At 42.7% G+C, this 144,179-nt stretch overlaps 8 protein-coding genes and 1 pseudogene across 31 annotated transcripts in view; 4 read left to right on the top strand and 5 right to left on the bottom strand.

Moving 5' to 3' along the window:
* The window catches only part of LOC110505516 (ras-related protein Rab-15), an 18,003-nt gene extending 15,852 nt beyond the window's left edge, over positions 1-2,151 (bottom strand). For 3 of the 8 annotated variants that reach the window (XM_036962517.1, XM_036962515.1, XM_021584782.2), the window contains exons 1-2: positions 1,739-1,876; positions 371-472 (exon numbers count right to left, since the gene is read on the bottom strand). In XM_036962517.1, the coding sequence (XP_036818412.1) occupies positions 371-377 (7 nt within the window). In that variant the 5' untranslated portion in view covers positions 378-472; positions 1,739-1,876. Of the gene's footprint in view, positions 1-370; positions 473-1,123; positions 1,633-1,738 lie in introns of those variants that run through there. The other 5 variants (XM_036962516.1, XM_036962514.1, XM_021584781.2 and 2 more) reach the window with 5 other exon arrangements.
* Positions 2,152-4,449: 2,298 nt separating this feature from the next.
* LOC110505517 (protein max) lies at positions 4,450-27,373 on the bottom strand. 9 transcript variants are annotated; one of them, XR_002470825.2, is made up of 5 exons: positions 27,121-27,371; positions 7,626-7,742; positions 7,110-7,293; positions 6,631-6,935; positions 4,450-5,338 (listed from the first exon to the last, which is right to left on the bottom strand). XR_002470825.2 is itself a non-coding variant. In XM_036962518.1 (4 exons), exons 1-4 carry the CDS (start codon positions 27,154-27,156, stop codon positions 6,748-6,750), a joined length of 510 nt encoding a protein of 169 aa, XP_036818413.1. In that variant the 5' UTR covers positions 27,157-27,373; the 3' UTR covers positions 6,460-6,747. The 9 variants fall into 9 exon arrangements, 8 of the variants coding, with proteins under 8 accessions (XP_036818413.1, XP_021440458.1, XP_021440460.1 ...); XM_036962518.1 differs by lacking the exon at positions 4,450-5,338 and having other exon boundaries at positions 6,460-6,935; positions 7,110-7,278; positions 27,121-27,373; XM_021584783.2 differs by lacking the exon at positions 4,450-5,338 and having other exon boundaries at positions 6,460-6,935.
* On the top strand, positions 24,614-24,922 carry LOC118944210 (elongation factor 1-gamma-like). Its single transcript, XM_036962520.1, has one exon. The coding sequence runs from the start codon at positions 24,620-24,622 to the stop codon at positions 24,905-24,907; it is 288 nt and encodes a 95-aa protein (XP_036818415.1). The 5' UTR covers positions 24,614-24,619; the 3' UTR covers positions 24,908-24,922.
* LOC110505515 lies at positions 24,620-26,125 on the top strand (annotated as a pseudogene).
* Positions 27,374-36,090: 8,717 nt separating the features above from the next.
* On the bottom strand, positions 36,091-40,982 carry LOC110505514 (sushi domain-containing protein 6). 2 transcript variants are annotated; one of them, XM_021584778.2, is made up of 8 exons: positions 40,804-40,982; positions 40,215-40,366; positions 39,562-39,753; positions 39,038-39,430; positions 38,720-38,914; positions 38,359-38,521; positions 37,618-38,015; positions 36,091-37,507 (listed from the first exon to the last, which is right to left on the bottom strand). In XM_021584778.2, the coding sequence occupies exons 2-8, from the start codon at positions 40,330-40,332 to the stop codon at positions 37,482-37,484; spliced, it is 1,485 nt and encodes a 494-aa protein (XP_021440453.1). In that variant the 5' UTR covers positions 40,333-40,366; positions 40,804-40,982; the 3' UTR covers positions 36,091-37,481. The 2 variants fall into 2 exon arrangements, with proteins under 2 accessions (XP_021440453.1, XP_036818406.1); XM_036962511.1 differs by having other exon boundaries at positions 39,038-39,427; positions 40,804-40,980.
* A 1,401-nt stretch (positions 40,983-42,383) lies between these two features.
* On the top strand, positions 42,384-55,696 carry LOC110505513. Of its 8 annotated transcripts, none has more exons than XM_036962952.1 (2): positions 42,384-42,849; positions 50,939-55,696. In XM_036962952.1, the coding sequence occupies exon 2, from the start codon at positions 52,708-52,710 to the stop codon at positions 54,283-54,285; it is 1,578 nt and encodes a 525-aa protein (XP_036818847.1). In that variant the 5' UTR covers positions 42,384-42,849; positions 50,939-52,707; the 3' UTR covers positions 54,286-55,696. The 8 variants fall into 8 exon arrangements, with proteins under 8 accessions (XP_036818847.1, XP_036818846.1, XP_036818849.1 ...); XM_036962951.1 differs by having other exon boundaries at positions 50,925-55,696; XM_036962954.1 differs by having other exon boundaries at positions 42,385-42,849.
* Positions 55,697-76,817: 21,121 nt separating this feature from the next.
* LOC110505511 lies at positions 76,818-94,831 on the bottom strand. Its single transcript, XM_021584771.2, has 4 exons — positions 94,589-94,831; positions 89,210-89,662; positions 78,164-80,404; positions 76,818-78,024 (listed from the first exon to the last, which is right to left on the bottom strand). Exons 1-4 carry the CDS (start codon positions 94,752-94,754, stop codon positions 77,705-77,707), a joined length of 3,180 nt encoding a protein of 1,059 aa, XP_021440446.2. The 5' UTR covers positions 94,755-94,831; the 3' UTR covers positions 76,818-77,704.
* A 13,749-nt stretch (positions 94,832-108,580) lies between these two features.
* On the bottom strand, positions 108,581-117,515 carry LOC118944236 (zinc finger protein OZF-like). Its single transcript, XM_036962612.1, has 2 exons — positions 116,488-117,515; positions 108,581-110,304 (listed from the first exon to the last, which is right to left on the bottom strand). The coding sequence occupies exons 1-2, from the start codon at positions 116,651-116,653 to the stop codon at positions 109,304-109,306; spliced, it is 1,167 nt and encodes a 388-aa protein (XP_036818507.1). The 5' UTR covers positions 116,654-117,515; the 3' UTR covers positions 108,581-109,303.
* Positions 117,516-122,911: 5,396 nt separating this feature from the next.
* LOC110505510 (zinc finger protein OZF) lies at positions 122,912-143,669 on the top strand. Its single transcript, XM_021584770.2, has 2 exons — positions 122,912-123,641; positions 140,144-143,669. The coding sequence occupies exons 1-2, from the start codon at positions 123,167-123,169 to the stop codon at positions 141,226-141,228; spliced, it is 1,560 nt and encodes a 519-aa protein (XP_021440445.2). The 5' UTR covers positions 122,912-123,166; the 3' UTR covers positions 141,229-143,669.
* Positions 143,670-144,179: the final 510 nt, after the last annotated feature.

Genomic DNA, 144,179 nt, shown 5'->3' with positions numbered 1-144,179 from the left:
ATCTTTAGACAGTGATAGTAAATGCAATGAGCCCAACAATTGACATAAATACAGGGGTCTTACCGTGTTTCTCCTGTTGGAACACTTTTACAACCAATTCGACAACTGACGGATTTTAAATGAACAAAATATGTTGGTTGGGTGACTAAACTACATAACGTGTGCAATGGGCAAATAGAGTCTGCAGACACAATGCATACAACAGCAGAACAACTGTAGTGTTTTTAAAAGAGTAGGTAGCACTGAAAGCTTCAGTTTACATGATTGACAAGCTATTAGTAAGTTAGACAAAACCCATGACATTTCCCCATGACATTTCCCCAACATTCCGAAGTCCCCACATCATGCATTGAGCTAAAAGTTAACTTACCTTGCATTCAGTTTAAAGTAGCGGGTGGTGGTCACGAAGATGACTCAAGAGACTTGAAGTGTTGCCCCCTTTCGCAGCGATTTTTTCTTGTGGTTTCAGATTCTGCAGAAAGTGTGACCATCTTCGATTAGGTTTCCCTCAGCACTCTTGTAAAACCCAAAGTACGACCACACTTCAGATTTGGTCCTCTTAGAAGGCAGAGAAATCTCCCGAGCATTGCCTTCCGCAATGTTTCTACACAACAAAACCCACAAACCCTACGCCTGCTTCAGACTGTTGCTAACTTTGGTTGAGTTTTTCAAAACACGGCAATCAAACACGGTTTTAATGATAATTAAAACGGTAACACTACTACGGTAATACTAAAACCGTGAACCGGTAACCGTTTCACCCCTATTAACGACCGTCACTAAACAAATCCGTTCAAAAAGTTGTTTATTGCGAATGGCCGATCACTATTGTACATGCTACTGGTCCTTTTGGTGGATATAGGGTACCCACAGGAAAGTGTTGTTTAGCCGAGTTTTTTCGGCGGCGCTAGCCTCTGTCGCTCATATTTTCAATCTGTTGAAGCATTGCATATGATGCGCAACACACTAATCGATTATAGCGTACTGAAGCACTTTTCTCCTCGCAATTAGCTGGACGTGTTTGCTATTCAGTAAAGGCTTGGCTATATATTGCGAAAGTGTTTTGTCATGTGCGAATTGCATCAGTATTGAAAATTAAAAACAGAAATATAGACAAGAATACCTTAGTTCGGGTTGATAACACTGACATTTTGTATCAGATTACCTCCGACACAGGGACAAAAATCGGCGGACAACAGGTGTAAACTAAATTGAAATGAAGTTCGTTCAACATTCTGTCTTGTAATGAGACTGCTGAGACTACATGTCAGAGACCAGGGTGTAAGTATTCCACTCTCAGATTCTGAAAAAATTGTGACCAAGGCCCTACTCATTTTAAGCACTTCCACTGTCCACAGAGCGCTCACTGGGGTGTCTAAAACTGTCCATGGCCAGGGCCCAGGGGCGAATTACATGTTGAACATGGAAACTGAGAAAAATCACCAGGTTCAAAGTTGTAGTAGGTTCTCACTCGGTGAAACATTTCCTCTGTTTAAGTTTGTAGCAATAACAAAGACAACCTTCGACACAGTTAGGACTACGGCGTAGTAGCGTTTCAGAAACATATCCCTCAAAGATTTTGGTGAAGCACCGCATGATAAATCTACAAGTCCATTCTATCTTTTCGTATAGAATTACTTGATTTTAATCACTTATTGTGGGAGCCGCATATTTTGCGGCAAACTTGCATTAATCAATTGTCAAACTAACTAATAGATTGCAATCAACAACAGCTTACCAATAGTAGAGATATGCGATGAATTAAATTCGTTATCCGTGAACCTGCACAACAAACACGTTTTCCCAACCCCGGAATCTCCTAAAACCAACAGCCTGAGCAAAACGTCGTACTGCTTTGCCATGGTGGACAAAAACTATGAAATCAAAAATGCCTGTTGCATATTCCAAGGATAAAGCATAGTTACTGATGAGGAAATTAGTTGCATTCCGGTATGCATGGGGTGTATTCATTACGCCTTTTCTGTTGCAAAACGTTTCGTCTGTTGCTCAATGTTTTGCAACAGAAACCGTTTACTCCGAACCGAAAAGCTTGGTGACGAAAACGAGTTTCTATTGGACAAATTCAGGTAGGTCCCACGCTGTTTCGTACCATTTTGGTTCTTAAACGATAAATGGTTTCCGTTGCAAGACATAATGAATACACCTGTTTCCCTGAGTTTTCCCCTTATTCCCTCCCCCTTAGTGAGAACCATAGAGAAGTATAGAAATCGCAACGTTGTAGGTCTGTCTACACGTGCAATTATCGCGTATGTGACAGCATGGGCAGCGTCATTGAGGGTATCTTTATTTTAAAGTAGTATATTTTCTTCTTAGTTTGATGCACCTGCGATGCTGGAATGTTGAACCACATATTGTAATTAATTTGTGGCGACAAGATGGCGGTCATATCTTCAAGCCATTTACAAACTACACAAACCAATTTTAAGAAGACAATGCTCTCTGATCATTAGCTGATGGCTCCCAACCAGTTTACTTTTCCTACTGTCAATGTCCATGCAAAAATTGGTTATTTCCTAGTCATGATCTCTATGGCGAAAACTCACATACATGTGGGTGGCTCTATCATTTGCGACCGGATCTGACAGAGGGACAGATCGAAAATAAAGTGGTTACAAAGTAGCCCATCTCTTTCACAAATGAAGCATAAATTATATATTTGTTTCATCTCTGTAAAAACACTGGGGTCCCACAAGGGTGCGCTCTCAGCCCTCTCCTGTACTCCCTGTTCACCGATGACTGCATGGCCATGCATGCCTCCAAATCAATCAAGTTTGCAGACGACACAGTGGTAGGCTTGATTACCAACAACGATGAGACGGCCTACCGGGAGGAGGTGAGGGCCCTCGGAGTGTGGTGTCAAGAAAATAGCCTCACACTCAATGTCAACAAAAACAAATTAGATGATCGTGGACTTCAGGGAACAGCAGAGGGAGCAGCCCCTTATCCACATCGACGGGACAGTAGTGGAGAAGGTGCAAAGTTAAGTTCCTTGGCGTACACATCACGGACAAACTGAAATGGTCCACCCACACAGACAGACAGAGTGGTGAAGAAGGCGCAGCAGCTCCTCTTCAATCTCAGGAGGCTGAAGAAATTTGGCTCGTCACCAAAAACACTCAAACTTTTACAGATGCACAATCGAGAGCATCCTGTCGGGCTGTATCACCGCCTGGTACGGCAACTGCTCCGCCCACAACCGTAAGGCTCTCCAGAGGGTAGGGAGGTCTGCATAACGCATCATCGGGGGCAAACTACCTGCCCTCCAGGACACCTACACCACCCAATGTCACAAGAAGGCCAAAAAGATCATCAAGGACAACAACCACCCGAGCCACTGCCTGTTCACCCCGCTATCATCCAGAAGGCGATGTCAGTACAGGTGCATCAAAGCTGGGACCGAGACTGAGAAACCGCTTCTATCTCAAGGCCATCAGACTGTTAATCACTAACATTGAGTGGCTTCTGCCAACATACTGAACATCTCTAGCCACTTTAATAATGAAAAATTAGATGTAATAAATGTATCACTAGCCACTTTATATAACGTTTACATACCCTACATTACTCATCTCATATGTATATACTGTACTCTATACCATCTACTGCATCTTGCCTATGCTGTTCGGCCATCGCTCATCCATATATTTTTATGTACATATTCGTATTCATTCCTTTACACTTGTGTTTATAAGGTAGCTGTTGTGAAATTGTTAGATTACTTGTTAGATATTACTGCATGGTCGGAACTAGAAGCACAAGCATTTCACGACACTTGCATTAACATCTGCTAACCATGTGTATGTGACAAATAACATTTTATTTGATTCAACAGAACAGGTACAAGCCTACACCACCAGATAAAGATGGCTCCTTTAAAATGCATGATGAGCCTGCATGAGAGGTGTGTGTCAGGTATGTGGATAATCTGAGCTCAGTGCTCACTTCAAATTGGCAGTGGCAATAGGCCGGCCAGCCAGCACCATGCAACTCCGTGCTTAGAGCATGTAGGGTTTAAAATGTGGGATAAACATTGACACTAATGGTGCTGGTAAGAACGAAGTACCAAGAAAACTCACCAAACAGTAAGGCATTCTTTGACATATATTTTAAACTGCCATCGAGGTCAGGTCTCCTTTGTAAAACAGGTATTCTGACCGCAATTGGACTTCCTGGATAAAAGGTAGACTTGGTACAGAACCATTTTATGTCTGTATTGTAGTCCCCCACTAACAAAGGTCATAACAAAAGCTGGAAGATTGTAAGCAAGACCACCTTGAAGCATGGTCTATCTAGGTTTTCAAACATGTATTGTCAAACAAGGGTAATCTAGTTGACTGTTCATCTAAAAGTATGCTATGCTATCACAACACCCTATCAGACCAAGAGTTTACCGTTCAAAATAAATGCATCCTGTCACTAAACACAGGACTGGATAAAATAGTTTTATTTGTAATAGTTCCTCAGCAAAGGTATGCTTCAACTTCCAAAAATTGTTGGCAGTACTTACAACAACTGTAATATCAATAGAATAAAAAAAAAATCTAGATCCTTACACACTAATTATCTGTAAAATAAAAAATTTAAATGACAAACATTACCAGGACAGACAAATATTTTGAGGGGTTTTTCTTTGTAGAATGGACAACATTTCCAAGTATACAGTAATATGCACTACACTGATATGGCCTTTTCCTTTAATACAAATAAAAAGGTTTAACTGCATTGTGTAACATTAAGTATTTATCCATTTCGAAAAAATAAAAATGTAATCTCCATTTTCTTGAGAATAACAAAATAAAAACATTGCTGAACCTGTGAGGTGAGAATATATTAAATGATGCCAACACTGATGAAGGATGAACAATCTCCATTGACAAGTGGTAAAGTTGAACAAAAATGTACAATATGGAATAAGAAATCAATTTCAACATATCACTTTTAAATATGTATATTCAAATCCCTATATTTAAAGACTTCAGCCATCCACCTTGATTCCGGAAGATTGCATTAGATACATTTTCTTTCAAAGCAACTTCGCATCCTTTTGTGGAAAAGTACAAATATTAAAAAGGTAAACTATTCCTACGGACATTTTCTCAAAGGTCTGTCTGTGTAAGTCTCAACTCTTCGAACAGGTTCATTGAGGTGATTCAAAACGAGAGATGGGAGTATTTGTTGTAGCTAGACTAAAGCTGTTCACCTGCTCACCTTCATATCCGATTCTGAAAACAATGATGTTTTAAAAGCATCAAGTCCTTCAAACTGCAGAGCTGTCTCACTTTGGGGGTGTTGGTGCACCATGAGGCGTGACAATACACTGGCAAAGGAGGATAAAGGTTGAAGAGTTGTATATACACTGCATTCGGAAAGTATTCAGACCCCACAACTTTTTTCACATTGTTACATTCTTATTCTGAAATGGATAGAGACATTTCCTCAATCTACACACAATAACCCATAATGACAAAGACACACCTGTCTATATAAGGTCCCACAGTTGACAGTGCATGTCAGAGCAAAAACCAAGCCATGAGGTCAAAGGGGCAGCAGGGAGCCTAGTGGTTAGAGCGTTGGGCCAGTAACCGAAAGATTTCTAGATCGAATCCTCAAGCTGACAAGGTAAAAATCTGTCATTCTGCCCCTGAACAAGTCAGTTAACCCACTGTTAAACGTCATTGTAAATAAATAATGATGGTCACTCTGACAGAGCGCCAGAGTTCATCTGTGGAGATATGAGAACCTTCCAGAAGGACAACCATCTCTGCAACACTCCACCAAACAGGCCTTAATGGTAGTGGCCAGACATAAGCCACTCCTCAGTAAAAGGCACATGACAGCCCGCTTGGAGTTTGCCAAACGGCACCTAAAGGACTCTCAGACCATGTAGAAACAAGATTCACCTGTCTGATGAAACCAAGATTCAACTCTTTGGCCTGAATGCCAAGTGTCACATCTGGAGGAGACCTGGTACCATACCTACGGTGAAGCATGGTGGTGGCAGCATCATGCTGTATGGATGTTTTTCATCGGCAGGGACTGGTAGACTAGTCACGATCGAGGGAAAGATGAACGGAGCAAAGTACAGAGATCCTTGATGAAAACCTGCTCAGGACCTCAGACTGGGGTGACAGCTTACCTTCCTACAGGACAAAGACACTAAGCACACAGCCAAGACAATGCACTAGTGACTTCAGGACAAGTCTCTGAATATCCTTGAATGGCCCAGCCAGAGCCCAGACTTGAACCCAATCAAACATCTCTGGAGACCTGAAAATAGCTATGCAGTGATGTTCCAAATCCAACCTGACAGGACTTGAGAGGATCTGCAGAAAAGAATGGGAGAAACTCCACAAATACAGGTGTGCCAAACTTCATCATACCCAAGACTCGAGGCTGTAATCGCTACCAAAGGTGCTTCAACAAAGTACTGGGTCTGAATACTTGTGTAAATGTGATACGTTTATTTTTAATGAATGTGCAACAATGTCTTAAAAAAAACAGTTTTTGCTTTGTCATTATGGGGTAATGCGCATCCATTTAAAAAACATTTGAATCGATTTTAGAATAAGGCTGTAACGTAACAAAATGTTGGAAAAGCCACAATCGCACCTTTCTCACATGGTCTTCCCTCTGTCTCCTGGACTGGCATGAGAAGAATGGAAACAGACTGAACATGAGGGGGCTGGTGGATAAGAGTCTCTCTGGTGATAACACTGTGGATGGAGTCTAGATGGGCTCCACACGCAGCTTCTTTCTATTGGCCGGCTCCTCTGTCTCTGATTCAGAACTGGAGTCGGAGCCTCCGTCGAAGGCAGACACTGTGCTCCCCTTGGGGTTGGTGTACCAGCTGCTGTCAGAGGAAGAGTAGTTGGCCTGGAGAGTAGTGTTCCCTTTGGCCTTCTCCAGTGCACGGACTAAAATCAACCAGAGAAACACAGAACAATAGGATAAGTATAAGTCTCTCCCTTCTCCACCGTGAAACATTGTTCACTGGGAAAATGCAATAAAGGCCATCAGAAGCTGAGCGTAAGTAGTGCAAGTATGGTTCTGATCAGTAGTGCCCATGACCAAGACACACCATGACTCACCCTCCTGCACCTGCAGTTGTCCCTGGGCATTGAGCCCACACTCACCCTGCTGCTCTAGCATTGCATTCTGCTTCTTCAGGTCGTCAATGTCCTGCTGGTGTGTGTGGTTTTTTCGTCTCATGTACTGGATGTAGTCTGTGGCTTTGTCTAGGATCTGAGCTCGGGAAGCCTGTTTGACAGATTGCTGTCAGCAGCAAATTAAAAACTCAGCCATGAGGCAATGTTTCATTTGTCCTTATCAGAGCATTACAGATGACACACACTGCTGGCCTAGTTATTCAAGATTAGGCTAAATACCATTAGCTTATTGGAACCAAGTATCATTCCAAGCTGATTATTAACTCATTAATGAAAAATAAACCATTCAAAATAATGGGTGAGGCTTATTTGATCACCATTGCTACAGTAGTACATTTAGCATTAATACATTTGGACATTCATACAAACTACTAACTTTATATTGCATTTATTCTACAGTCTGACAGAGCTGGATAGTAGAAAATACCGATTACTAACTTCACTAACCTTCTCCCCTTGTAACACAGGCACAGAGTCCCGTAAACTGCTGAAGCTGTCTTTAATGTGGTCCCTACGTTTGCGCTCCAGCGCATTGTGATGTGCTCGTTTGTCAGCCTGCAAAGAGAGATTCACAGAGGAATCAATGTCAACCCAAACTAGCAATAAGCCTAATCGGTGGCAAAATGTTAAAGCAAACATTTGAAAGTTGGCTTCTTCCTCCAATGTTGAATTTTTTTTTTTTAAACATAGGCTGTCCATTTTAATTCCCATTAGAATCTGAACTCAATGGTTTAACACATTAGCCATGAGTTGATGCTAGTGACAGTAAGGATAAATATAGACTGATGCACGATTTAAAGGGATATTTCACCCAAACTACAAAATTACATTGGTTTCCTTACCCTGTAAGCAGTCTATAGACAAGGTATTGGTGGCACAAAGTCATGGGATCAATATTAGCATTTTTTTTAACACATGTTCAAAACATCTAAGTGACTTGAGCTTCACAATACTTGGAACCACCAAGACTCTTCCTAGAGCTGGCCGCCTGGCCAAACTGAGCAAATCGGGGGAGACGGGCCTTGGTCAGGTAGGTGACCAAGAACCCGATGGTCACTCTGACAGCTGCAAAGTGCCTCTGTGGAGATGGGTGAACCTTCCAGAAGGACAACCATCTCTGCAGCACTCCACCAATAAGGCCTTAATGGTAGACTGGCCAGACGGAAGCCACTCCTCAGTAAAAAGGCACATGACAGCTCAATTGGAGTTTGCTAAAAAAAAAAAAGGCACCTAAAGGATTCTCAGACCATGAGAAACAAGATTCTCTGGTCTGATGAAACCAAGATTGAACTCTTTTTCCTGAATGCCAAGCATCACATCTGGAGGAAACCTGGACCTATCCCTACGGTGAAGCATGGTGGTGGCAGCATCATGCTGTGGGATGTTTTTCAGCAGCAGGGACTGGGAGACTAGTCACGATTGAGGGAAAGATGAACGGAGCAAAGTACAGAGAGCCTTGATGAAAACCTGCTCCAGAGTGCTCAGGACCTCAGACTGGGGTGAAGGTTCAGCTTCCAACAGGACAATGACCCTAAGAACACAGCCAAGACAACACAGTAGTGGCATTGGGACAAGTCTCAATGTATTTGAGTGGCCCAGCCAGAGGCCGGACTTGAACCCGATCGAACATCTCTGGAAAGACCTGAAAATAGCTTTGCAGCGATGCAATTTCCGTTTGTTCTTATTTTATTAATTTGCTACTTTTTCTAAACCTGTTTCTGCTTTGTCATGATGGGGTATTGTATGTAGATTGCTGAAGAAAAAAACAATGTAATACATTTTAGAACAAGGGGTCTGAATACTTTCCAAAAGCACTGTATGTTGCTTTCTGGGCTTTAACAGAAACAAACAGCCGCAAATGCAATAACTGCATTGTCTTTTCACCTACTGATGAAGTGTGAACAACCTGTCAAAAGTCTAAATCAATGTGTAATTGTGATGGGAAGGACAATGTATATTATTCCCTCTCATGGGGTGCATAGTACCATCCAAAATGACATGACTTTTGAATGGCATCCTCTGCATAGCGTGATACTAGTTTGATACGGAATTTACACATCAGACATGTTTATGTTAAGCCGCAAGGTTTACAAGTTTCTTGCAAGAAAACAAACTAAAGGAATGGGTAATTTCATACTGCTAGGTAGCTAAATACAGGATGTGTTCAGGCATTATATGATGGAATTACCCTTTCATAAGCCTCATGTAGCTAGCTAAAATTACATCTAAAAGAGAAAAGTATACCTAGCTAGCTAACTTCGGAGAAATGGCACTGCCCTTGTACGCTTCTCTGCATGAGCTAAGCTGACCTCGCAACCGTGATGGTGGGGTAATATTAACCTTTAGCACCCATTGACACATTCATAGACACTAAAACTACCTATAGCACACATTGATAATAGTATCTTCTGGGCAGGGGAGTTTTGTTAAGAGTCTCAACACTTCTCCAGAGTGCGCAGTGGTCTAAAGCACTGCATTGCAGTGATTGAGGCATTACTACAGACCCAGGTTCAAACCCGGGCTGTGTCGCTGCTGGCCGCGACCAGGAGACCAATGAGGCAGAGCACAATTGGCCCAGCGTTGTCCAGGTTAGAGGAGCGTTTGTCCGGCAGGGATATCCATGTTCCATCGCGCTCTAGCCGGGCTCATGCACGCCGACTTCGGTTGCCAGTTGTACCGTGTTTCCTCAGACACATCGGTGCGGCTGGCTTCCGGGTTAAGCGAGCAGTGGGTCAAGAAGCAGTGCGGCTTGGCAGGTTCGTGTTTCAGAGGATGCAAGGCACATTGGAATTGGGAGTTGCAGTGATGGGACGAGACTAACTACCAATTGGATATTTTTTATTTATTTTAACTTTATTTAACCAGGTAGGCAAGTTGAGAACAAGTTCTCATTTACAATTGCGACCTGGCCAAGATAAGGCAAAGCAGTTCGACACATTCAGTAGAAAAATAAGTCTATATACGATGTGAGCAAATGAGGTGAGATAAGGGAGGTAAAGGCAAAAAAAAGACCCTGGTGGCGAAGTAAATACAATATAGCAAGTAAAACACTGGAATGGTAGATTTGCAGTGGAAGAATGTGCAAAGTAGAAATAAAAATAATGGGGTGCAAAGTAGAAATAAATATAATGGGGTGCAAAGGAGCAAAATAAATACAGTAGGGGAAGCAGTAGTTGTTTGAGCTAAACTATAGATGGGCTATGTACAGGTGCAGTGATATGTGAGCTGCTCTGACAGCTGGTGCTTAAAGCTAGTGAGGGAGATAAGTGTTTCCAGTTTCAGAGATTTTTGTAGTTTGTTCCAGTCATTGGCAGCAGAGAACTGGAAGGAGAGACGGCCAAAGAAAGAATTGGTTTTGGGGGTGACCAGAGAGATATACCTGCAGGAGCACGTGCTACGAGTGGGTGCTGTTATGGTGACCAGCGAGCTGAGATAAGTGGGGACTTTACCTAGCAGGGTCTTGTAGATGACCTGGAGCCAGTGGGTTTGGCGACGAGTATGAAGCGAGGGACAGCCCACGAGAGCGTACAGGTCGCAGTGGTGGTTAGTATATGGGGTTTTGGTGACAAAACGGATGGCACTGTGATAGACTGCATCCAATTTATTGAGTAGGGTATTGGAGGCTATTTTGTAAATGACATCGCCGAAGTCGAGGATCGGTAGGATGGTCAGTTTTACGAGGGTATGTTTGGAAGCATGAGTGAAGGATGCTTTGTTGTGAAATAGGAAGCCAATACTAGACTTAACTGTGGATTGGAGATGTTTGATGTGAGTCTGGAAGGAGAGTTTACAGTCTAACCAGACACCTAGGTATTTGTAGTTGTCCACATATTCTAAGTCAGAACCGTCCAGAGTAGTGATGCTGGACGGGCGGGCAGGTGCAGGCAGCGATCTGTTGAAGAGCATGCATTTAGTTTTACTTGTATTTAAGAGCAGTTGGAGGCCACGGAAGGAGAGTTGTATGGCATTGAAGCTCGTCTGGAGGGTTGTTAACACAGTGTCCAAAGAAGGGCCGGAAGTATACAGAATTGTGTCGTGTGCGTACAGGTGGATCAGAGACTCACCAGCAGCAAGAGCGACATCATTGATGTATACAGAGAAGAGAGTTGGCCCAAGAATTGAACCGTGGCATCCCCATAGAGACTGCCAGAGGCCCGGACAACAGGCCCTCCGATTTGACACACTGAACTCTATCAGAGAAGTAGTTGGTGAACCAGGCGAGGCAATCATTTGAGAAACCAAGGCTATCGAGTCTGCCGATGAGGACATGGTGATTGACAGAGTCTAAATCCTTGGCCAGGTCAATGAATACGGCTGCACAGTGTTGTTTCTTATCGATGGCGGTTAAGATATCGTTTAGGACCTTGAGCGTGGCTGAGGTGCACCCATAACCAGCTCTGAAACCAGATTGCATAGCGGAGAAGGTGCGGTGGGATTCGAAATGGTCGGTAATCTGTTTGTTGACTTGGCTTTCGAAGACCTTAGAAAGGCAGGGTAGGATAGATATAGATCTGTAGCAGTTTGGGTCAAGAGTGTCCCCCCCTTTGAAGAGGGGGATGACCGCAGCTGCTTTCCAATCTTTGGGAATCTCAGACGACACGAAAGAGAGGCTAGTAATAGGGGTTGCAACAATTTTGGAGGATCATTTTAGAAAGAAAGGGTCCAGATTGTCTAGCCCGGATTTCTAGGGGTCGAGATTTTGCAGCTCTTTCAGAACATCAGCTGACTGGATTTGGGAGAAGGAGAAATGGGGAATGCTTGGGCGAGTTTCTGTGGGGGGTAGAGGTCGACTGATTAATCGGAATTGCCGATTAATTAGGGCCGATTTCAAGTTTTCATAACAATCAGAAATCTGTATTTTTGGACGCAGATTTTTTTTAAACTTTTTTTAACTTTAACTTTATGTAACCAGGCAAGTCAGTTAACACATTTTTTTTTCAATGACGGCCTAGGAATGGTGGGTTAACTGCCTTGTTCAGGAGCAGAATGACAGATTTTTACCTTGTCAGCTCAGGGATTCAATCTTGCAACCTTAAGGTTAACTAGTCCAACGCTCTAACCACCTGCCTCACGAGGAGCCTGCCTGTTACGCGAATGCAGTAAGAATTTAGCTAAAAGAAAGGTTAGCAGGCAATATTAACCAGGTGAAATTGTGTCACTTCTCTTGCGTTCATTGCACGCAGAGTCAGTCAGGTTGGGCCGCCTGGCTCATTGCGAACTAATTTGCAAGAATTTTACGTAATTATGACATAACATTGAAGGTTGTGCAATGTAACTGCAATATTTAGACTTAGGGATGCCATCCGTTAGATAAAATACGGAACGGTTCCGTATTTCACTGAAATAATAAACGTTTTGTTTTTCGAAATGATAGTTTCTGGATTCGACCATATCAATGACCTAAGGCTCGTATTTCTGTGTGTCATTATGTTATTATTAAGTCTATGATTTAGGAGAGAGATGGAAGCTATACTGTTACACTGGAAATACTAAAGTGCCTATAAGAACATCCAATAGTCAAAGGTATATGAAATACAAATCTTATAGAGAGAAATAGTCCTATAATAACTACAACCTAAAACTTCTTACCTGGGAAAATTGAAGACTCATGTTAAAAGGAACCACCAGCTTTCATATGTTCTCATGTTCTGAGCAAGGAACTTAAATGTTAGCTTTTTTACATGGCACATATTGCACTTTTACTTTCTTCTACAACACTTTGTTTTTGCATTATTTAAACCAAATTGAACATGTTTCATTCATTTGAGGCTAAATTGATTTTATTGATGTATTATATTCAGTTAAAATAAGTGTTCATTCAGTATTGCTGTAATTACAAATACATTTAATTTACATTTTTAAATTGTCAGATTAATCGGTATCGGCCTTTTTTGGTCCTCCAATAATCGGCGTTGAAAAATCATAATCGGTCAACCTCTAGTGGGGGGTACAGTGCAGTTGACCTGGGTAGGGGTAGCCAGGTGGAAAGCAGGGCCAGCCGTAGAAAATGCTTATTGAAATTCTCAATTATAGTGGATTCATCGGTGGTGACAGAGCTTAATATCCTCAGTGCAGTGGGCAGCTGGGAGGAGGTGCTCTTTTTCTCCATGGACTTTACAGTGTCCCAAAACCTTTTTGAGTTTGTGTTGCAGGAAGAACATTTCTGCTTGAAAAAGCTAGCCTTGGCTTTTCTAACTGCCTGTGTATATTGGTTTCTGACTGCCCTGAAAAGTTGCATATCACGGGGGCTGTTTGATGCTAATGCAGAACATCATATAATGTTTTTGTGCTGGTTAAGGGCAGTCAGGTCTGGAGAGAACCAAGGGCTATATCTGTTCCTGGTTCTACATGTTTTGAATGGGGCATGCTTATTGAAGATGGTGAGGAAGGCATTTTTTTTAAATAACCAGGCATCCTCTATTGACGGAATGAGGTCAATATCCTTCCAGGATACCCGGGCCAGGTCGATTAGAAAGGCCTGCTTGCTGAAGTATTTAAGGGAGATTGTAGGATAGCTGGGGTGTTAAGCATGTTCCAGTATTGTTTGGGTACAGGCCTGGATAGTAGGACAGAATTCTGTAGGCTAACACCGCCCCCTTTGGCAGTTCTATCTTGTCAGAAAATGTTATAGTTAGGGATGGAAATTTCAGGGTTCTTGGTGGCCTTCCTAAGCCACGATTCAGACACGGCTAGGACATCCGGGTTGGCAGAGTGTGCTTAACCTTTTGTGACTAGGGGGCAGTATTTTCATTTTTGGAAAAATAACGTTCCCGTAGTAAACAGGATATTTTGTCAGGACAAGATGCTAGAATATGCATATAATTGACAGCTTAGGATAGAAAACACTCTAAAGTTTCCAAAACTGTAAAAATATTGTCTGTGAGTATAAGATAACTGATATTGCAGGCGAAAGCCTGAGAAAAATCCACTCCGGAAGCTCTGCGTTCCAATGCGTCCCTATTGAGCAGTGAATGGGCTATCAACCAGATTACTTTTTCTCCGTATTCCCCAAGGTGTCTACAGCATTGTGACGTAGTTTTACGCATTTATGTTGAAGAATACCCGTAAGCAGCTACATTGCGCAAATGGTCACCTGATGGCTCTCAGAGTGATTCTCGCGTAAAATACAGAAGTAGTCATTATTCTAATCGGTCCTACTGAAAAACCAATTGTCCCGTGGATCGAATAGATATTTGAAAAACACCTTGAGGACTGATTATAAACAAGTTTTGCCATGTTTCTGTCGATATTATGGAGCTAATTTTTAATATTTTTCAGCGTTTTTGTGACTGCAATTTCCCGGCGATTTCTCAGCCAAACGTGAAGAACAAACGGAGCTATTTCGCCTACAAAAATTATATTTTTGGAAAAAAGGAACATTGGCTATCTAACTGGGAGTCTCGTGAGTGAAAACATCAGAAGCTCATCAAAGGTAAACAATTTAATTTGATTGCTTTTCTGATTTCCGGGACCAAGTTACCTGCTGCTAGCTGGACAAAATGCTATGCTAGGCTATCGATAAACTTACACAAATGCTTGTCTAGCTTTGGCTGTAAAGCACATTTTGAAAATCTGAGATGACAGGGTGTCTCAATATATTTCACTTGTGATTTTCATGAATAGGAATATTTATGTCTGTTGCGTTATGCTAATTAGTGTCAGTCGATGTTTATTTTACCTTTATTTAACTAGGCAAGTCAGTTAAGAACACATTCTTATTTTCAATGATGGCCTAGGAACAGTGGGTTAACTGCCTGTTCAAGGGCAGAACGACAGATTTGTACCTTGTCAGCTCGGGGGTTTGAACTTGCAACCTTCCGGTTACCAGTCAAACGCTCTAACCACTAGGCTACCCTGCCACCCCTAATGACCAACAGCTCGTATTTCTGTGTTTATTATATTATAATTAAGTCTATGATTTGATAGAGCAGTCTGACTGAGGTAGGCGGCAGAAGGCTCGTAAGCATTCATTCAAACTTTACTGCGTTTGCCAGCAGCTCTTAGCAATGCTTGCTTCACAGAGCTGTTTATGACTTCAGGCCTATCGACTCCTGAGATTAGGCTGGCAATACTAAAGTGCCTATTAGAATAGTAGTCAAAGGTATATGAAATAGAAAATGGTAAAGAGAGAAAAGGTTGACGCGTCATAATTCCTATAATAACTACAACCTAAAATGTCTTAACTTTTTATGACTGCACGGGCAGTATTGAGTAGCTTGGATGAAAAGGTGCCCATTGTAAACGGCCAGCTCCTCAGTCTCAGTTGCTAATATATGCATATTATTATTAGTATTGGATAAAAAAACACTAAAGTTTCCAAAATATTGTCTGTGAGTATAACAGAACTGATATTGCAGGCGAAAATCAAAACAGGAAGTGGCTTCTATTTTGAAAACTCCATGTTCCATAGCCTCCCTTTGCTGGATTTAAAGGGATATGAACCAGATTCCTTTTACTATCGCTTCCTCAAGGTGTCAACAGTCTCCAGACATAGTTTCAGGATTTTATTTTGAAAAATGAGCCAGAACAATAACATCCCGTCAAGTGGTCACGTGTTTTGCTCGCACAACAGAATTTGGACAGCCATTGTTTTCCCCTCTCCTACTGTGAAAGACATTTGCGGTTGATATATTATTGATTATACATTTTAAAAACAACCAGACGATTGATTATAAAAAATGTTTGACATGTTTCTGTGGACATTATGGAAACTATTTAGAATTTGTCTGCGTTTTCGTGACCGCTCTTTCCTGTGGATTTCTGAACATAACGGGGGTATTTTGGATATAAAAATCATCTTTATGGAACAAACATAACGGGGGTATTTGTTGTGTAACTGGGAGTCTCGTGAGTGAAAACATTCGAAGATCAAAGGTAAACGATTAATTTGATTGCTTTTCTGATTTTCGTGACCGAGCTACCTGATGCTAAGTGTACTTAATGTTTTATCGTGCGATCGATAAACTTACACAAACGCTTGGATTGCTTTCTCTGTAAAGCATCATTTCAAAATCTGACACGACAGGTGGATTAACAAAAGGCTAAACTGTGTTTTCCTATATTGCACTTGTGATTTCATGAATGTAAATATTTATAGTAATATTTATTGTATGTAGCGCTATGCTATTCAGCGGTTGTTGATGACACTTATCCCAATATCGGGATTGCAGCCATAACAAGTTAACTGGGAATATTGAAGAACTAGCAATATTGAACCACAAGCTTTCATATGTTCTCATGTTCTGAGCAAGGAACTTGAATGGCACATATTGCACTTTTACTTTCTTCTCCAACACTGTGTTTTTGCATTGTTTAAACATGTTTCATTTATTTGAGACTAAATAGATTTTATTTTTGTGTTTATTGTTCATTCAGTATTGTTGTAATGGCATTACAAATATATAAACAAAAATAATGATTAATGAATAAATAAATATAAATAAATAAAAAAATATATATATATTTGTTTAAACGGCCGATTAATCTGTATCAGCTTTTTTTTGGTCCTAGAATAATCGGCATTGGAAATCATAAACGGCCGACCTCTATTTACTACACACCTTTTGTAGGGTTAGCAGAAGGTCATATCTCCATGTTACAGTGCTCGTTAATGGAAAACAGACAGAGGCGACCACCTGTGTGTGCTATCTAGCATGCTTTGAACACCTGTGTGTCAGCGTAACTCGAGAAGTGTAGCAAAAGTATAGTTTTGTTGGCTGTAGGCACCCATAGCTGTATGGATGTGTGCAAAACTGCTACAGTAAGTATCCTTTTCATTTTAAGGAGTCTTTCTCGCTGGTGAAAGATAAAGGCCATATGTTTCAAAAGCCTACTCCAAGAAGATTTAAATACTGCTTGTTTTCAAATCAAACGTTATGTCAAATAAGTCCTGATGCTAGCTAGCTAGCTAGCAGTAGCCACAGCAGCCATTATGGAATGGCAGGTCGCGTTTAATGAACTGTACAAGGCCTATACCCAGAGGCTGCCTTTCTGTTCTACTTCCGGCGCCGACAGAGATGGCCGCCTCGCTTCGCGTTCCTAGGAAACTATGCAGTTTTTTGTTTTTTTACGTGTTATTTCTTACATTAGTACCCCAGGTCATCTTAGGTTTCATTACATACAGTCGAGAAGAACTACTGAATATAAGATCAGCATCAACTCACCATCAGTACGACCAAGAATATGTTTTTCGCGACGCGGATCCTGTGTTCTGCCTTACAAACAGGACAACGGAGTGGATCCTATGCAGCGACCCAAAAAAACGACTCCGAAAGAGAGGGAAACGAGGCGGTCTTCTGGTCAGACTCCGGAGACGGGCACAGCGCGCACCACTCCCTAGCATTCTTCTTGCCAATGTCCAGTCTCTTGACAACAAGGTTGATGAAATCCGAGCAAGGGTAGCATTCCAGAGGGACATCAGAGACTGTAACGTTCTTTGCTTCACGGAAACGTGGCTTACTGGAGAGACGCTATCCGAAGCGGTGCAGCCAACAGGTTTCTCCACGCATCGCGCAGACAGGAAAAAACATCTTTCTGGTAAAAAGAGGGGCGGGGGCGTATGCCTTATGACTAACGTGACATGGTGCGATGAAAGAAACATACAGGAACTCAAATCCTTCTGTTCACCTGATTTAGAATTCCTCACAATCAAATGTAGACCGCATTATCTACCAAGAGAATTCTCTTCGATTATAATCACAGCCGTATATATCCCCCCCCAAGCAGACACATCGATGGCTCTGAACGAACTTTATTTAACTCTCTGCAAACTGGAAACAATTTATCCGGAGGCTGCATTCATTGTAGCTGGGGATTTTAACAAGGCTAATCTGAAAACAAGACTCCCCAAATTTTATCAGCATATCGATTGCGCAACCAGGGGAGGAAAGACCTTGGACCATTGTTACTCTAACTTCCGCGACGCATATAAGGCCCTGCCCCGCTCCCCTTTCGGAAAAGCTGACCACGACTCCATTTTGTTGATCCCTGCCTACAGACAGAAACTAAAACAAGAGGCTCCCACGCTGAGGTCTGTCCAACGCTGGTCCGACCAAGCTGACTCCACACTCCAAGACTGCTTCCATCACGTGGACTGGGAGATGTTTCGTATTGCGTCAGATAACAACATTGACGAATACGCTGATTCGGTGTGCGAGTTCATTAGAACGTGCGTTGAAGATGTCGTTCCCATAGCAACGATTAAAACATTCCCTAACCAGAAACCGTGGATTGATGGCAGCATTCGTGTGAAACTGAAAGCGCGAACCACTGCTTTTAATCAGGGCAAGGTGTCTGGTAACATGACCGAATACAAACAGTGCAGCTATTCCCTCCGCAAGGCTATCAAACAAGCTAAGCGCCAGTACAGAGACAAAGTAGAATCTCAATTCAACGGCTCAGACACAAGAGGCATGTGGCAGGGTCTACAGTCAATCACGGACTACAGGAAGAAACCCAGCCCAGTCACGGACCAGGATGTCTTGCTCCCAGGCAGACTAAATAACTTTTTTGCCCGCTTTGAGGACAATACAGTGCCACTGACACGGCCTGCAACGAAAACATGCGGTCTCTCCTTCACTGCAGCCGAGGTGAGTAAGACATTTAAACGTGTTAACCCTCGCAAGGCTGCAGGCCCAGATGGCATCCCCAGCCGCGCCCTCAGAGCATGCGCAGACCAGCTGGCCGGTGTGTTTACGGACATATTCAATCAATCCCTATACCAGTCTGCTGTTCCCACATGCTTCAAGAGGGCCACCATTGTTCCTGTTCCCAAGAAAGCTAAGGTAACTGAGCTAAATGACTACCGCCCCGTAGCACTCACATCCGTCATCATGAAGTGCTTTGAGAGACTAGTCAAGGACCATATCACCTCCACCCTACCTGACACCCTAGACCCACTCCAATTTGCTTACCGCCCAAATAGGTCCACAGACGATGCAATCTCAACCACACTGCACACTGCCCTAACCCATCTGGACAAGAGGAATACCTATGTGAGAATGCTGTTCATCGACTACAGCTCGGCATTCAACACCATAGTTCCCTCCAAGCTCGTCATCAAGCTCGAGACCCTGGGTCTCGACCCCGCCCTGTGCAACTGGGTACTGGACTTCCTGACGGGCCGCCCCCAGGTGGTGAGGGTAGGCAACAACATCTCCTCCCCGCTGATCCTCAACACTGGGGCCCCACAAGGTTGCGTTCTGAGCCCTCTCCTGTACTCCCTGTTCACCCACGACTGCGTGGCCACGCACGCCTCCAACTCAATCATCAAGTTTGCGGACGACACAACAGTGGTAGGCTTGATTACCAACAACGATGAGACGGCCTACAGGGAGGAGGTGAGGGCCCTCGGAGTGTGGTGTCAGGAAAACAACCTCACACTCAACGTCAACAAAACTAAGGAGATGATTGTGGACTTCAGGAAACAGCAGAGGGAACACCCCCCTATCCACATCGATGGAACAGTAGTGGAGAGGGTAGCAAGTTTTAAGTTCCTCGGCATACACATCACAGACAAACTGAATTGGTCCACTCACACAGACAGCATCGTGAAGAAGGCGCAGCAGCGCCTCTTCAACCTCAGGAGGCTGAAGAAATTCGGCTTGTCACCAAAAGCACTCACAAACTTCTACAGATGCACAATCGAGAGCATCCTGGCGGGCTGTATCACCGCCTGGTATGGCAACTGCACCGCCCTCAACCGTAAGGCTCTCCAGAGGGTAGTGAGGTCTGCACAACGCATCACCGGGGGCAAACTACCTGCCCTCCAGGACACCTACACCACCCGATGTCACAGGAAGGCCATAAAGATCATCAAGGACATCAACCACCCGAGCCACTGCCTGTTCACCCCGCTATCATCCAGAAGGCGAGGTCAGTACAGGTGCATCAAAGCTGGGACCGAGAGACTGAAAAACAGCTTCTATCTCAAGGCCATCAGACTGTTAAACAGCCACCACTAACACTGAGTGGCTGCTGCCAACACACTGACACTGACTCAACTCCAGCCACTTTAATAATGGGAATTGATGGGAAATGATGTAAATATATCACTAGCCACTTTAAACAATGCTACCTTATATAAATGTTACTTACCCTACATTATTCATCTCATATGCATACGTATATACTGTACTCTATATCATCGACGGTATCCTTATGTAATACATGTATCACTAGCCACTTTATACTATACTATGCCACTTTGTTTACATACTCATCTCATTTGTACATACTGTACCCGATACCATCTACTGTATCTTGCCTATACTGCTCTGTACCATCACTCATTCATATATCCTTATGTACATATTCTTTATCCCCTTACACTGTGTACAAGACAGTAGTTTTGGAATTGTTAGTTAGATTACTTGTTATTACTGCATTGTCGGAACTAGAAGCACAAGCATTTCGCTACACTCGCATTAACATCTGCTAACCATGTGTATGTGACAAATAAAATTTGATTTGATTTGATTTGATTTGGTTGCCTGAGATTTTATTTGGCGTCACTAAGACATGCGATGCCCAACTTCCATGAACACATCTCCAACACCACTAGGGGGGATACAGTCCTAGACCACTGATATTCTACCAACGAGCAAACATACAAGGCCGTCCCTCATCCACTAATCAGCAGGTAGCCTAGTGGTTAGAGCGTTGGACTAGTAACCGAAAGGTTGCAAGATCGAATCCCCGAGAATCTGTTGTTCTGCCTCTGAACAAGGCAGTTAACCTCTCTTGGGTAGGGGGCAGTATTTTGACGTCCGGATGAAAAGCGTGCCCAAAGTAAACTGCCTGTTATTCAGGCCCAGAAGCTAGGATATGTATATATCATATGGTAGATTTTGATAGAAAACACTCTTAAGTTTCTAAAACTGTTAATTATCTATGTGAGTATAACAGAACTGATATGGCAGGCAAAACCCCGAAGACAAACCATCCCCAAAAAAAGAAATTTCAGCCTACCACTATTTTCAATGGCTATCACTTTTATTATAAAGCCAAGTCCTCCCAGACTGCAGTTCCTAGGGCTTCCACTAGATGTCAAGTTTAGAATTTCAGGCTGGTTTTTGGAAAAATGAGCCAGAAATTGTAGTTTTTCTAGGTGGCTCCAAGAGCGTGGTATTTTTCTCCTGTAAAGACAATAACGATTCTCCGTCTTAAATGTTATCGATTATTTACATATTAGGGTACCTAAGGTTTGATTATAAATGTTGTTTGACTTGTTTGGAAAAGTTTATTAGTAACGTTTGGGATTCATTTTGTATGCATTTTGATGGAGGGAAATTGGGTGGATTATTGACTGAAGCGTTTTTATGGATATAAAGAAAGGACATTATCGAACAAAAGGACCAACAAAAGGATCGTTTGTGATGTAACCTGATGGGACCTTTGAGTGCCAACAGAAAAATATCATCAAAGGTAAGGGATTTTTAATATTGCTATATCTGACTTTCGTGTCGCACCTGCCTGGTTGAAATATGTGTTTCATGTGCTTGTATGCGGGGCGCTGTCCTCCTCGGATAATTGCATGGTGTGCTTTCGCCGTAAAGCCTTTTTGAAATCTGACACAGCGGCTGGATTAACAAGAAGTTAAGCTTTATTTTGATGTATTACTCGTGATTTTATGAAAAGTTAAATATTTTTAATACTGTAGTTTGAATTTCACGCTCTGCAATTCCACCGGATGTTGGCCAGGTGGGACTCCCACCTGCCAATAAGAAGTTTTTAACCCACTGTTCCTAGGCCGTCATTGAAAATAAGAATTTGTTCTTAACTGACTTGCCTAGTTAAATAAAGGTACAACAAAAATTAAGGCCTCGGTACTCTTGCTTCCTGTTTTACAAGCAGAAGCTGAGTCCGGAAGTACCCGCGATTCACTCCGTTGAGAAATGGTCTCCAGAATCAGAGGTTATGCTACAGGACTACTTTACTAGCGCTGATAGGAATATGTTTAGAGACTCCGCCGATAACATAGATGAGCTAACCACCCGCTTCATTAGAAAATGCATTGGCGATGTGGTACACACGGTGAGGGTTTGCTGCTTCCCCAATCAAAAGCCCTGGATTAACACCAAGGTTGGAGCTAAACTAAAAAGCAGGGCTACCGCACACAGAGCTATCGTAGACAACCCTGATGCTACGACCGAAGACAGGAATAAGTACAAGGAGGCCCGCTATTAATGCAGCAGATTCATCAAACGAACAAAAGGACATTATAGGAATAAGGTGGACTCATATTACACAGGCTCCGACACCCGCCACATGTGAGAGGGGCTACAGTCCATTACAGATTACAAAGGAAGACCCAACCGTGATCTACCCAACGATGCCTCTCTAAAAGATTAACTCAATGCATTTTATGCACGCTTTGACCACGTTGAGTCGTGTGTGATGGCCGTCACCCACTCTGAGGACTGGGTGATCTCACGCTGAGGCCGACGTGAGAAGGGTCTTTAAATCAGGTCAACACCTGCAAAGCCCTGGGCCCCAACAATATTCCAGGGTGCATTCTCAGAGCATGTCCAGAACAGCTGTCAGGCATATTCACATTCAATTTTCAACCTCTCCTTTTCCCAGTCTGTAATCATCGCATGTTTTAAGATGACCACATTCATTCCTGTTCCTAAGAACTCAAAGGCTTCATGCCACAATGATTACTGCCCTGTAACAGTCACTTCTGTAATCATGAAGTGCTTTGAGAGGCTGGTTATGGCACACATTAACTCCACCATCCCAGCCACTCTAGACCCACTCCAATTCCAGTGTTGATCTGCTAAATTGTAATTACTTTGCTACTATGGCCTATTTATTGCCATACCTCATGCCATTTGCACACACTGTATATAGACTTTTTTATTTTTTTATTGTGTTATTGACTGGACACTTGTTTATTCCATGTGCAACTCTGTGTTGTTGTTTCTTTCTTTCGTACTGCTTTGCTTTATCTTGGCCAGGTCTGCAACTGAATCCTGGACTTCCTGATGGGCCAACCACATGTGGTGAGGGTAGGCAACATCCCCTCAACCACACTGACCTTTCACACAGTGGCCCCACAGGTGTGTGTGCTTAGTTCCCTCCTGTACTCCCTGTTCACCCACAACTGTATGGACTTCAACGCCATTATCAAGTTCGCTGACGACACGACAGTGGCAGACCTGATCACTGGCGACAAGAGTCAGCCTACAGGAAGGAGGTCAGTGACCTGGCAGTGTGGGGTCGGAGCAACAACTTCTCCCTCAATGTCAAGAAGACCAAGGAGCTGATTGTGGACTACAGGAAATTAGGGGGAACGAGCACACCCCACCCACATCAATGGGCAGTTGTGGAGCAGGTAGAGCGCTTCAAGTTCCTTGTGTCCAAATCACTAGACTTAAAATGGTCCACACGCACAGTCACGAAGAAGGCACGACAGTGCCTGTTCCCCCTCAGGACGCTGAAAAAGTTTGGCCCTCAGAAATGTTTTGGTACCCTTCCCCAGATCTGTGCCTCGACGCAATCCTGTTTCGGAGCTCTACGGACAATTCCGTCGACCTCATGTCTAGGTTTTTGCTCTGACATGCACTGTCAACTGTGGGACCTTATATAGACAGGTGTGTGCCTTTCCAAATCATGTCCAATCAATTGAATCTACCACAGGTGGACTCAAATCAAAGTTGTAGAAACATCTCCAGGATGATCCATGGAAACAGGATGTACCTGAGCTCAATTTCGAGTCTCATAGCAAAGGGTCTGAATACGTATGTAAATTTGGTATCAGTTTATACATTAGCAAACATTTCTAAAAGCCCGTTTTTGCTTTGTCATTATGAGGTATTGTATGCAGATTGATGAGAAAAAAAAACATTTATCTGTTTTAAAATAAGGCTGTAATGTAACTATGTGGAAAAAGTCAAGGGGTCTGAATATTTTCAGAACGCACTGCATGCTCCTTATCTCTCATGTCAGCAATAAATAATATTTCAAATAAAAAAAGACTTACTGTGGGAGTTTTGTACAGATCTATATGCTGTGTGTGCCTCCAGTTGACAAACTACACTTTCTCCCACGGTGTACAAACAGGTCAGTGGAGGCTGCTCGGCGGAGAACGGCTCCTAATAATGGCTGGAACGAAGTAAATGGAATTGCATCAAACCACGTGTTTGATGTATTTGTTACCATTCCACTCGCGACAGTACCACGAGCCCATCCTCCCCAATTCAGGTGCCACCAACCTTCTGTGACAGGTGTTAAGCGGATGCTAGATTGATAATTAGCACAGATTGTTCGAGAACACATTTCTTTCCTCGAGGCAAGCAGAAGTTGGTAGCCAAAGTCTACGCCCTCCTCGTCGGCGATTGGTCAACAGTAGGGATCCTACAATGACGTGCATGTTGTCATTCAAGGAGAGAAGACTCGTCCTCATTCGCTTTTTTTCTCTCGTCCTAAAGATGGCGGCAGGGACTCTGTACACATATCCACAAAACTGGAGAGCCTCCAAGGCTCAGATTGCAGCCCAGTACAGCGGTGCCTGCCTCAAGGTGGCCAGCAGCGCCCCTGCCTTCACTTTCGGGCAGACGAACCGTACCCCCGCCTTCCTCAACAACTTCCCCTTGGGCAAGGTTCCAGCTTTTCAGGGCGATGACGGCTTCTGTCTATTCGAGCGTAATGCCATTGCTCACTACCTGAGCAATGAGGCCCTGCGTGGCAGCAGTCCCCAGGCCCAGGTGCTTCAGTGAGTAAGCTTTGCTGATGCTGAAATCATCCCTCCAGCCTCTGCGTGGGTCTTCCCAACCTTGGGAATCATGCAGTTCAACAAGCAGGCAACAGAGCAAGCCAAGGAGGAGGTGAAGAAGGTTCTGTCTGTCCTCAACCATCACCTCAACACCAGGACCTTCCTGGTTGGAGAGCCAGTCAGCCTCGCTGATATCAGCGTGGCCTGTAGCATGATCTGGCTCTTTAAACAGGTCCTTGAGCCTTCCTTCCGCCAACCTTTCCCCAACGTGACCCGTTGGTTCCAGACCTGCGTCAACCAGCCCCAGTTCAAGACCGTGCTCGGAGAGGTCAAGCTCTGCCACAAGATGGCTCAGTTTGATCCCAAGAAGTTCTCTGACATGCAGCCCAAGAAGGACAGCCTTCCCAAGAAAGACGCCCCTCCCAAGAAAGAGAAGGCTGGAAAGGAGGCAGGCAAACCTCAGGAGAAGAAGGATAAGAAGAAGAAGGAAGAGAAGGAAGCTGCCCCTGCTGAGGAGGAAATGGACGAGTGTGAAGCAGCTCTGGCTTCAGAACCCAAAACAACGGACCCTTTCGCTCACCTACCAAAGAGTGCGTTTGTCATGGACGAGTTCAAGAGGAAGTGCTCTAACGAGGACACGCTGACTGTAGCCGTGCCCCACTTCTGCGAACACTTTGACAAGGAGGGCTACTCCATCTGGTACGGCGAGTACAAATACCCAGAGGAGCTTACCATGACCTTCATGAGCTGCAACCTCATCATGGGAATGTTCCAGCGACTTGACAAACTCCGCAAGCGTGATCCTGTTCGGCGGGAACAACGACAGTAGCATTTCTGGAATCTGGATCTTCAGAGGACAGGACTTAGCTTTCACTCTGTCTGATGACTGGCAGATTGATTACGAGTCGTACGCCTGGCGCAAACTGGACACCGACAGCGGCGAAACCAAGACCATGGTCAAGGAGTACTTTGCTTGGGAGGGAGAGTTCAAACACGTGGGAAAACCCTTTAACCAGGGCAAGTGCTTCAAGTGAGCAGCGGAGGATGATGGCACCATGACCCCTATACGTCCGCCATTATACATCAACACCTTAACCTAAGGACATTCAAACACCTTGTGCTTGGACCTTCTCAAACTGATCTTCAGTTGGAGTGGATTGTGTCTCAATGGTCCTAACAGAAGCGGTTGTTTTGAGTTGACAAATAAACATGTTTTCCACAATGCAAAAAAAAATAAAAAGACTTGTCCTCATTCACGTTTTTTAACTTCAAACATCCTAGTCAGAAGCAAAATTGTGCAACTATCATCTCCGCTACAAAAATGTCAAAATTAATGACAGATATCTTGATGTAATGGACAAACAGTACTATTGCCGGTTTTTTTCTCACGAAGGTTTTAAGGGAGTATATGCCAGCCGAACGGAAGCATGCTGACGCCTTTACACACAGGTGTTCGGACCATAGCGAATTAGCACAGGTGGTGCCTCTGTCAACAAGCGTTGTTCGTGAAGATAGTGTGGGAACGCTAACCCTATAAAAAGGTGTGTATCAATTGAACATATTGTATTACATTTATTTTTCACTAATATGAAATACAAGCTCCGTATCCTTCCAAAACTCGACTGCAAGTGATGAGTGTTAATGTTGAGACTAAGTGTCAGAGCTCTTAACTCCCCGTACAAAATACGCCTTCATCCAATGATGTGTAATGTAATGGGACAGCGTCATGAGCTAATCCCATTCCTGCATTGAGGTACGTTTTCAGACCCATATCTGGAACCAGCTCCAGGTGTCTTAATGTAACCATTTTTGCGTTCCGACACCAGTGCATCTCAGCATAATTTTGGGGTGATCTACTTTCAAGATAAACAACCCCAGTGCAGAGCAGTGTAATGATGGGGTTATCATCTTACAATATATACAAATGATGCAGATGGATTTTGCGTCGCAGGCATCGCTGTTTGTTGATGCCCAAGGGTCTAGCCAGGTAGCAAGCGATTTTCATTCAGTTAACCACTTCAACTAGAACAGGCAAGCTCCGTGTTGGCTAACGCTTGCTAACTACATTCTTCTAAAACTGGTAAGTCAAACGTTTGAATGTTTTAGCTAACTGGGTTTGCAGGTTACTGGGTCAAATATTTCTGATCTGCCAGTTCAGCTACACTAGCTAGCTAGTATACGTTTCCCTCAAAGGCTCGAGCGAGCACATTAACTTACGTCACTGTCAACATCGATATCTTCGTTGTCGCTCATTCTTCGGTGAAATGTATGAGGGGGGGGGGGGGGGAGTGTTTAAAAACAAAGCGAGGTAGCAACCAAAATGAAATCAAGAACGGAGCAACTCCTACAGCAGGGACAAGACGATCAACGGATTCTCTCCACGTGATTCGCCTACACATGGACACAACAGCCTGTAAAGCGCATGTGCGAAGACGAAATGTTGTATGGGTATTGGTGTCCTTGACTCATACCCTGACTCATTAAACGCGTACCATTGTCACCATTTTGTAATTGGACTGTATTATTCCTGACAGTTTTAAAATACCATTACAATATCTGCTTTATAATTTTACCGTACACCTTGTGGTGAATAGGCAACTGATCCTAATTCAGTGACTAATTCAGTGACTGATCAGTAAATTCACATTGATAAATTGTGTTAATTTATTACCCTTGATTAAGGAGGGATTCTGATGGAATTATCAAACTACGTACAGATGAGAACACACAGTAATATCACAGATGAAAGGGGGGAAACCTAACAATATATTTGGTCATATCATCATAGCTGTCTTTACCTGTTTATTATTCAGAATTAGGTGTAGGTATGTACAATCTATATTTTTTCTGTTTAAGCATGCATGGTTACCATTCTTGTTTGCAGACGTCATTGATCACAAGAATAATAGAGGGGTATAGGCAGGTGGCGATGATAACCAGGCATCTCCTTCTGCAGCCTGTGATTATAAGCCAGATGGCAGCTCAGCTTCAGCAGCCCTCCCCCACTCCGAGCATACACTTCTCTCCATAGGACCTGCATATAGCCATTGTTTCCCTACCAGCACCTGAAAATGTCCCTGGCTGCAGTCTGATGGTATTCAACATTGGCAGAACAAGTAAAACATTTTATTGTCTTACAAATGGGTATGATATTTGAAAATCAAGGAAATAACTCTGCACTTTTTAGATATATACTTGTTTGTACTTGTAGTACCCCCCAAAAAACAGGCCACCTATAGTATTCATAGTGGGATTATGTTTGGTGTTCACCTAATCAATCAGATAAGTAAACATAAATTATCCAGCCATCTGACATTCTGCAATTAAGCCATATGATCCTCTGATAGTTAGTGGATGATCTTACAGTAGATATATTCTGAAAATAAACACTAAAGAGTGCTTCTTGTATTAGTTATGTTTGACACTGATTCTTTAGCAGTAAAGAGAATGACACTATCAAATGATAAACCTAAGTAAACTCGACTTGTTCATAGAACAACCAGCTCTTTCCAACGCCATATTCATCACCACCCACACCATATGCTACCCTCAACCCTCACTGTCGTTTCCATGAACAAATGGCCAACATACATCCATTGCCATCTTGCTTCCTCTACTCCAAAGAATCCTTTGAAATGTGAAGTTATACACTGAGTATACCAAACATTAAGAACACCTTCCTAATATCGAGCCTCAATTTGTCGGGGCATGGACTCTACAAGGTTTCGAAAGCGTTCAAGATGCTGGCCCATGTTGATTCCAATGCTTCCCACAGTTGTGTCAAGTTGGCTGGATGTCCTTTGGGTGGTGGGCCGTTCTTGATACACACGGGAAACTGTTGAGCATGAAAAACACAGCAGCACTGCAGGTCTTGACACAAACGCATCTACTACCATACCCTGTTCAAAAGCACTTATATTTTCTCATGTCCATTCATCCTCTGAATGGTACACATACACAATCCATGTCTCAATTGTCTCAAGGCTTAAAAATCCTTATTAGACTGTTTCCCCCCCTTCATCTACACTGATTGAAGTGGATTTAAAAAGGGACATCAATAGGGAATCATAGCTTTCACCTGAATTCACCTGGTCAGTGGTGTGTATTTAGAGATACCAAGAGAAGCCAGCCCCCCCCCCCCCCCCCCCCCCCCCCCCCCCCCCCCCCTCCCCAACACACACAAAATAAAACATAACTAAGTTATCATACGTCTCTCTGTGTTGTATAACACGACATGAAGTGAGACCTAAGACAACTACATAGCATGGCACTAACACATGACAACAACATTATAGCAACACATGGCAGAAGCACGAAACATCATACAAACATTATTAGGCACAGACAACCGCAAGAAGGTAGACAACAAAACAACACCCGATGCAGCCACAACTGTCAGTAAGTGTACACGATTGAGTCTTTGAATGAAGAGATAAAACGGTCCAGTTTGAGAGGTTTTTTCAGCTCGTTCCAGCAAACTGAAAGGAGGAGCAATCCAGGGATGTGTGCACTTTGGGGACCTATAACAGAATGTGACTGTTAGAATGGGTGTTGTATACGGAGGATGAGGGCTGTAGTAGATATCTCAGATGGGGGGAGTAAGGTCTAAGAGGGTTTTATAAATAACCTTCAACTGTCTTGCGACAGGTACATAGAGATGACCAGTTTACAGAGGAGTATAGAGTGCAGTGATGTGTCCTATAAGGAGCATTGGTGGCAAATCGGATGGCCGAATTTTAAAGCACATCTAGCCACTCAAGAGCACCCTTACCTGCTGATCTATAAATTACGTCTCTGTAATCTAGCATGGGTAGGATGCTCATCTGAATCAGGGTTAGTTTGGCAGCTGGGGTGAAGGAGGAGCGATTATGATAGAGGAAACCAAGTCTAGATTTAACCTGCAGCTTTGATATGTGCTGAGAGAAGGACAGTGTACCCATAGTCCCAAGTACTTGTATGAGGTGACTACCTCAAGCTCTAAACCCTCAGAGGTAATAATCACACCGGTGGGGAGAGGGGCATTCTTCTTACCAAACCATATTACTTTTGTTTTGGAAGTGTTCAGAACAAGGTTAAGGGCAGAGAAAGCTTTTTGGACACTAAGAAAGCTTTGTTGTAGAGCGTTTAACACAATATTCAGGGAGGGGCCAGCTGAGTAAGACGGTATCATCTGCATATAAATGGATGAGTGAGCTTCCTACTGCCTGAGCTATGTGTTGTTGATCAAATCAAAATGTATTTGTCACATGCGCCTAATACAGCAGTGAAATGCTTACTTACAGGCTCTAACCAACAGTGCTAAAAAAAGAAGTAAAAAAAGGTGTGTGTAAGTAAGTAAAGAAATAAGACAACAGTAAAAATACATTTGAAAAAAGAGTAGCAAGGCTTTATACAGACACATGTTAGTCAGGCTTATTGAGGTAGTATGTACATGTAGGTATCGTTAAAGTGACGATGCATATATGATGAACAGAGAGTAGCAGAAGCGTAAAAAGAGGGGTTGGCGGGTGGTGGAACACAATGCAAATAGCCCGTTTAGCCAATGTGCGGGAGCACTGGTTGGTCGGGCCAATTTAGGTAGTATGTACATGAATGTATAGTTAAAATGACTATGCATATAAGATAAACAGAGAGTAGCAGCAGTGTAAAAGGGGTTGGCGGGGGGCACACAATGTAAATAGTCTGGGTAACCATTTGGTTACCTGTTCAGGAGTCTTATGGCTTGGGAGTAAAAACTGTTGAGAAGCCTTTTTGTCCTAGACTTGGCACTCCGGTACCGCTTGCCATGCAGGAGTAGAGAGAACAGTCTGACTGGAGTGGCTGGGGTCTGACAATTTTTAGGGCCTCCCTCTGACACTGCCTGGTGTAGACGTCCTGGATGGCAGGCAGCTTTACCCCAGTTATGTACTGGGCCATACGCACTACCCTCTGAAGTGCCTTACGGTCGGAGGCCGAGCAATTGCCATACCAGGCAGTGATGCAATCGATGTTGCAGCTGTAGAACCTTTTTAGGATCTCAGGACCCATGCCAAATCTTTTTAGTTTCCTGAGTGGGAATAGGCTTTGTCGTGCCCTCTTCACGACTGTCTTGGTGTGTTCGGACCATCTAGTTAATTGTTGATGTGGACACCAAGGAATTTGAAGCTCTCAACCTGCTCCACAGCCCCATCAATGAGAATGGGGACGTGCTCGGTGCTCCTTTTCCTGTAGTCCACAATCATCTCCTTTGTCTTGGTTACGTTGAGGGATAGGTTGTTATTCTGGCACCACCCGGCCAGGTCTCTGACCTCCTCCCTATAGGCTGTCTCGTCGTTGTCGGTGATCAGGCCTACCACTGTTGTGTCGTCTGCAAAATTAATGATGGTGTTGGAGTCGTGCTTGGCCATGCAGTCGTGGGTGAACAGGGAGTACAGGAGGGGACTGAGCACGCAACGCTGGGGAGCTCCAGTGTTGAGGATCAGCGTGGCAGATGTGTTGCTACCTACCCTCACCACCTGGGGGCGGCCTGTCAGGAAGTCCAGGATCCAGTTGCAGAGGGAGGTGTTTAGTCCCAGGATCCTAAGCTTAGTTATGAGCTTTGAGGGTACTATGGTGTTGAACGCTGAGCTGTAGTCAAGGAACAGCATTCTCACATAGGTGTTCCTTTTGTCCAGGTGGGAAAGGGCAGTGTGAAGTGCAATAGAGATTGCATCATCTGTGGATCTGTTTGGGCGGTATGCAAATTGGAGTCGGTCTAGGGGTTCTGTAACTGGAGAAGAGCGTGGGGCCTAGGATCGAGCCATGGGGCACTCCCTTGGTGACAGGCAGTGGCTGAGACAGCAGATGTTCTGATTCTATACACCGCACGCTTTGAGAGAGGTAGTTAGCAAACCAGGCTAAAGACCCCTCAGAGACTCCTTAGCCGGCCCACAAGAATGAAATGGTCTACCGCAGGGTTGGGCAATTCCAGTCCTCGAGGGCCTGATTGGTGTCACAGTTTTGCCCCAGCCCAAGCTAACACACCTGACTCCAATAATCGCCTAATAATGATCAATTTAATTAATCAGCTGTGGTTGCTAGGGATGGAGACAAAGTGTGACACCAATCAGGCCCCCAAGGACTGGAGTTGCCCACCCCTGGTCTACTGTATCACAAGCTTTGGCCAAGTCAATAAAAATAGCAGCACAACATTGCTTAGAATCAAGGGCAATGGTGACATCATATAGGACCTTAAAGGTTGCAGTGACACATCCATAACCTGAGCGGAAACCAGATTTCATACCAGAGAGAATACTATAGACATCAAGAAACCAAGTCAGTTGCTTATTGACAAGTTTTTCCAACACTTGATAAACCGGGCAAACTAGAAATTGGGATATAACAGTTAGGATCAGCTCGATCTCCCCCTTCAAATAATGGACACACCGTGGCTGCCTTCCAAGCAATGTGAACCTCCCCAGAGAGGAGAGACAGATTAAAAAGGTCAGAGAAAGGCTTGGCGATGATAGGGGCAGGAACCTTAAAGAAGGGTCTAAACCATCTGACCCTAATGTTTTTTTGGGTTCAAGTTTAAGGAGCTCCTTTAGCACCTCGGACTCAGTGACCGCCTGCAGGGAGAAACTTTGTAGTGGGGCAGGGGAAAAGAGGGAGTAGCGTTGGGGCTAGCCGCTTTAGAAGGGGTGGGAGATGAGGAAATGTTGGATGGGCAAGGAGGTATGGCTGAGTCAAATAGGAATCCTGACTTAATGAAGCGGTGATTTAAAGAGCTCAGCCATGTGCATCTTGTCAGTAACAACCACATTATCCACATTAAGGGACATGGGCAGCTATGAGGAGGAGGGTTTATTCTCCAGGTCTTTAACCATTTTCCAGAAGATCTTTGGGTTAGATCCAGAGAGAAAGAACTGCCCTTAAAGTAACTAACTTTGGCCTTCCGGATAGCCTGAGTATGCGTGTGCCAAGCCTTTTGCCAAATGGAATTCTTGAGGTGGAGTAACTCTGCCAGATCATTGTTGAACCAGGGGCGGAACCTGTTTTTAATTCTCATTTTCTTTATGGGTCGTCTTTAACAATACCACTGAAAATATTAAAAAAGAAGGTCCAACTGTCTTCGACAGAGCTGATTCTACACCATTTTACAGAGGCTAGTTCATGAAGGAAGGATTGCTCAATAAAGTTTTTTCGCAAGTGTTTGACAAATCTGGACAGGTCGTTTCACTGAGCAGCCATTACGAAGACATGCTGTAAAACAGTGATCACTTAGGTCATTACAGAAAACACCAGACTGATACCTATCAGGATTATAGCTTTTCTGGGTGTTTGGAGTCATACCTTGTCGGATTGGTGATAATCTGAGAGATTTAGGGAGTCCCATTGCTTTAGGACTTGGTCAGGTTGTTTAAGCATGTCCCAGTTTAGGTCACTTAGCAGGACAAATTTAGACTTAGTGTAAGGGGCCAGGAGAGATCTTAGGGCATTTAGGATACAGGCCGGCGCTAATGGTGGACGATAACCCCCAGCGACAGTCAACAAATAGCTATTTGAAAGTTTAATGCTTAAAACCAGCAAATCAAAATGTTCGAGGACAGATTTGGTGGAGACAACCGAGCACTGAAGGTGTTCCTTGGTAAAGATTGCCACTCCACCACCTTTGGAATATCTGTCTTGCCGAAAAACGGTAATAACCAGAAAGGTTAACATCAGTGTTCAAAACACTCTTTCTTAACCATGTCTCAGTAATGACCAACACATCTAGATTGGAGCTGTGAACCCAGTCTTTCAATGGATCGATTTTAGGTAATAAGCTTCTAGTGTTAACATGCAGAAAACCCAGGCTTTTACAAGAGCAGAAATCAGTGAAGCAGACATCAGAGCACAAGTCAGATTTGGGGTTAGCAACAGTAGATGTGCCAGGGGGTATTTGCACATATCCTGATATCATCAGCAGTAATACAATCAGGGCACAGCAGAGGACAGGGAGAGCTCTGCAGTGTTGATTTATGACATTTGAATGTGCATTAGATGGCAACAATATCATATTGTACAGCAATTTCATCAGGTAACATGAATACAAAGCCGGCGAGAGGTGGTTAGAATATGATGGGAGTCCCGAGTATGGGAACAGTCTGTCCCATGATTAGGTAAACAAGCAAGTTCATAGTCAACAAAGCACGCAGGAGTCATGAGGCAAATAGCATAAAGTACAATAAAAAAATATAACTATGTTAGCTAGTTAACATTTGCTACGTATTGAATTTCCATCCTCTCAGGCCAGGGGCACATTGTATGAATTTATGGTTGGATCAGAATCACTGTTATAATCATTGGCCAGTACGGAGAATTAAGTAAAACCACAAGTCTAACTCCCTATCTCCATCCATGGCTAATTTAGGAAAGGGATGATTTTAGCTACCTAGCTAGCCACCGGAGGACAACAACATGCAACAATTCAAGTTTGGTCTGATGCCAAATCCAAACTAACAATCCTTTACATTTTTTTTTGGTGCACCAGGAATCAAATCAAATCAAATATATTTATATAGCCCTTCGTACATCAGCTGATATCTCAAAGTGCTGTACAGAAACCCAGCCTAAAACCCCAAACAGCAAGCAATGCAGGTGTAGAAGCACGGTGGCTAGGAAAAACTCCCTAGAAAGGCCAAAACCTAGGAAGAAACCTAGAGAGGAACCAGGCTATGTGGGGTGGCCAGTCCTCTTCTGGCTGTGCCGGGTGGAGATTATAACAGAACATGGCCAAGATGTTCAAATGTTCATAAATGACCAGCATGGTCCAATAATAATAAGGCAGAACAGTTGAAACTGGAGCAGCAGCACGGCCAGGTGGACTGGGGACACCAAGGAGTCATAATGTCAGGTAGTCCTGAGGCATGGTCCTAGGGCTCAGGTCCTCCGAGAAAGAGAGAAAGAGAGAATTAGAGAGAGCACACTTAAATTCACACAGGACACCGAATAGGACAGGAGAAGTACTCCAGATATAACAAACTGACCCTAGCCCCCCGACACATAAACTACTGCAGCATAAATACTGGAGGCTGAGACAGGAGGGGTCAGGAGACACTGTGGCCCCATCCGAGGACACCCCGGACAGGTTGGTCTAAGAGTCTTACTGATTGCCTACATGGGCATTGGCGTCATGTCAGGCATCTCCATTGGGGGAACAGTGTGGGTGGTTTTCTCACCACAACTCATGGCCGCAGCTGCGCTGATGCCCCTGACAGGCTACCTGCTGGGATACATCATGTCCACCATCTTCAAAGTCAATCATCAGTAAGTGCACTGCTGTATTCATCTGTTCAAGGATGGGGCCAAGGGGCATGTATCCATTCATAGCTATCAATAATAATATACAGTCGAGTGAACCATGTAACAAATATTTTCTCCGATGCAGGAGGACTATTTCTATGGAGACTGGCTGTCAGAACATCCAGCTGTGTTACACCATCTTGAAGGTGGCCTTTCACCCGGAGATCATTGGCCCCCTTTATCTGTTCCCACTGATCTACATCATATTCCAGGGAGGCGAGGCACTGCTTTTCATCATCCTCTTCAGCTGTTACCAAAGCTTCAAGCCACCAGCTTAGGGTAAGTGTCACAGCTGTCTGGATAACTCTAAAGTAGGTGTGGCTCACAGAACTTAATGTAGCCGAACCACACTGTTGTTAGTGTGCCAGACTGTTTGACAAAATAAAGGCAGTCTTTCTTCTAAAATAATCTCTTCTTTCTCTCCCATAGCAAAGCCTGTATACCTGGCAGTGTAGGAAGTAAAGTTGCTATAGGTCCCAGAAGGGAAAAGCCCATAGAGATGGAGAGGGCACAGGAGGACATCAGACCAAACTGAACAGGTCCAGGACAGAAACGGCAGGTATGGCATTTAGGGCAACATAGCCAAATACACAATGACAAGACATTTCTGTATGACATAAAAGCAGCATATTTGTTCCTTTTGCTGATAGCATGATGGATTTTTGGCTACTCCAGTGTTCTTGTGGCAGTTTTATGAACAATTGTGTGATGCTTGTAATTACAAACCTAATTTTCTGCTAATGAATTTTCAAAAAAGTGGGTTTTAGAAGTCAAGACTATGAATCAAGTAATTCACAATGCCACCTGGTGCTGAAAAAGTACACTAACCATGGCTATAAAACTATTCAGTGAAAGAGTTTGGGATTGGTTGACAAGAACAAAATGTTGCACAGCTCAAATTATATTTAATCAAAATTATCACAGAGTAAAATTAACTATCTTCACACCAATTGCATTGTTTAGTTCCAAAGCAACTGAAAACATTTGAATAGACATGACACTACTTCTGTACATAACAATGACCTGTTTTTCATTCATTATGGTTAACCCTATTAACTTTAGTCTCACATTATGTCCTTATGAGTCCACCAAGGTGGCAAAGTTAAAAGACCCGTCTTCATATAATTTCCCAAGAATTGCGGAAGCGTCAAAGGAACCATGGCTGATCAACAGCATTCTGAACATGAATATATTAAATACTCAATTAAGTTTCCCTATCTAGACTTAATTAAAACAATTTCAAAAACAACCCACAAATAAATAGTAAGTATTAGGTGTCCAAGAAACACCAACTATGCTCCAATTTGTTACATCACTAAGCTGTGGCGACTGAAAATGTACATTCATTTTAAAATCCTTTTCAGGAATGAAACCCAATACAGATGGTGTTTGTGCATAGAAGTGAAGATCTAAGGCCATTAGAGAAAGGGTGTACTGACATGAGTGAGAGAATATGAATGCTAAGCCCAATGTCAATGAGCTGAGAAAAGGTGTGCCTCAACCTTGGGAACACTTGTCTTTAGCAAAATCTTCAAATAAGTGCGTGGGGAAAACATTGAGTTCAAAATCATGATCAGAAAGGATGTGACATCAAATAGTTGTGCCATAAAGAACCTCAATGAGAATATGAAAAGTTAAAATCATACGTTCTTATCATTAAAATGTTAAGAGTAATTGTAAAATCTGTGTATGTGTGAGAATGACTGGTTCAATCTAAGTTGCAGTTGTCTTCATCATGCATCATGCCTGCTGTGCTGCAGTGATCATGTAAAAACAGGTTGACATGGTACAAATTGGTGATGAGGCAATGATTCTCAAAATGTGTTTGCAGCATTAACCATCATGGGGGGAAAAATGTAATACATATGGATTACAAGTACAGAATTTTCAAAAGGCATATTGAGCCTTTCAAAAAAACCTTCCAACATACTGGGTGCTCTCTCAGTTTTATGTCTCTGCATTAAGCCAATGGTTAAAAGAGCAAGTGTCAGACACTGGACATAGTGTAAGAAGTCATATAAAATTGCTAAGCATGTATGTACATGTGAAATCCCTCTGTGCCCTCCTCTGGATGGGGGAAGAGGTAACATTCTGCTGAGAATGACACGGCCTCACTTAGTGCCTCAAGAAGGGGTGGGTGGATAGTCTGTTGTGTTGGCAGCTGCTGCAGTGGGGAGCTCCAGACAGGCCTCTGGCTCAACACAGCAGGTCAACAGCAACCCTGTCAGCAACTCTGGGTGTTTCCGTAACATACACCCCAGCGTCTGCAGCATGCTTCAGGCCTCCTTTAACAAAGGCATATCTGCAGGACGAAACAAGATACATCAATACACTGTATGCATATATGGGCATTATCAACCAATACATGCATGAAGAGAGGCCTGTTTGGAGAGACATAGATCGACGTCCCACCGTCAGAGTAGTCCATCTCAGAGTTGAGGGGCAGGCTGTGCTGCTCACTGCATGTGGAGTCCCTTCGCAGTGAGGGTGAAGGCACTGCAGCAGCAGCCTGCTCCAGGCCCCAGCGGGAGGAGGATGAGAGAGAGGAAGGAAAGGCGAAGGATGATGGTACTGGGTGAACCACTGCCATCTCTGAGAGCTGGGGGAGGGTGGAGGGCCTGGATTGAGCAATGAGAGGTTCTGTCGTCCCTGCAGCTTGCTGGCCCTCTGACAGCACTATCTGGACTCGGGACTCAGAGCTGAGACTCAGAGCCCCTTCCCCACACACCGCCTCCTCATAGGAGGGCAGGGCCACCTGTACCCCCTCCACCATGATGGACACGGGCTGGCCAGACACCCCCTGCTCACGGCTGAGGGGGAGCACAGAGGAGTGGAGCAGTCTGTTAATACCTCATTACTTTAGACTCTTAAAGGAAAGACTCACCCATTTAGAAAGTTATCGTATTTGTACATTTCTGAGCGATGGACTATCGATCCCCAGGGTCATATCATGTTTTCATGTGTATCCGAGCTATTCACCGTTCAAGCAGATATGAATACAGCCGGAATGAGAAGTTTTGCATCATATGAACTATTTCTGCCTGCTTGAACAGTTATGAGACATGCACACCCCTGGAGTACACACAGCTTTAGTAGGATTAGCCTACCACAGCTGATACTGAATAAGCATGTTTGTGGTTTCAGGCCACTCACCGGCTGTGGTTGAAGGACTTGAGTTTAGGCTGCAGCAGGACAAACAGGACCACCAGCAGCAGGACAAACAGGACCACCAGCAGCAGGATGAGGGCTACAGAGCTGGCAGTGGAGGCCACAATGGATAGGGTGGGTATGCCAAACACAGGGGTAGGGTCTCTGTCTGTAAGAGGGGAAGCAGGCAATGAGACCACACTCAAACACTGTCCATTAAAGGACAGACAGTCTGGCCTGAGGCTTCAAAAGGTAGCATAGTATAATTTCATCTTACAGGTTGATACAACAATAAAATAAATAGTTCAAGCTACCGAACATTGAACCCTGGAGAATAAGACTGTGTAATCACAATATGGTCACCAACCTTGGTCTAGGAGACAGCTAATCTGCATGGAGCCGTCCCACTCCCCGTCCTGACAGGTCAGGTATTTATAGTCTCCCTTCAGGATGTAGCCTTCATCACAGAAGTACTCGATCACAGTGTGATGGTTTAGTCTATGGCAGGGGGACGGGTGGCAGGTATAGCCCCCATTCTCTGGTTCAAATGGAGGCAGACACACTGTTGACAAGAAGAAAAAAAAAAGAGAACCATTATCAGTGAGCGCACAAACCAAATTTTAGACTTAAAAATACATTATTGTGTTTGGAATGAATTCAGAGGATTTAGTAAAGCCATTAGTACCATCACTGCGTATGCAGCGGGGTGGTTCTGAGGACCAGCAGCCCAGGGGGTTGCATGTGATGATGTTGGGCCCGTCCTCCAGGAAGCCTGGGTCACAGCTGTACTGGAGCACCGTGCCCACAGGGAAGGAACCTCTGTTGGTCTCTGTCAGGTTGACTGACCCATGCTGGACCATGAATGGCCTCACACATCCTTGGTTGACACAGCTAATCTGCATGGGGCCATCCCACTCCCCTTCCTGACAGGTAAGATATTTGTATTTGTAGTCTCCCCTCAGGATGTAGCCTTCATCACAGAAGTACTCAATCACAGTGCCCTGGCCTAGCCGGTGGCAGGGAGAGGGGTGGCAGATGTACCTTCCATTTTCGAGCTCAGACGGAGGCTGGCACACTGCTGGTCAGAAACAACACAATCATGTTATAGTTATAATCCTGCATTAACTCCATTTTGGTTTCAACTGGAGAGAAATTATACTCGTCACAATGAGTTATAGTGGTGTCCACATTGTGGAGAGAACCACTCACAGTCACTCTGTATGCAGCGGGGTGGGTCTGAGGTCCAGAGGTTAAGAGGGGTGCAGGTGAGGATGCTGGGCCCATCAGCTAGGTAGCCTGGGTCACAGCTGTACTGGAGCACTGTGCCCACAGGGAAGGAACCCCTGTTGGTCTCTGTCAGGTTGACCAGGCTGTTCTGCACCATGAAAGGCCTTATACATCCTGAGGGACAAAAGGGCATATAATTGATGCTAGAACATTCTGATGTTAATGTTGTATTTGATGGTTTTAAAACAATGTTGTTAAAAGGTATTTCTGATGCTTATATAATATCAATGAGTCATGAAAACAGTGGGAGCAGAGTTGGCACAAGGCAAGAGAGGATCTCTAGCAACAGCTTCAAGCCCCCATCCACATCCAGCATTTTTAACTAATCAGCTATGGGAAGGAGAGAATGTGGGGACTTGACACCTTAATATTGCATGTGGCAGATGTGGGCCAGCTGTTTGCTCAAATAAACCCAATTCCGATGTTACAATTGACCATAAAGAGCAATGTACATCTAGCATTATTAGACTTAAAGAGGGGAGCTGAATCTTAGCAGGGTAAAAGCAGCTGTAGTGTATGGAAAGGAGGAAAGAAGCTGTGTGAGAGCCTTTTGCTGAAGATGAGTGATCTCTTACCTGATCCTTGTCCAGTGGATAGCACAGTCAGGAAGAGCAACAGAGAAATTGACTGCTTGTCTGCTGAGGTGGGTAGTCCAAGGGCTTTTGACGTGGACTCTAACATTCCATTGCACATCGTTTACTTCCACTGCAGAGGTAGTCAGCTCAACCTAGAGGATAGAAGAGCATCCCCGTCCCAGCTCTAGTTATGCTAGCCACATTTGACGGAGCCAATACTAACATTCAATTTGATAGCTAGCTAGCTAGCCAGCTTGTTACGTTCTGTTAGGTCATACTGTACCCAGGTCCATTTTTGTTTTAAGCTAGATAATTTAGCCAGTTGTCTTCCTCTCTCGGTTTTTTTGCTATCCTTAGCTACACGACAAAACCTGGCTAGCAGCGGTACTAGCTAACGTTATTTATCACCAGACGTCAGCACACTAGCTAACTGCGAATCAATTAGCTCTAGCTAGAACTAGCTATGCTAACAACAAAACCCTTAGCTATCTATAGTAGATGCATATCTAACAAACTAGCGTCAGCTCTGCTTGTAGCTAGCAACGTCTGCTATACTATACTTAACTAACGTGTCGCTTTGCATGCTTACCCACACAACAATACAGCTAGTTAGATCCTCTTCCTCGCTTACTGTGGATACATCTGGATAATAATATCAGTCTCTGTCGAAGTAAAAAGGCAACTGTCCTTCGCCAGATGAATCAACAATGCGCGATCAGGGGCGACTGGAAATCGCCGGGTAGGCTGAGCTCTTCTTCTGGACTGGGTTCTTCTTCTTTTACGTTTTATGGCAGACTACACCTATTGATGTATTGCCGCCACCTACTGTATGGGATATTGAAATAAAACAAAAATTATATATCCCCACTCCTTCAGTCACATTCAAATCACATAGTAGTGGAAAAAGTACTTAATTGTCATACTTGAGTAAAAGTAAAGATACCTTAATAGAAAATGACTCAAGCAAAAGTGAATGTCACACAGTAAAATACTACTTGAGTAAAAGTCTAAAAGTATTTAGTTTTAAATCTACTTAGGTATCTAAAGTAAAAGTATAAACCATTTCAAATTCCTTATATTCAGCAAACCAGACGGCACAATTAAAAAAAAATGTATTGACGGATAACCAGGGGCATACTCCATACACTGAGACATATTTACAAATGAAGCATTTGTGTTTAGTGAGTCCGTCAGATCAGAGGCAGTAGGGATGACCAGGGATGTGCTCTTGATAAGTGTGTGAATTGGACCATTGTCCTGTCCAAATGTAACAATTACTTTTGGGTGTCAGGGAAAATGTATGGAGTAAAAAGTACATACTTTTTTTTCGGAATGTAGTAAAAGTAAAAGTTTGCAAAAATATAAATAGTAGAGTAAAGTACAGATACCCCAAAAATGACTTAAGTAAAAAATACTTTAAAGTACTACTTAAGTACTTTACACCACTGAAATCACATCCCTACCAAGGCTCAGGTGCCTGTGAGGATGGAGCATTCATCAACAGGATTCGTTGTAATGCCTCTGTGGAAAAATAATGCCTGTTTTTTCAAATTTCCTCTCCGCTTGCGTTGTGCAGTTGCTATTTAAATATATATATATTATTTAACCTTTATTTAACTAGGCAAGTCAGTTAAGAACAAATTCTTATTAACAATGACGGCCTACACCGGCCAAATCCATTGATAACCAAAGTAATAAACGCTACAAAGTCCACCTTCTTAACATGTAAAATGTCAGGATCCCTCTGTTGACATTGGACATCATCTTGTGTCTTTACTCTTACTATCATTACTTCTTCAACTACACTCTTGTCAATACTTCACCTGTGGGAGTAAAAAGAACACATGGGCACGTAGGGAGAATTGGATACACTAAAGCAAAAGGAGACACATAGCCTATTGACCTATTTGTGGGAATAAATAGAACACATAGGCACTTAGGGAGAATTGGATACACTAAGTAAGAGGAGACACATAGCCTATTGACCTATTGTGGGAGTAAATAGAACACATAGGCATTTAGGGAGAATTGGATACACTGAAAGGGGACACATAGATGGCTGACAAAAATACACACACATGAGAACCATAAGTTAAGTGCAGGGCCACCAATTCACTAAAAGGGGACACACAGATGGCTGACAAAAATACACACACATGAGAACCATAAGTTAAGTGCAGGGCCAAAGAACAGGCCTATAGAATAACCAGACGCATGCTATTTTTTTAGGACGAAGCAAGGATCCTGCCACCATTATAATCTAATTAAAATAAGATGTGGGCGTTATTGGGCGTGAACAAGCAGGAAGCCTGGACTGAAAGATAATGGTGGCAGATGGATAGGGGAAATATGTCTATTTACATATGGGATGGACGTATATGCTGTACGTGTATAAATATGAGGGCCAGGGCTCTGGGAAGCGGTGTGTGCTCCGCGGACCATCCTGGCTGGCAATACTCTTGTATTAAAAGCCTGATTGATTTCACAAGTTCTGGCATGCGTTATAATTGATTCAATTATCCACCACATACTTGGCGAGCTTTGCCAGGAGAGACGGGGTCCGGACGCTCTTGGCTGGTTGCGGGTTCTTTGGGGCAATCTGACGAAACAATGGTGGCCGCCCAACTATAACAAGGTAAGCAAGTTCTTACAGAATAGTTGAAATGTTTGGGTAGATTGCTTCAGAGATCCTGTATCAGCGGGGGGAGTGTCAAGTAGGTCTCTCTTTTAAATTTCCTAAAACTACAGATTAAAGAACTTTTGAAATTCAATAAAATTGCATTTGTGTGTAAACTTGGGAATTGTATAGCAAATACAAACGTGCATGCATGTCTGGTAGTAAATAGGCAGGGGCTGTGAACTTCGCTGGTGTTGGGTGTTTGGACGGAGGGCGCAGGCGATTGCTCTGGTCAGGCTGCTTGAGCGGACCTGTGTGTCTGGTTTAGTTGGGGGAGTTGTTCCGTCTGATTCAGTTTGGCCGGGCTCGACCGTTTCAGGACCTGTTTTGGAGTGTGCGTAAACACACCCCATTCAACCTGGGCGAGCGACCCGTGTCGGGTGCGTGATTCGGACTGCTCCCTCGGTGGGCCATTCATATAGGGGACTTTCGGGCGGCTTGTTTGGTGTGATTGTCGTGTGCTCTCTGGCTGAACGGCTGGGACTGGGCGCAGGGCTACAGCTTTCTGCTTATATGGTTAGAATATAAAAAATAGGTAAATAAATATTCGTGGCTACCGCTCTATAAAAGAGGTCTGAACGGACGAATATTTAGAAAGTAGAATAAAAAGTAGGTAAATAAATATTCGTGGCTACCGCTCTATAAAAGAGGTCTGAACGGACGAATATTTAGAAAACAGAATATAAAAAGTAGTGAAATAAATATTCGTGGCTACCGCTCTATAAAAGAGGTCTGAACGGACGAATATTTAGAAAACAGAATATAAAAAGCAGTGAAATAAATATTCGTGGCTACCGCTCTATAAAAGAGGTCTGAACGGACGAATATTTAGAAAGTAAAATAAAAAGCAGTGAAATAACTATTCGTGGCTACCGCTCTATAGAAGAGGTCTGTACGGACGAGTATTTAGAACGCAGGAAAAACGTTGGCCTGATCGTGCGACGTTCAACTGCAAAAAGAAATCCTGCGATTACAAAACGCTCCGTCTAGCTAAACGGGGGTTTATAAATCAGTAGGTCACGCCGCGATATTGTTCTAATTATTGGATAAAGATCAGTACGGGGTGGATGAATGGGATATGAAAACAAACTGATCCGATTAGACAGTTGTAGTATCGTATCGTAGAAATCCTATAATCTAGACTTATGTTGAGGAAGTGAAGTAAGTCAATAAAGACATTGTAGGTCGTTTTTAGGTAAAAACGAAGGGTATGTGTGAAAAATCCTACAGGATAATTTAGGCTCATGTGGAGGAAGTGTATTGAGTTTAGAAATAGACTGTGTTGGTTTCAGATAGGAATAAAAGGTTGAATGAATGAATGGAAATAAACGCATGAATGTGAAGAGTGATATGATGTAATTTTGTGTGAAGATAGAACTGTAGAGATAAGAACAGGTTGTGTGTACTTAGACAGAACGTCCAGAAGAGGGAGTGCGCAGCCTTTTTGTGACAGACTAGAAAGGTTGAATGTTTCTGACCGGCAAAAGTATTCCTCTATCACAGTAGACAGAATCATAGAGTGATTCTTATCATGACCTGAGTATTATTATTAGGTATAGGAAACAAAAGTAAGGATAAACAATAGATAGGTGTTGAAACTAGAAATTAATAAAATAATTTAAGAAGCATAACCCAAATAGTATAAAACGGATAGAATAGTGTGTAATATAAAAAAGAAAGCAGAATCACTAATAACTGAAATTATACTATGGCATTAGAAATAAGTTCAAGTCAAGTAGGATAAGGAGTAATGATTAAATAAAATCCAGGACACATGTATAACTCATGAACTGTGCAGACAGAGTAAGGAGGAAAAACAGATAATAGTCACTCTGTGTACACAGAGGCTAGGGTCTAAAAATAGCCTGAAGGGTAGCGGGGGGTGCTGAAAATAGTGAGAAGGAAAGGAAAGAAGAGAAGTCGGTCTCACTAATAAGTTGACCATAGGATCAAACGGCTAGGATTAAGAAAGAAATAAAAAGGTGGAGATAATATAAATAAAACATTAGGTATATTATCCTTAGAAATTGATTAAGAGCCATAATAACAGAACAACCAAACGAACAAAATGAATAAAACACCGGTAGAGATCCTAGGGGCAAGGCATCCACTGAGCAAAGAAGAAATAATGAGAACTTCCATGAAATGGGAGAAACGCACAAGAAAACTGACCACCAAATGGCCAGCGGAGGGAACATTGGATGTCTCTGTGTGTGAGGAAATGGAGACACTGATAAAGAACTACAAACCAAAGGACAAGAAACAAAAAAGAAGAGATAAACAGGAAAGAGAGAATGAAATACTAAAAATGTTCAAAGAAGAAGGAACTGGTTTGTTAAAAAGCATGAAAACAGCAAGAGAAATGCTGAAGAGAGATGACAAGGCAACGGAAGGAAAAGAGTGGGTAACTAAACCTCCACCTTATTCCAATGGGCAATTTCCAATGGTAACAGGACGGGTGGACATAAGCGGTGAGGTAGAACTAACAGAAAGGAGAGAGGGGGCTGTCTCACCTGGATCAACAGGGGCGCCCACTCACTCAACGGAGAGAAGAAAGAGAACGACTGAGAAAAATCCAAGCTCAGAGGAAGTCTTCAATTGTTATGAAGGCTTGAGAGAAACCCTGGCTGCAATGGAAATGGGAGAAAATGAAAAAACAGGACCGCTAACAATGGGGAAAATAAATGGAAAAAAAGTAGAATGCTTTAAGAAAGGTTTGGAGGCACTAGCAGACTACCACGCAAGACAGAGTCTCTGCAGTATGGGAGAGGAAGAAGAAGAGAGTGACCAACACTGTAGAGAGTATGAAATTCAAAAATCAAAGATACTGGAAGAATGCGAGGAGATAAGAGAAAAAATAAGAGCACAGCAACAGGAGAGAGATCAAAACTGGGCTTCACATGAGAGCATGAGAAATGAGCCTGCAACTCGTAGGAAGGCCTTAGGAAAAGAACCTGGTTACTATAAAGGCCGGCTTCCAATCCTAGTAAAAGGCACTCAGGGCCACTACACGCCGTGGGCTACGCAGGACCTGGAGGGGTTGGTTATCCGTCTGCCAGATCTGAATGAAGGAGCGGGTAAATGGATCAGAACCTTTGAAGAACATACTGTGGGGAAATTACTGGCGGTGGGCGACATAAGGGCACTACTGGCCAGGGTGACGAGCATGCGTACTATGGGAGAGATCATGCAGGACGGGGGCATCGATGGCGCAAATGGGGGAGTGATGAATGATGGATTACTGTTCAACAGATACAGACCAGCCATCTGGCGAGCCTTGAGGGAAGCATATCCCACAAAAGTGGATCCTAAAGCACTGAGGGGCGAAGCCATTGGAGCCACAGAAAACCCAGCCACCTACCTACATGGACAGTTGAAAAGGTGGAGGATGGAAACAGAACAAGACCCTGAGGGCAATGAACTGATGACAACTATGTTCCGAAATTCAATAATAGAAGCCATGCCCCAGCCGGTAAAAAGCAGGCTGGAGGATGTGGTGGGACTTACATCAAAACCCTACAGGGAATTCTGTGACCACGTGGTTCATGCGGTGGAAAAACACAGGAAGGATGAACAGAGACAGATGGAACAAGGAAAAGATATTCAGAGAAGGCTGACCCAATTGCAGTTGGATGAGCTAACCAACAGAGGGAAAAAGAAGGTCCAAGCAGCTGTCACGACCCCTGGGCCAGAGATGGGAACAATGACTGCTGTCTCCCCAGGAGAGCCACAGCTGTTCGGCCCTGGGCGGGCCCAAGTGTCCACTGCACCGCCAGTAGTAAATGTGTATACACAGCCCCCGAATTGGAATGGTGGGAAAAAACATCAGAAAAACGTACAATCTGATAAAAGCAAGGGAACTGTGGATTCTAGAGGGCCGCCTGGCACCTGTTGGGGTTGTAGGCAAACGGGACACAACAGGAGAGAATGCCCTACACACCCGTGGCAGGATCGGACTGGGGGAAATAGAAATAGCAGACCGCCACCGGCGAGTAGTGCTCCGACCCACGAACCAAATCCGAATGGGTGGAATCCAAACAATGACTGGCGAGGCGACCCTAACCAGCCCTCAGGCCCTGTGAACTCATGGTCGGGGCCTAACCAACCCTCAGGCCCTGTAAACTCATGGTCAGGGCCCAATCAACGCTACTAGGGATGCCCAGAGAATCCTAGGGGGGAGGGTCAGTTTCCAATATTAACAACAAAAGCTGACCAAGAACCTATACTGCAGGTTCAGATAGAAAACAGAGGCACACCCATGATGATAGATACTGGAGCCACTTACACATGTGTAAGTCCACACTATGCCTCTCATCTCCCCATGTCGGGCAAATATGCCAAAACAATAGGATTCTCGGGAAATACGCAGTTAATTCCAATGACCGCTCCAGTTCGTCTAACAGCTGACGGCAAATCTGCTACAATTCCAATTTTAGTGTCGGATCAAACACCAATTAATTTACTAGGTAGAGATGCACTATGTAAAATGGGTTTACAAATCAAATGTTCTCCGGATGGAGTGATACTTGAAAGAACAGGATTACAATTACCAGTGATAGGTGCAGAAGGGACGGCTAATGTGTATTGGCTAGGAGGCATTGAATCAGACGTAGACAGAACTATAAGGAAATGGGGTAAATTCATTCAGGCCCAAATACCTAAAGCAGTTAGAGCTAAATCTGAATATCATTGTACGATGCAATTTGACCCACACCAGGACCCATTATTAGAACAACTCTGGGTTATGGGGGCACATGGACAGAAAGCACCCATAATGTCACAGTATATTATCATTGGAAAACAAGGAGCTGCAATGAATGTGATGGACGGAGACGGGTCTGAATTTGTGCAGAAATGGTTCAATGTCTCAGACTCCGTCCCTCACATTACATTGTTGGTAAATCAGGGCTACACATCTAAAGATCTAGGACCAATGATGAGGGAAGTTAAGAAAAAGAAATGGGACAAAACAGACAATCCACTAATCTTTCATTCAAAGGATAAATCATTTATCAAAATAGTTACCACTACTATGTTGATTGGTGATCCAAGGGAGATAGAGGTTAGTGCAGGCCAGCAAGTGGTGCTAGGTGAAGGGCTAGGGTTAATCAGTGAACTTAGAGAAGAGATGGAGAAAATTATACCAACCAAGGTATGGTCGCAACACGACACAGATGTCGGGTTAGTCAAATCTGCTAGTCCCGTCTGTGTAAAGATAAAACCCGACGCCAAACTACCATGGAAAGCCCAGTATCCTATGAAGCCTGAGGCTGAAGAAGGAATAAGATCAACAATAGAAGGACTGATCAGGGCAGGTGTATTGATAGAGATGCCCAGCTGCTGCAATACACCTTTGTTACCTGTCCTTAAAGCCGATGGTAAAAGAAGGAGACTGGTCCATGATTTGAGAGCAGTAAATGACATAGCTCAGGATTGCCCTGCTGAAGTCCCAAACCCACACACACTGCTGACCAATGTTCCCCCGGATGCCAAATACTTCACGGTAATCGACCTATGTGGAGCGTTTTTTAGTATACCCCTGGCGGAGGAGTGCAGACATCTGTTTGCATTTAGATATGGGGGTAAAACTCTGTCTTACACGAGGACGCCACAAGGTTTTAAGCACAGTCCGCATTTGTTCAATCAAATATTGAGGGCTGATTTGGAGGAATTAATGTTAGATGGCACATTGATTCAATATGTGGACGACCTGTTGATCTGTGCCTCGACTTTGGAACAATGTCATTCTGACTCACTTAAAGTACTACAGCGACTAGCTGAGGGGGGACACAAAGTTTCTAGAACAAAACTACAGTACTGTCAACCTCAAGTTGAGTACTTAGGGAGAACAATAGCTCATGGGACTAAAGCCATAGCTCCAGGACAGTTAGAAGGTATCAGTAAAGCACCCCTGCCACAAACGGTAGCTCAAATGATGACCTTTTTGGGAATGACAGGGTTCAGCTCAGATTGGATAGAGGAGTATGTAGTCAAAACAGCTCCTCTGAGAGAAATAATGAAAGAAGCGGGACAGCTTAACCTCAGAGCAAAACTAGATTGGAATACTGATGCGTTAGTTGCTTTTGAAACACTCAAGAAAGAGATGCAGACAGCTCCAGCTTTAGCAACTCCCGATTACACCAAACCATTCTTGTTATATGTAGCAAACAGGTGTGACAACTATGCAGCAGCCGTTCTTATGCAAGAATCGTGTAGTGGTAGGAAGAAACAACCAATTGCCTATTATAGCTCTAAACTAGATCCGGTAGCCCAGGGATACCCACCGTGTTATCAAGGATTGGCAGCGTTGCATTACGCATATGACAAAGCGTCAACGATAACCATGGGGTACCCTGTGGTTATCAGCACTCATCATAAAATTGTGGAGTTAATAGAGCAGGGAAAGTTTGTGTTAACAAATGCAAGGACAATGGACTATATGAGCTTACTTACGTATCCAGATGTTCTCATTAAAAGATGCAGCACTGTGAATCCAGCGGAAAGGGTTCCGTTCGATTTCGAAGGAGAAGCACACGATTGTGTAGCCGAGGCTCTAACATTTACCAAATTGCGCCCTGACTTAGAATCTATTCCATTAATAGATCATGAGGGAGATAATCTGGAAAGTTACTTTGTAGATGGTTCTTGTTTTAAGGATTATACAGGTAATCATGCAGGGTTTGCGGTTGTCAAACACAAAGGGAAAACCTTTACTGAAGAAATACTTGAACATTGTCCTCAACCGTGCTCAGCACAGTTAGCTGAATTACAGGCTTTGACAGCAGCATGTGTACTAGGAAGGGGTAAAACAGTTAACATCTATACTGATTCCGCATACGCGCACGGTGTATGCCATTTGTTTGGTGCAGTATGGAAACAGAGAGGGTTTAAAAAGAGTGATGGAACTCCCATCCAACATCACGCACAAATTGTTAAGTTAATGACAGCATTAATGTATCCTCGGAAACTAGCAATAATCAAATGTCAAGCGCATAAAAAAGGTAATGATTTTGTCATTAGGGGCAATAATGCAGCTGATGAAGCGGCCAAAAAAGCATCTAAGTGTGTTGTCCCTATTCTCATTGCACCATTGATGGACATGGTTGCTATTGCACCAATCACATCTCCTGCTGAGCTAATTCAAATTCAGGCTCAGGCTGGAATCACTGAACAGACCACCTGGTTACAGAGGGGGGCTTCTGTAGACAGACATGGGATATGGAGAACACATGATGGTGCCATATTAGCCACCACCGCTCTCTTGACGCTACTTATCAATGATGCACATGATGTTGATCATTGTGCAAGGGGGGAGGTGATAAGAAAAATCAAAAAACAAGGTTTTTGGTCGCCATATCTACAGGCAACAGTAGATGAGATTTTGTCAAAATGTGAAATATGTGCAAAAAACAACATACGTAAAGGTATAACTACGCCGATAGGTCACATACCGGTTCCAGAAGGTCCGTTTAGACACATTGTGATGGACTATGTAGACATGATAAAACCTGTACGGGGTAAAAGGTACATGTTAGTCATCATAGACAGGTTCAGTAGATGGGTAGAAGCAATACCGTCGGCGGATCAGGGGTCAGGAACAGTGGTTAAATTCTTATCAACAGAAGTCATTCCCAGGTTTGGGATTCCATCCGAAATTAGCTCAGACAATGGATCAGCGTTTATACAAAAAGTTGTAAAAACGATAATACAGCAGCTAAGAATGAAACAAAGATTGGGGTGTGTCTATCATCCACAATCGCAGGGGATGGTGGAAAGGGTTAATGGGACCCTGAAAAACAAGATAACAAAGATCTGTAGATCTACAGGACTCAATTGGGTAGATGCGTTGCCGCTTGCACTAATGAGTTGTCGCATGGAAACTAACAGAAACACGCATCTCTCACCGCATGAAATGCTTACGGGTCGACCCATGCCAATACCAATGTTAGGAGGACTATACAAAGGTCCCTCTTTAGACATATTGCAGAGTGAGTTGAAATCGTATGTGATGTATCTAACCAAAATACACAAAGCCATATACTTACAGGAGAAAAAGACGGTGCCAGAGGCAGGTCCGGAAGGACCTCCCCCAGTGGTTCCAGGAGATCTGGTCTACGTTCGAGTGTTCCGGAGGAAGTGGGATCAGCCGAGGAGAGAAGGACCGTACGAGGTGGCAGCAGCCACAAACACGGCCGTCCAAGTGAAAGGAAGCAAGACGTGGTACCATCTAAACCACTGCACCCGAGTCCCAACGGAGAGAAGGATACAACCCTACAGAGATGAGGACGCAGAGGATGCTGATTCACCAGGCAGGAGCCCGGAGGGAGCAGGAGCAGCGGAAACGATCGAAGCACCAGAGAGGAATCAAGAAAAGGGCAGACCAGATACAAGCCAAGATACGAAAAGTGCGCCAACTAACGCACTCAGAAGAAGTATCAGGGGAAAAGAGACTGAAAAGAAAAGAGACAAACAACCAAAGCCTCTTCCAGCAGGGCCTGAAAGCCCGGAAATGGGGGGGGGTGACATGCCTGTTACTCCTGATAACATACCTGTTGGGGCAGACCTTGTTGACGGGAGCCCTCTACAGTGGGACCCCGAGGTATCACCTGAAGAATGGGAACATCTCTTCCCTGAAATGGACGCCTTCCCAGATGGAAGCCCAGCTCGGACTGAGGAGGGAACAACGGGCGGAGAAAGTGGAGGAGAAACCTCACCAGGAACAACAGGTGAAGAAAGTGGAGGAGAAACCTCACCAGGAACAACAGGTGAAGAAAGTGGAGGAGAAACCTCACCAGGAACAACAGGTGAAGAAAGCGGAGGAGAAGCCTCACCAAGAGCAGAAGGGGAGATCTTGCAAGGAAAAACGGTCCTGCAGGATGAAAGAAATGGGGATTTCCCCACGATTGACTTTTCAGCTCTTACCTGGTCTCCATAATGAACAATTGAAATTAGGAGCACAACAGAACAATGACCACGACAGAGCAAGAGCAATCGAGGACAAGATGAAGACAATGCACTCACACATGACCAAGATGAATGATAAAAACAGGAAGAGAAGAGAGGAACCGGTCGAACAAGGAGAAAAAACAGGACGTTTTGACAGGTTTAAATTTTCTGTTCCGCCCCAACTTCTAACTGAATCAGGGGAACAGAGAACAGTTTCGGTATGGAAGAAGAAACCACTACCAGAGGAGCCACTCTGTGGATGGACACATCATATGATAAAGGGAGAAGTTATATGGGACCCTAAAGGTTGTGACCTGATATTAACCAAATATGAGGAAGGCTGGGAGTTTATCATGAACAAGATAACACCAGCAGAAGGTGAAGAATTTGAAATTAAAATAGCAAGAACAGGACTGACCGAAGGAAACAGTTACAAACATGTCAAATTGGGTCCCACGCCAGCACCTGAGCAAGAACAGCTTGTAACAACCAAAGCGACGACGACAACGATAGCAGCGGCTGTAACAACCACGGTGGCGGCTGCTGTGACGACCACAGCAACTACCACCAAGATGACATCAACTGCCCTTGCCAAGCAGACCACGGTGACCATAAAGACACCTGTAACACCAGAACCAAAAGGATTCTTTAATGAGATTTGGAACTTTTTGACAAACTCTAATGACTTACCTCAAGACAAGAACAATGCAAAGATGACGGACATAGGTATATCAGACTCAGAACCATTCAAGGACACTATGCAGGAGGAAGAAGTGAAGAACGAATGGTACAAATGGGCTAAGTATACGGCAAACAAACACAGAATGGACAATTTGTATTTTGTGTAGTAAATCACCTTTGTCGGATCTCATGATAGTCCCTGAACCAGCGTCATTTAAAAACTGTGCAAATTGGAAGAATGATCATTGTACCAAGACGAAGTATTCTATTCCCTTGTGTGACATAGAATGTAGGATTGCTCAGGGGAGCACTAGAGGCAGAATCATGTTGAACGAGACTAGGTTGGGAAACAATGACTGTGCTGCGTATGACATTAAAACTGAATTAAATGGACTCAATTTAGACATAAGTACTGTGGTTAAAGGAAAATCTGAATGTTTTTACAGCTATAACACCGAAGGAATAAATGTCGGAAACACCACTGTAGAATGTGATACTATTTGGATACTAGAGACGGCAGGGGTTCGTAGAAGCACAGATAAAGGGTTGATTGTAAATAGAAAAGGAGTGTGTGGTACAATAACCCAGGTTGCGCCGTCCCTCACTATGCTGAAGAATCAGGATAGAGGTATTGCAGATAGTTTCTGGATGTGTGGGAAAAACAAACTAATGAATGTACTGCCAGATGGATGGATTGGTCTCTGTGCTTTAGTTAGAGCAATTCAACAGGTTACCATTATTAAATCACCTCATGACGACTATGTTAAATCTAGAGTTAAAAGGGCGTATGAGAAGGACCCTGAGGTATACCTTGATGCAATTGGACAACCTAGGGGAGTACCTCAGGAGTTCAAGGCAAGAGATGAAGTTAAATCTGGATTCGAATCAATATTTTTGTGGGTTACACCGAATAAGAACTTAGAGTGGATTAATTATATTTACTATAACCAGCAGAGATTCATTAACTATACTGACTCAGCTCTAACGGCGTTGGGGGAACAGGTACAGGCTACCAGCAAAATGACTTGGCAAAATAGACAGGCTCTCAATTGGCTTTTGGCGGAGAAGGGTGGAGTCTGTGTTATGTTTGGGGATGATTGTTGTACCTTTATTCCTAACAACACAGCGCCTAACGGATCCTTTGCACTTGCTATGACTAGACTTAAAGGGTTACGAACAGAGGTAAAGGCTAATGCTGGGTTTGATTCCCATGTTTGGGACTGGCTGGATCTAGCATTGGGTAAATGGGGAGCTATGTTTGCTAGGATGGCCATTATGCTGGACGGAGGATTAGTGGCTCTAGGTATCGTATTTTGTTGTGTTTTACCTTTGGTGAAATCACTTGTGATCCGAACAACGGTTAAACAGATGTCGATAGGTAGAGCTAACCTTCCTGTGGTAGTTGATCCTGTACCTGGAAGCCCAGGCCATTATACAGATAGATATGGACAAGCATGTAACGCAGCTGGTGGGCCTCTTGACTGCCCTTTTGGTAATCCTACCTGTCTGTTTGGAGTAGTCCCTGGAGGTGGTTATGCTTGCCATGGTTTTCGAAAAGATGGTCTACCTGTTTATGCTATATCCCCAGAGTCAGAAGAATGTCCACTGGTACATGTCCATGAAGCGTGTCATTTGGGCAATAATTGTAAGTGGTGCACTAAGTATAATGAGGAGGGTCATAATCATTACGGAGATCCTCTGTTTTGTGCAAAATGTCAAAGAGGAGATTGTGATATTTGTAGCAAAGAGGATTGTACTCCTATGTAAGGATTTCATATACCTATTTAGTTATGGCCGTGTATGTTCGTTTGTTTGGTTGTGATTTTTTTTTTTTTTTAAATAGGTATATCGATGAATATATCTGATTTCCTTTAATTCAAGTTAGTTTTGCCTTCTACAATTAAGTTATTTCAAAACATGTTAGGTAACAGAGGGTATCCGGTTACAAGTGTCTACGGACCATGTCCTTAATCTTCTAACAAAGGTTGGTATCATTGATAACACATTGTTAGAGAGGTGTCTGCGAGGGAGGATCATGATTGAAAACTTAATGTTAGAATGTTGTTGTGTCATTTTTCTTTTGGAACTGCATGTAGGCCTATTATTTTCTTATATTCAAGTATTATTTTATTATATTCAAGTACTATTGTTGTCTATTCCAGTAGTATTTTTATGGCTTCTTATATTCTTCTTATGTTTAGTCTTATTGTTTTATTTTTTGTATTTTTACACATAACTGAGACAACCTCAGGCAAGGCTATGTACCTACATGCTCATGCTTCACCATAATGTTACATGTATTTTTTCTTATTATTTCTTACCTAGTTAGATCTTTTACTCTTCTGCATAAATAAGAGATGTTTGGTCTAGTTGGGTTTTTGTTAATGTTTATTATTGGATCTTTTACTCTCAGTTTCATTTTCATGATTTGGAGATGTTTGGTCCAGGTTGTTTGAATGATTTCTTGTATTTTTATTTTTTGTGTGGGGCTAATTAGCCCCAGAGGAGGGATTTGTGGGAGTAAAAAGAACACATGGGCACGTAGGGAGAATTGGATACACTAAAGCAAAAGGAGACACATAGCCTATTGACCTATTTGTGGGAATAAATAGAACACATAGGCACTTAGGGAGAATTGGATACACTAAGTAAGAGGAGACACATAGCCTATTGACCTATTGTGGGAGTAAATAGAACACATAGGCATTTAGGGAGAATTGGATACACTGAAAGGGGACACATAGATGGCTGACAAAAATCCACACACATGAGAACCATAAGTTAAGTGCAGGGCCACCAATTCACTAAAAGGGGACACACAGATGGCTGACAAAAATACACACACATGAGAACCATAAGTTAAGTGCAGGGCCAAAGAACAGGCCTATAGAATAACCAGACGCATGCTATTTTTTTTAGGACGAAGCAAGGATCCTGCCACCATTATAATCTAATTAAAAGAAGATGTGGGCGTTATTGGGCGTGAACAAGCAGGAAGCCTGGACTGAAAGATAATGGTGGCAGATGGATAGGGGAAATATGTCTATTTACATATGGGATGGACGTATATGCTGTACGTGTATAAATATGAGGGCCAGGGCTCTGGGAAGCGGTGTGTGCTCCGCGGACCATCCTGGCTGGCAATACTCTTGTATTAAAAGCCTGATTGATTTCACAAGTTCTGGCATGCGTTATAATTGATTCAATTATCCACCACACACCCTAGCAGGACACTTCAGAAATTTGGGTGGATGTTCACCAACACAATTGCAGCATTTATGCTCAGCTGGCATATAATACTCCTCCCTTCTACATACACTTGACACATGATCAAATCATTTACATTTATCACACTGCATGGGTTTGGGCACAAAGGCTCTCACAGGGAATCTTATATAATCCAAATACACGTAAGAAGGGAGAGACTCTTCATCAAAAAAACAATAGAATGGATGGAGTGGTCTTCCGCACTCCATCTGGCATGCGGATCAGTCGTTGTTCACCAACCATTTGATCCCATTCTTCACGTATATCCTTTTCATTTACTTCTAGCACCACCCCAGAGATAACACCCATGATAGGCGCCCTGTTTGGAAGATCCACACACACAACACATTCCAATCCGACATCTTCTTGAGTCGCTCCTTCTGTTCCATAGAAACACAATTAACAAAATAAGCCCACTTCTCATTATTCTCATTATTCAACCCTCTGGCAGACCAGGGGGTTTGGTCAAGACGTTTACCAATATCAGACACGGACAAAGAAGGATTAGCTCAGTTTCAAGGGTGTTTATTTAAATAATAGATCAAAAAGAAAATGATGGGTCTCCCCAATGAGACCCTCTCTGGGATTCCGTCTTCTGGTATTCCAGGTCTGGCTGTATCCTGTCGGGCACAAAACTGAACTCCCTCTTCTTACCTCTGCAACCGTCAACCATACCATGGGAGTCCTTTCTTCCCCCATTCCTCCTGTGTGCTGCCCTTCTGGCAGCTTTATGGGCCTTGCACAGCTGGTGAGAAATCCGCCCTTGATTCATCACCAGCTCCCAATCAGCCCCAGTTGACTGGAGAGACGTCGAGACCTGGCACGTCCAGCAGATGGAGCCATCGCCTCGTGATGTATACTCCATCTGTTACCAGGCCTCGATGAGTCTCCCCTTGGTGGCTGATCTGCTGTACGCCACACACGTTACTTCTCTTATTTCCTTTTGCATTCACCACTATAATCCAACTAATCCTACACCTACAGTAAACCACCACCCCATTAACTCTTCTGCAGTAAAATCTCATACACCCAGGTACTTCTCTGCAGTTGCCACCTGTGGCTCTGTTGGGCTAAATTGCTGTCCCAGGATCCTACTAGATTCCGCATAGGGGGAGAGACACGAAAGCCCAGCTAGCCTCCTAGTTGGTTCGGCGGGTCTCAAATGGAGACCACTATTGAAAGTTTCCAGCACTGCAAGGGCGGTGTTTACTTTACTTTGTTCCGGGACAATGTGGTACACGCTGACTTTCAATGTAGCTTTGCTTGCTTGCAGAGGACTACAGTGGCTTGCGAAAGTATTCACCCCCCCCCTTTGCATTTTTCCTTTTTTATTGCCTTACAACCTGGAATTAAAATAGAGTTTTGGGCGGGTTTGTGTAACGTCCGTCGTTAAATGAAGACCAAGGTGCAGCGTGGTAGGCGTACATTTTCTTTAGTTTTAAATAAGACCAAAAAAATGAAAACTTGAGTGTGCATATCTATTCACCCCTCCAAAGTCAATACTTTGTAGAGCCACCTTTTGCAGAAATTACAGCTACACATCTCTTGAGGTATGTCTCTATAAGCTTGGCACATCTAGCCACTGGGATTTTTGCCCATTCTTCAAGGCAAAACTTCTCCGTCAAGTTGGATGGGTTCTGCTGGTGTACAGCAATCTTTAAGTCATACCACAGATTCTCAATTGGATTGAGGTCTGGGCTTTGACCAGGCCATTCCAAAACATTTAAATGTTTCCCCTTAAACCACTCGAGTGTTGCTTTAGCAGTATGCTTAGGGTCATTGTCCTGCTGGAAGGTGAACCAGGTTTCCCTCAAGCAGGTTTCCCTCAAGAATTTCCCCGTATTTAGTGCCATCCATCATTCCTTCCATTCTGACCAGTTTCCCAGTCCCTGCCGATGAAAAACATCCCCACAACATGATGCTGTCACCACCATGCTTCACTGTGGGTATGATGTTCTCGGGGTGATGACAAGTGTTGGGTTTGCACCAGACATAGCATTTTCCTTGATGGCCAAAAAGCTCAATTTTAGTCTCATCTGACCAGAGTACCTTCTTGCATATGTTTGGGGAGTCTCCCACATGCCTTTTGGCGAACACCAAATTAGTTTTCTTATTTTTTTCTTTAAGCAATAGCTTTTTTCTGGACACTCTTCCTTAAAGCCCAGCTCTGTGGAGTGTACAGCTTAAAGTGGTTCTATGGACAGAAGCTCCAATCTCTGCTGTGGAGCTTTGCAGCTCCTTCAGGGTTATCTTTGGTCTCTTCGTTGCCTCTCTGATTAATGCCCTCCTTGCCTGGTCCGTGAGTTTTGGTGGGCTGCCCTCTCTTGGCAGGTTTGTTGTGGTGCCATATTCTTTCCATTTTTTAATAATGGATTTAATGGTGCTCTGTGGGATGTTCAATGTTTCTGATATTTTTTGGTAAACCAACCCTGATCTGTACTTCTCCAAAAATCTCTCCCTGACCTGGACTCCATCACTTCTCTGATTACCTTCCCTATATATGTCACTCCCTTTGGTTCTTTCCCCAGGCGTTATTGTCTCTGTTTCCGTTTCATGGCTGTGTTCTGTTAGTGTTTCTTGTTTTGTATTATGTTACGTTTATTTTATTAAAACACTCACTCCCTGAACTTGCGTCCTGACTCCCAGCGCACATTGATACACAACCTACCAGGGTAGTTACAAACAGCACAGGAATGAAATCATCAATATGTATTGATCACATCTTTACTAATGCTGCAGAAATTTGCTTTAAAGCAGTATCCAAATCCATAGGATGTAGTGATCACAGTATAATAGCCATATCAGGAAAAACCAGTTCCAAAGGCTGGGCCTAATATAGTGTATAAGAGGTCATACAAGACGTTTTGTAGTGATTCATATGTTTTTTTAGTGATTCATATTTGCTGGTCTGTGGTGTGTAATGAGGAGCAACCAGAAGCTGCACTTGACACATTTGTGAAATAGCTTTTTCCAGTTACTAATAAGCACACACCCATTAAGAAAATGACTGTAAAAACTGTTAAATCCCCTTGGATTGATGAGAAATTGAAAAATTGTATGGTTGAGAGGGATGAGGCAAAAGGTATGGCAAATAGGTCTTGCCTCCCAACTGATGGCAAATTAAGAAATTGTGTGACTAAACTAAAGATCAGTTATATAAAGAATGATAGTAAAAAGCTTTGGGGCACCTTACATTACATTTTTGGGGGAAAAAAGCAAACTCGGCTCCATTCATTGAACGAGATGGCTTATTCATCACAAAGCCCACTGATATTTCCAACTACTTTAATTACTTTTTTATTTGCAAGATAAGCAAACTTAGAGATGACATGCCAGCAGCAAACGCTGACACTACAGTCGTGGCTAAAAGTTTTGAGAATTACACAAATATTAATTTCCACAAAGTCTGCTTCCACAGTTTGTATGATGGCAATTTGCATATACTCCAGAATGTTATGAAGAGTGATCAGATTAATTGCAATTAATTGCAAAGTCACTCTTTGCCATGCAAATGAACTGAATCCCCCAAAAACATTTCCACTGCATTTCAGCCCTGCCACAAAAGGACCAGCTGACATCATGTCAGTGATTCTCTCGTTAACACAGGTGTGAGTGTTGACGAGGACAAGGCTGGAGATCACAATGTCATGCTGATTGAGTTTGAATAACAGACTGGAAGCTTCAAAAGGAGGGTGATACCTGGAATCATTGTTCTTCCTCTGTCAACCATGGTTACCTGCAAGGAAACACGTGCCGTCATCATTGCTTTGCACAAAAAGGGCTTCACAGGCAAGGATATTGCTGCCAGTAAGATTGCACCTAAATCAATAATTTATCGGATCCTCAAGAACTTCAAGAGTGGTTCAATTGTTGTGAAGAAGGCTTCAGGGCACCCAAGAAAGTCCAGCAAGCGCCAGGACCGTCTCCTAAAGTTGATTCAGCTGCGGGATTGGGGCACCACCAGTACAGAGCTTGCGCAAGAATAGCAGCATGCAGGTGTGAGTGCATCTGCACGCACAGTGAGGTGAAGACTTTTGGAGGATGGCCTGGTGTCAAAAAAGGCAGCAAAGAAGCCACTTCTCTCCAGGAAAAACATCAGGGACAGACTGATATTCTGCAAAAGGTACATGGATTGGACTGCTGAGGACTGGGGTAAAGTCATTTTCTCTGATGAATCCCCTTTCCGATTGTTTGGGGCATCCGGAAAAAAGCTTGTCCGGAGAAGACAAGGTGAGCGCTACCATCAGTCCTGGCCATGCCAACAGTAAAGCATCCTGAGACCATTCATGTGTGGGGTTGCTTCTCAGCCAAGGGAGGGGGCTGACTCACAATTTTGCTTAAGAACACATCCATGAATAAAGAATGGTACCAACACATCCTCCGAAAGCAACTTCTCCCAACCATCCAGGAACAGTTTGGTGACAAACAATGCCTTTTCCAGCATGATGGAGCACCTTGCCATAAGGCAAAAGTGCTGCCACTAACTAAGTTTGCTCGGGGAACCTAACATAGATATTTGGGTCCATGACCAGGAAACTCCCCAGACCTTAATCCCATTGAGAACTTGTGGTCAATCCTCAAGAGGCGGGTGGACAAATAAAAACCCACAAATTCTGACAAACTCCAAACATTGATTATGCAAGAATGGGCTGCCATCAATCAGGATGTGGCCCAGAAGTTAATTGACAGCTTGCCAGGGTGGATTGCAGAGGTCTTGAAAAAGAAGGGTCAACACTGCAAATATTGACTCTTTGCATCAACTTCATGTAATTGTCAATAAAAGCCTTTGACACTTATGAAATGCTTGTAATTATACTTCAGTATTCCATAGTAACATCTGACAAAAATATTTAAAGACACTGAAGCAGAAAACTTTGTGGAAATTAATATTTGTGTCATTCTCAAAACTTTTGGCCATGACTGTACACATGCAAGTATATCGGACCAAATTTTGAAAGACAGGAATTCCGTCTGTGTGGAAGCGATGAAACAATTATTATTGTCTTTCAACAATGACAAGCCACCGGGTTCTGACAATCTGGATGGGAAATTACTGAAGATAATAGCAGACGATATTGCCACTCCTATTTGCCACATCTTCAATTTAAGCCTACTAGAAAGTGTGTGTCCTCAGGCTTGGAGGGAGGCTAAAGTCATTCCGCTACCCAAGAATAGTAAAGCTCCCTTTACTGGCTCAAATAGCCAATTAATCAGCTTGTTACCAACCCTTAAAACCTAAAACAAAATAGTGTTTGACCAGATACAATGCTATTTCACAGTAAACAAATTGACAACAGACTTTCAGCACGCTTATAGAGAAGGACATTCAACAAGCACAGCACTTACAAAAATGACTGATGATTGGCTGAGAGAAATTGATGAAAACATTATTGTGGGGGCCGTCTTGTTAGACTTCAGTGCAGTTTTTGACATTTCCAATCATTGTCTGCTGCAGGAAAAACGTACAGTATGTGTTATGGCTTTACACCCCCTGCTATAATGTGGATAAACAGTTACTTGTCTAACAGAACACAGAGGTTATTCTTCAATGGAAGCCTCTCAAACATAATCCAGGTAAAATCAGGAATTCGACTTGCCACTGACTTTGAGTTAATCCAGAGTGCCTATGTATGCGGATGACTCAACACTGTAAACGTCAGCCACTACAGCGACTGAAATGACTGCAACACATAACAAAGAGCTGTAGTTAGTTTCAGAGTGGATGGCAAGGAATAAATTAGCCCAAATATTTCTAAAACTAAAAGCATTGTATTTGGGGCAAATCATTCATTAAACCCTAAACCCCAACTAAATCGTGTAATAAATCATGTGGAAATTGAGCAAGTTAAGATGACTAAACTGCTTGGAGTAACCCTAGATTGTAAACTGTCGTGGTCAAAACATATTGATACAGTAGTAGCTAAGATGGGGAGAAATCTGTCCATAATAAAGCAATGCTCTGCTTTCTTAACAACACTATCAACAAGGCATGTCCTACAGGCCCTAGTTTAATCGCACCTTAACTACTGTTCAGTCGTGTGGTCAGGTGCCACAAAAAAGGACTTAGGAAAATTGCAATTGGCTCAAAACAGGGCAGCACGGCTGGGCCAGGATGTACACAGAGAGCTACAGTGCCTTGCGAAAGTATTCGGCCCCCTTGAACTTTGCGACCTTTTGCCACATTTCAGGCTTCAAACATAAAGATATAAAACTGTATTTTTTTGTGAAGAATCAACAACAAGTGGGACACAATCATGAAGTGGAACGACATTTATTGGATATTTCAAACATTTTTAACAAATCAAAAACTGAAAAATTGGGCGTGCAAAATTATTCAGCCCCTTTACTTTCAGTGCAGCAAACTCTCTCCAGAAGTTCAGTGAGGATCTCTGAATGATCCAATGTTGACCTAAATGACTAATGATGATAAATACAATCCACCTGTGTGTAATCAAGTCTCTGTATAAATGCACCTGCACTGTGATAGTCTCAGAGGTCCGTTAAAAGCGCAGAGAGCATCATGAAGAACAAGGAACACACCAGGCAGGTCCGAGATACTGTTGTGAAGAAGTTTAAAGCCGGATTTGGATACAAAAAATTTCCCAAGCTTTAAACATCCCAAGGAGCACTGTGCAAGTGATAATATTGAAATGGAAGGAGTATCAGACCACTGCAAATCTACCAAGACCTGGCCGTCCCTCTAAACTTTCAGCTCATACAAGGAGAAGACTGATCAGAGATGCAGCCAAGAGGCCCATGATCACTCTGGATGAACTGCAGAGATCTACAGCTGAGGTGGGAGACTCTGTCCATAGGACAACAATCAGTCGTATATTGCACAAATCCTTTATGGAAGAGTGGCAAGAAGAAAGCCATTTCTTAAAGATATCCATAAAAAGTGTTGTTTAAAGTTTGCCACAAGCCACCTGGGAGACACACCAAACATGTGGAAGAAGGTGCTCTGGTCAGATGAAACCAAAATTGAACTTTTTGGCAACAATACAAAACGTTATGTTTGGCGTAAAAGCAACACAGCTCATCACCATCCCCACTGTCAAACATGGTGGTGGCAGCATCATGGTTTGGGCCTGCTTTTCTTCAGCAGGGACAGGGAAGATGGTTAAAATTGATGGGAAGATGGATGGAGCCAAATACAGGACCATTCTGGAAGAAAACCTGATGGAGTCTGCAAAAGACCTGAGACTGGGACGGAGATTTGTCTTCCAACAAGACAATGATCCAAAACATAAAGCAAAATCTACAATGGAATGGTTCAAAAATAAACATGTCCAGGTGTTAGAATGGCCAAGTCAAAGTCCAGACCTGAATCCAATCGAGAATCTTTGGAAAGAACTGAAAACTGCTGTTCACAAATGCTCTCCATCCAACCTCACTGAGCTCGAGCTGTTTTGCAAGGAGGAATGGGAAAAAATGTTAGTCTCTCGATGTGCAAAACTGATAGAGACATACCCCAAGCGACTTACAGCTGTAATCGCAGCAAAAGGTGGCGCTACAAAGTATTAACTTAAGGGGGCTGAATAATTTTGCACGCCCAATTTTTCAGTTTTTGATTTGTTAAAAAAGTTTGAAATATCCAATAAATGTCGTTCCACTTCATGATTGTGTCCCACTTGTTGTTGATTCTTCACAAAAAAATACAGTTTTATATCTTTATGTTTGAAGCCTGAAATGTGGCAAAAGGTCGCAAAGTTCAAGGGGGCCGAATACTTTCTTAAGGCACTGTATTAATAATATGCATGTCAATCTCTCCTGGCTCAAAGTGGAGGAGAGATTGACTTCATCACTACTTAAATTTATGAGAGGTATTGACATGTTCAATGCACCTGTCTCAACTACTGGCACACAGCTCAGACACCACAAGAGGTCTCTTCACAGTCCCCAAGTCCAGAACAGACTATGGGAGGCGCACAGTACCAAATAGAGCCATGACTATATGGAACTCTATTCCACAGCAAGTAACTGATGCAAGCAGTAAAATTAGATTTAAAAAACAGGTAAAAAACACCTTATGGAACAGCGGGGACTGTGAAGCAACACAAACATAGGCACAGACACACACACACACACACACACACTGTATGGGTGGTAAACTATATATAGGAAAAAAATATTTTAAAAAAGGGAGGAAAAAACCCACATGATCAAAAATACAAAATATAGACACATTAAAAAACCCATCTCACTTCTTTAGTTACATTCCAATTCAAGTCACATCCCTACACAGTCTCAGGGGCCTGTGAGGGCAGAACATCCTTTGACGGGAGGCCCAAAAAGTGTTCTACTGCACTCACAATGATTCAAATGTTCTCTGGTTTCTTCTCCGTTTGTGCTGTTCAGTTTATGAACATTGCAATAAATGCTACAAAGTCCATCTTTTTAACATTCAATATATTAGGACCACTCAGTTGCTGAGAAACAATCACTGGTGTAGGCTCTACTACCATTTCTTCTTCAGCTCTACTCGCTCCTTCAACTCTTTTCACCGCTTTCAAGTAGGAGACACGTTAGACAGCCCTTACTCTTGCCATCTCTGTCTCATTCACCCTAACAGGGGAATTTGGCCGCATGTCTGCCACCACAATTGCAACATCTAACCTCCACTGGCATTTGTTCCTCTTCCCGTCTGCATACACTTGACAAGTCCAAATCTTTTGCATTTATGACACTATAGGGGTTTGTGCACAAAAGCTCTTACAGCGTATCTCATGTAGTCCAACTTTACATGAGAAGGGAGAGACTCTTCATCAAAAAACTAAAGTATGGATGAAGTGAATTTCTTCACTCCATCTACTGTCTCCTACGCGTCACTTGACGTAAACCAACCACTCCACCTACTTCCTCAAGTATTACATCTGCATGCACGGTATGCGCCACCCTAAAGATAACCCCCTTTATAGGTACTCTGCTTTGATGATCCATACACAAAACATTCCACTCATATATCTACTTAAGGCCCAATGCATGCTTCTTCTTCTTCATGGACACAAAAAAAGTCTAAATAAGCCCACGTCTTGTGACCCTCACCGACGCCACTTCACCCAATGCATTCATGACATTTATCAAGACTTCAAAAGGATCTCCCAGGTTACATTGGCTCAAAACCCTCACTCCGATTTAAAACGAGTTTAGGGGTTTCCTATTTTCCACCACAACTTTACTTCTCGTTTCCTTTCTTTTTTGCCACTGTAACCCACTCATTCACACTCTCTGTGCTCTCATCTTCCCCCATCTAGGCCTGTGAGGACAGGACATTTCCATTCAACACACCCTGCAACTTCTCTGCAGTAAAATCCTACATACTGCTGCAACATGACCATAAGCTTGGGACCTGAAACATCATAGTGGGTTGGGCACAAAAGCTCTCATGGGATAACTGATATATCCTAACGTTACTTTGTCAGGTTAAAGATTCTTCTTCAAACCAAATCACATAAATGGTTTGTCGAGATCGGTGTGGAAGAACTTGACTGGCCTGCACAGACCCCTGACCTCAACCCCATCGAGCACCTTTGGGATGAATTGGAGCACCGATTGCGATTCAGGCCTAATTCCCCAACATCAGTGCCCAACCTCACTTATGCCTTGTGGCTCATTGGAAGAAAGTTCCAGCAGCAATGTTCCAACATCTAATGGAAAGCCTTCCAGGAAGAGTGGAGGCTGTCATAACAGCCAAGGGTGGACCAACTCCATATTAATGCCCATGATTTTGGAATGAAATGTTCGACGAGCAGGTGTTGTTAGGAATTTTATGAATAATGACTAAACAATATCTACATTTTAAATAGAACTATAACTAATGAAACGTATACTCTGTTTTATTATATCTGATTAATAATATTCATTCATAAGGAAGGGATTGTGGAGCATGAAACAGGGGGTAATTAAATTAAATAAATACCATTCCAGCTATGTTGGGGAGGACTGGAATTGTGGCTTTTAAGTAAGCAGAAAGGATCGTTAACCTATGGTTGAACCGACTCAACTTAGCTCTGGGATGTTTAGATAAGGCAGAGAGTGTTTTCCTAGGTGTTCCATTATCTGGAGCTGTCTTCTGAATAGTGGTAGATGAAGGTGAGATTTCAGAAATTAATCTTGATAAGTGTGTGTCTGGAGTGAGCGAGCGAGGGGGTTGGAATAAACTTCTGAACCTGTTCTGCCCTTGTCGATAGGAGGAAGGACATTTTATAACCTATGACGTCATATTTTGTATATAAACTGTTGTTCGTGGTTTCATGGCAGTGCGCTCCGAGAATAATACTATTATCTAATTTTGATAAGACTGGTCTCTGTCTATTTTATGCAAATCAGAATCTTACAAATTCTCATAAAATAGAGTAAGTGAATTCAATTAATGAAAACATATTGGAATTATGAAATTACATTAACAGATGTCCACATACCTTTGGTCATGTAGTGTAGTTGCTAACAGAGATATGGCTGTCACTGTAGGATTGGGATCTCCCTTTGATCATCAGACTCAATCTTGGGTGGAATACTATGACATACTTGGCCATTTTTCGAGGCAAACGAAATAGAAGATGATGACAAGAAAACAGCCATTCTGTTGAGTTCAGTGGGAAGCCAAACCTGCTACAGTCTTATGAGAAATCTGGTTAGTCTTTGTAAGCCAGGAGATAAACACTTTGAAGAGCTAGTTGCTTAAAGCACATTTCAACCCGAAGCCAAGTGAGATTGTTTATTTCAAGGAACAGAAATTGGGACGAGAGTGTTGTGGACTATGTAGCTGTGTTGCGTAAACTGGCACAAGATTACAATTATGGAGACAATCTGATGGAAATGCTGAGAGATAGGCTAGTCTGCGGCACAAATAATGACCGGATCCAACTGAAGTTATTATCTGAGACTTGACTTACTTTTGATAAAGCATTGGTCCTTGCTCAAGCAATGTAGACTGCCAACAAGTATGTGAAAGAAATCCAGAGATAATGTGTGGACATTGCTAATATGACTTGCTATGAAGCAAGAGACAGGCCAGGGAAGTGTGCACAAGCTAAGCAAGTGGATACAAGGTGCAGTGTAACCACAATGAACAGGTCAGAGTACTTACTCAGAGTTGTGGGACAGTTCCAGACTTAAAGACTTCTTCTCTGCATCTGAAACCGTACACAGGTGAGAGACTGGACACATTAGGTGCAGCTAATGTAACTGTAAAGCACAGCGACACAGTGCCACAGCTACCTGTAGTGGCCGTATCAGGCACCGGACCAAAACTGCTAGGTCAGGCCTAGATAAAAGAACTGAAGTTAGACTGGGGAACATTAAATCAGATTGATGAAGGTCAACAGTGGACATTGTAAGATGTGTTGACAAAACATGGGAATGTGTTCAAGGAGGAACTTGGAACACTGAAAGGCCCCCAGCTAAAATCTATATAGACAAGGTGGACATACCAAGGTATTATAAACCAAGACCTGTGTCTTATGCCATGAAGCCAGAGGCAGAGATTGACCGTCTTTTCAAAGAGGACATTATGGAACCAGTCAAATTCTCAGAATGGGCAACTCCCATAGTGCATGTTTTAAAACCTGACAACACTGTGAGAATCTGTGGGGATTAAAAACTGACTGTTAACAGAGTATTCAAGTTAGAGCAGTATCCAATTACCAAACCAAGCAGACCAGGTCATGGTTTGGGGTTTGAGAAGTCAATGAGAGAAGTGAAAAATTCTTACTTAGTTGTTAATTTGATCAAAATCTAAAAGCACAACCTAAATTCGAGCCAATGTAGTTGAACATGTTATTGCTCCAACCTCATGAAAGTGACAAACTGACACGTTTTCATTTCCATAAAAAATTAACTTCATATTGAAGGAGTGCCAGTTTGGCGCAAGATGACTGTTAGACCAGTCATCTTGCACTGACGTGTTTCTGTGCATGAGCTTAGCTGGCCAACGTTGCCATGACATCGCCTACAAGTGTGATAAGAGATTTATATTGGAGAAGCCTTTCTTCATATTGTACCGTCTTTGACAATACCAGCCTGGTAATCCACTATAGAGTTGAACTCCCCTCTAGTTTTCATGGAGATGGCAAAGATAAGGAATGTTTTTCTCTGTGGAAATCACATTGAGAGCTAGCTGTTAAGGCATGCAATGACGCTCATGGGCAGGAACTGGCTAAGTGGGTATGCTCTGGGCAGGATCCACGAGGGGGTAAAAGGGAGCTTAGCCCCCTCAGTTGAAACTTGTGGCCCCTCAGTTTTAGTTTTATGTCCCTCTATAAAAATGTCAAAACATTTAAAATGATTGCGTGACAGGTTGGAGCAAAATCTGTATCTCCGCTGCATTGTGTCAGCACAAGCTGCGATGTGTGTTGGGGGGCTATGGGAAGACACTGGGGCGGTTAGTTATGACTCCTTTGAGTTTCCATAATGTATTTATTTTACTAGGCAAGTCAGTTAAGATCAAATTCTTATTTACAATGACAGCCTACCCCGGCCAAATCCGGACGACGCTGGGCTAATTGTGGGTCATCCAATCACAGTCGATTGTGATACAGCCTGGAATTGAACCAGTGACGCCTCTAGCACTGAGATGCAGTGCTTTAGACCACTGCGCCACTCAGGAGCAATCAGGGGAGAAATCCCTTGGTCAGGGAGGTGACTAAGAACCCGATGGTCACTCTGACAGAGCTCAAGAGTTCCTATGTGGAGATGGGAGAACCTTCCAGAAGGACAACCATCTCTGCAGCACTCCACCAATCAGGCCTTTATGGTAGCATGGCCAGACGGAAGCCACTCCTCAGTAAAAGGCACATGGCAATCCGCTTGGAGTTCGCCAAAATGCACCTAAAGGACTCTCAGACCATTAGAAACAAGATTCTCTGGTCTGATGAAACCAAGATTGAACTCTTTGGCCTGAATGCCAAGCGTTACACCTGGAGGAAACCTGGCACCCTCCCTACAGTGAAGCATGGTGGTGGCAGCATCATGCTAAGCAGAGGTTTTTCAGCTGCAGGGACTGGGAGACTAGTCACGATCGACGTAAAGATAAACGAAGCAAAGTACAGAGAGATCCTTGATGAAAACCTTCTCCAGAGCGCATAGGACCTCAGACTGGGGCGAAGGTTCACCTTCCAACAGGACAAAGACAATGCAGGAGTGGCTTCGGGACAAGTCTCTGAATTTCCTTGAGTGGCCCAGCCAGAGCCGGGACTTGAACCCGATCAAACAACTCTGGAGAGACCTGAAAATAGCTTTGCATCAAACCTGACAGCGCTTGAGAGGATCTGCAGAGAAGAATGGGAGAAACTCCCCAAATACAGGTGTGCCAAGCTTGTAGTGTCATACCCAAGAAGACTCGGGCTGTAATCACTGTCAAAGGTGCTTCAACAAAGTACTGAGTAAAGGGTCTGAATACTTTTGTAAATGTGATATTTCAGTCTTTTAGCTTTGTCATTATGGGGTGTTGTGTGTAGATTGATGAGGGAAAAAGACAATTGAATGAATTTTAGAACAAGGCTGTAATGTAACAAAATGTGGAAAAGGTCAAGGGGTCTGAAAACTTTCCGAATGCACCATTTGCTGATGCTTCAACCATATACACATCAGCAACCACAGCTAATGAAGTCACTGCCGTCGGTTTTGGAATGGGTGGCCTGTAATAAACTGGTCCTGAACATCTCTGAATTTGGTAATGACTGGTGTGGCTGTTTAACAACTTGAAGTGACTAAATTACTTGATGTTACCTTAGATTGTAAACTGTCATGGTAAAAACATATAGATTCAGTGGTTGTAAAGATGGAGAGGTCTGTCCGTAATAGAGATGTTTTTTTTTGACACCACACTCCACAAGTCCTGCGGGCTCTAGTTTTATCTTATCTTGATTATTGTCCACTCATATGGTCAAGTGCTGCAAAGAAAGACCTAGTTAAGCTGCAGCTGGCCCAGAACAGATCGGCACGTCTTGCTCTTCATTGTAATCAGGGTGCTAATATTAATACTATGCATGCCAGTCTCTCTTAGCTGAGAGTGGAGGAAAAACTGACTGCGTCAAATTGTTTGCATTGTCAACTTACACACACTTACCCTACCAGATATGCCACCAGGGGTCTTTTCACAGTCCCTAGGTCACAGACAAATTCAAGGAAACATACACTATTATACAGAGCCATGAGGGCACAGAACTCCCTTCCATCCCCTTCCATCCATATAGTGCTAGTGAATAGAAAACCTGGTTTCAAAAAACAAATAAAGCAACACCTCATGGGACAACGTCTCTCCCCCATGTGACCTAGTCGTTGTGTTATTGTACTGACATGTGACCTAGTCGTTGTGTATATGTACTGACATGTGACCTAGTCGTTGTGTATATGTACTGACATGTGACCTAGTCGTTGTGTATATGTACTGACATGTGACCTAGTTGTTGTGTATATGTACTGACACGTGACCTAGTTGTTGTGTATATGTACTGACATGTGACCTAGTTGTTGTGTATATGTACTGACACGTGACCTAGTTGTTGTGTATATGTACTGACATGTGACCTAGTTGTTGTGTATATGTACTGACATGTGACCTAGTTGTTGTGTATATGTACTGACATGTGACCTAGTTGTTGTGTATATGTACTGACATGTGACCTAGTTGTTGTGTATATGTACTGACATGTGACCTAGTTGTTGTGTATATGTACTGACATGTGACCTAGTTGTTCTGTATATGTACTGACATTTGACCTAGTTGTTGTGTATATGTACTGACATGTGACCTAGTCGTTGTGTATATGTACTGACATGTGACCTAGTTGTTGTGTATATGTACTGACATGTGACCTAGTCGTTGTGTATATGTACTGACAGGTGACCTAGTCGTTGTGTATATGTACTGACATGTGACCTAGTTGTTGTGTATATGTACTGACATGTGACCTAGTTGTTGTGTATATGTACTGACATGTGACCTAGTTGTTGTGTATATGTACTGACATGTGACCTAGTTGTTGTGTATATGTACTGACATGTGACCTAGTTGTTGTGTATATGTACTGACATGTGACCTAGTTGTTGTGTATATGTACTGACATGTGACCTAGTTGTTGTGTATATGTACTGACATGTGACCTAGTTGTTGTGTATATGTACTGACATGTGACCTAGTTGTTGTGTATATGTACTGACATGTATGTGTAACTGATTTGACACACCCACTAATTCCAGGGTTTTTCTTTATTTGTAATATTTTCTACATTGTAAAATAATAGTGAAGACATAAAAACTATGAAATAACACATATGGAATAATGTAGTAAACAGAAAAGGGTTAAACAAATGTAGATATATTTGAGATTTTAGAGAAATACGTTTTTTTTGTGTGAATGTAACATTTCTGGGATCTTTTATTTCAGCTCATGAAACACGGGACCAACACTTTACATGTTACGTTCTATTTTTGTTCCGTATTTTCGCTGTTATTAAGATAACTAATGGTAAACCCATGCAGCCCTGCGACTTCAGAGCGCGCACATTCACTACATGACAGGTACAAGCACTAAATGTCAGGTAGATTGTAGATTGTTTATAATGCATGTATGAGCCATACATTGACAAGTCAAGTCCAAAACGGGAGGTTGAAAAAATAAAAATAACGAGGTCGTTTTCAAGCCTCTGGAATATCTCTTTAAACAGTTTGGACTCCACTGTATATAATTACTTCCCAAAAGGTTCAATTTCCAACAATATCATGAATGAGTACCATAGGGTCAAAATGGACGAAAAATACTCTTGGACAGAAGGATATATTTTCCGGAAATTATAAATGTTTTACCTTTTCACACGGGAGTTCCAAATGTCAGTTTTTATCTTTGTGATGTCAGAATGCACTCTCTGTACCAAAATGTGACTGTTACACAACAGGACAGTTAACCCCTGCTGCCTTCAAAGCACAGCACGCTGTGTGCTAATGATCTATAGGCTGTTTCAATTTCAAAATTATCTTCAAATGTCACTCTGAAATTAGGTGCATTCCACCTCATTAATACACAGAAGTTGCTAGCCCATTTCACTGTCGTGGGCAATTTACATTTGAGACATGCTATGCTAATGTTTAAATGAGCCAGGCAACTTCTCTCTTGGATGAGAGCCCAAGCATTCCCCCAGAGTTTCCCCAGGTCAAGTATGCAGACATTTGTGCATCTCCAGTCAGAACTGGACGAGATGAGTTCCAAGATGGCGTAGCAGTAGGACGTGTTGTCGTGTTCCTTGTATATATCGTTTGTTTTCGTTTCGTTTTCTTCACATATCTTTAAAACTTTTTGCTGAACCTCAACTTCTTCTAAATACTCTCCTGCAACCCGCCTCACCCAACGTAGCTTTTTTTCCTAAAGTATTTATATTTACTTCGGATCTGGAACCCCTCAACTGAAGCTAACCAACTAGCAAACTAACTACCAGCTTCAGCAAAACATTGCTAGCGGTCTTCAGCTAACCGGTCAGCTAACCGGTCATCAGCTAACCTTTAGCTCGGAAAGCTCTCGCCAGTTCGAACAACGCGACTCTAACCAGAGCATAACGGACCTATCTATTATTTTATTTTTATTTTTCACCCCCGGATTCCCATCGCAAACGGAACATTTTGAGCTCCTGGGCTACAATATCCAGACCCACGACCGGTCCATTGATGTCACCGCATGAAGAGGAATAAACAGACTCCCCCCATCGCGACGTCCCCAAAGGCTAACTCTCTAGCCCTTGCTATCTCCTTGCTTGCAAATTCGGCCTGCTAACTGCTAGCTTGTTTAGCCCGGTCCGCTAACTGCTACCGTGTTTAGCACCGTCTACTAACTGTTAGCTTGTTAGCACAGGCCTGCTAACCACCTGAATCGCCGCGTCCCAAACACTCACTGAACCCATATTTACTTTCTATCCCTTTTCGATTTTTTATTTGTTTATACCTTCCGGTAACCTGCCTCACCCAATGTGATACGGAACCGCTATTATCTTTACACTTTTAGAACACACTCAAGAACCTTCAGAAGCTAACCAGCTAACTGGCTACAAGCTATTTAGTCATTGTTAGTTTTCTAACCTGGATAACACTCGCCAGTCCAGCTTCCCTGCCCCATCCACCGCTGCCCCTTGGACACTGATCACTTGGCTACATAGCTGATGCATGCTGGACTGTCCATTAATTCACGGTAATCCATTCTGCTTGTTTATGTTTTATCTGTCGGCCCCAGCCGCATTTAGGCTCTGTGTGTAGTTAATCCGACCCTCTCTGCCTAATCAATCGCCATTCTACCTGCTGTTGTTGTGCTAGCTGATTAGCTGTTGTCTCACCTACTGTTTTAGCTAGCTCTCCCAATTCAACACCTGTGATTACTGTATGCCTTGCTGTATGTCTCTCTCAAATGTCAATATGCCTTGTATACTGTTGTGCAGGTTAGTTATCATTGTTTTAGTTTACAATGGAGCCCCTAGTTCCACTCTTTATACCCCTGATACCTCCTTTGTCCCACCCCCCACACATGCGGTGACCTCACCCATTACAACCAGCATGTCCAGAGATACAACCTCTCTCATCATCACCCAGTGCCTGGGCTTACCTCCGCTGTACCCGCACCCCACCATACCCCTGTCTGCGCATTATGCCCTGAATATATTCTACCATGCCCAGAAACCTGCTCCTCTTATTCTCTGTCCCCAACGCCCTAGGCGACCAGTTTTGATAGCCTTCAGCCGCACCCTCATACTACTCCTTCTCTGTTCCGCGGGTGATGTGGAGGTAAACCCAGGCCCTGCATGTCCCCAGGCACCCTCATTTGTTGACTTCTGTGATCGAAAAAGCCTTGGTTTCATGCATGTCAACATCAGAAGCCTCCTCCCTAAGTGTGTCTTACTCACTGCTCTAGCACACTCTGCTAACCCTGATGTCCTTGCCGTGTCTGAATCCTGGCTCAGGAAGGCCACCAAAAATTCTGAGATTTCCATACCCAACTATAACATCTTCCGTCAAGATAGAACTGCCAAAGGGGGAGGAGTTGCAGTCTACTGCAGAGATAGCCTGCAAAGTAATGTCATACTCTCCAGGTCCATACCCAAACAGTTCGAACTACTAATTTTGAAAATTACTCTCTCCAGAAATAAGTCTCTCACTGTTGCCGCCTGCTACCGACCCCCCTCAGCTCCCAGCTGTGCCCTGGACACCATTTGTGAATTGATCGCCCCCCATCTAGCTTCAGAGTTTGTTCTGTTAGGTGACCTAAACTGGGATATGCTTAACACCCCGGCAGTCCTACAATCTAAGCTAGATGCCCTCAATCTCACTCAAATCATCAAGGAACCCACCAGGTACAACCCTAACTCTGTAAACAAGGGCACCCTCATTGACGTCATCCTGACCAACTGGCCCTCCAAATACACCTCCGCTGTCTACAACCAGGATCTCAGCGATCACTGCCTCATTGCCTGTATCCGCTACGGAGCCGCAGTCAAACGACCACCCCTCATCACTGTCAAACGCTCCCTAAAACACTTCTGTGAGCAGGCCTTTCTAATCGACCTGGCCCGGGTATCCTGGAAGGACATTGACCTCATCCCGTCAGTTGAGGATGCCTGGTCTTTCTTTAAAAGTAACTTCCTCACCATTTTAGATAAGCATGCTCCGTTCAAAAAATGCAGAACTAAGAACAGATATAGCCCCTGGTTCACTCCAGACCTGACTGCCCTCGACCAGCACAAAAACATCCTGTGGCGGACTGCGCTAACATCGAATAGTCCCCGCGATATGCAACTGTTCAGGGAAGTCAGGAACCAATACACACAGTCAGTCAGGAAAGCTAAAGCCAACTTCTTCAGGCAGAAGTTTGCATCCTGTAGCTCCAACTCCAAAAAGTTCTGGGACACTGTGAAGTCCATGGAGAACAAGAGCACCTCCTCCCAGCTGCCCACTGCACTGAGACTAGGTAACACGGTCACCACCGATAAATCCATGATTATCGAAAACTTCAACAAGCATTTCTCAACGGCTGGCCATGCCTTCCGCCTGGCTACTCCAACCTCGGACAACAGCTCCCCCCCCCCCGCAGCTACTCGCCCAAGCCTCTCCAGGTTCTCCTTTACCCAAATCCAGATAGCAGATGTCCTGAAAGAGCTGCAAAACCTGGACCCGTACAAATCAGCTGGGCTGGACAATCTGGACCCTCTATTCCTGAAACTATCCGCCGCCATTGTCGCAACCCCTATTACCAGCCTGTTCAACCTCTCTTTCATATCGTCTGAGATCCCCAAGGATTGGAAAGCTGCCGCAGTCATCCCCCTCTTCAAAGGGGGCGACACCCTGGACCCAAACTGTTACAGACCTATATCCATCCTGCCCTGCCTATCTAAGGTTTTCGAAAGCCTAGTCAACAAACAGGTCACTGACCATCTTGAATCCCACCGTACCTTCTCCGCTGTGCAATCTGGTTTCCGAGCCGGTCACGGGTGTACCTCAGCCACGCTCAAGGTACTAAACGATATCATAACCGCCATCGATAAAAGACAGTACTGTGCAGCCGTCTTCATAGACCTTGCCAAGGCTTTCGACTCTGTCAATCACCGTATTCTTATCGGCAGACTCAGTAGCCTCGGTTTTTCGGATGACTGCCTTGCCTGGTTCACCAATTACTTTGCAGACAGAGTTCAGTGTGTCAAATCGGAGGGCATGCTGTCCGGTCCTCTGGCAGTCTCTATGGGGGTGCCACAGGGTTCAATTCTCGGGCCGACTCTTTTCTCTGTATATATCAATGATGTTTCTCATGCTGCGGGCGATTCCCTGATCCACCTCTACGCAGACGACACCATTCTATATACTTCCGGCCCGTCCTTGGACACTGTGCTATCTAACCTCCAAACGAGCTTCAATGCCATACAGCACTCCTTCCGTGGCCTCCAACTGCTCTTAAACGCTAGTAAAACCAAATGCATGCTTTTCAACCGTTCGCTGCCTGCACCCGCACGCCTGACCAGCATCACCACCCTGGATGGTTCCGACCTTGAATATGTGGACATCTATAAGTACCTAGGTGTCTGGCTAGACTCTAAACTCTCCTTCCAGACCCATATCAAACATCTCCAATCGAAAATCAAATCAAGAGTCGGCTTTCTATTCCGCAACAAAGCCTCCTTCACTCACGCCGCCAAACTTACCCTAGTAAAACTGACTATCCTACCGATCCTCGACTTCGGCGACGTCATCTACAAAATTGCTTCCAACACTCTACTCAGCAAACTGGATGCAGTTTATCACAGTGCCATCCGTTTTGTCACTAAAGCACCTTATACCACCCACCACTGCGACTTGTATGCTCTAGTCGGCTGGCCCTCGCTACATATTCGTCGCCAGACCCACTGGCTCCAGGTCATCTACAAGTCCATGCTAGGTAAAGCTCCGCCTTATCTCAGTTCACTGGTTACGATGGCAACACCCATCCGTAGCACGCGCTCCAGCAGGTGTATCTCACTGATCATCCCTAAAGCCAACACCTCATTTGGCCGCCTTTCGTTCCAGTTCTCTGCTGCCTGTGACTGGAACGAATTGCAAAAATCGCTGAAGTTGGAGACTTTTATCTCCCTCACCAACTTCAAACATCTGCTATCTGAGCAGCTAACCGATCGCTGCAGCTGTACATAGTCTATTGGTAAATAGCCCACCCATTTTCACCTACCTCACCCCCATACTGTTTTTATTTATTTATTTTTATTTTTCTGCTCTTTTGCACACCAATATCTCTACCTGTACATAACCATCTGATCATTTATCACTCCAGTGTTAATCTGCATAATTGTAATTATTTGCCTACCTCATGCCTTTTGCACACAATGTATATATAGACTCCCCTTTTTTTCTACTGTGTTATTGACTTGTTAATTGTTTACTCCATGTGTAACTCTGTGTTGTCTGTTCACACTGCTATGCCTTATCTTGGCCAGGTCGCAGTTGCAAATGAGAACTTGTTCTCAACTAGCCTACCTGGTTAAATAAAGGTGAAATAAAAAAAAAAAATAAACAAAACTTTCCTAAACCTTTTACCCCTGGCAGGTTTTGCCGCTGGCGCCCGCATTGCTTTCAATGTTGTTTTCCTTAACAATAATTACTTTGTACACATGTGCGTTTACCTTAGCATAATACAGGTTCTGTATTATCATTTTAACTAATTTCAACTGTAGCACAAGATTTGCATGTATGAAGCAATATGTATTCTGTCTATTCCTTTATATCTGCCGACATGCGAGGTACTAATTGCATAACCTTTATGGTGTTATACTCAATTGTGCTTATGTACATTCTTCCATTAGTTCTGTAAAAAACTGCTAATCACATCAGAGAAGTATAAGCTTGTGTTGTATCCTTCTGAAGATGCCCTCATGACCAGGCCTGTGTATTTATTTGGCCAGTTAAACATAGCTCTGCCCTGCCCCCTTGTGGCGCTATTCAGTTACTGGTGCATTTATACATGTCATGTTGTAAATGCAATTTATTATTCTTACAGCAGTGTAATGTTACTTCATTGTAATGTTGTTTTATTGTTAATTTCTGATATTCTACTGTAATTACTAATCGTTCATCTATATTCTTTACTTTCAGAAACAAACCATATTGAACGTAATTTGCCAACATCACTGGTACTGGAGTTGCTGACATCTTTGTTCATGAAGAGTGAGGCTAGCTTTTGTATTCTAACAACATATTCTTTGAACATACACTTCTTTACAGTTTTACTGGAGGGAAAAAATGAAAGAAAAGACAATGACAACTGTCATTTCATTACAAACATGCCTAGCCCATAATTCAATATTCACATAGCGGTTGAACAAAAACTGCATCCCCACCCCTAAAGTCATTGTATCATGGCAGGTCACCTTTCAATTCAGTCAGTCAGTAATTGCTGCAGATGTGCTCAATAGTGCTTGAGCGTATGGTACTCCCCAAAGCACGGCGCAACACACAGGGGTATGTCACAAGGTACACACATGTACTTTGTCAACTTCCTCTGCTTCCTCCTCCTGGTGCTGGAAAGGCAGACTTTGCAGTGCCTCCGTGTGCGGCTACCTTGTGCAGCAGTTTGAGGTACTTTTGAGGGAAAATGCCGGGCATTGAGGCGTAAAGGATTGTCTGCAGCAGGACGGCCCCCAGTGGGTGGACGCCGAGGGGTGTGGTGCTCCTCCAGCAGCTCTCTCATGAGGTTCTCTCTGTACTTTTGGTAGGTAATCACCTCACCTATGGGGGCGATAAAGAGGGAGAATGAAGGAGTGGGTAGGTGAGAGATATCGTCAATATAATTGCATAATAGAACAATGTGATTTGTATGTGAACTGTATGTAACATTTCAAAAAACCTTGTTCATTAATTATCTCACCTGATAGCTGGCGGTGAACTATGTGGCCATTGAGGACAGCAGTGTCGATCAGATGGAAAAATATCTTCTTATACCACTTGGTGGTTTTCCAGGCGCATGCCACAAAGCGGTTTATCATGTATGCCTTATTCACTGCCCCCATTTTGCGGTTATAGTCAAGCACACAGTCTGGTTTGATGTTTCTCTCTCCCGTCAGGTGGTCAACCTTCCCTGTGGGTGACATGGATGCTGTATGGACAGTGGAGAGGACATGGACGTCTCGTTTGTCATGCCACTTTACTGCCAGCTGTTGACCGTTCTCCTTGAACTCCACCTCCCCCCTCTGCATCTTCCTGCTTCCAAATGACGGCATCCCCTTCCTGTTTGATTGGACTGTGCCACAGGCCCCTGTGCTGTTGGAGAACAGATGCTGGAAGAGTGTTGGACTGCTGTACCAATTGTCCACATACAAAGTGTGGCCCCTCCCGAGATGAGGAGCCAGCATGGTCATCACCACAGACCCGGACACCCCAAGCCCCTCATAATGTTGGACGTCAGTGGTGGACCCTGTGTAAACTAGAATGTCCTGGACAAATCCTGTCTTCACATCGCACAAAAAAAAGAACTTGACCCCAAACCTGTGCCTTTTGGAGGGAATGTATTGACGGAATGCCAGCCTACCCTTCCATAACATCAAGTACTCGTCAATGCATAAGTCCTTGTATGGCATAAAGACCTGACTGAATGCTGATGTCAGGCTGGTAAGAACAGTTCTTATTTTGTGTAAGGGGTCATTTAGGTTGGCAGTAGCATTGTTGACGAAATGCAGGCATCGCAGCAGGACTAGGAAGCGATCTTGGGAAAAGAGAGTGGCAAAGAAGGGAGTTGCAAACATAGGATCCGTGCTCCAGTATTCCCTTAGAGAGTTCTTCTTCACTATTCCCATGAGAAGGACTGTCACTAGGAAGGTATACATTTCACTAATTGTGGTTGTCACCCATTTAGCGAGTTTCCCCCTCACTCCTGGCTCTCTTTTCTCCTGTAGCTCCAAAGCATAGCGATTAGTCTCCTCCACTATGTCTCCCACCAGCTTCTCTGTCAGAAACAGCTTGAAGCACTCTGCTGCAGAGGGAGTTGGCAAGGGGCTTTTTACTCCAGACTGGGACTCATCAAAGCCAACAGCAAGGCCAGGAGGGGTGAAATGGCTGGTGGCCTTCCAGCTACCACAGACCTCCAGTACTTCACCCACTGTTGGTCTGCCTCCATCACCACCAGCATCTTCAGAGGGACCTGGGACTTTGTCGATGCTCAAGGGGTCCTCAGATTCAGGGTTCTCAATGCCCATGAGGTTTGGCGGCAGCTCCTTACAGTCACTGTCAGAATCTGATTCCTCCGTTTCATACTCAGACTCATTGTCAGAATTGACAAAAATGTCCAGAATTTCCACATTTGTGAGTTGCTTGAGACTGACGCTTTTACCGCAGTCAACACAGCTAAATGGTTTCTCTCCCGTGTGACTCTTCATGTGCCTGGACAGAAATGTTGTTTCTTTGAAGGTCTTGCCACAAACAGGGCAGGTGCAGGGTTTGCTACCTTGACAGAGTCGGACATGGGTCTTCAGTTCACAAGTGGAGTTGTAGCGTTTTTTGCAAAACTGACATTCGCTGAGTCTCTTCTTGGCGAGAGTCAAATGATTCTGCAAGTCAGGTTTCAGAGCAAACTTTTTACCACAGTCATGGCAGCGGTGTTTTTTTTTAGACATGTTGCTAAGTTTGGAATAATGTTCCCCCATTGATAGGTTTGGATCCAATAGTGGGCTAGGATGCAATTGTGGGCTGCTGTCAAGTCCTACTGGGTCGCAGTTTTCGGCTGAGCTGTGGCTGGAGCCATTGTTTTGATAATCTGGAGGGTCACAGGGAATTTTGAAATCCTTTATGTGAGTCACGGTTACAAAAGGTGTGAGATCCACTGATTTAGTGTCACTCTCTCTATTCTCCACAGTCTGGGTTTGGGGAAGAGTCCAGCACTGAAGTGGATCCTCCTGATCACATTCACTTTTCACACAGGGCGGAGGGAATATGGAGTCTTCGGCATCAAAGAGCTGCTCTTTCTCCTGATTGGTCCCCAGTTCCTCCTGTTCCTCTTTAATCTGTGTGGGCCCTGGGTCCTCCTGCTGCAGACTGGGGATCCACTCCTGCTCACAGCGCTGCTGCTCAGAGGGAACCTCCTCTTCAGAAACAGCAAGAGAGAGCTGCAGGGAGTCTGGATGAGAGGAGGAGCAGAAGTTATCTATACTGAACAAAACAATTAAATGCAATATGCAACAACTTCTAATTTCTAAGAAATCAGTCAATTGAAATAAATAAATGAGGCCCTAATCTATGGATTTCACATGACTGGGAATAGAGATATGCATCTGTTGGTCACAGATACTCTATTTTTCAAAAGTAGGGGAGCGGATCAGAAAACCAGTCAGTATTTGGTGTGACCACCATTTGCCTCATGCAGCGGGAAACATCTCCTTTGCATACAGCTGGTCAGACTGTTTATTGTGGAATGTTGTCCCCCTCCTCTTCAATAGCTTGGCGAAGTTGCTGTATATTGGCAATGCGCTGTCGTACACACAATCAATTGTTTCTAGATAGAGCGTTTCACACTTGACCAAATCACCATCCTCAGCTAGTCAAAAGGGACCTTTATGGCTCCAATGTAGCATTTGAGTCTGAAGGGCATCATAAGGACGAACTATCCGGTGAATCGTCAGAGGAAGTTCTAAAATAATATTATGCAACATTTGTCAAAAGGAAAATTGTGACAATTCTGTCCAAACAAGAGAAAGTACTGGCACGTTTGTGCTACTTTTATCTATTCATGGTGAAAGTAAAACAATGACTTCTTAAAAGGACCTGCCCAGAGGAAGTTGTCGGCACTATTTCAACATAATTTCCTGTCCTGGAGAGAAGGATGAGTAGTTATACATATTCACAAATTGTGGTTGGGAATTTCCGCGCAGAGTTGATAAACATCAACAAAAGGGCCAGCATCCCGGAGTCGCCTCTTCACTGTTGACGTTGACACTGGTTGTTATGCGGGTACTATTTAATGAAGCGGCCCGTTGAGGACTTGAGGCATCGGTTTCTCAAACTAGACACTCAAATGTACTTGTCCTCTTGCTCAGTTGTGCACCGGGGCCTCCCACTCCTCTTTCTATTCTGGTTAGAGCCAGTTTGCGCTGTTCTGTGAAGGGAGTAGTACACAGCGTTGTACCAGATCTTCAGTTTCTTGGCAATTTCTCACATGGAATAGCCTTCATTTCTCAGAAAAATAATAGACTGACGAGTTTCAGAAGAAAGTTCTTTGTTTCTGGCCATTTTGAGCCTGTAATCGAACCCACAAATGCTGATGCTCCAGATACTCAACTAGTCTAAAGAAGGCCAGTTTTATTGCTTCTTTAAATCAGAACAACAGTTTTCAGCTGTGTTAACATAATTGCAAATGGGTTTTCTAATGATCATTTAGCCTTTTAAAAATGATCAACTTGGATTAGCTAATGCAACGTGCCATTGGAACACAGGACTGATGGTTGTTGATAATGGGCCTATGTACGACTATGTAGATATTCCATAAAAACATCTGCCGTTTCCAGCTACATTTACAACATTAACAATGTCTACACTGTATTTCTGATAAATTTGATGTTATTTTAATGGACACATTTTTTTTGTGCTTATCTTTCAAATACAAGGACATTTCTAAGTGACCCCAAACTTTTGAACGGTAGTGTATATATAGACCCAGTTAAAAGTTAGGACACGTACTCATTCAAGGGTTTTTCTTTATTTTTTAAAACTATTTTCTACATTGTAGAATAATAGTGAAGACATCAAAACTATGAAATAACATATGAAATCATGTAGTCACCAAAAAAGTGTTAATCAAAATATATTTTATGTTGGAGATTCTTCAAAAGTAGCCACATTAAGGCAAAGGCCTTGATGACAGCTTTGCACACTCTTGGCATTCTCAACCAGCTTCACATGGAATGTTTTTCCAACAGTCTTGAAGAAGTTCCCACATATGTTGAGCAGTTGTTGGCTGCTTTTCCTTCACTCTACAGTCCAACTCATCCCAAACCATCTCAATTGGGTTGAGATTAGTTGATTGTGGAGGCCAGGTCATCTGATGCAGCACTGCATCACTCTCCTTCTTGGTCAAATAGCCCTTACACAGCCTGGAGGTGTGTTTTGGGTCATTGTCATGTTGAAAAACAAATGATAGTCCCACTAAGCGCAAACCAGATTGGATGGCGTAACGCTGCAGAATGCTGTGGTAGCCATGCTGGTTAAGTGTGCCTTGAATTCTAAATAAATCACAGACAGTGTCACCAGCAAAGCGACATCATACCTCCTCCTCCATGCTTCACTGTGGGAACCCCACATGCGGAGATCATCCGTTCACCTACTCTGTCTTACAAAGACTGGCGGTTGGAGTCAAAAATCTCAAATTTGGACGCATCAGACCAAAGGACATATGTCCATCGATCTAATGTTCATTGCTGGTGTTTCTTGGCTCAAGATAGTCTATTTTTATTATTGGTGTCCTTTAGTAGTGGTTTCTTTGGAGAAATTCAACCATGAAGGCCTGATTCAAGTAGTCTCCTCTGAACAGTTGAGATGTTGAGATGTATCTGAAGCATTTATTTGGGCTGCAACTTCTGGGGCTGGTAACTAATGAATTTATCCTCTGCAGCAGAGGTAAATCTGGGTCTTCCTTTGATGTGGCAGTCCTCATGAGAGCCAGTTTCATCATAGCACGTGATGGTTTTTGTGACTGCAGTTGACTGACCTTCATTGACTGACCTTCATGTCTTAAAAGGTAATGATGGACTGTCGTTTCTCTTTGCTTATTTGAGCTGTTCTTGCCATAATATGGACTTGGGTCTTCTACCAAATAGGGCTACCCTCTGTATACCCCCCTACCTTGTTACAACCCAACTGATTGGCTCAAACGCATTAAGAAGGAAAGCAATTCCACAAATTATAAGGCACAGCTGTTAATTGAAATGCATTCCAGGTGACTACCTCATGAAGCTGGCTGAGATAATGCCAAGTGTGTGCAAAGCTGTCATCAAGGCATTGATGGGTGTTCTGTGAGCAAGGAGTTTTGAATATTTGTTTTATTTCCTGTGACTCTGAAGAATCTCGTACTTTGAAGAATCTCAAATATACAATATATTTTGATTTGTTTAACACTTTTGGTGACTACATGGTTCCATGCGTGTTATTTCATAGTTTTGATGTCTTCACTTATTCTACAATGTAAAAAATAGTAAAATAAAGAGAAACTCTTGAATGAGTAAGTGTGTCCAAACTTGACTGGTACTGTATATATAAAAATATCGATAACTATTGAAAGATAGCCGATATGCGTTTTTCTACAATGTAATGGAGACGGTGCAACCTTTGGTAGGTAGGCTGCTGGCAGGCTTCGGCACAGCAAATCCAAGTCAGCCTGTGCTCATGGTTCTCACAGGGGAAGTGATATGATAGGCTACAACGACTTTGCTCATGATTATGCATGCTGCAAATGACATGTAACTAAGTTCCTTGAAAGCTGTGGAACGTGTAGTGAAGCAAAACTTGAGAGGTCAAAACCATTCATCTTGGGGAGCAGGAGGAGCATATAACACAATCACATATTTATTTTTAATACAGACCAGCTACAAAATAATTGAAAATTGACTATTTATCCAATCGATTATGATCATTTTGGAGGTGCAAAAACATGTCCTGCTGAAAAGAAGGTAGACAACATCCGCTCATCATTCACTCAGCCTATTGACTCCACTGGTCCCACTCACACAGAACTACACTATGCCTTGACCTCTTTCTCACCTCCCTCTCCAAATAAAATCCTGCAAGTAGTGAGGTCTGGCCGCCCGACAACCTGCCCACTTGACCCTGACACCCCATCTCTGGAGACCTTCTCCCATATCATCCTAACCAACTTGCCCTCTAAATACACCTCTGCTGTCTTCAACCAAGATCTCAGCGATCACTGCCTCATTGCCTGCATCCGTAATGGGTCAGCGGTCAAACGACCTCCACGCATCACTGTCAAACGCTCCCTGAAACACTTCAGCGAGCAGGCCTTTCTAATCGACCTGGCCGGGGTATCCTGGAAGGATATTGATCTCATCCCGTCAGTAGAGGATGCCTGGGTATTTTAAAAAAATGCCTTCCTAACCATCTTAAATAAGCATGCACCATTCAAGAAATGTAGAACCAGGAACAGATATAGCCCTTGGTTCTCCCCAGACCTGACTGCCCTTAACCAACACAAAAACATCCTATGGCGTTCTGCATTAGCATCGAACAGCCCCCGTGATATGCAGCTGTTCAGGGAAGCTAGAAACCATTATACACAGGCAGTTAGTTTCAAGCAGAAATTTACTTCCTGCAACACTAACTCAAAAAAGTTCTGGGACACTGTAAAGTCCATGGAGAATAAGAACACCTCCTCCCAGCTGCCCACTGCACTGAAGATAGGAAACACTGTCACCACTGATAAATCCACCAAAATTGAGAATTTCAATAAGCATTTTTCTACGGCTGGCCATGCTTTCCACCAGGCTACTCCTACCCCGGTCAACACCACTGCACCCCCCACAGCAACTCGCCCAAGCCTTCCCCATTTCTCCTTCTCCCAAATCCAGTCAGCTGATGTTCTGAAAGAGCTGAAAAATCTGGACCCCTACAAATCAGCCGGACTAGACAATCTGGACCCTTTCTTTCTAAAATAATCTGCCGAAATTGTTGCCACCCCTATTACTAGCCTGTTCAACCCCTCTTTCGTGTCGTCTGAGATTCCCAAAGATTGGAAAGCAGCTGAGGTCATCCCCCTCTTCAAAGGGGGGGACACTCTTGACCCAAACTGCTACAGGCCTATATCTATCCTACCTTGCCTTCCTAAGGTCTTTGAAAGCCAAGTCAACAAACAGATTACCGACCATTTCGAATCTCACCATACCTTCTCTGCTATGTAATCTGGTTTCAGAGCTGGTCATGGGTGCACCTCAGCCACGCTCAAGGTCCTAAACGATATCTTAACCACCATCGATAAGAAACATTACTGTGCAGCCGTATTCATTGATCTGGCCAAGGCTTTCGACTCTGTCAATCACCACATCCTCATTGGCAGACTCGACAGCCTTGGTTTCTCAAATGATTGCCTCGCCTGGTTCACCAACTACTTCTCTGATAGAGTTCAGTGTGTCAAATCGGAGGGTCTGCTGTTCGGACCTCTGGCAGTCTCTATGGGGGTGCCACAGGGTTCAATTCTTGGACCGACTCTCTTCTCTGTATACATCAATGATGTCGCTCTTGCTGCTGGTGAGTCTCTGATCCACCTCTACCCAGACGACACCATTCTGTATACTTCTGGCCCTTCTTTGGACACTGTGTTAACAACCCTCCAGGCAAGCTTCAATGCCATACAACTCTCCTTCCATGGCCTCCAATTGCTCTTAAATACAAGTCAAACTAAATGCATGCTCTTCAACCGATCGCTGCCTGCACCTGCCCGCCTGTCCAACATCACTACTCTGGACGACTCTGACTTAGAATACATGGACAACTACAAATACCCAGGTGTCTGGTTAGACTGTAAACTCTCCTTCCAGACACACATCAAACATCTCCAATCCAAAGTTAAATCTAGAATTGGCTTCCTATTTCGCAACAAAGCATCCTTCATTCATGCTGCCAAACATACCCTTGTAAAACTGACCATCCTACCAATCCTCGACTTCAGCGATGTCATTTACAAAATAGCCTCCAATACCCTACTCAACAAATTGGATGCAGTCTATCACAGTGCAATCTGTTTTGTCACCAAAGCCCCATATACTACCCACCATTGCAACCTGTACACTCTCGTTGGCTGGCCCTCGCTTCATACTCGTCGCCAAACCCACTGGCTCCATGTCATCTACAAGACCCTGCTAGGTAGAGTCCCCCCTTACCTCAGCTCGCTGGTCACCATAGCATCACCCACCTGTAGCACGCGCTCCAGCAGGTATATCTCTCTGGTCACCCCCAAAACCAATTATTTCTTTGGCCGTCTCTCCTTCCAGTTCTCTGCTGCCAATGACTGGAACAAACTACAAAAATCTCTGAAACTGGAAACACTTATCTCCCTCACTAGCTTTAAGCACCAACTGTCAGAGCAGCTCACAGATTACTGCACCTGTACATAGCCCACCTATAATTTAGCCCAACAACTACCTATTTCCCTACTGTATTTATTTATTTTGCTCCTTTGCACATTCTTCCACTGCAAATCTACCATTCCAGTGTTTTACTTGCTATATTGTATTTACTTTGCCACCATGGCCTTTTTTTTGCCTACCTCCCTTATCTCCCCTCATTTGCTCACATCGTATATAAACTTGTTTTACTGTATTATTGACTGTGTGTTTGTTTTACTCCATGTGTAACTCTGTGTCGTTGTATGTGTCGAACTGCTTTGCTTTATCTTGGCCAGGTCGCAATTGTGAATGAGAACTTGTTCTCAACTTGCCTACCTCGTTAAATAAAGGTGAAATAAAATAAAAATAAATACAAATTCCTCAATTCCCTCATTCCTGACCACTGGCTGCGTCCCCTCGGAGTTCAAATCACCTGAGCCGCTTCCCTCAAGAAACCAAAACTTGACTCATCTGATGTCAAAAACTAGAGACCTGTATCCCTCCTTTCTTTTCCAAAACACTTGAGCGTGATGTCTCTGATCAACTCTAGTTCTCTTTCATAACGATCTTCTTGACCATAACCAGTCAGACTTCAAGACGGGTCACTCAACCGAGACCGTTCTCCTCTGTGTCAGAGGCTCTCTGCACTGCCAAAGCTGACTCTCTTTCCTCTGTTCTCAACCTCCTAGATCTATCCACTGCCTTCGACACTGAACTGTGATCAGATCCTCCTCTCCACACTGGGCGTCTCAGGCTCTCCACCCTCTCTCTATACACCAAGTCACTCAGCTCCCTCATATCCTCACATGGTCTCTCCTATCATTGCTATGCGGATGACACTCAACTACTTTTCTCCTTCCCCCTTCTGACACCCAGGTGGTGACACGCATCTCTGCATGCCTGGCAGATATCTCAGCTTGGATGTTGACTCCCCCCTTACTTACTATACCTGTGATATGTGGTTGTCCCACCTAGCCATCTTAAGACACATGCTATAACTGTAAGTCACTCTGGATAAGAGCGTCTGCTAAATGACTAAAATTGAAATAAAACCCAGCCCTGAAACGAAATGTAGGCTGACATTTTTTACATCATATCATAGGAAAAGACACTGCATTCACATGGATTTGCAAAGTGGGTAGTTCTGATGCGACTTTAAACCCTAGTACAGTGCCTTCAGAAAGTATTCATACCCCTGGACTTATTCCACATTTTGTTGTGTTACAGCCGGAATTGAACATTTAATTCAATGTATTTATTTTCTTCACCCCTCTACACACACACACAATACCCCATAATGACAAAGTGAAAACAAGTTGACATTTTTGCAAATGAGATACAGAAATATCTCATTTAATAAGTATTCACGACAATCAGAGTCAATATATGTTAGAATCACCTTTGGCAGTGATTACAGCGGTGAGTCTTTCTGAGTAAGTCTCAAAGTTTTGCACACCTGGATTGCCCATTATTCTTCTAAAAAATTCTTCAAGCTCTGTCAAATTGATTGGTGATCACTGATATACAACCATTTTCAGGTCTTGCCATAGATTTTCAAGACGATTTAAGTCAAAACTAGGCCACTCAGGAACATTCAACGTCATCTTGGTAAGCAACTCCAGTGTATATTTGACATTGTGTTTTAGGTTATTGTCCTGCTGAAAGGTGAATTTGTCCCCAAGTGTCTGTTGGAAAGCAGACTGAACCAGGTTTTCCTCTAGGATTTTGCTAGGGAATAGCTCCCTAGTCCTTGCCGATGACAAGCATACCCATAACATGATGCAGCCACCATCATGCTTGAAAATATGAAGAGTGGTACTCAGTGATGTGTTTTCCCTAAACTTAACACTTTATTTAGGACAAAGGTCATTTCTTTGCTCCATTTTTTGCAGTTTTACTTTAGTGCCTTATTGCAAACAGGATCCACATTTTGGAATATTTTTTATTCTGTACAGGCTTCCTTCTTTTCGCTCTTATTTAGGCTAGTATTGTATAGTACCTAAAATGTTGTTGATACATCCTCAGTTCTATCACAGCCATTCAACTCTAACTGTTTAAAGTCACCATTGGCCTCATGGCGAAATACCTGAGCGGTTTCCTTCCTCTATGGCAACTTAGTTAGGAAGGACACCTGTATCTTTGCAGTGACTGGGTGTATTAATACAACATCCAAAATGTAATTAATAACTTCACCATGCTCAAAGGGATATTCAATGTCTGTGTGTTTTTTGTTTTTACCCATTTACCAATAGGTGTCCTTTGCGAGGCATTGGAAAACTTTCTTGGCCATTGTAGTGGAATCAGTGTCTGAAATTCACTGCTCAACTGAGGGATCTTACAGGTAATTAATTGTATGTGTGTGGTACAGAGATGAGGTAGTGGATCAAAAATCATGTTAAAAAATATTATTGCACAAAGAGAGTCCATGCAACTTATGTGACTTGTTCAGTGTGGGATTGGTTTTACTCCTGAACTTATTTAGGCTTGCCATAAGAAAGGGGTTGAATACTTATTGAAGGCCTGTGACAATCTCAATGTAATCCATTTATAATTCAGGCTGTAACACAACAACATGGAAAAAGTGGTGTGAATACTTTATGAAGGCACTGTATATCATACATTGACTCAAACTATGACTTATTGACTTAAATCGTTGCATAACATCATGGGTAAGCTTTGGCGATCGTCTTTCAGATTGAAAAAGTGGATTTCTACTGGTGTGGGTGTTGAACATTTTTGAAATGGTGATCACTGAAAGCCTAAACGGTTTTATCAATTGAGTAGAACTGTAGTAGATATTAGTAGGTATATATACGTACCTATTCTACATAGTTTTATCTCCGGTGTGATTCGCAGCAGTCTCCGTAGACGATCATTCTCCTCCAGGTACTCCGCTATCATTTTCTCAAATGCCCTGAAAATCTCCACAGCAGCAGATGCCCTTAAACGCTCATTTAAAAACACACGAAACGACTCTAGTTTAGACATTTTCAGTCGACTGAGAGTTGGGTATTCAGCTAGTTTGGCTTTGTGAAGTGGGTCCTCCTCATCAAGTTCACTTTTCACATAAGGAGGAGTGAATATGGAATCTTTCGTATCAAAGAGCCCTTGAAGCTGCTCTTTCTCCTGACTGGTCCTGAGTTCCTCCTGTTCCTCTTTAATCTGCGTGGGCTCTGGATCCTGCTGCCCCTGACTGGGACTCCACTCCTGCTCACAGTGCTGCTGCTCAGAGGGAACCTCCTCTTCAGAGACGGAAAGAGAGAGCTGCAAGTCTGGAGGGAAGGAGAGGGTGAGAAGAGGTTTAAGCTATATACCACAGAATTAAATAGAACAATTATACATGTGAATTATAGCTCTCTATGATCTACATAAGTGGCCTCGAACAAATCACAAATTGGACAAATCACTCGCTCAACCTCATTTAGATCTACGATTGAATAATATGGCGATTGAGCAACTTGAGGAGACTAAACTCCTGGGTGTAACCCTAGATAGCAAGCTGTCATGCTCAAAACTAAATGGTTGCGAAAATGGGAAGAGGTCTGTCCATGATAGTGCGCTGCTCTGCCTTCTTGACATCTCAGTCTAGCAGACAGGTCCTACAGGCCCTAGATTTGTCGCACCTGGACTACCGCCCAGCTGTGTGGTCATGTGCGGCAAAGAGGGACATACAGTACCAGTCAAAAGTTTGGACACACCCACTCATTCAATTATTTTTCTTTATGTTTACTATTTTCTACACTATGAAATAACACATATGGAATCAAGCAGTAACCAAAAGTGTTAAACAAATAAGTAAAAAAATAAAATAAAATAAATGATTTGTTTTTAAATATATATATGAGATTCTTCAAAGTAGCCACACTTTGCCTTGACAGCTGTGCACACTCTTGGCATTCTCTCAACCAGTTTCATGACAGTCTTGAAGGAGTTCCCACATATGCTAAGCACTTCTTGGCTGCTTTTCCTTCACTCAGCGATAAAACTCATCCCAAACCATCTCAATTGGGTTGAGGTCGGGTGATTGTGGAGGCCAGGTCATCATCACTCTCCTTCTTGGCCCTTACACAGCCTGGATGTGTGTGGGGTCATTGTCATGTTGAAAAACAAATGATAGTCCCACTAAGCGCAAACCAGATAAGATGGCATATCACTGCAGAATGCTGTGGCAGCCATGCTGGTTAAGTGTGCCTTGAATTCTAAATAAATCCCAGATAGTGTCACCAGCAACGCACCCCTACACCATCACACCTCCTCCATGCTTCACAGTGGGAACCACAAATGGAGCTCAACCGTTCACCTACTCTACGTCTAACAAAGACACAGTGGTCGGAACCAAAAATCTTAAATTTGGACTCATCAGACCAAAGGTCAGATTTTCACCGGTCTAATGTCCATTACTCGTGTTTCTTGGCCCAAGCAAGTCTCTCCTTTCTAGTGGTGTCCTTTAGTAGTGGTTTCTTTGCAGCAATTCAACCATGAAGGCCTGATTCGCGTTGTCTCCTCTGAACAGTTGATGTTGCGATGTGTTTGTTACTTGAACTCAAAGCATTTATTTGGGCTGCAATTTCTGAGGCTATTAACTCAAATGAACTTATCCTCTGCAGCAGCGGTAATTCTGGGTCTTCCTTTCCTGTGGCGGTCCTCATGAGAGCCAGTTTCATCAAAGTGCTTGATGGTTTTTGTGCGACTGCACTTGAAGAAACTTTAAAAGTTCTTGAAATTTTGCAAATTGACTGACCTTCATGTCTTGAAGTAATGATGGACTGTCGTTTCTCTTTGCTTATTTGAGCTGTTCTTGCCATAATATGGACTTGGGACTTTTACCAAATAGGGCTATCTTATGTATATCAACCCTACCTTGTCACAACACAACTGATTGTCTCAAACGCATTAAGAAGGAAAGAAATGCTACTATTTAACTTTTAACAAGGCACACCTGTTAATTGAAATGCATTCCAGGTGACTACCTCATGAAGCTGGTTGAGAGAATGCCAAAAGCGTGCAAAGCTGTCATCAAAACAAAGGGTGGCTACTTTGAAGAAGCTCAAATATAAAATATATTTTTTGGGTTACTACATGATTCCATGTGTTCTCATAGTTTTGATGTTTTCACTATTGTTCTACAATGTAGAAAATAGTGAAAATAAAGAAAAACTCTGGAATGAGTAGGTGTGTCCAAACTTTTGACTGGTACTGTATGTATGACCGCTAGTGCCGGGCAATGAAGTTATCTACATCAACCCTTTACAGACAGAACGCAGCTATAGTAACATGTCGATTACGGCAATGTATAACTTTTCAGACAATTTTTTTAAAAAGTGCTGCATCAGACAGTGGAATTCTGCTCCAGCGTAAAATGATCTGTATTTTATCTGTCCCTGACATCAAACATCGCTGATTGATGTGCTGCTGTGTTCTTTTTTTATGCAGCTTTTTATGGTATGGTAGCTAGGTGTGTTTTATTTCTACCAAATGTCTTGGTAAGTCACAGTATTTAATGCTCAGCAGCTGGAGATTATTTGATTGACAGTTCTGTTGCCTAGTGATGGATTTTAGTCCCGCTTCAGAAGGTTGTATTCCTTTACAGAAAAGTAAAACGTCCATATCACCAGAGAAGGTTGTGTGTTTATTTTTTCACATTGTGTAGCCTACCCTAACAGACAGAAAAGCAAACATCATGCATGTCTGAAAAGCATAATCGATACAGGTCCTGTAGCCTAAAGTAATTTCATATGAGGCAAAAATGAAGAGTAGGTTACCCTGTGATTAGGGTAGGATTTCTACAGCCAACAGACACACACTTGCATCATTAGTGAAGAGACAATGCAGAAAGAGCAAGCAGTCCGGCATGAGGGAGAGAGAGGCAAAAACATGTTTATATGTTTTGGTAATCGGCATCTGGCAAAGCCTTGCAAATTCACCAAGTAGCCTAAAGTTCTCCTCTTCCTCTCTGGTTTTATTTGAATTACACAACTTCCCCAGGCCTTTACAGCCTATCGGCTATAACACACAAAAAATATATGTTTTGTGTTAAATTAACTGTGATTTAAAATTAAGTGGGGGGAAAAACAAAAAATATTTTTGGTAAGGGATTATTATTTTTTTCGGTTACGGATTTTTTTGTATTTTTATGGGAGACCAGGTTTCATTTTACGCGTTACAAAAGCACACTGTTTTACAATCGAGATATCTGATATGGCTTTGAAATAGGGAGCGTGCGGAATGCGCATAGGCTATCAAGACTGCAGTACCCCTCATTGCAAAGTTTTTGTTCAGCCATTACATTTACTGTTAATAAATGGCTATTAGCAGTAGGTGTTATAAGCTATTTAGGAGATAGCAATCTAGCCCTATTTTGACAGTAAAATAACAAAAATAGCCTAATTGTCACGCTAAAATTCATGACAATCACTTGTATAACTTATTTATTGAATATCTCAGTAGTGTTTTACACATCTTAATAATGCATGGTGAATGGCATTCGAATGACGTTCTAAACTGATTACACCTATTTCTTCTATAGCGTGACACTGACAATTTTTTGGGGGGTGCGACCAAATAATGGGCTTGTGCCATCAACTGAGGGGAAAATTGTAATCTACAGCTCTGCACTGACAATCAGTTTGGGGGTGGGGTTGTGAAAAAAAGACAGCTTGCTGTGCTATGGTCAGCTAATACAGGACTAGTAAAGGCTAGTGACTTTTGGGAAGAAAAAAATAAATAATCCGATTTTTCAGGGGGTGCTGCAAGACCCCTACTTCCCACAGCTATGTTGACAATATGCTACAACATCTTTCAACCAACCATACTTGGGGATACTTTCATTCATTCTCAATTTGGAATGCACTGGTGTCTTAACTTTCCTGTTTCCAGTTGCAGGTGTAACTCTGATAACCAGAGAATATTCAGAAAAATATAAAAGCCCAGTTTTGCACCGAGGGTGATGTTCCCCTTGCCATTTTAGCTGCCCGACATCTCGCAATACCCCAAATCTTTGCTGGAACTAGTAATTTCTAAGCTACATGTAGACCAAGATGTACACATATGCAAAACGACTTTTCTCGCTTGATGAAAAGGGTGGATTTCATACTTTTCTGAACATTCCCTGGCTATCGGAGTTACACCTGCAACTGGAAACACACATTTATAAGACATCAGTGCCTTCCAAGTTGAGAATTAATGAAGTATCTCAAAGTAAAGTTAGGTTAATTTACCACACCACCCAAGCTGCAATGCATATGCAAGTAAAAATAAATGTTTATTGGTCACACACATATTTAGCAGATGTTATTGGCTGCCGAGTGGCGCAGCGGTCTAAGGCACTGCATCTCAGTGCTTGAGGCGTCACTACAGACACCCTGGTTCGTATCCAGGCTGTATCACAACTGGCTGTGATTGGGAGTCCCATAGGGTGCCGTACAATTGGCCCAGCGTCCTCCGAGTTTGGCTGGTGTAGGCAGTCATTGTAAATAAGAATTTGTTCTTTATTGACCTAGTTAAATAAAAGGTTAATTAAAAATAAATACATTTAAGTAAAGGGGTGTGTTCCGTTCAATTCATTGTTTGCTACGTTTTGTGATGGTTTGTACTGAGCACCATTCTTTAACAACCTTTGAGGTATGTTTGCTCCCATAGGGCGGCAAGGTGTGGCCTGATCAATATGGGTGTGATCATTTCAAATGGCAAAACTCGTGCAACACACCATACACAATCGCCCTCAGGGCCACAATAATCACAGTTCATCAACTCGGGTGTCATTACGCCGATTCTGTTGCAGGACGTTTCATAAACGGAAGCAAAGGTAACGAAACTGGGCGGGACCTACCTGAATTTGTCCAATTGAAACTTTCGTTTTCGTTGGGTTTTGCAACTGTTTGGACTAAATATTACGCCCAAATACCGTATTGTTTCAGTTGAATTCAACGTTGAACAATGTTCTGTCGTAATGAAAGCACCCCAGATTCAATTGCATATCGACCATTGCAGATCTAGTTATGATTTAAGCAACCTTTAAACATGCCTGAATGCAACTGTACATTATTTAAAATCAGCTTTTCGTGACAAAACAATGTATGGTAAAAGTTACAGTAGATAACGTCTTTAAAAATTGATATAGTGGTGATCACCGTTTGCCAAAACAGTTTTATCAATTGAGTAGAATTATAGCTAGCCAGTAGCTCTACCGTTATACTAACCTATTCTATATAGTTTTATCTCCGGTGTGATCCGCAGCAGTCTCCGTAGACGATCATTCTCCTCCTGGTACTCCACTACCGTTTTCTCGGCTGCCCCGAAAATCTCCACTGCAGCCACCGTTAAACGCTCATTTAAAAATACACGAAAAGACTTTAGTTTAGACATGTTTCTGTAGACTGAGAGTTAGGTATTTTTCAACGAGTGTGGCTTAATCCACGAGGAAAGTGGCCATCAGCGTCTCGTCAGCAACACTAAACAAGTACTTCCGGGTCTAAATAAAAGTCTAAATAAAAATATTTGTCTAAACATTAACAGTGATTAATGTAAATAACAATTGCATTACTTTTTAGATTTAAAACATGTTTTAATGTCAAATAAATGCCCCAAATGTAAAACACTGAATTGCATATTGGCTTATAGAGCAGAAATTATTCTAGGTGGCGCAGTAAACGTATTGTAGGCAATATTCAGCAGGCTTTGTAGAATGTATATGGTGTCATTTCATGGGGCACTGAATAATACGGAGTCTACTGGATTAATAAGGAGTGTTGCTGTTCTTTGAGTCCACCCATTCCATTGGCCACAATGTGAATCACTGTATGTGGAATACATTTCGGCTTACTCATAAAGCAAAAAATATTCTCAGACACCCAAGATATTGGGAATGAATACTACCACTTAGAGACAGAAAGTTGTGTTAGAGATTAATCAGCTGAGGAAATAGCAATCTCTATGAAAACTGAATCAAATGAGCAGCATCGAAATAAGCGAGGATACACAGAAATGTGTTTTGTCAGATGAGGCAAATTTTGGAGGGTTCAGGCATACCACTCCAAATAATTGTGTGCTTACATTGACTCGTGATGAATGGGAGAAGGACCATTTGCAGAGAAGTGGTAGGTATTTCAAAAAGTTCTTATGGTTAGGCCTAATTGCAGGAAACATTAAAGTGTCCAATTTACTGGAGGTTTTCAGCATTACACAAGTCAAACCTCCATGTACACATTTCTGTTGCCAAGAAAATAGGGAAGGTGTTGGCACGAGTACAGACGGGGTTATGCAAGAACATGTATATCAGATTCATTGAGAATAATGGTGAACGCCATGAAAGAATGCTATAATTGTCAAAAGAAGATCAATCTGCAATGATGTGATGAAGTGGTGTAACTTGCATATATGTACTATGGTTCTCAGATTATTTGGTGTATTTCAGGAGCTAATATCCTGAACCCTGATCTTGCATATAAGGACATCCAGGACATACCAGGCTGTGTCTGAGGAAGGCCCGAAAAATGTCCAAAGATTCCAGCCACCCCAGCCGTGAACTGTTCTCCTGCAGGTGGTACCGGAGCATTGGGTCTCGGACCAACAGGCTCGAGGACTTCTTCTATCCCCAAGCTCTGAGACTTTTGAACAACCAAAGACTCCAGGCACTGAGACATTTAAACAGCTAGGCAATGGATGCCCACCCTAACCCATGGTCCATCTGCACTGACTATCTGCAATTACTAAAAGTATATAGCTTACTTTCTCGTGTTATTCTTATTTCTTGTGGGTTTAAAAATAACACATCTACTTTATACATTTTGATATTGAATACTGCATTGTTGGGAAGTAAGCATTTCCCTGTACTTGTGCATGTGACAATAAAACTTGAAACTAATTTAAAACTTCTGTGTAAATGTTGATAATCATTATGAATAATTAACTTCATTGTGATATTTGTTATGAATAAAGTATGCTTTTTTGGACCAAATGTACTTACATCTTTCTTGACTTTTTGAATAAACATATTGTTGTTGTATTTTTTACAAAGCATCCACCAGAAGGAATTTTGATATGATAATACAGTGCCTTCGGAAAGTATTCAGATGCCTTGACTTTTTACACATTTTGTTATGTTACAGCCTTATTCTAAAATGTATTAAATAAAATACTCAACCATTTACACACAATACCCCATAATAACAAAAAGAAAACAGTTTTTTATACATTTCTAGCAAATGTATAAAAAAAACAAAAAACAGAAATACCTTATTTACAGAAGTATTCAGACCCTTTGCTATGAGACTCAAAATTGAGCTCAGATGCATCCTGTTTCCATTGGCCATCCTTCAGATGTTTCTACAACTTGATTGGAGTCCATCTGTGGTAAATTAAATTGATTGGACATGATTTGGAAAGGCACACATCTGTCTATATAAGGTCCCACAGTTGACAGTGCATGTCAGAGCAAAAACCAAGCCATGAGGTCAAATGAATTGTCCGTAGAGCACTGAGATAGGATTATGTCGAGACACAGATCTGGGAAAGGCTACCAAATAAATTCTGCAGCATTGAAGGTACCCAAGAACACAGATGCCTCCGTCATTCTTAAATGGTTGAAGTTTGGAACCACCTCCTAGAGCTGGCCGCCTGGCCAATCTGAAAAAAAAAAACAGGGAAGAAGGGCCTTGGTCATGGAGGTGACCAAGAACCCAATGGTCACTTTGACAGAGCTCTAGAGTTCCACGATGGAGATAGGAGAAACTTCCAGAAGGACAACCATCTCTGCAGCACTCCACCAATCAGGCCTTTCTGGTAGGATGGCCAGACGGAAGCAACTCCACAGTAAAAGGCACATGACAGCCCGCTTGGAGTTTGCCAAAAGGCACCTAAAGAATCTGACCATGAGAATCAAGATTCTCTGGTCTGATGAAACTAAGATTAAACTCTTTGGCCTGAATGCCAAGCGTCCCATCTGGAGGAAACCTGGCACCATCCCTACAGTGAAGGATGGTGGTGGGAGCATCATGCTGTGGGGATGTTTTTCAGCGGCAGGGAGACTAGTCAGGATCGAGGCAACGATGAACGGTGCAAAGTACAGAGAGATCCTTTATGAAACCCTGCTCCAGAGTGCTCAGGACCTCAGACTAGGGCGAAGGTTCACCCTCCAAGAGGACAACGACACTAAGCACACAGCCAAGACAACGCAGGAGTGGCTTTGGGACAAGTCTCTGAATATCCTTGAGTGGCCTAGCCAGAGCCTGGACTTGAACCTGATCGAACATCTCTGGAGAGACCTGAAAATAGCTGTGCAGCAACACTCCCCATCCAACCTGACAGAACTTGAGAGGATCTGCAGAAAAGAATGGGAGATACTCCCCAAATACAGGTGTGCCAAGTTTGTAGCGTCATACCCAAGGAGAATCGATGTTGTAATCACGTCCAAAGGTGCTTCAACAAAGTACTGAGTAAAGGGTCTGAATACTTATGTAAATTTGATATTTCAGTTTTACATTTTTCTAGAAATTAGCAAACATTTTTCAAAACCTGTTTTTGCTTTGTCATCATGGGGAAAAAATATTTAATACATTTTAGAATAAGGCTGTAATGTAACAAAATCTGGAAAAAGTCAAGTGGTCTGAATAGATACCGAAGGCACTGTATATGCGTCCTATGACACAGTGCTATATTTGAAACGTATAGTGTCCAGGCACCCAATTTTAAGCTTTTTGACCACAGTAAAAGTTCAGCAACACTTCCTGTGACTTAGCTTTTTGTTCAAACTCACCCTATTCTGTCTTTTCAACCCTAGTTTAGCTAAGACAAAGTAGTAGACAGTCCAAAACAGTGTATTGTGTTGGGGGCTATGGAGGGAGTGGAATAAAAAGCCAGCAACAGTCCATATGACACAGTCCCCCTCCAAAACTAAACATATCTGGTTACTAGAGACTTCAGTTGAGACAGGTAGCAACATTTTCCTCTACAATCCAATATGTATTCCATATGCAGTTAACTGCATTGTCGGCTATTATCCAGGAATACATCTCAAGTAAAGTGGAAATACATTTAAACCGTCATAGCATCTGTAAGAACCAAGAAACACTTCTAAACATAGCACCAGTCATTTACATAACATACAATGGCATACTCAAAACATAGCCATTTCTTAATGGGCTCCACCTTATTATATTACTTATCTTATATAAAGTAGTAATTATCTTTAGTTTAAATTTTCCCTAATGTAGTTATAATCGTGTAATATAATGTTAACATTATGCACTATGACTATGCAAAGCTGCGAAACATTTGATTATATAATATTGATTTCGTATCATACACATAGCATTTTACCCCTGACGTTTATTTTGAAGGCAAAATCGGAAAACCGGAAGTCTTAATGCTGCTGCTGGGACGCTAATAAAACAAACCCGCTCGCAAATTCACTTCCGCATTGTCTTCTTCTTGTATTTTATTAGCGGGTGGGGAGCCCATAAACACAACACAGCGGCCCAATGTGTATGGGTTTTTACTACAAGGTACGGACCAGAGATACTGTAACTAAACTGGGGCTGCGTTCAGTACATAAAAACATAACGTTCAATTATGTTCCCTATGATGCACAGTTCTGTGCAGAGGCTGTCCTGAGGTTGAAGGTATTCTACTTTACACACATTCTGACATTTATTGTTGAGGATCGTCAGGCAGGCAGATTATCACCGAGTGACACATATATGCAGCTCTGTAGAAGTATGCAATCAGATGTCTCTTCTGTTTGCAGTTACTATTAACACATTGTTTTTCGATTAAAAAGCCTGACTTAATGCGTCAACAGTCACAGTACTGTGGAAACTGTTTTTATGGCTATGTTTTTTTATTAATATGAATCAGTATGTAAAACAAATAATTAAGTTGAGTTGTTGTAGAATAAATTGAAATGAAACATCATGTAACTTTTGACAGATAACTTTAATTCATATTTGGAAATCGACCCTGTGAATGGTATTTGACTGGTCAGTTCATTCAGCATCTTCATGAATGATATCGCCACGCAGGTTACACAGAGCGGCACAGATTCAAAGTATTTTGTCCATTTTAGATGAGAGGTTGATTGGCACTGTCTGTGAGATGATTCTAAACTGTTTGAGCCTTTGAGTTACGCGTGCCACATGAAGGCATTGACTGCCTTCTGGCAAATAAATCAAGGCGAGCTAGTCCCATTATGCAGTATAAAAATATACTTGTCTGTCCATTTCTCTTGGAACTTTCTGCATTCTTCTTGAATCGACCATATCCTTCTCTTAGCCACCGGAGTCACGTTAGCTAGCCTCATTTCCCTGCCGCAATCTTCCTGATTTTCCTGGTTCTCCGATGGTTACCTAACTAACTGCCTGGCAGACCAGGATATATGTGGCTAAATCGAGTGTCTACTTACTGGCCAATCGGATAGCTCAAATCCACGTGCCTGCAGCTTCCAGTGTAGTTTGATATTAACTTACATTAGATTCCATAACTTTTAAAAACCATGACCAGAGAGACTTTTATGAGTGAGTTCATGTTTATTTTTTTATTCAGCACTGTCAACACTGGTTTTATTCAACACTATTACAAAACAGAAAACGCGCTTCTCCATAATACCACTTGTGCTGCAGCTGAAATTAATTAGTAGCCAAGTGTATCAATAGCCCTGCGTTTTTATTATTAGCAGTGTGTATTTTAATATCGAGGAATATTTCACTTTCTTTGGTCATAGGAACAACATGAATTTGTGCATGAGGCAGATGCGGTGATCCCCTCTCTCGTCAGTCTCACTGGAGGAAGGGAAGGTGAGAGGCGGACCCTCTGCTGCTCTCTCCCTCCCCCAGCTCCCTCTCTCCGACTTCAGTGTATTCAAGACAATTGGGAACTCGGAAAAATACTAGATTCGACTGACAAAAATATTTTTGAACGGTCATCCAACTCTGAATTCCAAGTAGAAACTCTGGCATCTTTCTGGAGCTCCCATTTTCCGATCTGAGGATCACTGACGTCATGATTCTACCTCCCTTTTCCCCGTTCCCAGTTGTCTTGGAAGAACTATGACCATCAGCTGCAGGTACCGTCAGTACAGTAAAATAAAAACGCGAAATATTTAAATTTATGCTCAGCTGTGCCTCGCAATTGCTACACCAATCTGATCTATTTGGTTAAAAAAGCTCCAGTTTTGAAATATAATATGGTCTGAGAAAAACAATATTGTCAGGCCAGGCATATAGCCAACATGCTGTGATAATGTAGGGCTACTGCACAAACCTCATTCACAGCACTGTGTCTATTAGGTTAATGTTACATTTTTTAAGTAATGTTTTAAAAAAACACCTAATACCACTTGGCAATAAATAGGCCATAGAGGCAAAACAATGACAATTTAGCATTAACACTGTAGTGATAGATGTGCAGATGATGATGTGCAAGTAGAGATACTGGGGTGCAAAAGAGCAAAAAGATGAATAACAATATGAAGATGAGGTAGTTGGGTGTGCTATTTACAGATTGGCTGTGTACAGGTACAGTGATCTGTAAGCTGCTCTGACAGCTGATGCTTAAAGTTAGAAAGGGAGATAGAAGTCTCCAACTTCAGTGATTTTTGCAATTATTTCCAGTCATTGGCAGCAGAGAACTGGAAGGAAAGACGGCCAAAGGAAGTGTTGGCTTTGGGGATGACCAGTGAAATATACCTGCTGGAGCGCGTTCTACGGTTGGGTGTTGCTATGGTGACCAGTGAGCTGAGATAAGACCTGATCCGTGGGTCCTCACCTGTTCCCTCTGCCTGGGTCCGACCTGTCCGGTGGCCACCGCATGTTGCTGCTTTGTGGCTCCAGCAGCCTAAGTATCCAGTCCCAGGGTCCTCATCGAGCTCTGCTGCTGCAGCCTCCACTCCTGAGACCCTCGTAGTGCTCAGCCGCTGTGGCCCTGCGGTCTCCAGTCCTGAGACCCTCGTAGTGCTCTGCCGCTGTGGCCCTGTGGTCTCCAGTCCTGAGACCCTCGTAGTGCTCTGCCGCTGTGGCCTCCAGTCCTGAGACCCTCGTAGTGTTCTGCCGCTGTGGCCCTGTGGTCTCCAGTCCTGAGACCCTCGTAGTGCTCTGCCACTGTGGCCCTGCGGTCTCCAGTCCTGGTGTCCTCTGGGTCAATGACTCCTGCTCTTCCCCTGGGGGTATTACAAGCCCTCACCGTTGAGGTACTCCTACTGCCTGTTCCTGGGTGGAGGGGGCAGCCACCACCAGATCCACCACCGCATTTTGTTGGCTCCCCTCTTCCAGACCTGCACTGCCCCCCCACAGTATTACTCAACCTGGTCTGGTGACCTCAAGCACCTTTGTGACGGGGCGGTCAGGTGCACCAAAAGACAGGCCTTCTGTTGGACCAGTCTCCCGTTTGGTCTACATTTCTGCCTCTCTGGATGACCACAAGTAACCCTACCCCTATTTTTCACTTTTATTTAACTAGGCAAGTCAGTTAAGAACAAATTCTTAATTTCAATGACGGCCTAGGAACAGTGGTTAACTGCCTTGTTCATGGGCAGAACAACAGATTTTTACCTTGTCAGCTCGGGTAGTTGATCTTGCAACCTTTCGGTTACTAGTCCAACGCTCTAACCACTAGCCTACCTGCCACTAGTCATGTTGCCAATAGAACAAGCTTTCACCTGACCCAAATTGTGATTTATAATGGACCATTTTTGGGGATTGCATACACAGCAACAGTAATTGTGTAAAGGCGTTGATTCAGCGCTGTGTTGCAAACAAAACAAATAAAGGTGTGCTTGCTCTAATTCCTCAACGGCACAGGTAAGAGAGCTCGAAAAAGCACCTTATAGCCAAATAATCTTCTTTGAGTCATTAAAGTGCATGGAAATTACAAAGTGCACACTTTGGAAAGGTGTGTGGTCACTTGGAAACACTACTTAGAGCTCTCACTATTTTTTCGTCTTATGTTACACCTACCCCAAATTTTCCAAGAATATTATTTTATTACTGAATGTATCCAGAGTTAAACACATTGCGGAAAGTACAGCAACTGTTAAATGCAGATAAAATCAAGTGTAATATTTGGAATCAGTTGTGTCAGATTAACTGTTGTGTCCTCACCTTTAGTCTAACAATTTCCCCATAACCTTCAAACTGTTCCCTTTAAATTGGTATCATGGTTATCCATAGGCTTTCTATATTTCTTCTGTAAGAAACATTTAGCCCTATCCATATACAGTAGGCCAATTCCCACGAGTATAAGGGGTTCAAGCAGACCGGAACTGACATTTTTTTCCAATGGTAAACAGCCTGAGTGAACCATCTTAATTTATCCACCATTGTTGGTTATATCAGAGATAGTATATATAATGACGAGATGGTCTTGTCTCCGCCCTAACAATGGAAGTCGTTGTCCCAAAAGACGGGAAGGCAGGCAGACAGATTTTGATGGGAGTGGATCCTCTTGCTTTGCCTCTTCCTCTCCTGTTAAGTTGCTTAATTTCTTCTTCGGCTTCTTCATGCGAGTTTCTGGCGGACTAGATGCTGTGTTGTGTATTGCTGCCTTTCACAGGTTGGAGTGTGAATTGCACATTGTCACAAAAAAGGGAAAATAAATAAATCGCACCACCATCTAACCCTACACATATACACCATACCCATAAAACTCACCATCCCTATCCTACTACTTTACCCTACCAGCCTGGGAGGATGGAATCCCTTCTCTTAAAAACCCTTGTAAATCTTCTGCACTAAAATCTCTTACACCACAACATTTCGCTGCCACTACCACATCTATTTTTTGTGGATTCATGCTCCATCAGTGCAGTACAATAACCATAGCAATAAAACAAGAAATCCTAACGCTTACTCTCTCTGGATCTCTCTATTCAGGTCTATTCACTGCAGGGATCCCAGTCAAATCACTCACCCTTGGGCTATCCTCTACACTCTTCCCTGCCTCTGTAACCGATGTGAAATGGCTAGCTAGTTAGCGGTGGTGCGCGCTAATAGCGTTTCAATCAGTGACGTCACTTGCTCTGAGACCTTGAAGTAGTGGTTCCCCTTGCTCTGCAAGGGCCGTGGCTTTTGTGGAGCGATGCTTCGTGGGTGACTGTTGTCTGTGCAGAGGGTCCGTGGTTCTAGCCCGGGTAGGGGCGAGGGGACAGACTAAAGTTATACTGTTACATTGATGCTGTTGACCCAGATCACTGGTTGCTGCAGAAAAGGAGGAGGTCAAAAGGGGGGTGAGTGTAACCGATGTGAAATGGTTAGTGGTGGTGCGCACTAATAGCGTTTCAATCGGTGACATCACTTGCTCTGAGACCTTGAAGTAGTGATTCCCCTTGCGCTGCAAGGGCTGTGGCTTTTGTGGAGCGATGGGTAACGATGCTTCGTGGGTGACTGTTGTCTGTGTGCAGAGGGCCCCCTGGTTCGAGCCCGGCGAGGGGACGGACTAAAGTTATACTGTTACACCTCAGCATAAGAAACTTTCTGCCTCACTCAAACTCTGGCAATCTCAACCCCTTCTCTCTCTCTCTCTCACACACAGGGCACTTCGGATCCCAAGCTGCCTGGGTACCAGGGATCGAGTTGGCTCTCGATCCCAACTTTACACTCCCTCGGACTATGCCCCCCTGCACATTTATCACATTGTGGGATCTACCTTCTAGACAATGCTGCAACATGTCTGAATCATTGGCACCTAAAGCACCCTAGCGAGTTCGGAACATAGGCCCTCACAGATGAGCAAATATAACTTAAAAGGTTGAGGTAGAAACTCTGTGTCAAAGCTCAACAAGACAGACATGGTATTTTCAGTCTTGCCCTTGCTACCAAGTCCATACTCTCACCAAAATGGCAGGCATCACAAACACCAGGAATATAATTTTTTATTTGATTCACCTCTACACTCAACCCCACTGGTCACTCCTTTGAGTGGTGCCCTGCTCCAGAGATCTACATGACACAGGTTGAGCCCTGAGATGCCCACTGCCACTGGGTTGAGGATACACAAAAAAAACAATTCCACTTCTTGAAACTTTCACAGATGTAAACGTTCCCAGTTTGTCCTTTGCCCAGCTTGAAACAACGTATGGGTCGGCCAAAAGCAGGAATCCACTTTTTCGCAAGATAATCACACTCCTACTGGTCCAAAATCATCTCTGGTAGGATTCTCAGGGCAAACGCTGAAAGTCTCTACCACACCTGTCGCCACAGGTACTTTATCCTGGTCTGGCTCAACTTCAGAGCACTCACTACTGCCAACCGACTACATTTTGATATTCTCAAGTTTCTCAAGAGAGTAAGTAGATTTATGGCTAAGTCCAGTTGGTTTGTACCCAAAGGTGGGAACTCAGAAGACAAAGGATTGAACAATGGTTTGTACTCAGGAAACGAAGGTCTGTACTTAGCGCCATTATGACACCCTCTCATCATCATCACACTTCCCATTCTGCTTCATTCGTTTCCACATCCACATATATCCGGTCACAACTAGGGTGGACAACCCCCACCTCAACCACATTTGTTGATGCAGAGAGGGCCCCACAGTCCTGGTTTACTCAAAAAGTATAGTCTATCGGAGTTAGTTGTTCAATAGGAAGCCTTAGGGTCACATTCCCCTGCTCAGACGTTGCATACATTAACCAATAGTAGCGTGCCATTTCATCAACTGTGCTGTTGGGCACCAGACTGCTATAGCATGTGATGTGGTTAGCTGATACAACTCCTGGAAAGGTATTTTACGTAAGAGCTGGCATGCGCCAGCAACGCCTAGGCAGAGGAACTTGGCCTAGGTGTTGGTGTTGAGGTCAGAGTTCATAGAGCTGTGTGCCAGAACACAAACAAAAATAAGCAGCATTCAAAAATATTGCACAAAAGTGAAGTGCTAATAAAAATTTTGAAAGCACACATTAATATACAATATCAATCTCCTTCAACGGGAGTCAAATTCAATCCAACCTTATTAAACGTAAAAAGTAAATAATGCAAAGTACACAGCAAACTCATGCAAAACAGCTATAAAGTTGTCATGCAAAATGCTTGTTGCAGCAGCATGACACTCAGGATATTATATACACTCACAAGGCAGTTTATTAGGTACACCACCATGTTCACAAGAATTGATCGCTCCTACAGACGAGTCAGGTGTCCGTGCTTTGTTATATAAAGCAGGCAGACAGGCATCAAGGCATTCAGTTCCTGTTCTATTGAACATTAGAATGGACAAAACGAGTGCCAGGTGTGCCGGAGCCAGTATCTCAGAGCCTCCTGGGCTTTTCACGCACTTCACTTTTGTGCAATATTTTTGAATGCTGCTTATTTTTGTTTGTGTATAGAGGTTGATCAATTATTCGGGATGGCCGATTAATTAGGGCCGATTTCCAGTTTTCATAACAATCGGAAATCGGTATTTTTGGACACCGATTTTTTTTTAGACCCTAATTTAATTAACAAGGCAAGTCAGTTAAGAACACATTCTTATTCTCAATGACGGCCGAGGAACGGTGGGTTAACTGCCTTGTTCAGGGGCAGAACGACAGATTTTTACCTTGTCAGCTCAGGGATTCGATCTTACAACCTTACGGTTAACTAGTCCAACACTCTAACCACCGGCCTTACATTGCACTCCACGAGAAGACTGCCTGTTACGCGAATGCAGTAAGAAGCCAAGGTAAGTTGCTAGCTAGCATTAAACTTATCTTCTAAAAAAATCCATCAATCATAATCACTAGTTAACTACACATGGTTGATGATATTAATAGTTTATCTAGCGTGTACTGCTTTGCATATAATCGATGCTGTGCGCATTCGCGAAAAAGGACTGTCGTTGCTCCAACATGTACCTAACCATAAACATCGATGCCTTTCTTAAAATCAATACACAAGTATATATTTTTAAACCTGCATATTTAGTTAATATTGCCTGCTAACATGGATTTCTTTCAACTAGGGAAATTGTGTTACTTCTCTTGCAACAGAGTCAGGGTATATGCAGCAGTTTGGGCCGCCTGGCTCGTTGCGAACTGTGTGAAGACTATTTCTTCCTAACAAAGACAGCCAACTTCGCCAAACGGGGGATGATTTAACAAAGTGCATTTGCGAAAAAAGCACAATCGTTGCACGACTGTAACCATAAACATCAATGCCTTTATTAAAATCAATACACAGAAGTATATATTTTTAAACCTGCATATTTAGCTAAAATAAATCCAGGTTAGCAGGCAATATTAACCAGGTGAAATTGTGTCACTTCTCTTGCGTTCATTGCACGCAGTCAGGGTATATGCAACAGTTTGGGCTGCCTGGCTCATTGTGAACTAATTTGCCAGAATTTTACATAATTATGACATGACATTGAAGGTTGTACAATGTAACAGGAATATTTAGACTTATGCATGCCACCCGTTAGATAAAATAAGGAACGGTTCCGTATTTCACTGAAAGAATAAATGTTTTGTTTCCGAGATGATAGTTTCCGGAATCGACCATATTAATGATCTAAGGCTCATATTTCTGTGTGTTATGTTATAATTAAGTCTATGATTTGATATTTGATAGAGCAGTCTGACTGAGCGATGGTAGGCAGCAGCAGGCTCGTAAGCATTCATTCAAACAGCACTTTGGTGCGTTTGCCAGCAGCTCTTCGCAATTCTTCAAGCATTGAGCTGTTTATGACTTCAAGCCTATCAACTCCCGAGATTAGGCTGGTGTAACCGATGTGAAATGGCTAGCTAGTTAGTGGGGTGCGCACTAATAGCGTTTCAAACGTCACTCGCTCTGAGACTTGGGAGTGATTGTTCCCCTTGCTCTGCATGGGTAACGCTGCTTCAAGGATGGCTGTTGTCGATGTGTTCCTGGTTCGAGCCCAGGTAGGAGCGAGGAGAGGGACGGAAGCTACACTGTTACACTGGCAATACTAAAGTGCCTATAAGAACATCCAATAGTCAAAGGTATATGAAATACAAATCGTATAGAGAGAAATAGTCCTATAATTCCTATAATAACTACAACCTAAAACTTCTTACCTGGGAATATTGAAGACTCATGTTAAAAGGAACCATCAGCTTTCATATGTGCTTTCATATGTTCTCATGTTCTGAGCAAGGAACTTAAACGTTAGCTTTCTTACATGGCACATATTGTACTTTTACTTTCTTCTCCAACACTGTGTTTTTGCATTATTTAAACCAAATTGAACCTGTTTAATTATTTGAGGCTAAATTGATTTTATTGATGTATTATATTAAGTAAAAAATAGTGTTCATCCAGTATTGTTGTAATTGTCATTATTACAAATAAATCAAATACTTTTTTTTTTTTAAATAAACAAATTGTCCAATTAATCGGTATCGGCTTTTTTTGGTCCTCCAATAAATTGTTATCGGTATCGGCGTTGAAAAATCATATTCGGTCGACCTCTACTAGGGTATACCGAGTATGGTGTGACAAACAAAAAACATCCAGTCAGTGGCAGTCCTTTGGGCGAAAACAGCTTGTTAATGAGAGAGGTCGAAGAAGAATAGCAAGAATCGTGCAATTGAACAGGTGAGCCGTAAACAGACAAGTAATGGCGCAGTACAACAATGGTGTGCAGAACAGCATCTCTGAATACACAACTCGTCGATCGTTGTCACGGATGGGCTATTGCAGCAGACGACCACACAGAGTTCCACTCCTATCAGATAAAAACAAGAAGCTGCTCCAGTGGGCACACGATCACCAACACTAGACAATTGAGTGGGAAAACATTGCCTGGAACATGACAGCAACTTCAGTTTACTTCAGTGGCCTACTCAGTCCCCAGACCTCAACACAATAGAGCATCTTTGGGATGAGATGGAACGGGCTGTTCGCAGCATGAACGTACCGCTGTCCAATCTGCAGCAACTGGGTGATGCCATCGCATCAGCACAGACCAACATCCTTGTGGAATGTTTCAGACACCTTGTAGAATGATGCCCTAAAGAGCTCAGGCTGTTCTGGAGGCAAAGGGGGGTCCGAACCGGTACTAGATGGGTGTACCTAATAAACCGGCTGGTGAGTTGTCGATGTTGTTGAATTGGGACAGGAAAAACACTGTAGTACACTTAAAACAGAGTTTGCACTTATACAAACTGCACTCGTGAGGAGTCGACTGTGTATCATTACATTTCAAACAATATCATGATTGAGCTGTATTATGTCAAAACTGCATGAGAAACTCTCTTGGATTGAAGGAGATATTTTCAGAAAAGTATACATTTTTATAAATCAATAACATTGGTCAGACCATTTTCTCATCACCCTGAGAGACATTCCAAAACAAACCAGATATTCTTATTTCTAATGACGTGAAAACATCAACCGACTTTGAACAGCAGATCTGCGAGATTACCATGATACATGCACTACTGTTTGTTAATATCCTCATTATTTAAATCAAAATGTATTTACAAAGAGCATTTTTCAAAGTAAATCCATCATGTACTGTATCTATTTCTCTGAAACCCAGTGCATGAATGATTGTTTCTTTTCTAAGAGTTATCCACAACCTGCCTTTTTATACCCATCTGCTGACAGAAGATATTATATTTGTCCTGATTTTCTTTATTCTTTGTGTTTTCATCCTGTTCTTTCTTTGTAGATGTTGTTTTATGTGTCGGAAGATTAGTCTTGAATCTTTTACCACAGACTGAGAATCCATTTGATTTCTCTCCTGTGTGAATTAGTTTATTCTTGATTAGGTCCCCCTTCTTATTGAAGCTTTTCCCACAGATAAATGGTTTCTGTCCTGTCTGAGTCCATATATGGTCAGATAAGTCTTCTGAGTGAAGCTTTCCCCGCAGTCATCACAGCTAAATTATATCTCCCCTGTGTGAGTCCGTATATACATATTCAGCTTCCCCTTATGATTTACGCTTTTCACAGTCACCACAGATAAATTATTACTTTGCTGTGTGATGATTACTCTACTGTGTGAATCCGTATATGTGCAGTTAAGTGCTCCTTGCGTATGAAGCCTTTACCGCATTCACCACAGCTAAATGGTTTCTCTCCTGTGTGAGTCAGTGTATGCCTCCTTAGGTCCCCCTTCTGATTGAAGCACTTACAACAAAAATTACAGCTAAATGGTTTCTCTCCTGTGTGAGTCAGTATATGTCTTCTTAGGTCTCCCTTGTGATTGAAGCTTTTCCCACAGTAACCACAGCTAAATGGTTTCTCTCCTGTGTGAATCCTCATGTGCATGGACAGATTTCCTTTTTGTTTGAAGGTCTTGCCACAAAAGGGGCAGGTGCAGGGTTTCCCACTGTGACAGAGTCGGACATGGGCCTTCAGTTTACAGGTGGAAATGTACTGTTTTTTGCAGAAGTGACATTCGCTGAGTCTCTTCTTGGCGAGAGTCACATGCCTCTGCAGGTCAGCTGTGAGAGGAAACATTTTGCCACAGTCACAGCAGCGATGAGTTTTTATAGATGTGGTGCTGGGTTTGGAACAGTGTTCCTCCATTGGTGGGTTTGGATCCAATGGTTGGCTTCGGTCAAGTCCTACTGGGTTGCTGCTTAAGGCTGAGCTGTGGCTGTAGACAATGTTTTGATTATCTGGAGGGTCACAGAGCATTTCATAACCCTTTAGGTGGGTCACAGTGCCAAAAGGTTTAGGATCCACTAGTTTAGAGTCACACTCTCTGTTCTCCACTGTTTGGGACAGAGTCAAGGACCAAAGTGGGTCTTCCTGATCACGTTCACTTTTCACACAGGAAGGAGTGAATTTGAACTCTATGATATCAGGCTCCAGCCCTTGAAGCTGCTCTTCCTCCTGACTGGTCCTGAGTTCCTCATGTTTCTCTTTAATCTGTGTGGGCTCTAGATCCTCCTGCCCCAGACTGTGGCTCCACTCCTGCTCACAGTGCTGCTGCTCAGAGGGAACCTCCTCTTCAGAGACAGCGAGAGAGAGCTGCAGGGAGTCTGGAGAAAGGGAGAGGAGGAGCAGAGGTTATCTATATACCACAAAATTAATATAGAACACTTGAATCATAAAGGTGAATTATAGACTTCTATGATCTATACAGCCTTTAGATGTGCCCGAGTGCAGATAGCTAGGCTCAGCTTCTAGACCGAGATTGTATCTAGCAGTAGGCTATAACACGAGCCAAACGTGCGACTTATTTAACAACCTGTGTCTGTGCCTGTTTGGCAACGCTTTTAGGAGGGTATATCTGTCATCGGTGGACGGTTCTGATAAGGAACGGGTCTTCTGCATCACAGAGTGGTGCACAGGAAATAATTAAATCCATAAATTAGATGCTACAATCCCCGTACATGGATCGTATGTTGTTATCGCTTTGCACACACACCTGTCTGTCCTAGCTAATCAGCCTCGCAACACAGGTATCATGTTGCTGCAGTCAGGAAGTAGACCGAAGCATGTGCGAGCAAACATTGACATCCATGTTTGGTTTTGAATTGGAGGGGGGGTGATAACAATTGGATTTAATTATTTCCTGGGCACCATTTGGTGATGTAAACTAGGTATTATAAATCAGTCATTTTGACCCAGAGGAATATTTCACAGTCCAAAGGTGGTTTATTAAATTCTTCCAATTTATCATGACTTTGTCAATCAACTTGATGGTTGCTGATAATGGGCCTCTGTACGCCAATGTAGATATTCCATTAAAAATCAGCTGTTGCCAGCTACAATACTCATTTACAACATTAACAATGTCTACACTGTATTTCTGATCAATTTGATGTTATTTTAAAATGGACCAAAAAAGTGCTTTTCTTTCAAAAACATGGACATTTCTAAGTGACCCCAAACTTTTGAACAGTACTGTATGTGTGTATATTTACAGTACCAGTCAACATTGGACACACCTACTCAAGGGTCTTTGTTTATTTTTTTTTTTACAATTGTCTACATTGTAGAATAATAGTGAAGACATCAAAACTATGAAAACAACACGTATGGAATCATGTAGTAACCAAAAAAGAAAGTTAAACAAATCAAAATATTTTCTATTTTATAAGTAGCCACCCTTTGCCTTGATGACAGCTTTGCACTCTCTTGGCATTCTCTCAGCCAGATTCATGAGGTAGTCACCTGGAATGCATTTCAATTAACAGTTGTGCCTTGTTAAAAGTTAAATAGTGGGATTTCTTTCCTTCTTAATGCGTTTGAGCCAATCAGTTGTGTTGTGACCAGGCAGGGCTGGTATACAGAAGATTGACCTATTTGGTAAAATACCCTGTTTATATTATGGCAAGAACAGCTGAATTAAGCAAAGAGAATCGACAGTCCTTTGATCTGAGTCCAAATTTGAGATTTTTGGTTCCAACCGCCATATCTTTGTGAGATGCAGAGTAGGTGAATGGATGATCTCCACATGTGTGGTTCCCATCGTAAAGCATGGAGGAGGTGTGATGGTGCTTTGCTGGTGACACTGTCTGATTTATTTAGAATTCAAGGCACACAACCAGCATGGCTACCACAGCGATACGCCATTCCATCTGGTTTGCACTTAGTGGGACTATCATTTGTTTTTCAAAAGGACAAATACCCCACACACCTCCAGGCTGTGTAATGACTATTTGACCAAGAAGGAGAGTGATGGAGTGGTGCATCAGATGACCTGGCCTCCACAATCACCTGACCTCAACCCAATTGAGATGGTTTGGGATGAATTGGACCGCAGAGTGAAGGAAAAGCTGCCAACAAATGCTCAGCATATGTGGGAACTCCTTCAAGACTGTTGGAAAAGCATTCCTCATGAAACTGGTTGAGAAAATGCCAAGAGTGTGCACAGCTGTCATCAAGGCAAAGGGTGGCTACTTTGAAGAATCTCAAATACATTTGGATTTGTTTAACACTTTTTTGGTTACTACATGATTCCATGTGTGTTTTTTCACAGTTTTGATGTCATCAAATGTATTTATTTACATAGCCCTTCTTACATCCGCTGATATATCAAAGTGCTGTACAGAAACCCAGCTTAAAACCCCAAACAGCAAGCAATGCAGGTGTAGAAGCACGGTGGCTCTTCACTATTATCCTACAATGTAGAAAATAGTTCAAATAAAATAAAAACCCTGGAATGAGTAGGTGTCCAAACGTATATATATATACACACACAGTTTCTTCAGAAAGTATTCACACCCCTTGACTTTATCCACATTTTGTTGTGTTACAGCCGGAATTAAAAATGTATGAAATTGCGATTGTCACTGGCCTACACACAATACTCCATATTGTCAATGTGGAATTATGTTTTTAGTAATTTTTAAAAACAAATTAATTAAAAGTGAATAGCTGAAATGTCTTGAGTCAAGAAGTATTCACCCCTTTGTTATGACAAGCCTAAATAAGTTCAGGAGTAAACATGTGCTTAACAAGTCACATAATAAGTTGCATGGACTCATAGTGTGCAATAATCGTGTTAAACATGATTTTTTAAATGACTACCTCATCTCTGTATCTCACACATACAGATAATTGTAAGGTTCATCAGTCGAGCCGTGAATTTCAAACACAGATTCAACCACAAAGACCAGGGAGGTTTTCCAATGCCATAATTTCACTTTGATATTATAGGGTATTGTGTGTAGGCCAGTAACACAAAATCTCAATTTAATCCATTTTAAATTCAGGCTGTAATACAACAATGTGGAAAAAGTAAGGTGATGTGAATACTTTCTGAAAGCATTGTACAGAGAAGGGTTTGAGCTAAATGCAGCCTAGAGTTTAAGAGCTACCATAGCAGCTACCACTTCCATTGTTTCACTTACAGCATTGCTAAATAAAGAAAACTCAATGTCTCTGGATCAATAGATGAATCACTTTTTTGTCAATAAAATGAAGTATAACTTTAAATGGCAATTGTTTACCACAAATATTTATTTCAACATTGTGAAAACTAGATGATACTATAATCAAATAATGGTAAATCAGCTTTTTAGTACTAATGTGGATTGCAGCTGCCTTAGCATTTTAGCAACTACTTAGCATGTTAGCTAACCCTTCCCTTGTAAATCGTAACATACAGCATCATACGAAATGGATGCTGGAGATCCACAACTGAATACACACCAATCAAAAGGTATACTAAATCCACAGTCTCGGATTTACATTCAGAAAACAGGAGGTTGGTGGCACCCTAATTGAGGAGGACGGGCTTATGGTAATATCTGGGGCGGTATAGGTTGATTAGTTGGCCATAAAGGAAACATTGATCTTTTTGTTTTACAGAATATGCTACAATTAGTCTCATCGTCAACTTTTCTTTCAGATAATAGTAATTAGTACATGTAAGAAATAAGTTGATATTTTGCTAATGTAGCAGGCACACAAAGCAGGTTGGCGCTTCCAGGCAGCTGCTCGAGAGTAACGTATACGTTTTGTCCCGCTGCATACTTTTCCTTGCTCTTTTAATGGAGTAAGCATGGCTTTGACAACGATGGATTGTACAAACGTTGTGGAATACTCATCACATTTTTTACGATTTTACAAAAAACATGCATCTCCACTGGCACCGCATATCCAAGATAAACTTCAGGGCACGGGATAATGTGCACAAGAAGCTGGGTGAGAGGGAATACAGCTTGTAAGGGCAGATTGAGGAAAATACTGACAATAGAAGGTAACAAATCTAAAATACATCAATACAATCACTCACTTGAATGCAGAGTTCTAAATGTATTATGCAAAGTCGCAAATATGTCCAAAAAAGCCCCAGAGACTCCAAATGTTCCTAATTCAAGATCATTGATAAACAAAGTGGATGAATTTGAACTGCTTCTTCAATCAGTAAATGCAGACATTGGATGTGTCACTGAAACTTGGGCCCACGAAAATATCCTAGATGAATCTCTTTTCATACAAGACTATCAGCTGCTCAGAAATGACAGGTCCAGAGAGGGGATGAGAGGATGGGACGTGGCTATGTATGTGAATCACAGTATGCAGGAAAAGAGAAGAACTGACCTAGAGAAATAGGTATTTGAGTGTATGTGGCTTCAGCTCCGTCCTAAACGACTCCGCAGCTCAGTTTCAACTCTGGAAGTGGGAGTACTCTACCATCCACCATGGGCAAATAAAAAAATCCACAGTGTTCTGCTGAAGTGTTATCTCATAAACACTGTCGATGTGATCAGGATGTCCTCTCTCCAAATGGGTCTCATCCTGTGTGGGGACTTTAATCACCTGCCCATCAAGATGCTGACAAACTCCCATCCAGACATGAAACAAGTGGTCAAAGACAAGACCAGAGGGGACACCATCCTAGATCTGATCCTTACAAATATGAAGAATCGCTGCAACACCCCCACTGTACTTGCTCCTCTCGGATCCAGTGATCACAAATGTCTGCTGTTCTCCTCAAACACAACATCAGGAGGGAGAAGCGAGGTGCAGCGGGAAAAAAATAATGTCTGGTAACCCAGAACAGACAGGAGGCCTTGGCACGATGTATGGCCAGTACTGCGTGGTCTGCCATATATGAGGTGGAGAGCATCGATGCAAAGGTGGAGACGTTACACTCCTGCATTCAAACTACACATGATGTATGCATGCCAATAAGAAACACTGGACAAGCCCTGGATGACTGAACGAATAAAGGCTGCCATCAGGAAAATACATATTTTCAACAGATGGGGAAAAACAATGAAATTGAGAAAATACAGAAACACAGCACAAATGCTTATCAAGGAAGCAAAGACAAACTACTACAAATTTGAAATCCAGGATCTATAGAAGTAAAACCCTAAGGAATGATGGGACTTCATTAACAAAGGACTGGGATGAAAAACAACACCAGGAGGGAGAATACAGGTTGGGGGAATTGAAGACGACGACATGGCTGATGTTTTTTGCTGAGGCATGGACAAGCACCACACCGCTTGGCATTTTCCCCCTGCCCATGCCTACAGGCAGGTTGAGCTGTGCAGCATTGGCCAGATAAAGCAAGCTCTGACCAGACTCAGCCCACATAAAGCGTGTGGTCCTGATGGCATTCCAGCCTGGCTACTAAAAGAGCAGGAGATCTAGCCCCTGTCATCACACACATAGTTAACACCTCCTATTGGCAGGGGGACTATTCCTGCTACCTGGAAGATTGCCAATGTATGTCCAATATCTAAAGTGTCAAACCCATGTACAACAAGTGACTGGAGGCCCATCTCTCTAACTTCATGCCTTGGAAAAATCCAGGAGCTTCATCGTTTAAAAATAACTAATGCCAACAGTTTTATCAGAGTGCACGAATCAGTATGCCTACCTACCAAGTCTAGCACTACTACCACCCTTGTGAAAGCCACACTCCTGGCTGACAGCTACAGACTCCAGAAAACCAACAATGGTGAGGGTGTAACTTGCTGATAAACTTGTCCAAAGCCTTTGATCAAAATGATCACGCAAAGCTCCTGTGTCCAAGGTTACTTTCCTGGCTCCACAGCTACACCACCAGAAGAAGGCAAAGGGTGGTGGCCTGCTGAATGACCTGCTCCCTCAAAGGTAACTGCACCACCAGGCTCCTGAGAAACAGCCACGAACTGTCCTGTATAACTGCCCGTATGAACCGCCTGCAAAACGCAGGCCCCAAAATTATGTTTTAAAAATCACATTAATACTTCAATTTCCATCATGAAAAATGTCCTGTTAATGTTTCAAGTGTTCAGTATTATTAATGTTTCAAGTGTTCAGTATTATGTGTTATGCATTTTAAATGAGTGTTTTGCAATTATTAGTAATATAAATTCTGCATTTCTTCAGTTTTATCTGTGAGCAAGAATAAATAAACTCAAACTATGATTGTTGCTTTTTCCAATAAGTTTCTTCTTGAGGTCAAAAATATGTTGGTAACTGTTTATGGTAGGCAACTTGTTTCCTGGAGTGCCGCAGGATTTTGTTTCAACTAGCCACCACACCTGACCAACTGAACTAATTGATCAGTTCAATGATTGCCTAAATTCAAAACACCTGGTCTTCAAGGTCGGTTAGATCAAAAACATGAAGTGCCTGCGGCGGTCCAGGACCAGGGTTGCCTAGGGGTTAAAAATCTATGAAAATGTTTGATTCCTGTTAGCTTAAACAGTTAATTCGGTAGAACTATAGCTAGCTATCAGTGAATCTACATAGCTAAATTACATACGAACCTTTTCTGCATAGTGTTATCTCCGGTGTGACCCGCAGAAGTCTCCGTAGCCGATCATTCTCCTCCTCGTACTCCACTACCGTTTTCTCAACTGCCCCGAAAATCTCCACAGCAGCCGCCATTAAACGCTCATTTAAAAATACACGCAACAACTGTAGTTGAGACATTTCGGTCGACTGAGGATTCGGTAGCCTGTTCAGTTCAGTTAGTAGTGGGTCTTTGTTTACTCCACCCAAAGGTCGCGAGACTTGCGAAACGGACAAGCCGTGGTTTGACAAGTCAATGACAGAAGGGTAAAACTGATTCCTTGGTTGAATAAAATTCTCGAAATCTAGAGGTACAACCTAGATTCGAGTCAATGTTTTAAGCAGTTGAACATGTAATTACTTCAACCTCGTGAAAGTGACACATTTTCATTTAGGTCAAAAACAACTTAATATCGAAGGAGTGCCTTTGATTTAACAGCTGGCGCATGCGCATTTCGGCACGAGCCGACTCGATGACGCAATTCTACGCATGACCTTAGTTAGCCATGGTCGCTTACAATGATCGGGGATTTCTCTTAATGAAGACAGGCTAAAACTGGTTCTCTTTGTACTGGTTTGTCTTAACAAAGTCGTCTCCAATCCTACTTCCGCGTTCTAGTCAAGGAATTTGAGAACGTTCTTTGTTTTTAGTGGGTTGCGAGCCCCGCAATGTACAACAGCCCCGCCATCCGGATGGGAGGTTCAAGGCAGCCTACAGACCAGTAGTAAAGGGAAACGATTACTTCATTGTAGACAACCAGTGGTTATCATAAGTATAGGATGATCTGGGAGAATTCATTCTTCATCAGAAGTCGACTGTATGTCATTACTCTATTACAAGATTCAAACAATATCATGAATGAACAGCATTTGGTCAGAATGTATGTTTATTTTATTTTATTTCACCTTTATTTAACCAGGTAGGCTAGTTGAGAACAAGTTCTGCAACCTGGCCAAGATAAAGCATAGCAGTGTGAACAGACAACACAGAGTTACACATGGAGTAAACAATTAACAGGTCAATAACACAGTAGAAAAAAAAGAGAGTCTATATATATTGTGTGCAAAAGGCATGAGGAGGTAGGCGAATAATTACAATTCTTGCGGATTAACACTGGAGTGATAAATGATCAGATGGTCATGTACAGGTAGAGATACTGGTGTGCAAAAGAGCAGAAAAGTAAATAAATGTAAACAGTATGGGGATGAGGTAGGTAAAATTGGGTGGGCTATTTACCGATAGACTATGTACAGCTGCAGCGATCGGTTAGCTGCTCAGATAGCAGAAGAGTGTTGGGCCAGTAACCGAAAGGTTTCTGGATCTAATTCCCGAGCTGACAAGGTAAAAAAAATCTGTCGTTTTGCCCCTGAGCAAGGCAGCTAACCCACTGTTCCCCGGGCGCCGAAGTTGTGGATGTCGATTAAGGCAGACCTCCGCACCTCTGATTCAGAAGATGTCGAAGACACATTTCAGTTGAAGGCATTCCGTTGTACAACTGACTAGGTATCCCCCTTTCACTTTACCAGTAATACCTAGCAATAACAAAAACACACCCATAATCCAGAAAAAAGATATAAAGAAATAAAAAAATATCAGAATGTGCAATGTCAAAGCCCGGAATATAAGAATATATACAGATAATGTATAGGTGTGTAATGTATATATACATATAATGGTGTGTAATGACAGTATGGAAAGTATATGAATAGAAAAGGTGTGTACAGCAGTAGTTATAGGATGATCTATGACAAGAATACAGTATATACATATAAAGTGGGTGAAATAGTATGTAAAAAATTATTAAAGTGACCAGTGTCCAATGACTATGTACATAGGGCAGCAGTCTCTAAGGTAGAGTACTGGATGGTAGCCGGCTAGGACTAAGGCTAGTGGTGACTGGTTGACAGTCTGATGGCCTGGAGATGGCTGTTTCTCATTCTTGATCCCAGTGTGAACAGGCCATGGCTTGTGTGGCTGAGGTTCTTTATGATCTTCTTGGCCTTCCTGTGACAATGGGTGCTGTAGATGTCCTGGAGGGCAGGCAATGTGCCCCCAGGGATGTGTTGGGCGTGCTCGCTCTGTTGTCCCCTGCAGTCCACGATTAGCTCCTTCATTTTGTTGACGTTGAGGGGGAGGATATTTTCCCACCGCCACTCTGGTTCTCACCTCCTCGCTTAGCCTCTGATTGCCTTATGGAGGACGTAGCTGGTCTGTTTATACACGTCCATGTTCCCAGTCACCTTACCATGGTTAAATGTGGTGGTTTATATTTTCAGTTTTGCTCGAATGCTGCCATCTGTCCATGGGTTTTGGTTTGGATAAGTGCTAGTCATCAAAGTGGGAACAACATCCTCAATGCACTTCCTGATTAACCCAGTCACAGAGTCATTGTATACTTCAGAGGCCACCCGTAACATTTCCCAGTCTGCGTGATCAAAACAATCTTGATGCATGGATTACATGGCAGTGATGATGACCGAAGAAAATTATCTTGGGGGGTAATGAGGTCGGCATTTGATGGTAAAGTATTCCAGATTGGGAAAACAAAAAGACTTGAGTTCCTGTATGTTACCACGATCACACCATGAGTTGTTAATCATGAAACAAACCCCTCTGCCTTTATTTTTCCCGGATAGTTCTTTCTTCCTGTCCACGTGATTGACGTAGAACCCTGCTGGCTGAATCGACAGGGACAATATCTCCAGAGAGAGCCATGCTTCTGTAAAACAGAGTATGTTACAGTCCCTGATTTCTCTCTGGAGGGAGATCCTCGCCCTGAGCTCGTCTACTTTGATGTCCAGGGACTAAACGTTAGCGAGTAATATAGGGCTCCACTCCTTCTACCTCTTCTCCGGGGGCAGCATTTTGGTGCAGCCCCCAGGATGAATAGAGCTACCTCGTGAAGTTCAAACAAAGGATCCAAGTCAGTGAAGTCAAATATCTGCTCGAAATTCTGGTGAGTGACCGCCGATCTAATATCCAAAAGTTATTTATGTCTGTAGGTAATACTACAAGAAACATTCTGAGCAAAAAACAAAATACTGCAAAGTTGGCTAGGAGCTAGCTAGAAACAGAGCGACCATGTCGGTTGGTGCCTTGTTCTCCGCGGTAAAACGTTATGTGTATGATATGAAATCAATCCTTTTTTGCAGAGAATTACTACTTTATATAAGATAACGAATGTTATAAGGTGGAGCACATTAACAAATGGTTGGAACGTAAGTAAATTCATGTCAAGACCTTAATAATAGTCTACTGGTAGAAAAATATATACAATAAAAAATTATTATTTTTATACATAATTATTTTGATCATATTATTATTGTTTATTTACTGGTGTTATTGTTCAAGCTTGCGATTTTTAAACGTAATGTTTAAGAAAAGTCTTACTGTATTTTTATTGTATTTCACAAACAGATTGCATTGTACAGGAAAAACATTTGATTGTGTGTCCATACAACCAGGGTCCAGTCAAAAATAAAAAATATACATATATTTTTCTCACATACACTGGATAGGTGCACTCACTAGAGCCCCCAATCCAAAACAGGTGAGCTAGAACAAAAAGTTAGGTCATAGCAAGTGTTGCTGAACTTTTACTGTGGTCAAATAAGTTGCATGGGCACCTGGACAATATACGGTACAAATATAGCACTGTAGAGAGAACCTTGCTACCTGTCTCTGCTAAAGTGGGGTGGGAAATACTCAGTAGGGTCTCTACTAACCAAATATGATTTGTTTTGGAGGGGGACTATGTTGCACAGCCTGCTGCTGGCTTTCACTCCGCCCCCTCCATAGCCCCCAATGCAATACACTGTAATAGACTGTACCAATATAGTACTGTATTGGAAAAAACGTTGAATGTGTCCATAAAACAAGGGTCCAGTCTAATCATTTGAGTCCCTAGTATACAAAATCAGATGAGTTTGAACAACAAGCTAGGTCATAAAAAGTGTTGCTGGACTTTTACTGTGGTCGAAGGGTCCAGGGTGCCTGGACACTATATGGTTAAAATATAGTCCTGCGTCATAGCATGCATTGTCATACCAAAATACCTTATAAAATTCCTTCTGGTGGACACTTTGAAGAATTGTTAATACACTGTAGTACAATTTGTTTATAAAAAAAAGTCAAGAGTTTTGGTCCAAAGAAAGCACACTTTATTCATAACAAATATCACAATATTTATTTTAATTTTATTTCACATTTATTTAACCAGGTAGGCCAGTTGAGAGCAAGTTCTCATTTACAACTGCGACCTGGCCAAGATAAAGCAAAGCAGTGCTACAAAAACAACAACACAGAGTTACACATAAACAAAAGTACAGTCAATAACACAATAGAAAATCTATGTACATTGTGTACAAATGTAGAAGAGTAGGGCCATAGAGGCGAAATAATTACAATTTAGCATTAACACCGGAGTGATAGATGTGCAGATGATGATGTGCAAGTAGAGATACTGGGGTGCAAAAGAGCAAGAGGATAAATAACAATATGGTGATGAGGTAGTTGGGTGTGCTATTTACAGATTGGCAGTGTACAGGTACAGTAAGCTGCTCTGACAGCTGATGCTTAAAGTTAGTGAGGGCCAAAGTAAGTGTTGGCTTTGGGGATGAACAGTGAAATATACCTGCTGGAGCGCGTGCTATGGGTGGGTGCTGCTATGGTGACCAGTGAGCTGAGATAAGGCGGGGCTTTACCTAGCAAAGATTTATAGATGACCTGGGGCCAGTGGGTTAGGCGACGAATATGAAGCGAGGGCTAGACAACGAGAGCATACAGGTCGCAGTGGTGGATAGTATATGGGGCTTTGGGGACAAAACGGATGGCACTGTGATAGACTACATCCAGTTTGTTGAGTAGAGTGTTGGAAGCTATTTTGTAAATTACATCACCGAAGTCAAGGATCGGTAGGATGGTCAGTTTTACGAGGGTATGTTTGGCAGCATGAGTGAAGGAGGCTTTGTTGCGAAATAGGAAGCCGATTCTAGATTTAATTTTGGAGATGCTTAATGTGAGCCTGGAAGGAGAGTTTACAGTCTAAGCAGACACCTAGGTACTTGTAGTTGTCCACAAATTCTAAGTCAGAACCATCCAGAGTAGTGATGCTAGTCGGGTGGGAGGATGAGGGCAGCAATCGGTTGAAGAGAATGCACTTAGTTTTACTTGCATTTATGAGCAGTTGGAGGCCTCGGAAGGAGTGTTGTATGGCATTGAAGCTCGTCTGGAGGTTTGTTAGCATAGTGTCCAAAGAAGGGCCAGATGTATACAGAATGGTGTCGTCTGCGTAGAGGTAGATCAAATAATCACCCGCAGCAAGAGCGACATCATTGATATACACAGAAAAAGAGTCGGCCCCAGAATTGAACCCTGTGGCACCTGGGTCAGGTCAATGAAGACGGCTGCACAGTACTGTCTTTTATCAATGGAGGTTATGATATCGTTTAGGACCTTGGTGCACCCATGACCAGCTCTGAAACCAGATTGCGTAGTGTAGAAGGTATGGTGGGATTCTAAATGGTTAACTTGTGTTTTGAAGATTTTAGAAAGGTGGGGCAGGATGGAAATAGGTCTATAACAGTTTGGGTCTAGAGTGTCACCCCCTTTGAAGAGGGGGATGACCGCGGCAGCTTTCTAATCTTTGGGGATCTCAGACGATACGAGAGAGAGGTTGAATAGGCTAGTAATAGGGGTTACAACAATTTTGGCAGATCATTTTAGGAAGAGAAGGTCCATAGACCTGGATAGTATGACATAACTCTGCAGGCTATCTCGACAGTAGATTGCAATTCCGTCCCCTTTAGCAGTTCTGTCTTGATGGAAAATGTTGTATTTGGGGATGGAAATTTCAGAATTTTTGGTGGCCTTCCTAAGCCAGGATTCAGACACGTCTAGGACATCAGGGTTGGTGAAGTGTGCTAAAGCAGTGAATAAAGCAAACTTAGGGAGGAGGCTTCTGATGTTAACATGCATGAACCCAATGCTTTTACGGTTGCAGGAGTCAGCAAATGAGAGCACCTGGGGACACACAGGGCATGGGTTAACCTCTAAATCCCCATAAGGCTAGGGTAAGTGGACGAGGGTGTGTCTTTTAAGTGTTTGGACCGAAACCTAAAAGTCCTCATGAGTAGAATGGACACTCTTTTTCTGACAGAAATTGTTTATGATGCAATAAATGATAGGAGTACACACCAAACAAAAACATTGTTGATCATTTAAGCTTGTAAAAATTACAAATGAATCACATATTTTATAGCAATACTTGTAATTATTCTTTGTATGATAACTAGTATAGAATATATAAATAATTGTGCACATTTTCCTTCACTTTCACCCAAATTATCAATTTACAAAGTATACAGGATGGGACTCTTATTCTGAAGGATTCCAAAATCCGTGACTCCAAAAGTACGTATTCTTGCCTGTGTCACAGCGGTGTAACTTGCAAGCGTATATTAAACCAAAACATCTGAGCTCTTTAGAATTTTTTTTTGTGTATTAACTTTAGCGATTTTGAACTCACTGTCTGCATATTTACTTGTTACTCCATTTCATGTAATATTTACGTTGTTAGTTAGTACTGGTTAAGATAGCCTTGAACTAGGCTATTCGCTAATGCTAACCAGCTAACGTTAGCTACATCCCCGAACATGACGAGCTACTCCTCCCCTGCGAATGAAGATGTCTGCTGGATGGAGAAAGAAGCTCTGGGTCTGAACATTGTCGTGAAAGAAGAAGAGAACAATATTATAGCGAAAGGAGAGGAAGGGGCAATTACTATCACAGTGAAAGAAGAGGAAAAAGTGGCTTTCGGAATAAAAGAGGAGGAAGACTATGTTACAGTGAAAGAAGAGGATGTAGCTTTTGGAGTGAAAGAGGTGGAGGATGTTGTAGTGAAAGAAGATTATGCCGTTTTTGGAGTGAAAGAGGAGGAGATAACCGTCACAGTGATAGGAGTGGAAGAAGCTTTCAGGGTGAAAGAGGAGGAGGATGTTTCAGTGAAGGAAGAAGAGGACGTTTTTGGAATGAAAGGGGAGATTGAGGGATTAAAGGAAGAGGGGAAGACTGTCACAGTTAAAGAAGAGGATGAAGAAAAAGAGGAGACTAAATATCTGATTAACACCAGTAAGTAGGCGGACTGTCCTAAAAACAGGGGCACAAAATCTGTCTTCAGTTGTTGAACTAATGTGTGGTTTTAAAGTGGCATTTTACTTAAATTCTACACTTGAATATGTTATGTACTGGCTACAAAGAGTGAGGGCCACCAACAAAACGTTAATGGATCGAATGTGTACCATTTTATATTTTCATTGTTTTGATTTTTAATTTTAAGATACCTTGAAGCATCACATTTTTTTTGTTGTTGAAATTATCTGATGTAAAATAGTTTTTGGCCTAATTGCTATCAGCCCATACAAACACATTGAATAACAGATTCACTACATGGACGTGCGGTGCATTCTGGGTGATTCTGGGACAGACAACGGACCAACCAGCACAGGGTGTATTGGGCTTTCCTCATACTCTTGAGGAGGACTATAGTCTCCGGTTACAGCAGTGGCTACAGGCAGAACATCACTACCGGTTTCCACCGACATCTCTGATCGTAGCGGGTGAAGTATGGTTTCAACATCAAAAAGAAAGAAGGACCAAGGCACTCTTCAAATAATTCATTAAAATGCCTTCATTTGTATGGCATGTTCAATGGAAACAAAGTTTTAAAACTCTGACGCATTTTGGCTGCATGGCCTTCGACAGGGTAAGGTAATAAGATAAGGTAATAAATACAATGTCATCTTTTGAACAGCTTTTTCCAATCAACCCTAATTTGAAGAGGGAGTGTTTACATATTTATTTATTTTTCAAACTTTTTATTTAACCAGGTAGGCTAGTTGAGAACAACTGTGACCTGGCCAAGATAAAGCAAAGCAGTTTGACACACAACAACAGAGTTACACATGGAATAAACAAACATACAGTCAATAATACAGTAGAAAAAGTATATATACAGTATGTGCAAATGCGGTAGGATTAGGGAGGTAAGGCAATAAATAGGCCATAGTGGCAAAATAATTAAAAAATAGCAATTTAACACTGGAATGGTAGATGTGCAGAAGATGAATGTGCAAGTAGAGATACTGGGGTGCAAATGAGCAAGATAAATAAGTAAATACAGTATGGGGATGAGGTAGTTGGATGGGCTATGTACAGGTGCAGTGATCTGTGAGCTGCTCTGACAGCTGGTGCTTAAAGCTAGTGAGGAAGATATGAGTTTCCAGCTTCTGTGAATTTTGCAGTTTGTTCCAGTCAAGGCAGCAGAGAACTGGAAGGAAAGGCGGCCAAAGGAAGAATGGGCTTTGGGGGTGACCAGTGAGATATACCTGCTGGAGCGCATGCTACGGGTGGGTGCTGCTATGGTGACCAGTGAGCTGATATAAGGTGGGGCTTTACCTAGCAGAGACTTGTAGATGACTTGTAGGTGGGTTTGGCGATGACTATAAAGCGAGGGTCAGCCAACGAGAGTGTACAGGTCGCAGTGGTGGGTAGTATATGGCGCTTGGAGGCCTCGGAAGGAGTGTTGTATGGCATTGAAGCTCGTCTGGAGGTTTGTTAGCATAGTGTCCAAAGAAGGGCCAGATGTATACAGAATGGTGTCGTCTGCGTAGAGGTGGATCAGAGAATCACCAGCAACAAGAGCGACATCATTGATGTATACAGAGAAGAGAGTCGGCCCGAGAATTGAACCCTGTGGCACCCCCATAGAGACTGCCAGAGGTCCAAACAACAGGCCCTCCGATTTGACACACTGAATTCTATCAGAGAAGTAGTTGGTGAATCAGGCGAGGCAATCATTTGAGAAACTAAGGCTGTTGAGTCTGCCGATAAGAATGTGGGGATTGACAGAGTCGAAAGCCTCGACCAGGTCGATGAAGAGAGCTGCACAGTAATGTCTCTTATCGATGGCGGTTATGATATCGTTTAGGACCTTAAGCGTGGCTAAGGTGCATCCATGACCAGCTCTGAAACCAGATTGTATAGCTGAGAAGGTACGGTGGGATTCAAAATGGTTGGTGATCTGTTTGTTAACTTGGCTTTCGAAGACCCTAGAAAGGCAGGGTAGAATAGATATAGGTCTGTAGCAGTTTGGGTCTAGAGTGTCTCCCCCTTTGAAGAGGGGATGACCGCGGCAGCTTTCCAATCTTTAGGAATCTCAGACGATACGAAGAGATGTTGAACAGGCTAGTAATAGGGGTTGCAGCAATTTTGGCAGATAATTTTTTAGAAAGAGCGGTTCCAGATTGTCTAGCCCGGCTGATTTGTAGGGGTCCAGATTTTGCAGCTCTTTGAGAACATCAGCTCTCTGGATTTGGGTGAAGGAGAAATGGGGAAGCTTGGGCGAGTTGCTGTGGGGGGTGCAGCGCTATTGATCGAGGTAGGGGTAGCCAGGTGGAAAGCATGGCCAGCCGTAGAAAAATGCTTTTTGAAATTCTCAATTATAGTGGCTTTATCAGTGGTGACAGTGTTTCCTAGCCCCAGTGCAGTGGGCAGCTGGGAGGCGGTGCTCTTATTCTCCATGGACTTTGCAGTGTCCCAGAACTTTTTAGAGTTTGTGCTACAGGATGAAAATGTATGCTTGAAAAAGCTAGCCTTAGCTTTCCTAACTGCATGTGTTTATTGGTTCCTAAATTTCCTGAAAAGTTGCATATCACGGGGGCTATTCGATGCTAATACAGAACGCCACAGGATGTTTTTGTGCTGGTCAAGGGCAGTCAGGTCTGGAGAGAACCAAGGGCTATATCTGTTCCTGGTTCAATTTGTTTTGAATGGGGCATTTTTATTTAAAATTGTGAGGAAGGCACTTTTAAAGAATAACCAGGCATCCTCTACTGACGGGATGAGGTCAATATCTTTCCAGGATACCCGGGCCAGGTCAATTAGAAAGGCCTGCTTGCTGAAGTGTTTTAGGGAGCGTTTGACAGTGATGAGGGGTGGTCGTTTGACCGCATGCCGATTACGGATGCTGGCAATGAGGCAGTGATCGCTGAGATCTTGGTTGAAAACAGCAGAGGTGTATTTGGAGGGCAGGTTGGTTAGGATGATATTTACGGATTTGGTGTTGTACCTGGTGGGTTCATCCACAATTTGTGTGAGATTGAGGGCATCAAACAAATCCAACATCACGAAGCGCATTCACTAGTTGCAGACGAAATGTCAAAAAATTCCGTTAGTCTGTAGAAACATGTCAAACGATGTATAGAATCAATCTTTAGGATGTTTTTAACATAAATCTTCAATAATGTTCCAACTGGAGAATTCCTTTGTCTTCAGAAAAGCAATGGAACGAGAGCTACCTCTCACGTGAACGAGCATCAGGAGCTCAAAGCATTCTGCCAGACCTCTGACTCATTCCCCTCTCATTCGGCCCCACTTCACAGTAGAAGCATCAAACTAGGTTCTAAAGACTGTTGACATCTACAACATGACCAATATCCCACTGTATCTTCAATAGGGGCTGAGTTGAAAAACTACAATCCTCAGATTTCCCACTTCCTTGTTGGATTTTTTCTCAGGTTTTTTTCAGGGGGCAATTCACGTATGGTGTCCAGGGCACAGCTGGGGGCAGAGGGTGGTCTATAGCAAGCGGCAACGGAGAGAGACTTGTTTCTGGAAAGGTGGATTTTTAAAATGTAGAAGCTCGAATTGTTTGGGACAGACCTGGAGAGTAAGACAGAACTCTGCAGGCTATCTCTGCAGTATATTCCTAAGCCAGGATTCAGACACGGCTAGGACTTCCTGTTTGGCAGAGTGTGCTAAAAACAGTGAATAAAACAAACTTAGGGAGGAGGCTTTTGATGCTAACATGCATGAAACCAAGGCTTTTACGGTTACAGAAGTCAACAAATGAGAGCACCTGGGGAGTAGGAGTGGAGCTAGGCACAGCCGGGCCTGGATTAACCTCTACATCACCAGAGCAACAGAGGAGTAGGATAAGGGTATTGCTAAAGGCTATCAGAACTGGTCGTCTAGTATGTTCGGAACAGAGAGTAAAAGGAGCCGGTTTCTGTTCGCGATAGAATAGATTCAAGGCATAATGTACAGACAAAAGTATGGTAGGATGTAAATACATTGGAGGTAAACCTAGGCATTGAGTAATGATGAGAGAGATATTGTCTCGAGATGTTTAAACCAGGTGATGTCACCGCATATGTGGGAGGTGGAACTAAATGGTTGGTTAACTTCTTGGTGACGGGGGTAATATTGAGTAGCTTGGATGAAAAAGGTGCCCAGAGTAAACTGCCTGCTACTCTGTCCCAGATGCTAATATATGCATATTATTATTAGTATTGGATAGAAAACACTCTGAAGTTTCTAAAACTGTTTGAATGATGTCTGTGAGTATAACAGAACTCATATGGTAGGCGAAAACCTGAGACAAATCCAACCAGGAAGTGGAAAATCTGAGGTTTGTAGTTTCATTTAAGTGATTGCCTATCCAATATGCTGTGTCTATGGGGCCAGATTGCACTTCCCAAGGCTTCCAGCAGATGGCAACAGTCTTTATAAAGTTGTTTGAGGCTTCTATTGTGGTGTCGAATAAGAGCTGTTTCAACAAGTGGACTAGGCTGAGGCCAATCAGTTGTTTACTACGCGGGCGTTCCTTCTTTTTCCTCTGTAATGAATACGCTATTGTCCGGTTGGAATATTATTGAAGATTTATTATAAAAAGCCCCTAAGGATTGATTGTAAACATCGTTTGACATGTTTCTACAAACTGTAATGGAACTCTTTTGACTTCCGTTTGGATTTTGATCTCGCACATTGTTTCTTTGGAATAATGAACTGAACGCGCAAACTAAAAGGAGGTATTTGGACATAAATATGGACATAATTGAACTTCTTGTGGAAGTGGGAGTCCTGTGAGTGCATTCTGACAAAGATCAACAAAGGTATGTGAAGATTTATAATGCTATTTATGACTTTTGTTGACTCCACAATTTGGCGGGTAACTGTACTTTTGTGGCTGAACGCTGTTCTCAGATTATTGAATATTGTGCTTTTGTCGTAAAGCTTTTTTGAAATCTGACACAGCGGTTGCATTAAGAACAAGTTTATCTTTAATTCTATGTAAAACATGTATCTTTCATCAAAGTTTATGATGAGTATTTGTGTTATTTGATGTGGCTCTCTGCAATTTCTCCGGATGTTTTGGAGGCATTTCTGAACATGGCGCCAATGTAAACTGAGGTTTTTGGATATAAATATGAACTTGATTGAACAAAACATACATGTATTGTTAAAATTGAGTCTTGGGAGTGTCTTCTGATGAAGATCGTCAAAGGTTAGTGATTCATTTTATCTATATTTCTGCTTTTTGTGACACCTCTCTTTGGTTGGAAAATGGCTGAATGCTTTCTGTGACTAGTTGCTGACCTAACATAATGATTTGTTCTGCTTTCGCCGAAAAGCCTTTTTGAAATCGGACAATGTGGTTGGATTAACGAGAAGTGTATCTTTAAAATGGTGTAAAATACTTGTATGGTTGAGGAATTTTAATCATGAGATATCTGTTGTTTTGAATTTGGCGCCCTGCAATTTCACTGGCTGTTGGCGAGGTGGGACGCTTGCGTCCCGAATGATCCCAGAAAGGTTAAGGCATATTGAGCAGGGCTAGAGGCTCTACAGTGAAATAAGACAATAATCACTAACCAGGACAGTAATGGACAATGCATATTGATATTAGGGAGAGGCATGCGTAGCCGGGTGATCACAGGGGTCCAGTGAGTGGTTGGGCTGGCGACACGCCGATTCAGACAGCTAGCAGGCCGGGGCTAGCAAGCTAGCAGAAGGGCCTTAGACGGACGTCTCGACGGAGGAAAGTCTGTTTTAGCCTCCGCGTGCGGTGATGTCGATAGACCAGTCGTGATGGATTAGGGTTCTGAGTTGCAGAGGGGTCCAAGTCCAATTGGCAAAATAGGTATAATGGCCCAAGATATTGTCTGATGGATCTATTCAGCTAACAGTCCAATATGCTCTAGACGGCTAGCAGATGGGCATTCAGGGGACGTTGTGATGTAGGGGACAGTTGAGTACCCCCTCGAGCAGATTACGTCATAGTCCAGTCGTGAAGGATCGGCGGGGTTCCGTGCCCCATACTGGCAGTAGAAGGGGTCCGGGTATTGTAGCCCAGGAGTGGCTGATGGGCCTCTTCAGCTAGTTGGGTGAATGAGCCTAGCATGGGCTAGCTCCAGGCTAATTGGTGCTTGCTTCGGGACAGATATTAGCCAGGAGTAGTCACTCGGATAGCAGCTAGCTAGCTGCGATGATCCAGGTGAAAAGGTCCAGAGCTTGCGGTAGGAATTCGGGGATATGGAGAGAAATTAGGTCCAGTATGCTCTGGTTTGAGTCGCGTTGTACAAACTGGTGAGAGCTTTCCGAGTTAAAGGTTAGCTGATGACCGCTAGCAGTGGTTAGCTGAGTACCAACTAGTAGCTAGTGAGCTGGCTAGCTTCTGTTTGGGGATTCTGGTTCTGAGTTAAATAAAAATACTTTAGAAAAAAACAGATCCACACCACATTGGGTGAGGCGGGTTGCAGGAGAGTTGAGTTGAGGTTTGGAAAAATATATAAAAAGATATATACATGGGACACGACAAGACGAAGGACAAAGACGTCTGACAAGACGAAGGTGTGTTGTCCAATAAAAAATATATTAAAAAAAAAAAAAATAATCAAAGATGGCATCTTGTCAGCCACTTTGATGTCATAATCCTTTGAAATAATGAGCAGATTCGTCTTTGTACATTTATCTAGCATCTCCCATGTAGGGTTTTCTACAAATGCATCCAACTTGAAGTCCATGGCTTTATTGATTTTTATTAGCCTGTGTGTTTATGCAACTTTCAAAATGATTCCACCAGTCTTATAACAGCTCAAGGTGGATGTCAGTGACAAACAACCCAATAATGTATTTTGAACACATATCTGGGCACAGCAGAGCTTCAGAGTAGGTGACTAGAGCGACTACCATACTCATGGGAAAAAAGACCTCAGACGAGCCCCCCTTTTGTTACATTCCCAAGCAAGAAAAAACTAAACTGTCACTCAAACAGAAGGGGGAACTAACAGTCACTGACCAACAACCAAAATGAAACAGGTGGGGTTTTAGGAGGGGTTCAGAAAGACAGTCTTGGGGGGTGTCCACTGAAAGTTGACTAGAAATAACAACTCGAACCTAAAAGACACCCACCATGAGCACCCACTAAATTTGCCCAAGAACAGGCAAACAAAACTTAAAAGCACACCAAACTTAGACAGGAAGCAAACCACAAAGGTGGCAAAAACTGAAATTGGAAAGATTAAATAAAGGATTGTTTGTCAAAATAGGGCGCATCAACTAAAGTTGTTCACCCTCTGCATCTATCTGGAACACTGGGCCAGCCACTCTTAAATAGCACCTGGGCCAGCACAGGTGAAACACCTTACCACTAATGAGACGGCAACCAGTACGTACAGGTGTAACAGGTGTGACACCAATCGGTGCGCACCCTGTGCTAAAGAGCTAGCTATACATGCTAAAGTCCAACCTCAAAACATAAATGAGAGAACCAAAACCTGTAACACTTTGCAGTTGCAACATCACAAGCCCATAAAAAATGCACATTTACATAGATGTTAATTTGTCATGCTGCAAAATCTCTGTAAATGTTTAAAAAAAAATACATAGCCACTGGTGATGCCATAGAACAGGGGTAGGCAACTAGATTTAGCCACAGGCCGATTTAAAAAATATCTATATTTTTTCCCCCTCCAAGCCAATGGTCATGGAGCCAGAACATAATTATACTGTACAAAAATATAAACGCAACATGCAACAATTTCAAATCACTCGCTGGCCAGTTTTGACTCAGTTTTCCAACCGATATCGCCTTGAATAGCAGCATTTGGCGTGTATTTACCCACACAAAGTTAAAATCGGTTAGCATGGTTAAGCATGGTTAAAAACAGAATTAAGTATAATTTCTGTGCCCCATACTGCTGCAACGTATGTAATAATAGGTAGTACTAATGAATCAAACAGTTTTGTAAAACATTTAAAAAGATAGGCCACCCATGTCTTTACACTTTAATGATGGCACAAAGGGCACGATTTGCATGCTTAGCTAGAGTGTTGGCGAACTACTCTGAAAATATAGCTTACCAAGCTACCAATTATTTCACACTGGAAGAAGTTAAGCTACGCTAAAGCTATCCTTAATAAAAAAATATAGTTTACTTAACTAAAGTCACTTTGAAAAGTGTATCACTACATTCAAATTACTTCGTGATAAATTATATCTAAATCTGAACTGTCAGACTACAAATTGCAAGAACACATCACTCTGGAATCAGATGTTAACAGAATGTATAATTTAGCCCAGTGGTTTCCAACCTTTTTCTGTCACTTTACCACCAACTGAATTTTGCCCTGCCAGGAGTGCCCCTGAAGTACCCCTTCATGTGCATTTTAACAGTAGGCCAATGGTCTCATGAGTTTTCTCAAGTACCTCAAATGATTTGTTACTTTTATTTTCTATTTACTAAAAACTGCATTGTTGGTTAAGGGCTTGTAAGTAAGCATGTGACAAATAACGATTTGATTTGGTCCTAGTACCCCTGCTTGGGAACCACTGATTTAGCCTATTAAACACAAACTATGTTTCAAGTGAGAATTAGGTAAGTCTGATGGCATAAAAATAATATTTGACTCATATTTTATTTGAGAAAAAGCAAAGAGCAAAATACTTTTTATCTACAATGCAATGGCAAAAAGTATATAACTACTCAAAAGACTTCTAGGGATGGGCACGGTTATTTGAATATTTAAAAAATGCTTTGTCAAAAATGTAATTAAAATATCTGTGACATTGCTACATAGCCTACGACGATAGACCATTTCGTACAGTTTTATGACCGTTTTTATGAGTGCGCCCCATAAAAAAGACTCACTGAACAATAAACGCAACATGTAACAATTTAAGATATCACTCAGTTACATTTCATAAGGAAATCAGTCAATTTAAATAAATTCATTAGGCCCTAATCTAACCCTAACAGGACACTTCATAAATGCGGGTGCATGTTCACCACCACAATTGCAGCATTTAGGTGCATGTTCACCACCACAATTGCAGCATTGAGGCTCAGCTGGCATATAATACTCCTCCTGTCTACATACACATGACCAAATAATTTACATTTATTTCACTCCATGGGAATCTCATATACCCAAATACACGTGAGACTCCAACTACCATGCTGGTCAGTCATTGTGCACCAACCACTTGATCAGTGTCGCCTCAGTGTCTTTAGATATTTTTGTCAGATGTTACTATGGAATACAGAAGTATAATTACAAGAATTTCATAACTGTCAAAGGCTTTTATTGACAATTACATTAAGTTGATGCAAAGAGTCAATATTTGCAGACCCTTCTTTTTCAAGACCTGTGCAATCCGCCCTGGCATGCTGTCAGTTAATTTCTGGGCCACATCCTGACTGATGGCCGCCCACTCTTGCATAATCGATGCTTGGAGTTTGTCAGAATTGGTGGGTTTTTGTTTGTCCACCCGCCTCTTGAGGATTGACTACATGTTCTCAATGGGATTAAGGTCTCAGGAGTTTCCTGGCCATGGACCCAAAATATTGATGTTTTGTTCCCCGAGCCACTTAGTTATCACTTTTGCCTTATAGCAAGGTGCTCCATCATACTGGAAAAGGCATTGTTCGTCACCAAACAGTTCCTGTATGGTTGGGAGAAGTTGCTCTCTGAGGATGTGTTGGTACCATTCTTTATTCATGGCTGTGTTCTTAGGCAAAATTGTGAGTGAGCCCACTCTCTTGGCTGAGAAGCAACCCCACAAATTAATGGTCTCAGGATGCTTTACTGTTGGCATGACACAGGATTGATGGTAGCACTCACCTTGTCTTCTCCAGACAAGCTTTTTTTCTGGATGCCCAAACAATCAGAAAGGGGATTCATCAAAGAAAATGATTATACCCCAGTCCTCAGCAGTCCAATCCCTGTACCTTTTGCAGAATAGCAGTCTGTCCCTGATGTTTTTCCTGAAGAGAAGTGGCTTCCTTGCTGCCCTTCTTGACAGCAGGCCATCCTCCAAAAGTCGTTGCCTCACTGTGCATGCAGATGGACTCACACCTACCTGCTGCCATTCCTGAGCAAGCTCTGTACTGGTGGTGCCCTGATCCCTCAGCTGAATCAACTTTAGGAGACGGTCCTGGCGCTTGCTGGCCTTTCTTGGGTGCCCTGAAGCCTTCTTCACAAGAATTGAACCGCTCTCCTTGAAGTTCTTGATGATCTGATAAATGGTTGATTTAGTTGAAATCTTACTGGCAGCAATATCCTTGCCTGTGAAGCCCTTTTTGTGCAAAGCAATGATGACGGTATGTGTTTCCTTGTAGGTAACCATGGTTGACAGAGGAAGAACAATGATTCCAATCACCACCCTCCTTTTGAAGCTTCCAGTCTGTTAGTCAAACTCAATCAGCATGACAGAGTGATCTCCAGCCTTGTCCCCGTCAACACTCACACCTGTGTTAACGAGAGAATCACTGACATGATGTCAGCTGGTCCTTTTGTGGCAGGGCTGAAATGCAGTGGAAATGTTTTTTTGGGGATTCAGTTAATTTGCATGGCACTGAGGGACTTTGCAATTAATTGCAATTCATCTGATCATTCTTCATAACATTCTGGAGTTTATGCAAATTGCCATCATACAAACTGAGGCAGCAGACTGTGAAAATGTATATTTGTGTCATTCTCAAAACTTTTGGCCACGACTGTACATGATTCCATATGTGTTATTACATAGTTCTGATGTCTTCGCTATTATTCTACAATGTAGAAAATAGTAAAAATAAAGAAAAACCTATGAGTGTTCTAAAACTTTTGACCTTTAGTGTATAACAAAAATATTCCCATTCAAGTCAACATTCTCTGTGTGGACCAGCAACCATCTTTGTGGTACCATTTCAAAGTTGACGTTTAAATTGTATTGTCAGCCAAAATATGACACCCACCCTGTATTCAAGAACATGTTGTCTCAACTGATGGCGGGCACAACACAACCTCAGATGATGTAAAATAGATTCTATGCTAAAACATGCAAGTTTATGCAATTGGGGGGAAAAAATGTTTTAATACAAATGATCAAATAGTTTGACAGCATTGTTTGTAAGATTTTAAAATTGTATCAATCTCAAACGTTTATCTTTTCCAGTGAAAAAGACGTAGATGTCTCATGGTAAGCCAAATAGGGCAACGTTGAGCACCTTTTATTTCTTGAATGTTTTGGAATTCAGGTCCAAAAGGTCACTTTCTGAGCACTTCTACAATGGGCAAGTATGTATGGAGGGTTTTGTTCAAATCAAAAGGGGTGCTATCAAAAAGTGATTGAATTCAAATGGATTTAATCCTACCCTGCTTGCAGGTAGGGTGCACACACGTTTTGGGGTATATATTATGCAGCGTTTATAAATTAAGCCCCAGGACATTTTAGCCAAAAACCTGGTTGCGTCTGCCAGGAGGCTGAAAGTTGTCCAGAAGTGGATCTTCCAGCAAGACGACAACCCCAAGCAAAGATCAAAATCCACAAAGAAGTTGTTAATTGACCACTAAGTTAAGATTTGACAATGGTCTTCTCAGACACTTGACTTGAACCCAATTGAAAGGATGTTGAAAGTTCTAAGATTCCTACCAATCTCATACAAATTCTGTGGGAAAACACACGAGAGTAATAAAAATAAATGCCTAGCTTTTGGAAAGCAGTGTAAAAAGTGTGGAAAGGACAATCATTTTGTTGCAGAGTACATGTCAAAGCAAGGGAAAGGAAAATCAGTGGATAAAGTGGCTGAGACAGACGAGAAATACAAGGAAATTCTGAGTGTTACTGCAGAGAGTGTAAACATTGTAAAATACACAACAGACGAGACCTAGTCAGTTTTTTTTCAACAATGCTCATTGGCAAACAACTAGTGAGATTTCAGTTAGATTGTGGAGCAAGCTATTATCCTGATAAATCTTCTGAACCCGGTCACTCAAATTTGAGAAAACAAAACAAGTCTTAGTGATGTACAACAAGATCACACTAGAGCCAATGGGCAAATGCAAGATTAAACTGAAAAACAGATTCAATACTAGGCAGTAAAGCAGTTCAGGCCATGAACCTAGTGAAAGTGCAGTTTGAGAACAGTCTTGCTGTGGATAGCATTGAAACAGAGGGCCATTGAACTATGGAGAACATAAAAGAGAGAATATTCCGATCTCTTCACAGGAGAATCTACAAGTTTGAGATGGACCACAAGGTGGAGTCAGTGAAACTACCTAAAGGAAGAATAGTTCCAGTCACAATGATGAAGAGTTGAGCAGCCTTCAAGGCAGAAGGATTATTACACTGGTGGAGAAAAGCACAGACTGGATAAGCAGCCTTGTGATTGTACAATTGTAAACTGAGAATATGTGTAGACTGCAGACCACTAAAGATAAGTCACTTTCCTCTGCCAACAGTAGATGTCATCTTACTGGACCTATCAAAAGCAAGAGTATTCAGTGTGTGACTTCAATAATGGTTTCTGGAATGTACAGCTAGAAGAAGAATCAAGCTATCTGACTACATTCTCTACACTGTGGGAGTTACAAATGATGGAATATGCCAATGGGGATTATCCCAGCAACCTGAAATGTTCCTAAGGAAATTGAGCGAAGCGTTGGAGGGTTTACCCAGAATACACGTCATGGCAGATTATATTTTGATTTCGGGAGAGGGTGATATGCTGGAGATGGCGAAAAGCGATGTCATACACTACTACTCGTTTCAAGATGAACTGAGTGTTCAAGATGGAATCCTATTCAGAGGAGAAAGAGCAGTTATCCCAGACCCTCTGAGGTGAAATAACTAACTGGATTCACTCTTCTCACATTGGGATTGAAAGATTTCTCAGGAGGTCAAGAGAATGTGGCAAGACATGAACAAACGGGTTAAGACATTGATAGAAAAGTGTTACATCTGCAGGTCTATGGATGCAAAAGAACAAAAGGAGACACTTTGTCCACATCTGTAAACAGCCCATCTATCTACCTACCTCATCCCCATACAGTATTTATTTATTTATCTTGCTCCTTTGCACCCCAGTATCTCTACTTGCACATTCATCTTCTGCACATCTACCATTCCAGTGTTTAATTGCTATATTGTAATTACTTCGCCACCATGGCCTATTTATTACCTTAACTTACCTCATTTGCACTCACTGTATATAGACTTTTTGTTTTGTTTTGTTCTACTGTATTATTAACTATGTTTTGTTTATTCCATGTGTAACTCTGTGTTGTTGTATTGTGTTGAATTGCTATGCTTTATCTTGGCCAGGTCGCAATTGCAAATGAGAACTTGTTCTCAACTAGCCTACCTGGTTAAATAAAGGTGAGAAACATGAGCTCCCTAGCCGATCATGGAAAAAGGTAGGCACAGACCTGTTTACCTTTGACAACCGAGATGATCTGATTACAGTGGATTATTTTTCCTACTTATGGGAAATTGACTACAGTACCTACCTGACAAAGTCCACTACTGTGATCCGCAAGCTTAAATCACACTTTGCAAGGCAAGGGATACCAAATGTCTGTTTCTCTGATAATGGACCTCAGTATTTCCTCAAAGTAATGGGAAAGCAGAGTCCGTCATTAAGACGTCAAAACATCTGATGCTGAAAGCCAAAACAGCAGGCAAAGACCCTTACCTGGCTTCACTGGACCATCGCAATACCCCTTCGCAAGGACTGAACGCGAGCCCAGCTCAAAGACTGCAGAGTAGGAGAACCAGAATCCTTCTACCCATAAGGGACAGTCTTCTACAACCAGAGATAAAAACAAACAAGACAAGGTCTGATACAACAAAAAACAAAAAACAAGCAACCTACTATGACAGAAATGCTAAGGACATGGAAATTTGGATTTGAACACACACGTTCTCCTTCTCTCAATCTGTGGAACCACACACATTCTCAAGAAAAGCGACAGTGCTGAAATCTGTGGACGTCAGATCATACCAAGTTCAACTTGACACTGGAGGTATTCATAGGAGGAATCGTAGCCATCTCAGATGGGATCATAACTCAACCACAGAGCAAAGTCAACCTGGGACTGTTGGGACAAACAGACTGATGGAGACCATTTCAACTCCAGATAGTGCTACTGGTGACACACAAAACATTGTCACTACCAGATCAGGCCACACAGTAGTTAGACCAGAGTACCTGGAAGACTTTGAATATTGACTTCGAAAAACCAAAATGGACAGAAAATGTGTTTTTTAAATAAAGAAAATGGAATAGAAAAGTGACAGCTGACCCTGAGGAAAAGGGGGGGTGAACATGTTTGAAACTGTTTTGTTTTATGTCACTGGAAGTGAATATATACTGAACAAAAATATAAACGCAGCATGCAATAATTTCAATGATTTTACTGAGTTACAGTTCATAGAAGTAAATCAGTCAATTGAAATAAATTCACCTAATCTATGGATTTCACATGACTGGGCAGGGGGGCAGACATGGATGGGCCTGGTAGGGCATAGGCCCACCCACTTGGGAGCAGATATTACAGATATAAATACTCCTCAGCACCCCTCTCCCCCTCCTCAGACAGAAGATCCTACAGGGGATTAAGCTGGATGTGGAGGTTCTGGGCTGGCATAGTTGCACGTGGCCTGTAGTTGTGAGGCCAGTTGGCTGTACTGCCACATTTTCTGAAACGACATTGGAGAGGTGGCTTATGGTAGAGAAATTAACTTTAAAGTCTCAGGCAACAGCTCTGTTGGACATTCATGCAGTCTGCATGCCAATTGCAGGCCCCCTTAAAACTTGAAACATCTGTGGCATTGTGTTGTGTGACAAAACTACACATTTTAGAGTGGCCTTTTATTGTCCCCAGCAGAAGGTGCACCTGTGTAAAGATCATGCTGTTTAATCAGCTTCTTGATATGCCACACCTGTCAGGTGGATGGATTTTCTTGTCAAATGAGAAAAGCTCACTAACAGGGATGTAAACTAATTTGTGCACAAAATGTGAGGGGAAAAAAACTTTTTGTGTAGGGAAGTTTCTGGGATCTTTTATTTCAGCCTATGAAACACGGGACTGACACTTTACATGTTGCGTTTTATATTTTTGTCCAGTATATTATTTTTCAGTATTAATTGATATTGGGTAATTCTGACAGTGTTGAGACACTGTATACAGTTGTGTGATTATGTTGTTATGGTCAGATTTCACACAAATAAGAGAAAGGATGTAACAATAGTATTGCTATGTGTTGCAGTGTGGACACTAATGTGAGCAGTAGATGGGGGGGCTTTACTTGGCTCATTGCTCTCTAGCGACTCCTTGTGGTATGCCAGGCGCCTGCAGGCTTACCTCGGTCTTCAGGTGAACGGTGTTTCCTCTGACACAGTGGTGCGGCTGGCTTTCTGGTTAAGTGGGCAGGTGTTAAGGATGCATGACTCGACCTTCGCCTCCCGAGCCCATTGGGGAGTAGCATTGATGAGACAAGATCGAAGTTGGGGATGATTTTCACTGATTTTGCTACACAATCATTATTCAAAACTCCTGCTTTGAAATGATCTATGTATTTTTTATTTATTTAAAAAAATATTTTACCCCTTTTTCAACCCCAATTTCGTGGTATCTAATGGTCTTGTCTCATCGCTGCAACTCCCGTACGGACTCGGGAGAGGCGAAGGTCAAGAGCTGTGCGTCCTCCGAAACGCAATCCAACCAAGCCGCACTGCTTCTTGACACAATGCCCACTTAACCCAGAAGCCAGCCACACCAATGTGTCAGTGGAAACACTGTACACCTGGTAACCGTGTCAGCATGCACTGCGCCCGGCCCGCCACAGGAGTCTCTAGTGTGCAATGGGACAAGGACACCTCTGCCAGCCAAACCCTACCTAACCCGGATGACGTTGGGCCAATTGTGCGCCGCCCCATGGGTCTCCCGGTCGCGGCCGGCTACGACAGAGCCTGGACTCGAACCCAGAATCTTTAGCGGCACAGCTAGCACTGCGATGTAGTGCCTTCGACCACTGCGCCACTCAGGAGGCCTCGCTTTGAAAGTGTCTGCCTGTCCCTGTTTCGCTGTCGGCTGCTGTGTGAGCAAGCCACTTTCACTCCCTCCCACTGTGGGCACAGAGAAATGGAATGATACAGATTAGTAAACAGCAATATCAGGCTGAATCTCTACATTATTTGTTTTGTAGAATCTCAATGGTGTTATAAGGTCCTTTAGGTGTTTTGTTATTAGATAAGAAAGACTGATCCAGTTAATATAGTTTTGATACCATATCGTATAGCCTATCATAACAACCAACTCATGTCTAATGTCATGACATTTGGTTGTGATCTTGCATTTACGTATCTTTTCAATCAATTAAGAGAACAGAATGAAGACAACTAATCCACATTTTGATTTGGATTAAATATTTTAAAAACTGGATTAAACCTCATAGAAGTGTTATTATCATGTGACGTTTTCATTCAGGTCTCTCTGTTTAACTAAATGCTGTTTGTCTTTGGCAGGACAGAGACCAGACTCTTGCTCTGACAGTGGGAAGAATCCTTCAGGGGAACCAGAACAAGAGAAGCCCAAACCAGCAAGACCACATCACTGCTCCCACTGCGGAAAGGGTTTTAGGTGGTTAGGGAAGCTGAAAGACCATGAAAGAATCCACACTGGAGAGAAGCCTTACCATTGCTCTCAGTGTGAAAAATGTTTTATCCGGTTATGGGACCGGAATATGCATGAGAGGACACACACAGGAGAGAAGCCTTACCAATGCTCAAAATGTGTAAAACGTTTTGCTCAGTTGAGGGGCCTGAAAATGCATGAAAGGGTACATACAGGGGAGAAGCCTTATCACTGCTCCCAGTGCGAAAATAGATTTTTTTCATCAGCGGGCCTGAAAAAACATGAGTGGACACACACAGGAACAAAACCTTACCTCTGCTCCCAGTGTGGAAAAGATTTTATCCACGCAGGTCAACTGAAAGATCATGAGAAAATACACACAGGAGAAAAGCCGTACCACTGCTCTCAATGTGGAAAGAGATTCATCAATGTATGGAACCTGAAAAAGCATGCAATCATACATACAGGAGAGAAGCCCTACCACTGCTCCCAGTGTGAAAAGAGTTATACCCAATCAGGGGACCTTAAATCACATGAGAGGACACACACAGGAGAAAGGCCATACCACTGTTCCCAGTGTGGTAAGAGCTTTACCCGGTTAAGGCAACTCAAAGAACACAAGAATAAACACACAGGGGAGAAGCCACACCACTGCGTTCAATGTGGAAAGACTTTTACCCGATTAGGGCAACTGAAAGAACATAAAATGATACATACAGGACACAAGCCTTTCCAATGCTCACAGTGTGGAAAAAGTTTCATCCAGTTAAAGACCCTGAAAAATCATGAGAGAACACACACCGGAGAGAAGCCTTACCACTGCTCCCAGTGTGGAAAGAGTTTTACTAAATTAGGGAACCTGAAAGTACATAAGAGAATACACACAGGAGAGAAGCCATTCCAATGCTCTCAGTGTGGAAAGTGTTTCAGCCAGTTAGGGGACCTGAAAAGGCATAAAATAATACACAAAAGATAATGCTTACCTCTTCTCCGAGTGTTGAAATTGATATTTCACATCACACAGACTTAAAGTCAATCAAAGAACAAATCCAGGGGGAGCACGTGATGCCGCGGAGCTGAGCAGACGTTGACAAACCGAGCTCTTCAAAGTTATTCTATTTTTACCTATAAAACAACATTGAAACAATATTCTAACATCGGCTGAAAAATTGTCAAGTACCTTCCCAAAGAGCCATGGACCTCCGACCAAGAGGCAAGAAGGACGACCAAAACGTTGTTGATTCCCAAGATAACGATAACGCTACAGCTAGCAAGATTAGCATTAGCCCTCATAACTCAGACGACAGTTCCAGACTGTTGCTCTCAGCAGCCTCTTGCGAGCCTGCCGGGAAATTCAGGATGGTAACAAAGGTCTTTCTATGAAAATTGATAAGAAATCGGCTGAACACCATTCTTCCATTGACAACCTGAAATCCTCTGTGAATGATCTCCTTTTGAGAATGACTGAGGCAGAGTTGCGCATTAGCACAGTTGAAGATACCATCGCTCGACATGACCAGGTCTTGATAAAACTGCAAAAGGACAATGCCTACCTCAAAAACATGGTAGATCAGATGGAGAACCAGAGTAGACGTAGTAATATCCGTGTGGTGGGATTAAAAGGACAGCAAGGGCCGTGACCCGGTCCGTTTCTTCACTCAATGGATCCCGGAGGTCCTAGGCATAATCAACTTCACCAAGCCGCTGGAAATCAAACGCGCCCACAGAACATCAGCGCCGAAAACCCGGCCAGATGAGCCCCCACGGGCCGTCCTGATCAGGTTCCTCCGTTTCCAAGACCGAGAGAAGATACTGCAACTCGCAAGAGCCAAAGGGGACATCACCATCGATGGAAAGAGGGTCAGCCTTTTCCCAGATATGAGCGCGGATCTCGCCAGATGTCGCAAGCAGTTCAGACCTGCCGCCAAAGCACTGAAGGAGAAGAACATCACCGGCTACCTCATCCACCCTGCGCGGATGAAAGTTCAGTACAAAGGCCGAAGCCATCTCTTCAATCGGTGATGTCACTCGCTCTGAGGCCTTGAAGTAATTGTTCCCCTTGCTCTGCAAGGGCCGCAGTTTTTGTGGAGGGATAAGGTAACGATGCTTCTTGGGAGGCAGTTGTTGATGTGTGCAGAGGGTCCCTAGTTTGAGCCCAGGTTGGGGGCGAGGAGAGGGACGGAAGCAAAACTGTTACATTGATGCTGTTGACCCGGATTACTGGTTGCTGAGGAAAAGGAGGAGGTCAAATGGGCGTCAAATGGTGGGGGTTGAGTGTAACCGGTGTGAAATGGCTAGCTAGTTACCGGGGTGCGCGCTAATAGCGTTTAAATTGGTGACATCACTGAGACCTTGAAGTAGTTGTTTCCCCTGCTCTGTAAGGCAGGTAACGATGCTTCGTGGGAGACAGTCAATGTGTGCAGAGGGTCCCTGGTTTGAGCCCAGGTAGAGGGACTGAAGCTACACTATTCTCGTGCTTAAATTCAAGGTCAGAGAAAAGTGCATTAAAGACAATTACGTTCCATTTACGCACGCTGAACTCCGGTCGGAATTCCCCCGTAAGGGAATAGTATGGTCACATCAATATGAATGTGAAAAAAGAACAAACAGAGAAAAAACTAATTAACATATAACAGTATTAATTCATCGTGTACATATTCATATTAAGGATCTATGTTTGTGTATATTAAAATATTTGTAAGAAATATGAGAACTTTATTTTGAAGTTAAAATTACATTCTTTGCCAATATAAAAAACATATTTTTCCTAAACTCCTAAACCCAGGAGATGGTGATGTGAGTCTTTCAGGTGCTTCTAGGGCGCCGTAAAATCTAGTGGACGGGACGCTTCTTCAAGGCTCTTTGCTATCTGGGATTGGCATGAAAAATCTCCATTGAAGTTTAAGTGTTTAGGGTAGGGATGTCCAAATGAGCCAGGATAGCACTGACCTTTCCTCAAGGCTTCCACTATTTACCACAGTCAATATTGGATATATTGTAAAAATTCCCCCAAATAATAAAATAGCCTTTTGGTCTTAATTTAAGGTTAGCAGTGTGGTTAAGGTTTAAAATCACATTTTAAGAAGATACATTTTATAAATGGGTGGGGTGTGTGACTGTGTGGCTGTGGTAACTAGTCAGCCTGTTGTGTTGTTTCACGTTAATTAATTCTGTGTTCCTGGTCCAAAATGTCTGCCCCATTATAGCTGATTCTAAATCCATAATAATACATATATAATCACCTAATGTTGTGTTAGATCTTTGTATCAATTTACGTTCTTGTGAACATTACAAGTTTTGAACTTCTGTTTGCTATTTATGGCCTGTAGGCCTCATTGGCCTGAGCTCATACAACTCGTTTTTGAGTGACAAAAAGCATAATGTATGGATTATTTTGACTATAATAAATACTCAGATGAAATGTATTGTGCTATTTATCACAGACTACTTTGTGTCAAAGTTTAACAAGGACTCTCACCTCACCAGTGTCATGATCAAAGATATGATCAAGAGCCTCACATATAGTATATAATTTGGTCATTGTGCTGCCACAAAATGAATTGTGAGCAAGGCCTCAAAAATTTTATATACCAGAGCTGCGAGAAAAGTTCTAAATATTATTGAAACAATGTTGCAATTGTTTGTGAGAATGCCAACAGGTGTAGTTCCTGTGGGGAAAATATTCTATTGGGGAAAGGTTCCAGTGGGGGTTGCCATGGAAGCCAAGAAGGGGAGTGAGGTGTGTGTGTGGGGGGGGGGGTCTGGAAGATGAAGTGTGTCCATCTGATGAATGAGCATGTGCCTGAACTCAATTTTATACACTAATTGTAGTCTCACCCATTCATTTCTAAAGACCGGTCAATGACCGGGAACATCACAGGTGTACAAAAGTTAAATAAAACACCCACAATGTAATGAAAATCATCA

This window comes from Oncorhynchus mykiss, chromosome 25 (genome assembly GCF_013265735.2).
Source record: "Oncorhynchus mykiss isolate Arlee chromosome 25, USDA_OmykA_1.1, whole genome shotgun sequence".
In the NCBI taxonomy this organism is placed as follows: Eukaryota; Metazoa; Chordata; class Actinopteri; order Salmoniformes; family Salmonidae; genus Oncorhynchus; species Oncorhynchus mykiss.
This window is presented reverse-complemented; position numbering and strand designations above follow the sequence as displayed.

What these genes read in the sequence shown, in the direction of transcription:
- LOC110505517 (XM_021584783.2), bottom strand. Translation starts at nt 27,156, where the DNA reads ATGAGCGACAACGAAGATATCGATGTTGACAGTGAC. An exon ending in ATATCGATGTTGACAGTGAC is followed by an intron (nt 7,743 to 27,120) that starts GTAAGTTAATGT and finishes CTCTCTTTGCAG; the next exon opens with GCTGACAAACGAGCACATCA. An exon ending in ACAACTGCAGGTGCAGGAGG is followed by an intron (nt 6,936 to 7,109) that starts GTGAGTCATGGT and finishes GGTTGATTTTAG; the next exon opens with TCCGTGCACTGGAGAAGGCC.
- LOC110505514 (XM_021584778.2), bottom strand. Translation starts at nt 40,332, where the DNA reads ATGTGCAATGGAATGTTAGAGTCCACGTCAAAAGCCCTTGGACTACCC. An exon ending in ATCCACTGGACAAGGATCAG is followed by an intron (nt 39,754 to 40,214) that starts GTAAGAGATCAC and finishes TTTGTCCCTCAG; the next exon opens with GATGTATAAGGCCTTTCATG. An exon ending in TAGCTGTCTCCTAGACCAAG is followed by an intron (nt 38,522 to 38,719) that starts GTTGGTGACCAT and finishes CCCCTCTTACAG; the next exon opens with ACAGAGACCCTACCCCTGTG.
- LOC110505511 (XM_021584771.2), bottom strand. Translation starts at nt 94,754, where the DNA reads ATGTCTAAACTAAAGTCTTTTCGTGTATTTTTAAATGAGCGTTTAACG. An exon ending in GATAAAACTATATAGAATAG is followed by an intron (nt 89,663 to 94,588) that starts GTTAGTATAACG and finishes CCTTCCCTCCAG; the next exon opens with ACTTGCAGCTCTCTCTTTCC. An exon ending in GATAAAACTATGTAGAATAG is followed by an intron (nt 80,405 to 89,209) that starts GTACGTATATAT and finishes CCTCTCATCCAG; the next exon opens with ACTCCCTGCAGCTCTCTCTT.
- LOC118944236 (XM_036962612.1), bottom strand. Translation starts at nt 116,653, where the DNA reads ATGTCTCAACTACAGTTGTTGCGTGTATTTTTAAATGAGCGTTTAATG. An exon ending in GATAACACTATGCAGAAAAG is followed by an intron (nt 110,305 to 116,487) that starts GTTCGTATGTAA and finishes CCCTTTCTCCAG; the next exon opens with ACTCCCTGCAGCTCTCTCTC.
- LOC110505513 (XM_036962952.1), top strand. Translation starts at nt 52,708, where the DNA reads ATGATAGTCCCTGAACCAGCGTCATTTAAAAACTGTGCAAATTGGAAG.
- LOC118944210 (XM_036962520.1), top strand. Translation starts at nt 24,620, where the DNA reads ATGGCGGCAGGGACTCTGTACACATATCCACAAAACTGGAGAGCCTCC.
- LOC110505510 (XM_021584770.2), top strand. Translation starts at nt 123,167, where the DNA reads ATGACGAGCTACTCCTCCCCTGCGAATGAAGATGTCTGCTGGATGGAG. An exon ending in TAAATATCTGATTAACACCA is followed by an intron (nt 123,642 to 140,143) that starts GTAAGTAGGCGG and finishes TGTCTTTGGCAG; the next exon opens with GACAGAGACCAGACTCTTGC.